Below are 107,627 nucleotides of genomic sequence, written 5' to 3'. Positions count from 1 at the left end.
TCAAGCAGACTCCACACTAAGTGCAGAGCCTGACGACACAGGGCTTGATCTCAAGCTTGATGTCATGACCCTGAGATCCCAACCTGAGCTAAAATTGAGTCAGATGCTTAACCAACTGAGCCACCTAGGCGCCTCACAAAATCTTGTTTTTATTTCAAATTCTGTATAGGCAAAATTCCTTTACAGTCCACCAATAGTATTAAAGATAAAATATGTAAGAGGTCAATTAACGGCCAAAACAATATCAATCATAATCCTTCACTAAGCATGTATTTATACTAGATGTTATTAACATATAACAAATTTACAACCTCATTTTGAGTAAAGTTTAATGTAATTTATTTACTTAAATTGTTATGTATTGAAAACTACATATGCAAATTATTAATTTATAGAAACACACTCTAATAGTAATGTAATTAAATTTTAAAAAGACCTTCAAAACATTTGAAAAACTTGATTTCTTAAAAGAATTGTTTTTGGTGAGCTTACTTTTAACTTCTGCTTGATATGAAAAACTTACTTTTAATTAGCTGCTAGATATTCATTCAGATATTGTCAACATTTTTTTTTCCAGCACTTGACATAATTAATGATGGGTTAAATAACTTGGTAGAATTCAATAACAAATGTAAGCTAGTTTTATTTAATTCCTAAGCCTAGGCCACACACAAAAGCACTAAGATTCAGTTATCTGTTTTGTAGCACCGATCTTGCATATATTTTGTTCCATGAACTCAATGTCACTGCTATTCCTCTGATACGCAAGAAAACCCAATGAAAGTAATTAAATACTAAGGAATAAGGTTTTTGTTGGGTAGAGTTGAGCTCTGGAGGGCCACAAACCATTATCTAAGACTTTTTCTGCCTTCTGCTCCCCATCAACCAATCTGTGTCTGTTTTCAGACTCTATCATCCTTATATGAAAGCATGGAAAGAAAAAGAGAGAAAAGATTGAATACCTTTTGGTAAATACGAGGAACAAAAATTAGACTAATGATTTTAAACAAGATATATTTTTGTTTTATCCAATAAGTACATTTTATCATCTATGAAGATTTTGTTCATTTGTTTTTTTGCTTAAATCCAGTGGAATTTTCTTGAACGAGATATCACATTCCTTGAAGATGCTGCAAAAGTGAGGAATTATTATTACTAAGCATACAGTTTCAATACTCATCATCTCTAACAAAGAGAAAATGCAAGGGAAGCAAGCAAAGAGGGATTTTTTTGGGTAGAAGTGAGGGAAGGGGAGAAAACTAGAGTGTGCTGGTTTATTTGCAGTCTTATTCTAATTTTAAACCCAAAGACAGTATAGTATTTTGATCTAGCTATTGCTCCAAGACATTGTGATATAACTTAAAAATTACAAATATTGTACTTACTTCCATTTTATTTGTTGATACTCAGAGAGCCAATCAGTTTGCTTTCACAGCTTCTCTCATCTCTGAATTTTTATCAGTCTGACATCTGGTTTCTTAACTGCTACTAATTAGAAAAGAATCCATGACTAGATAAAACTCTCACTTTACACTTAACTGTCAAGTTTTTATTTTCCCGAGGAAAGAAGATGACTGATCGATTGCCACAGAAAAAAACCAAAGGAGACTTTTGAGAGTGGATATTTGTAGAAGTACTCAAACATAGAGGAAAACTTCCCCACGTTACACAGAGGTTTTGTTTTTTTTTTTAACTATTTCCCAAAGTTGCATGGACATCTTCCTTTGTCATCACACCCTCATTCAAACAACTCTAGAACCACATTATACAAGTCTACTATCACTACGCAAGTCAGATCGTGCTCCAACCAAAACTTAATAGTACCTGGTAGAAACTCAACCAAGTAGTCCAAAAGAATTAGTTCTACCCCCAACACTGATAACAGAAATCTTCTGAATATATACACAATAGAAACCAACATGTACAGTTGGACATAACTTGCAAAATATAAGGGGAGAGTTACCCTCAACTCATGTATCAGTGAACATTCACTTGTTAAACATTTAGTAACAAAAGATGACTAGCAAGATCTGACTTCTTCACTCCTACATTAGAATTTATAGAATAACTCTGATAAGCTCATATTTTCATCTATTTAGATCATATAAGAATCCATATTTATCATTTATTATTAGGAAATTTATAAAAATGCATTTGTTTTGAATAAAAATGTAATTAAAACAAGTAAGGCATACTATTTTTTACATCTTTTCCTTTTGTAGTCTAGGGGCAAAGCTTTTAAGGAAAAAAAAAACAAAATCCTTTGATGTGAACCTGACACCTCCTACATAAGCAAAAAGAAAAAAACAGTTGAAAAGTCTGAATTTTTTGAATTTTGGAGACAAGGCAGATAGAGGGAGATACATTATCTTTCAAGTAGGAAGTGTACGAGCTGACTAAACAGTTTATTTTTTAAAGGATCGTTTTAGATGAACATGCAATAATTATTAATATTATTTGAGGGACAAGCAGAAAATGAAAGCCAAGTTTCATAAAGATTAATTCAAGTGAACATATTTACAATGGAACTGGAAAATCCTTAGCTCCCTGGCTAAATAAAAGCAGTCATCTACTGCATCAGTGTGTATTTTCAAGCAAATACAGAAGCAAAACTCATTAGCTCTTTAAAAAATACACACATTTAATGTTGGTCTGTTTTAATTCTAAGTAAAGCAATTCCAAAAATACAAACTGAACATCAGAGCCATGTGGAACCACCATGATAAAATAAAACAGACATTCACAATAATTACGTCTAAAGACAGTTCAGCTTAATAAATCATCTTCCAGGTATACTAAAGAAAGAGTTACTAAAATACTGCTGGTGTTCAGTTAGAATTAAAGGACTTTGGGGAAAATGAAATAATATGATACAGGTGGAGTGAATAAGGTTACACGGGATTTACATTTTCCATTACCCCTAGATATAAACAAACATTCAAAATCAACACAAACTCTGTGTGTTATTAAAAATATTGCAGCTGCAGGAAAGGCAACTTTAAATTAATAGCTAGGGGAAAATCAAGTTTTGGTGGAGGTAAACAGAAGTGACAGTTTTTAATTTGCACTTTTGTAAAGCTCATTTATACCTGGCCAACCAGGAACCAAATGCAGGACAACGAAGTTCTCTGCTTCTTTTGGCTATAATGTGACAAGAAAAGGTCATCTTTTGAAGATGTTTAAAGAAATAAAGCAACTTTCTTTATAAACAGTCAAATAATCAATCAATGGAATAAATAAGTACTAACCCACATTTTTACCGCTCTGTAACCACTACACTTTACATATTTTTCATTTTGGCGGCAAATTCCCCAATTTTTAGGCAAAATCCACCAATCACTTTTAAGTAAAATGAAAGCCACCAAAATAAGAATATTCTTCTGTTTACTCTTTGGCTAAAAAAGAAAACAAACAAACAAAACAAAACAAAAAGAAACAGAAGACGACTCTAACACTGGTGATAAAAGAAACTGTTTTTTTACATGTAAAATAAAGTTATCAATTTAAATCTTGGTACATTTTATAAAAACAAGAGGTAATGTTGTAATAAAACAGCAGTAGCCTTGTCAGGCAACATACTGTTTGTCAACCCTGTGCAATAAAATACTTTGTTCATACTACACTTATTCAACATGACTAACAGTTACTACAGACATTTCAGGAATCTTCACGGGACTCCTATAGACTTACTGTTAAAACTGAGAGACATTTACAATCATAATGTGCCATGAAAACTGGAAAACGTTACTTCTAGCAGGAGATAATGTTCATATTATTTGAATTGGTTTTAGGTACTGAACAGCTGAGTTACAAGGACTGAAAGTGAAAAGCATTCTAAAAGCCCATGAACACTGTTGTTCACACCCTTCTTCAGAACACACTAAACTTTAAACTCGTTTGACACATTTCTCTTCATACATAGCAAGCAACAGCACCCAATAAAAGCCTGAGAAGAAATGCTGCTGTGTAAATACTGCAACTATTCCTGAAAAAAGAATTATGGGATATATACTCCAAAGCTGCCCATTCCCATAATTTGTATTGCATAGGTCACATAATCACACACATATATATACACATTTGTGTATATATATGCACATGCAAAGAATATATTAAGACGACAATGAAGTCTAGTCACAGAGCAATTTACAGGCTCAATATATTTTTTACACTTTGCTTGAAAGAAAATTTCAATATTTTACAGTCTTTTAGTAGGCATTATATACACTGCACTTTATGAAATCTGAAAGGTATTGAAATAAATTTTTTCCAACATTTTGGTAACAAAACAAACAACGTTTCTCCAAATACTTGTGCTATCTATCTACATGATCTGTTTGATCTGATAACCACTAATCACAAAAACTGACTCAATGGAATAATTAGAAAAATTATCTAACACCATGCATGGATTTGAATCATTTTTAATATCCTATCCTAGAAACATTCTACAAATCTTAAGATTTAAAAAATTAAGTCTCTGTTCTGATTTTTAAAAGATATCTTTTTATGACAATATCCATAACATCGACAGGTACACGTTAAGGCTAGTATCATCTCCTTGTGTGAATTTTTTTGACTTTTTTTTTTTTTTTTTTTTTTAAGAAAGATAGTAAAAGCCAGACTCCTTTATCCTTTAGGGCTTTGAACTGTACCTACAGAAAATGAGAGTGCAGTGAACATAATGTTCAGTCCTACAGTCAGGATGCAGTTGCTCCTTCCCATTCCACAAGATACTGCACCTTTCCATCAAGTGTCACCCGACGAGCCAATACTCGGTATTTTTCACCACATGCTATTCTACCTGCAGCACCAAAATAACTGGTAATGGAGTTTTTTAGATGATTGAGTTGCAACTCCTGATCTGCTAAGTTATTCAAAATCTCTGTGTTGAGTTCATCAAATTGGTAATCTTCTTTGCCTTCATCATCTTTTACAATTTCTGAGTTCTGAGTCTGGAGTGCTCTTCTTGGAAGACGACCCCTTCTCCTCCGTAAATGTGGTATTGCAGCAGGCCAAGATCTTCCTGTACGAGTTCTTTTTCTGGAGTCAGATAATCTATAGAACAAGAAAGGCCATAATTGTCTACTGAGTTTAAAAGCATCCTTTGCCCAAATAATATGTTCTCAGATTTTTTTCTATCACTCTACTGTATATACCCTTGCTGACATAAAAATCAGCCAAACCAAAACAATACATGCTATTTTTATAAACGGATTATCACTCGCCTTCGTTAGATTCCATCACCTTCTTGGGGCTGACCTTTGAAGAGCTTTTCTTCCTTAACAATGTACTATTAAGCTTAAAAGAATCAGAGGAAGTTTTTAATTACGAGGCCAGTGAGACAAATTCTTACCAAGAAGAGGCCCTATTCATTAGTCAGATATTGTCAACAGTCTTATCATTAAAAAGAAGACAGTTCATTCACTCATTCAATGCAGTAAATACTTAATAAGCACCTATTCTATAAACAACATTGTTCCATGTGCTTAAATAGATGGTAGAGCTAGAATAAATGTTTTTTCATTACCAGTTCTAGGCCTAGTGAAGTAATGTAACGAACTGGAATAAGCATAAACTAGAAATCAGGATACTCGGACTCTAGCTCTGTCATATTGGCCAAATTCAAATCTTGTATCCTCTGTATTCTCTTCTGTTGAAGAGATTAAGTGAAGGGGTTGAACTAGATCATCTCTGAGGTCCTTTTCAGCTCAGGAATTCAATGATTTTATAATCTTATTACAAAGGGAGAATACAGCAACAGCTAATTTACAATCACACTGCTCTACTGGACATTCCAGCTCTGTTAATAAACATGCTAGTCTGGACTTGTTTCTTAAGACCCTCTTAAATTTCAGTTTATCTTTAAAATGGGAATTACAGGACCTACAACTCAAAAGATTGTTTTAAGAATTAAATAAGACAATGTATGTAGGAAGATTAGCAAAATGCTTGGGTAAGAGGCCAAAAACAGTTCACATTATTATTCACAATTCATTAAAAAATGAGCTACATTTTAGGGGCGCCTGGGTGGCACAGCGGTTAAGCGTCTGCCTTCGGCTCAGGGCGTGATCCCGGCGTTTTGGGATCGAGCCCCACATCAGGCTCCTCCGCTACGAGCCTGCTTCTTCCTCTCCCACTCCCCCTGCTTGTGTTTCCTCTCTCGCTGGCTGTCTCTATCTCTGTTGAATAAATAAATAAAATCTTAAAAAAAAAATTTTTTTTTAATGAGCTACATTTTAAGCTTTTTAATATTCTGAATTTTATATGATTTACATGAGCAGTTTCTGAATTGTGAACAAAAATTAAACTAAGGGAAGTATAAAACTTGCAAGCTCATAGTTCTGACCCCAAGTAAACTGTCTTTTCATACCTGATATATCATGCTTTAAGAAAGGTATCCTTCTGAAAAATCAGGTTAACTACAATATTAGAGAAGTCTGCTACTGATAGAAATCTCAAGTTTAAGATCCTTTTAAGTAACAAAAGGATGTGCATGACTGATTCAGATATTTAAAAAAGTCTTCCTAAAGCAAGGCATACCTAAATATTATAAGCATTAAAAGGTCTCAAGGAAAAGAACACAGCCTATAAACACCAGTATACTTTTTTCTATGCACACAGCAAAATTTCCTGATGAATATTAATAACCTAAGGAATCTACATATAGATTGCTTCTCAAACACTGAAAGGCATACTTCTATCACTTTCGATTGCTAAAAATTTATTTAATCATTACTTTACAAAGAAAAATTATCTATAAGAAAATTAGTAAAGAATAAGAATATAAAATATCTACCCATAATGCCTGGAAATGCTAGACGAGGTAGTTTCTTTTGCACTGGAAGCACCCGTGAAATCCACATCTGAGGTATTGGATGAATGTGCAGTTCCCTCAGTTCTCCTGAGACAAAAAAATTTAAATGGTATAACGACTATATTACATAAAAATAGAAATACTCATTTCCCCCCAAAAGAAAATTCCTAGGATAGGAGAAAATAACTTTCTATTTACCCTATAGAACAAGGTAAATCCAAGGTAGGATTCTCTGAAATTGATTCCTTATCCTGGAAAATAAAAAATAACATTTAAAGCATGGTTCTAAAGTAAACAGAAAAGATATTCATTTCTCAGTTAACTTCAAGCATCCTTCCTCTCTGAGAACATATACCAACACATCCCCTTACCAAAGGTGGCTCAGCAGTTTTCTGAATCATTTTTCTTGTATATGGGCCAGGTGGACGACCTACAGATTTTTTCTTTCCTTTTTTTTCTATGCCATTGCTTACTTCCCTGAAACATAAAACCATTATGTATTTAATCTCTGCATTAAGAAAATAAAAAGACAACGGATAATATACACTCTACTTACGTAATAATTTGGTTATATTTTTATATTAATGGTAATATAAAAACAAAAAAATTAAACGTAAGTTGAATCTACAAGTTTAGTCAAGTGTATAGATAATACATTCTAAATTATACATTTCTTGACTTAATATTTACATATGAAAGATTTAAGAAAAACAGTACTCTCTTTACTACAATTCTGAAAAATACATAGCACCTAAAAAGTTAAAAAGGAAAAACAAAACAGACTACTATATTGGATGGAAGATTTCAAAACTCCCAGAAGTTCAATTATTTAGTTTAGGTTCCTATGTGGGTACTTGGGAGGTATTTCAAGAATTTATAACTAAAAGTGATTACGAATTTAGTAGTTACCCACGTGGAGCCTCCTAGGAAGTATCTATATTAAAATATAGCAGTTATAAACACAGGTTGTCTTTAAAAATGAATACATATACATATATATATCCTTGAATGATGTTTATCAGAAAGAGAATGAAACCCAGGATGGCAGAGTGTAGAGGAAGGAATTCTTCATATGGGGCAGGGAGTCATTCAAAAGGCACAATTTAGAAAGATCTAGAAAAGGGTTTTTGAGACATAAAAGCAAATATCAAGCAATAGGAAGGGGGGAAAAAAGCGACAGTCAAGGACATCTCTAATTAATAGAAGGGAAGAAGAAAAGGGCAAATATCAACATATAGAACATCTACTTCATTTATTCAACAAACTTTATCTACCATAGAAAAGGGGTATCAGAAAATAGGAATACAAAGATCTTCCTTGTGCTAAGGGGTTCACAGTATAGTCAGAATTTGACAAAGGTGTATACAAGCAGGCTAATAAAAAGGGTTCAGTGCTATAAAAAAGTTACTCAGGAAAATTTAATTAAAAACATGGAAAAGGAGGAATAATACTATATAATAGGCTAGAAAGAGGTGAATGGAGAAAACTAGAAGACAACTACTCCAGACACCAAACTAAAGTTGGGAATGTACAAGGAAGGAGAAAGTCAGGGAACTAGAGAACAAAGCTTAACTAGAACTATAATCAAAAGCCTCAAGGATAAGGTAGATGGGGTATACATTTTTTTTTTTTAAGATAATGAACATTTATAGAGGACTCTTGGACTAAACAAAGTACTCTCAGATTAAAAGGACCAATTCATACATAGGACGCAGAAAGAATAGAGAATGCCTTTAAAGAAAGTTGAACCATTTCCTAGTGGCATCAAATGAAAACCTGATAGCTAACACAGATGGAATCTTATTAATATCATGACAAGAATGAGAAAATTTATGTAAAATTTTTTTCTAATTCATAATATGGGCAACTGATAGCAAAGGATTAATGATAAAATCTGAAAGTGCTAAGAATAAGTATCCTTTCCTTTAGAGAAAAAAAAGTTGAAAGCAGTATCTCCTTTATTACAAACTCAAATGGATATGAAACACTGTGTAATTACCTTTTCGTACTCTCCAAGATGACTATCTCATACCTTTTATTTGCTCCCTAAATTTCCCTCTCTGCACAACCCTTTCAGACACCTTTACACCTCAGTTTCTCACTGAGAAAATAGAAGCTATCAACCAACTTCAGACATCTTCCAAATGCCAAATCTATAATAGAACTAGCATCTGTACCCATTTTCACTCAATTTCAACAAAAGAGTATAAGCCCTCCTATCAAGCCATTCCCATATTTACGTTCTAAATTCCTTCCCTTTTAGTTTCTCAAGGACTTTACAGTATCTTCAATTACCTTCCCTCTCTTCTATACCAATCTCTTCTCCACTGGATCATTCCTACTAGCACATAAAAACCGGTTCCAACTAATTTTCCATCTATTAAAAAACCATCACAAGCACTTCCTTCCCCTCTTCAGCTTCCATTACTCTACCACTCTTCACAGTAAAACTACTTTGGACCGTTGGTGACACATACCCTCCCTTTCTACTTTCTCCCTTCTCATTCAGAATTCTTAAAGATTATTTCCTATTTCCCCCCTTTTCCTTTATTATCATCATTATTTTGAATCTGCCTATGTCCTTTATTTGTAGAAAAAGCCCAGTTTTGACATGTTAATTGAGCAGTGCTGTATTCAATCATACTTTAACCCACTTCAATCTGACTTCTATCCTTACCTCTCCAAAAAAAAAACAAACCAAAAAAACCTGTTTTTTGTTAAGGTCACTAATAACAGAATGTTATCTTATGCAACATTTTTCTCTCATCTTAAATCCATCTCTCAGCAGCATTCAATACTGTTTAAAATGCTCATCTTTCTTGAAACACTCCCCTTCTCTAGGTTTTCAAGACACCAAACTTTCCTGGCTTCCTCCTATCTCACTGATCATTCTTTTTAGCCTCCTTTGTTTACTTCACCTCTTCCAAATCTCGGAATGATAACAGGGCATTATTCTGGGCCACAGTACCCCACCCCCACCCTGGCTCTTGCTTCCTAGGTAATTTCATTTATTTTCATGGCCTTATAACTCAGCTTCCAAATTTGTATCATGTGCCCTGACCTCTCCTGAGCTCCTGACTTATAGACCCAGCTGTCTATATCTAACATCATCATCACTTCGATATCCCTTGTAAAAATCTCAAACTCAATTAGTATGAGACAGAAGAATGCTTCACTCACCTTGCCAAAATCTGTTCTTTCAGGTCTTGATAATAGACATCACCACCCACCAGTTGCTCAAGCCAGAAATCTGGGCATTATATAACTTCATTCCTCCCTTTCTTTCAAAGATTTAATTCATTAGCAAAGCCAATAAATTTTGCCTCCAACAGAGGTCTTGACTCTATTTTCTTTCCATTTGACTGATACCACCTACCCAGGCAATCTCTCACCCAGACAACTGTAGGAGTCTTTGCTTCTCTTGCTTCTATTCTTACCTCTATACCTATGCATTCTCCGAAGGGCATACAAAGATATATTTTTGAAGGTTCAGTCTGCTTACATCTTTAAATAGCTCCCCATCACTCTTAAAAACAAACCGAACTCCTCTATATGACTCTACATAATCAAGCCCCACCCAAACTTTCCAACACCTGATGCTACTCTCTAGCCCTCATTCATACTTCACTAGTCTGAGTTCCTAGAATATGTCTCACAGCCTTCATATTTGTTATTTCCACCACCTGAAGTAGTCTTCCCTTTGTTCTGCACATTGTTTGGTTAGTCTCATTCTTTGAGTTTCAGCTTAAATAACATCTTAAATAGGCCTTCCTTAAGCCTATAAGTAGACTGCTTCACCTTTATTCAAATAGTCTAAATCTATATGCTATGTCCTAGATGGCACTAGCATGACTTGTAATTATTTTGTTTATCACCTTTCTTCCCCACTATACTGTAAACCCCATCAGGGCAGAAAGAAAGTCTGTCTTGTTTGTTATTATATCCCCAGCACTTAGATGGTAAGGTGCTTGATAAATGGAATGAATAAATGGATGGATGGATGAATGAGAAATGAACAAACAAATGAACAGGCCAGTACTTACACTGTCTAACAAAATTAATAGTACTTATTCCTGGAAAGCCTAAGAACTAAAATAAATAAACATCTAACTTAAATTAACTCTTTGTACCTTGTCTAAGCAAGAAATTATAAACAGGAAAACAAATCAAGGTAACTGCCACTTGAACTTTCAAATATACTAATGAAACTAAATAACACATTTTTAGTTACAAATAAGCTAAAGAGAAAAACTAAGCCACAGATCAACTTTTACCTTGAATCAGATATAGGTTTGGATGCCTTTCTGCCTTTAATTTTAAATTCATGGGATGTTCCTTCAGGTTCTTTCTCTGCTTTGAAAGCCACATTTGGTGGCACAGGAGGAACACGAATTCGCAACCCAAACAAATGCTTCTTCTTCTTTATTTCTTTCCCAGACATAAACCTAAATTTTTAAAAAAATTAACTAAAAATTTAAAAACTGAACACATATACATGGCAGACCCTAACTCACAACTTTCATATATAAATCCTTTATACATGAAAATCCACCCAATACTACAAAACTTGCTTTTCCCTTTGCTTTCCCTGATTTTTATCTGCTCCAGAGCCAATCCACAGTAGGATATAATAGGGGAGTAAGGAGGGAGGGATAGGATCAGAAGGGAGAAGAACACATGTCCACTTCTAACTTTTTAAAAGAAGAAGAGTAGAGTGGTGTCTTTTTAGTCTTAAAATGTGTTTTTCCATATTTCAGTATCATCTATTTAAAAGACCTCAAAAAAGGTTTAGGAAAAGAAGAATTCTATGTCAGAGTGGAGAAACCCTGGTCAAAAAGTAACAGGTGTTAGCAGGGGAAAAGAGAACCCAGTATGAGAGGTCCAAAAAATAAAAGGAGTGTCTAGTGTCAGATCTAGAATTGGAAATAGTGTGGAGCAGAGTAAAGTTATTTCAGTGTGTGTTTAGGTCTCTGAAAAATGTTCTCCATAATTGTTTCCCAAAGTCATCAGGCTCTTTATTCCAAAACACCCCACCTACCTTAGTTCTACTAGACCCTGCCTAACCTTAAGAACCACACTACCAAATGCTTGGAATATTCTTCCACTCTTATGCAGGTTTGAGAAAGTGGAGCTCCCATTTCTATCGTAACAGGAATAGATGTATTTCTGGTACCCTAAAGTGGATTACAGATTTCACATCCTATAAAGTATTTTTACCAGCACAGGAACTACTCAGGCACTTTATGGCTTTCTGAACTGGCCTAAACATCTAGCTAGCCTTTAGTAATCTAACATCTTTAAGGAGGGAAAGCTGTCCAGTTCAAAAGAAGCAACTTGCTACAAACAAAAATTTTATAAAATAGCTTAATGGTTGGTTAGAGCCAGCCTATACACTTAAAAAATTTATTTCTATTGCAATTTTTATGTATTTTTAAGAAATGTAGATATGCTGTTTTTTTTAAAAAGGAAAGCCCTATATAAGAATATACCAAACAATAATCAATTGTGAAAAACTTAGTACTAATACTACTTTTCTGTAACTGTTAACAATAAACCATAGAAGATCTCGTGACTATTTTAAAACCAATATTCTCTACAGTATTTTCCACTATCGTGTGTATTTTCCCAAAAGCTAAGATTTTATTTTCAGGAGACTATATTATAAAAACAAGTCATTACTGAATATGATTTTCAACTGAACAGGCCAAATTCCCCTGAGATATTGGTATGCCTGCCTCCCATCCACCATTCCCAGAGGATTGCTCTTCCCTTCTCCAACTCTTGAGAATCAATGTTTTACTCTGACTGAAAAAGAACAGGACATTAAAAAGCTTAAAATGGTTTGTACTAGTTCTAAACACCAATCCCACAATCCTTAAACAATGCCATTATTCCTTATACTTACTAAATGTCTCCCTCATAGGGATACACAAAATAAATCAACTTACATGGTCTTGTAATCATTTAATGCCTCCAGAACATGCTCATATCTTTCAGATTTTGGTGTGTCTGCCAGCTGTGAAGTATCAAGAAACAATTTAACGCACTACAATTTCATCAATTAGTAATATACAGGTGCTAGACAGAGGCAATGTGGTGCAGAAGAAAAGTGTACTGACTGGTAGTCAGAAGATATAAGTTCTAATTCCAGTTCCTCACTGACAAGCTGCATGATCTAAGGCTTGTTTTCTTATCTATAGAAAGGGAAGTAAAAATCCTCCTCTAATTACTGTACTAGTAATTATGTGAATCAAACGGTATGCCTGAAAGAACTGTAAACTGTAAAACACTATAAGAACGAGATTTTGTTAGTCATTAAATTTATTTTAACTCTATAATCTGAGGAACTAATATATTACAATGACTTCAATTAATCATATATTGGTTTGAGTAGTTATTATTAGGGAAGGATATAAGAAGTAATGAGAAACATAAATTTTATTTTCCAATACTTCTAATATTAGCAGAAACCAATAATCCTTATAACTGAAAAATTCTGTGAAACTGGGGGTGGAGGGGGTTCTTTTCATAAAAGTTATAGACGTTAGCCAGCCCTAAAACTCAAAATGTCTGTTTTTTTTATCATCACAAATCATTTTAAAATCTAAATATTCAATTCTAGAAAATATCATTTTGCTCCAAAAGGGCCTCCTTAAGAGTCATTTCTGCCTCCTCTTCCAAGTTTAAAGACTGGGGCCCAATAGCAAAAAATTCTAAATTTTAATAAAAGGACCATTCTCAGTTAAAGCCACAAAAACTTAAAAAAAAAAAAAATCCAGAATATCATAGCTGACTTTCAAGAGTACCACCAGTATGTTCTTTACCACTGAAACTTCCAAACCTCAGAACTGCTTCACGTAAAAAGAGTAAACAAATCTGCCAAAAAGTACGTTGGAGGTAGAAGAGACTTACAGAGTCATCTACTCCAACACTCTTTATTCTACAGATTAGTTAACAGATATAAAGGTTAAATGAAATGCTCAAATTCACATGGCTGATTAGTCAGAGAGCTAGAATTTGAACCCAAGTGACAATAAGTCCATTCATTCAACATTCACTAAGAGCCCACACTGTGCTAATGCACTGGGTGCTTTCAGAAAATACGAAATGAAATGGGACGGTCTGGTGCTCAAGCCTCTATACCATATCACTTCCTCTTACTGTAATTTCGGCAGTGTTCAATGACAGGGAATTTCTATTACAGAAGAAATAACAGAATCAGACCTTAATGCTTGAAAGACATGTAATTCAAGGTTCCATCAATACTTCAATCTCTTTTGTAGTACTGATAGGCATTCAGCCTTGGTTTAAATATTACCAATGATGAAAGCTGATGAGGCACCCACTGAGGGAGCCCATTTCATAGGTGGACAAAACCTTCCCTCCTGGAACTCTTCTAGTCCTCTTTTACAAGACAGTTCTTCAAATATTTGATAGCAGCTATCATGTCTAAGTATAAAATTATGGCTAAGTTTAAGATTAGGTTGAAAGTTTTTAGCAACCACATTATGTAATTATTTCATATTTAGCTGTGGCTAACTAATTCATTCCACTCTTCCTCATCCCCCACCTCCCCACCCCAACTCCAAAATCTTATCGGATAAACTGATCAAATCAAGTATTCACTATCATACACTGCTTCTTCTGAACTGGATGGATGTATATTTAAGCCTAAAAGAAGAACTCTGTAACTGTTTTTAATTTGTTTTGTTTTCAGGTCAGTGTTTGAGATAATCCTTTCTCTTGATTCTAATTTAGGGGTAAACACAAAGACACAAACCTGTGGTTCTCCATTAGAATCTCCCTCAAAAGTATTTCCAAGCCACCGAATGCTTCTGTTTCTATTATTCAACTGGTTATATACCCATTTTTTTTTTAAGATTTTATTTATTTATTTGACAGAGAGACAGCCAGATAGGGAACACAAGCAGGGGGAGTAGGAGAGGAAGAAGCAGGCCTCCAGCAGAGGAGCCTGACGTGGGGCTCGATTCCATAATGCCGGAATCACGCCCTGAGCCGAAGGCAGGCGCTCAACGACTGCGCTACCCAGGCGCCCCTATATACCCATTTTTTACTTTTAATTTTAATCAGTTCAAATTTCAGTATCTAATATGAAATTCAGTTACACTATGTCTATACTATGCCCATAGCATTTGACATACCAGCGTGGCTAAACATATCAAAAAAAGAAACAGGGTATTTAATATGACTTATTCTAATAAAATAGTGTTTTTCCTTATTGCTTTTTAAATCTTCACACACCATATATCTGAAAACTGTGCTCTACAATTTTGCTGACAATCAACAAAACTAATTTCTCAAATCTATTCCTTTTTTACTTTTTGAAAAGCACAATGTACTCTCTTCTTTTTTTGATACTTGCTCTATACGGTTCCTCAGAAATTTAATCCGTAAGTTCCTTCAGCACTCCAAAACTATTTTGCATAGAACTATATGGCCCTTGGCCATTATGGGGCCAAGGGATCCCCTTCTGTATTTTGAAGACTCTAAGTACAGATATTATAGTTTAAATCAAATAATCTGTACTAAAAGAGCATCATATTCTAAGTCTGCCATCTGACCTTGAGGTTTATATTATATATTGCTAACATAATAACCATTTTTGTTCCTTCCACCACAGACACTAATCTCACATTATTATGCTTTTACTTTTAGAGTTGTAAATTTCTGTATACACAAAATGCTATTAGGTATAGTTATAACTCTTCCCTTCAATAAAATACATCAACACTGAATTAACCAATATTGAATTCCATGACGCCTAGGCTTAAGTACACAAAACAGGTTAAGTAACTTGTTTGCCAAACCTATACGCTGTATGTTGATAAGAAACACTCAAAGCCTCAAGTATTGCTGTTAATCATATTTCTTATAATTTTCACTTAAAAATATTACACCACCTCTATTACACATTTTTTCTCTACCCAAAACACTGTATCTGCTACAGTATTTCATTTAAATGTTATGCCTTCCTCCCTACATCCTTCAAAAGGTAGTACACAATACACTACTCTATGAATTTTTGGGGGTTAAAATTTAAGATCACCGTTAACAGAAAAGTAGGTTGCCTTATAGAACTAGGATTTCAGATCACGTTAGGAATTAAGGACAAATGATAATAAGAAGATTCTGAAGTATGAATATCTCTTTTTAACTCTCAAAAGCAATCCTCATTCCTCATCCTGAATAAAAACCTTAAGTAACCTTTATTTGGGATCTCAAATATTGCATTACATATTTTTACTATCTCAAAAAAATTACAAAACAATGGTTTCTCAAATACCTACATTCAGTCTATATAAGGCACAAAGTCTCAAAGATATAAAAGAAAGTAAACAAAAATCACATAAGAAAACAGGATACAGAACTATCATTATGTTCCAATATGTTCTAAAAGTTTCAGCTTGGGGCTCCTGGGTGGCTTAGTCGTTGAGCGTCTGCCTTTGGCTCAGGTCATGATCCCAGGGTCCTGGGATCGAGCCCCACATCAGGCTCCCTGCTCAGCGGGAAGCCTGCTTCTCCCTCTCCCTGTGCCCCTGCTTGTGTTCCCTCTCTCTGTCAAATAAATAAAATCTTTAAAACTAAATAAAGTTTCAGCTTCTCTTCACAATCCTGAAATAACCAACTAAGAAAAAAAAATATGATAAATAAATGTTAAATTTACCTTTCAGTATGAGAGGATATACTCTCCAAAAGAAGTTATAGCATTTCCTTTATATATATTTTAAAAAAAAAAAAAGCACAAAACACTAAACAGATACCACTGATTCAATTAAGATTGCTCCAAGTAACTAGAAACTGAAATAAGTATTTATGGGACTTCCAAAATAGCATAGAAATACCCTTAACTTTTGGCCAGTGTTATCATATATAAAATTTAGTCCTAATTCAGCTCAGAAAATAAATGTAAGTGCCTCCCTATGACTAGTGTGTCCATATATATTCCTAAACCAAACGCCATAAAACTCTCAACCAACTTCTCAAGTCACCATAACATTTTTTTTGCTTTACCCACATGGAGGAAAGAAACTTCACACTTAAGAGAGAGTTAAATCACAACTATTTTTGTTTTGTTTCATTTCCGAAGAGAAACTTCTAGAGCAAGTGCTTATGTCATATAATCAATAACATATATAGTAAGAACCAATGTTCAAAACGATTCTTAAGTATTCACCCAATAACCAACATATTTAACATACAATTATTTCCCACGTTTTAAAAGTAATTAAAGCTATCTTATAAAAAGATTTTTAACACAAAAATATTTATAAACAAAAAGGAAGTTTTGTAAACCTAAATTAGGATGAGGTTTGCAAATTGACAAAACTCAATTTGCAATTCAATTTCAGTTAACCAAAGATATACTATTTTAATAATCTGGAGTAATCCATTATTTGTATTATCTTTGTTTCTATTATCACAAACATTTAAAAGTAAACTAAGTGAAAATTAGTTACATATAAATGTTACAAATAAATGATACAGGCTGGCATAAATTTTATGGTCTCTTTATTATTAAAATTTCACTGTCAAAATCAATTATAATGACAGTATAAAGATATAAAAGATTAGTACAGAGAATTAAAAGCTGAACTTCCATCTGTAAATATTTGAGGATGGAATGACTAATCTGAGTATTTTCTTTAATGCAGAGAAAAAGCAATGAGAAATGATTAGAAAGTCACTTGTTCTGATAATAAATTTGATGGCTCCAAAAAATGGAAACACTCCTCAGAAAAGTAAAACTTTTCCACTATAAAGTTTTATTAGAGTATAATGTTGTTCTTAATTTTTAAATTAAAAAAAAAATTCCATACTGGCAAAGAATAAGAAATTGAGTTGAATGAAAGCTACAGAAAATGAAAACATGTATCTACTAATAAATTTTTTGGTATGTATCATAAGTACAGTCAGAACTAAGATACCTGAGATTCATAAACTGAATTCATTTCTTAGAAACCGACTAATTGTCTAAATAGTCTAATTATGATTTCTGTTTTCTATTTTCAACCTCTTGAACAAAATCTAAATATCATTTTTTATTTTAATAAAAGATGGCATTTTAACTTGAGCTTTTATACTTGTGCCCACTGTCTACATGAAATAACTAATACAGAATTTAATTACGCAAAGCATAAAATGTACTAAGAATAGAGATGTATCTGCTTATGAAGTGCTGAAGGAACCTTGGCTAGAAAGAAAGCATTTTAAAAGAATATGTAAGTATTAAATATTAAGATGACTATAATGAACACTATAGCCACTAGTGCCTTATACTTACTTTTTTTTTACACTTACTTTTTTTTATTACTAATCAGTTTATTAAAATTTGTCAACTTTGTAAGTCACTTGTTTACTCTCAGATTTCATCCAGAAAAAGCATGTAACAGAAGAGTGTTGTGTTCCAACTTCTAACACTCAAAACATCTTAGCTCAATTGATTTTAATAATATCTTTGATTTTAAAAATCTAAGTATCCTGCAATGTTTGTTTTATATTTTACACAGCTGATCTACCACAAACAAGCTTTTAAATATGCATTATGTTCTCCGTGATGCCCCATAAAACCCCCAAAGCAACCTAAAAAAACCACTATCCTATTTAACATGAACCTTTTTTTTTTTTAAGATTTTATTTATTTATTTGACAGAGTGAGACAGCCAGCGAGAGAGGGAACACAAGCAGGGGGAGTGGGAGAGGAAGAAGCAGGCTCCTAGCAGAGGAGCCTGATGTGGGGCTCAATCCCATAATGCCGGGATCAGGCCCTGAGCCGAAGGCAGACACTTAACAACTGCGCCACCCAGGCGCCCCAACATCAACCTTTTATATATTGCCCCATGTCTAAAAGCTACAAAAGCAGAAATTCTTCCTAAACTTCACTTTAGTTTACACAACTTTTACCTCGTCAAAAAGTAATATGTGACTAAAATTCACACATCTAATTCCACATATTATAAAACAAAATTTTTTATTTAAGCAAAGAGTAGTTAGGGGTGCCTGGATGGCTCAGTCGGTTAAGCATCTAACTCTTGATTTCAGCTCAGGTCATGATCTCAGGTTGGTGAGATAGAGACCCAGAGTCGGGGCTCAGTGCTGGGCATGGAGCCTGCTTAAGATTCTCTCCCCCTATCCCTTTGCCCCTCCCAAGCACCCCTACTTTCTCTAAAGGAAAAACAAAACAAAAAATAAAACATTAAGCTAAGAGTAATTAATATCTATATTGTAATAATTCAAAATAAATACTAAAAACAAGTTACCTATTAAAGTTATTTTAGTTACTTTCTTTGTGCTTGTCTATTAGTTTCAAAATCTTCAATGAACATGCATTAACTTTTATATTGCTTTTTTTTAAAAGACTGTAAACCAGCATGAGTGGTTAGACTTCGCAAATGAAAAGCAAAATGAGATGTAGGAATGAGGGGGATAATCTCCAACTAGAATAGCTTTACTCCCTAACTCATTATTCTAACACTACTACTGGGTACACCCCCATTCCTGGAAGTCAAAGATATATATATAAGGGAGTACCAACAAGAGAGGAAGGAAGAGTGTTGGTTATATCTCTTATATTTATAAAAACTTAGAAAAACAGGAGGAGGAACCTTAAGACATGCAATAATAAGGATTTCAATAAGGATTTCTCCCTCCATTCTATCTTTATAATAATTCTCACTTCAGAAAATAGAAGAATCAAGTTATTTATTTCCTCCTTTTGCATTTTTCCCTGAGTCAATAGGCAATAAACAGGAGGATGAGAGGGCTAGTCCTGATATCATCAAAGTAACTTCTCCCTGAACTAAAAATAAAATTCTACTTTAGATGTGTGACTTATACATGTATCTTAGTTGCTTTAAACAGAAAAAAAACAAAACAAAAAGGACATCAAGTAGCTAATGAAATTAGCTCTAAGACCACTTACCTCTCCAGGATGCAATCTATCCCAGTTTTCATTAATGTATGTCATAAGCTCAAGTTCAGAATCAAAGTATTTCTTCTTGTGAATAACACTTAGGTTGTAAAGGCATAGGTGTGCTATATCTACCCTGGAATCCAAAAATAATCACAATATACAAAAACAATATTTTTGGTTATTGTTAAGAAATCACATTTAAAAAAATAAAAACAGCAATTAAAAAATCCAAAGTGAAGTATTTAGGTGAGCAGAGGGTCAACAGCGTAAGTCATATTCATAATATAATAAATCGTTACATATGAAAATAATTGGAAAACACTAAATATTTGCCTATACTGAGTAGTAAATATAAACCAAAATGTATTTGAGTAATTTCTTAAAATACATTCAAAGAGGAAGTAATTAAGAAAAAATAACTTCTAAAAATTTTGCATTTCACCTACATATAAGCCATAGAATAGATCATATTTTAACAGACTTTATCTGATTCATGAGTTAAATCTTATCTTTCCTAAAATACATAAAGCATTTAATAAAAATTTCTAAGTACTTACTATAAGCATTTTATCAGAAATCTCCCAAAATTCAGCACACTTCCCATGCCCAAGAATTACACTAAAGCAGAAACCAGCATATTTGGTATAAGACCTCTCTCTTCTACTGTATGCTATTCTGAAGGCCCAAAAGAATTAAAAACATGAATAAGAATTTTGAAAATCTAAAAGATATGTGAAGCTACATTTTATGCATTAGAAAATAAATGGCCTTGCTATTTCAGCAATAAAACTAGATAATCTTTAGTGAAATGACATCAGGTTTCAGGAGAAATAAAGCGAGGCATAAAAAAAAGTAAACTTTTATTTAAACCAAGTTAACGTATACAGAACATTTCATCCTGTAGGTTTAAGAATATGGCCCTTTATTGCTCCTTAACAGAAATGTCCATACTTACCACTGTAATGGTAGACGTTTGAGGTATTCTGGTCCAGAACTGCAGACAGAGCAAATAAATGTATAAAACCTTAAGAAAAAAGAAAAGTTACATACTGAGTAATCAAAGGTATACATAAATTATTCAACAATTAAAATTAATATTCAGCAAGTACATATCCTACAACAGATGAGTGATACACAAAGCAAAATATAATATGAATTATGACACTGTGATTTAAAGTTTTTCAGTAACAATAAATAATGAAATAGTTCATGTATGGGAAGCAAAGGCAATTTTTTTTTACTCATTAGACATTCAGAGTTCACACAGACTCATACACAGGTATAGTTTACTAATGGCTTGTGTGTACCATGAATTGTGATGGCAGCCCCCATGTACAGTGTTATATACAATGCTCTAAGCAATCTGGTAAAATAAAAGGAGATAAACTGATCTTCCTAAATTCTGAAAGACAAGAAGCAGCACAATCCAACATTTAAACCCAGGTTTTTTATGCCAAGTTCAGTGTTCTTTCACTTTTCTTCCTAGAGCTCTCTGCTATTCCATTCTCCTAATCCAGAAAGCCCATTAAGTCTGCTTTTGTAAATTCTTTAGATCGATGAAGGTGTAAATTTTGTATTAAGGTTCTGTGGCCTTTTCCAATTTTCTGTCACAGGATCCCTTTGAGGTTCTTAAAAGGAAGGTACCAATGGCAATAGTTTAGAGCATCGTGGGGCAATAGAAGCAAATATAATCACTGATCAAATACTTAAAAAGTGTTCTGGAGTAACATATAAAAGCACAAAAGTTATGTGTATTTTAAAATTATGCATAATTTAAGTGTATCATTCAATATTTTCCCTCTAAGGCAACTCCTTCACAACTCGTTGTAATTATATTTAGAAATCTGAAACTGCAAACATAACTACAGTATAAAAGCTAAAAATATATATATCAATTGGTAAAGTTCAAGTGCCCTTCTTACCTGTCTCCAAATAGCATTGGCTTTTGAAGGCATTGCACACAAGCCTCGTGAAACCACTGCTTACATTTGCAGCATTGTAGCATCTTTAAATACCAGCTATAAGAAAAAAAGTTAAGATTAAAATTACTACCTTTCGGGGTAAAGTTTTTTTTAAAAAAAGCAAAACAAAACCAAGTGGCATTATCAAAATACAGTTATGATTACACTATGACATTTCTGCTATATTTAACATTAAATTTTTTCTTTCCCAAAAAGATTACTGATGATCTCATCCCTCCTTTCTTATTCACCAGAACTTATAAAGCCTGGTTCCTAGACTAGTAAAGAATCTCTGTCAAAGAACAAACCTAGGATTTTTTTTCACATAGACTCTCTACTAATCTCCCCCGAAAGGAGATTAGTTTCAGAGGTTACTGATGCATACAGTTGTTCGCCCAATATACCCTAATAGTCATAGGCAGCTTTGTATCTTCACTGTGCTTCCATTATTCTTGTCCATTATAATGAAAAGGAATGGAGAATACCAACTTCATATATAAATCTGGTTAACATAATTATAAATCTAATCAAAGATTCTATTAGATGTAAAGGCTTTGTGACAGGTTTTATTCTTTTTCAGAGAGCTGAAGAAGCTAAAATTGAATCTCTACCTAAGGATATCCTCTCTTTTTAGCTAGTACATGGTTTTGATATACTGATATCCTTATTTGCCACCCAAATAATGCCTTTTCTTCCAATAATTATTTAGCTCAAAAAGTCAGTCCCCCATTAAGCCATATATAGGCAAAGGCAAGAAGACTGATATTAAGTAAGGTTATTCATTCATCAAAAGACTAATAAATACTAATTATGTTCCGGGTACTTAGCTAGGTCCTCTGCTAAAGTTAGAGTGGCTAACAATATCAAATACAGTTCTCCTGGTCATGACACTTAACAATGAATGATCTACTTCATAAAATGTCTATGATGGTTTCTACCTATTTTGAGTAATAACTTTAAACCAAATGCTAGGTATAAATGAGAAAGGAAAAGATCACTCTCTATGCTTATTCACTGTATCTCTTTTGTAAGTGATTAAAGAAACTAGACAAATGTTTCTTAAATCTGCAGGTGACCAAAAACTAAGAACTGTTATAAAAAATGTTAAATCACAAATAAAAAATTCCATTAGAGATTATGCAGAATAAAGAACTAAAAATTCATTTATCCATATATTCATTTATTTGTGTTTCATCACTGAACAACTTACGTCCCAGTCACGGTAAACTTTACAGACATTTTCTATACATGCATTTGAACAAATAATATGTTAATGACAATGACTGTCATTTAATGACATTTAATGACAATGACTATCCCAACATTCTCCTGAACAGCACCCCTGTCAGGGGACCTGAGTAGCTCAGTCGGGAAGCATCTGACTTTGGCTCAGATCATGACCTCAGGGTCCTCCGATTGAGCCCCGAGTCTGGCTCCCCACTTGGCAGTAAGTCTGCTTGTCCCTTTCCCTTTGCACCTACCCCTGGCTCATGCTCTCTCTCTCTCTCAAATAAATAAAATCTTTAAAAAAACAAACAAATAGCACCCTTGTTTTAAGAGAAACACTGAGGGATGCCTGGGTGGCTCCGTTGGTTAAGCATCTGCCTTCGGCTCAGGTCATGATCCTGGGTTCCTGGGATTAAGCCCCACATCGGGCTCCCTGCTCAGTAGGGAGTCTCCTTCTCCCTCTCTCTCTGCCTCTCCTATGGCTTGTCCCCCCCCACCTCAAATAAGTCAATAAAATCTCTAAAAAAAAAAGAGAGAGAAAGAGAGAGAAACATGGAGTCTGAGGAAGGAGGACACAAGAAACCAATAATTACAATTTAAAGAGTGAAATATGATTCACTAAAATTTTTTAAATGTAGTACAAATACATGATGTACAACTTGGCTTAATATGAACTTATACCAAAAAAAAAAATTTGGACGTATTAGTTGACCACCACAAACCCAAAATGAGCAAAAAAAAACATAAGGGGACAATCCAAGAAAAGTAATAAAGAGAATCCTTCCTTGCAACAACAGAAGCATAACAGCCCAATTATATTGTGAGACTACTCCTGGAATTCTCTAATTTTCTAATCATTTTCTAACCATAACACCATATTTCAAGAGTAACTTTCAAAACCTGGAGAGCAACAAAGACAGAGGTTAGAAGTCATGTACAAAGTATGTTTAATGGTAATGGAGATTTCAACCTGGAAAAAAACACTATTGGTATGAGTCACGGGAGTGAGAAATAGGATTGTTGGATTGAATTATTTTAAGAGTTACCTTCTAAGAGAGATAAGATGTATCTGTTTAGTTCAAAAGAGCAGAACTAGGACCAGTGATCAGAAGTTAAAGGTAAATTTCCAAACATTCTTTGTTAGAACTCTAATTCACTTATTTAGCTAACATCTAATGATACAGATGAATATAATTATGGCCTCAAATTTTCTCCCCTAATTTTCTTTATTGACCTCTTCAAGCCTTTACAATTCACTATCGGTATCATTCCCACACCACAATCGATAACAAAAATAAAGATTATGTAAACAAAAATCACTTAAAGGGCATGAAATAACTATTTACTTACTCTCCAGGGCCTCCACAATAGCAATAACATTGCTGGACATTGGTTTTATGACCTGCATCCCATTCAAGGTCTGCCACACTATAGGGTAATGTCTGCTTCATGACTTGCAATGCTTTGGCATTTGGTCCTTTCTTAAGCGCACCACCCCTCTATATTAGAGGGAAAAAGTTATTTAAACGAATGAAGGATAAAATTTTAAATACAATTCTTTAACATAAAAATGCTTCTGAAACTTCATAAGAAATTTCCACTCTAAATTTCTTACCATATCACAAACTGTTTGACTAATAATAATCTTTATTTATTTTGTTGTCTTTCAAATTATTGCCCCAATTCCAAGACCACTCACTATCAGAAAATAAGTGCAAGGATAGCTGCAAGTCACTTTAGCATCATTAGTCAAACAATAAGCCTCACCTCTTTCTACCCTGCACGAATTGCTCATTTCAGTCACATAAACTTTCAACATACACAATCATTACGTTGAGAGCGCCTTACAAATTCCATTTAGGGCTTCAGCCCAAAACACTTAAAAGATACCTTTGTTGTTGTTGCAAAAACACACTGTCGACAGAGCCATTTTTCATCTGAATCAATCACACTGGAATCAATATGAGGTGTGTGACACAACTGATGATATCCTTAATATCAAAAAAAGCATAAAGCAAATTCTATTTTATTAATAAATACTGCAACACAATTTCAAGAAGGCATTTTAGTACTCTTCTCCTACATTAATATATTTACAATTGATGAATAAATTTATGATAACAGCTTCAAGTTACCAATGCAAAGTATTTTTAATCATTAATCTTCAACAGGAGCATTAAGTATGTAATAAAATTTTTCCACAAGATTAAAAGAAATCAATGCTTACCTTGGCCACACTTATCACATATAACCATTTCATTGGGAGCTTCTGAATACTCTTCTTGACATATTGTACAGACCATTTCCCCACTTCCAGTGGCTCCTAAAATGTTTAAAATATACATTAAAAGACAGCCATAACGAAGAAGTATTTCATATACCAAAACTACTTATTTGACTCAGTGGGTTGCCCATATTGGCAATGTTTATTCACTGAATCATAATGATTTCTTCTCAAGGCAAAGGACTATCCACAAAATGCTATCTCTATGTTCCCTGTGTCCTTCCCACCTTTAACTTAAGATACCTAACTACCTACATTGATAATTTAACCTGTTTTTACAGCAGAGAGCATAATTTAAACTGCTCTCAGGCAAGATCCTTTATTCGCTTCTAACATTCCTACTCCCATGAAGGGCAAGGAAATGGAATGTTTTGTGAACACTCAGAACTAGTCTTCAGAATACACATCTACCTATATACACGTATTCACTCACCCTATACTGTCTACCATTATGAGACTAAAGTAAAAGGGCAAAGCAGATATGTCGATGACTTCTTTCTCTCTGGATTCAGTACATTTCTTTTTATTTACTGACTTATGAAAGAAGGTGAACCCCAATTACTTAATCTCCAGCTTCAGAAATCTGGAAATACGGTGTCCAAAAAAGTATCCTAACAAAACCTCAGTGCAAAAAAAGTTAAGGTGTTCCACACTTATTAATTATATTCTTAACTTTATAGGTAAATTATTTTTTTACGCATTTTTACTCTAAAAACAATTTTATTCCATAAAATTTAGAGTATGATTTTAACACTCTAACATCATTATTCCCAATATTCTCTTCTCCTCAATTTCATAAACTACATGGTATATTCATTTGCCAACAATAATAAAAATGTACCATTCTGTGCTATCAGCCAAGTACTGTTAGGCTCTTGGCATATATTATTTTGTTTAATTCTACAACTTATTACGTAAGTATCTTATTATTATAGAGAGGAATTGAGGCTCAGAAAGATAAAGTAACTAACTCAAGGACCCTCAGAAAGTATCAAGACTAGGATTCAAATCCAGATATGCCGGAGTCCATATTCTCTCCACTCTGACATCCTTCCTTTCATCGATATTTTGTAGTATTTTTTTCTATCAAAAGTATTGCCCACACTGCTATTTTCAAAATTATAATTTCTAACAGCTGCATAATATTCTATCCAGTAGAAATAACCAAATTTACTTTATTACACCTCTACTCTTAGATAGTAAGTTACCAAGTTTTTTGTTTGTTCATTTTTTGCATTTTTCCTTGTTTATTTTGGTCTCTTGTCCTCTCTCCCTACCTCTCCCAGACTTTGTTTACTTCCTTGTACACTTGGAAGGAAATGGCCTCCATAGCTTCTGAGTTTATGGCTCCGGTCAGGAGAGCAACCAGATTGAGGCTGGCACCTCTCAGTCCAAATCAGCAATTCCCTGAAAAAGGACCGATGGCCCCAGGTTTTATCTTACATATATCACATTTTTTGCTGTTAAAACTACAGTAACTATTTTCCACCTAGCACTTGTACTTTTGAATGATTTCTCTTGAATAAACCGCTCAAACTGAGTATGCAGTATTGATTAAAGAATATAAAACATTAATGCAACTGTTAATATCCAAAATAAAAACTACCTTCACAGAAACAAACTAATATGACTCCCTCTACATTTTTCCTTATTTACATAAACTTTTTAAAATAATCTTATTTGGGATGCCTGGGTGGCTCAGTCGGTTAAGCGTCTGCCTTTGGCTCAGGTAATGATTCCAAGGCCCTGGGATCAAGTCTCACATCCCTCTCCTTTCTCAGCGGGGAGCTTGTTTCTCCCTCTGCCTGCCACCCCCCCTGCTTTATGCTCTCTCTCTGACAAATAAATAAAATCTTTAAAAAAATAATCTTATTAGACAGATGAAATTAGTCCAATTTATTAAGTTATTATGATTTATATCTATTACTAGCAGGTTTCTTATAGGAAGAAAATTACTACTCTCCACATTGAAATCTGCCATAATGCAGTATTCGGTTTCACTTCCTCATTCTATATCAACTCCAATTACATGTGCGCTACTTTCAAGGTGCTATGAAGAGTTAAATAGGGGTGCCTGGGTGGTGCAGTCAGTTAAGCATCAGACTCTTGGTTTCGGCTCAGTTCATGATCTCAGGATCGTAGGATCGAGCTCTGCATCGGGCTCTGGGCTCAGGGCAGAGCCTGCTTGAGTCTCTCCCTCTCCCTCTGCTCCTTCCCCCCATGCGTGTGCACGCTCTCTCTCCTGTCTCTCAAATAAATAAATCTTAAAAAAAAAAGGTTAAATAGCCAAGAAGCAATTCTTTTTTATTTCAGTTCTGATGATAATAAAAAAAAGTCAGTGACAAAAACAATCACAGACCACTGAACTGATATACTGAGTGTAACACATGTTGGACAGTACCCTTCACTTTCACAATTTTCTGTATGTACTACTGGCTTTCTTCTTCCTGTCTGGAAGGAAGGAAGGAATGTTTAGAGGGAGGAAGGAGGGAAGGAGAGAGAAAAACAAATAGATCTATATTTAACCTGTAAGAACCTGAAAAGTTGAACCATGAAAAGTTCATAGGGGAACAGAAGCAGTATAACATGTTTCAGTCCTATGACAAAGACCCATGTTTACAAACTAAGAAAGAAAAGATAATTCTGTATGTGGGGTAACAAGATCTGCTCAATATAACTACTGTTGAAGATCTTCTATCCTTCTATCCCTTTTCTCACTGACTCCTCAATTTCAGATTCAAAACATAATTTCAGAACTTTAAACTGATCAGTCCCAAGAACTATAAAAAGTTTCTCTTGAAAGACATTTTACTAGAGTAAGAGCTACTGAGTTCCCCACCTAAGCCCCAAATACCAACTGTGTACACAGTAATTAGAACATTCTAATTATTTTACCAAAACTTTCTTATTCTTTACAAAAATTAAGAATGAAATCAAGAAATAGAACACAGTAGTAACATATCATAGAGTTCCACTTGGGATTCAAATTAAAAACCCAATCACTAAATACTTTAGAAAGGTATCAACCCTTTAGGGAAAGAAAATTTACATCTCCTTTCTAGGAGATATGAAACACGGGTCTTAGTGCAGGCCTATTAACTCAATTAAAAAAAAAAAGTAGAGCTTCGGTGTGCAGCCAAAATCCTCAGATTTTTAATATTTGTTATTTATAAATCACTTTTCATAAGAAATACCTAGAACGACACCTTTATTTAGCAGATTCAAAGGGCATACAGCTATTACAGAAATATTACAATAATAAAATAGAAAGCATTACAAAAAACATACCTATAACCAAACCAAGGCATACCTGTATTCACTTCTACTTGCACACAAATATAGCCTCATTTTCCCACCTAAACATTAAACCCCCTAATTAAATGGTCATTTCAAATCATTCTTATTAATGAATACTTCTAGTACTCTAAGCCTGTTTAATAGGTCCTAATTTCCCCCAAAACATCTGGCAAATAGTATGCTCTCAATAAATATTAGCTCTCTACATTACTTTTACCAATATAAGCAAGTAACAGTTAAGTTGAAGCCCAAAGTGTTACTCATATTAGTGTCTAAAAATTTTTCTTCAAAGTTATTAGATGGGCCCTAACAATAGTTCATAGACGTGCATCACTGATGGATCTGTTCTTTATCTCTACTGTAACAAGAATAATTCCTGTTCTTCCAGGGTTTATGACATAGATTATAAATAACTCCCTGAGGACGATGAAGAATGAATTTCCTCAAAAGTGATTCTGAGTTACCTCAAGATATTGTACTCAACGACAAAAAAAAAAAAAAACACTAGAAAATGACAGGCTAAAGAATATCAAATTTTAGTGTAAATCATGTTCAAGAGAAATAGTAGCACCTGCCTGTTTGAATGTCCTTCCAGAGAACCCAGGATTTAGAACTGTCTTCAAATATGATGAAGCAGCTCTGTTTCAATATGTTTATCTGAAATACAGAGGAATATGTATGGTGATTTCTTTGTAAGTCAAAAACATGAAGTGAAATTTAAATTTGTAATTATTAAAAGTTTACTGCAAAAAAACAGCAAAAAAAATATAAAGGTAACTTGCCTTTTTGATAGTTCCAAGATAAAACAAGCCATCTGACCATCTAGCTAGGACATCCTGACCCTCTTCAAATTTACATGCTGGCTTTTTGACTTTATGTCCATCCTGTAAAGACAGCTTGGTCAAGGATGTTGGGGTCTTTTGGTTTCGACGTAAAGGAGACCGCTTGTGGACCAGTGAATTACCTGCCCCTGTAGAGTCTCTGTTTAGGAAATAAAGGACAATATATAAGATTAACTTACTTGTAGAGCTTATTTATATACCAATGATATATTTTATATATTATTCAAAAATTTTGATTTATTAAAAACCTTAAATTGAGGGAAAATATAATAGATACCTCAAATCACGAATACTCTCCAGGAACAAATAACTTTAAAAGAAAATGATAGCTGTTCTCAAAATTCATTCAGTGCCTACCCTTACTGAGACAAGGATTCAGCAATCACTCTAAGATCACACATATTCAGGGCAGCTATTATCAAAATAATAGCTCTAAGATGAAGTGGGTAAGCCATGGTCATGAGCAAAGGATGCCTTAAATCTCATGAATGTGTTTAGATAAACTAAAAGAAGTTACATGGCACAATTTCATAAGCATAAAAAAAAAGAGTAAAAATGATTATGCCACAAGTAGTAAAAACACAGTAACCAGTGACTTTGGGGTAGTTGGGTATATTCAACTTATTGGAAGAGGAGTCATGACCTCCTTATAGAGAACCACTATTGAATTATGTCTTGTTTATTGATGAGAATGTGTCCCAAGTCCCTCAAATATAAAGACCGGGAGTTTAAAAAAATTAAGAACCACCAATTTCACAAATCATACTCAAATGAGAGGTATAACATCATTTACATTTTTAAGCAAAAGACTCCAAAATTATGTATTTCAAAATTACATTATAATTTGTATCTTAGTAATTCCATAAACAGGATAGCGTAACCACAGCATAACTACTATCAACTTTTTCTCAAAGGTAACAAAGCACTGTCTGTTTGGTTTCATTTTCTTAACTTAGAGGCTTTACTAATTAAACATACAACAATATATAAAACTAGATAATAATTCAAAAGTAGATAGTATAAAAGTTAAGTAAAAATAAAACAAGTGGGAAAGGAAAAAAAATGTTTCAATACCTAGGGAATTGGGACTACTTAATTTCAATACCTAAGAATACACAAATTCTAGGAAATTCTGTCATAAGCTTCAACATGAATGAACCTTGTGCTAAGACACTATGCAAAGCAAAAGAAACCAGACAAAAAAGAACAAAAATTATATAATCCCACTTATATGATGTAACTAGAGTATCAAATTCATAGAGAGGAGAGCAGAATGGTGGTTGCCTAGGGCCAGGAGGAGGTCGGCATGCAGAGTTAGTGTTTAAAGGGTAATAGAGTTTCGGTCTGAAAGACACACTACATTTTTTTTCAAATTTTTATTTAAATTCCAGTTAGTCAAAAAATAAAATAAAATAATATAAAATAAATTCTAGTGAGTTAACATACAGTGTGATATTAGTTTCAGGTGCAGAATTTAGTGAATCATCACTTACATATAACACCACTTCACAACAAGTGCCCTCCTTAGAAACTATCATCTATTTAACCCATCCCCTGACCCCCTCCCCTCCAGTAATGAAAGACATACTATATTTTAAAAATATCCAAAGGAATAATGACTGATATCTTCCCAAATTTGCTGAAAAACATTAATCTACACATCCAAGAAGCTCAACAAATTCCAAGTATGACAAATGGCAAAGTGATCTATACCCGGATTTACCACAATAAAAATGCTGAAAGAGAGAAAGAAAAATAACTCATCATATACAAGGAAACCCCAATAAGATTAACTTCTCATTAAAAAGAATAAAGGCCAGAAGGCAGTGAGATCCTATATTCCAAGTGCTGAAAGAAAAAAAACTGTCAACCTAGAATCTTATACCCAGCAAAACTGCCTTTCAAAAATGAAAGCAAAATAAAGATAATCAAGGATAAACAAAACTGAGAGAATTTGTTGCTAGCACAGCCACCTTACAAGAAATAATAAAGGAAGTTCTTATTAAGGTTGAAAGCCAATAATCCAAAATAGAAATACAAATCAACACACACACACACACACACACACACACACACACACACACAACACTGGTAAAGGTAACTAAGTAATTACAAAGTATAAATGCATATTTCTTCTAACTTAAATATATGGAACAATATGCATATAATTGAATTATAAGGCCTATAACATATTTGACAATAACAGCACAAAGGAGGTAGTGGGAACAAAACTGTATTAAAGTAAAGAAATGACACCAGATAGTTACATCAACCCATAGGAACAAATGAAAAACACCAAAATGGTAAATAAGAAAGTAAATATAACTGAAGCATGTCACTTCAAGGAAATATCTGCCAAATACTCAGGTTAGTCGCTGTTTCAAGTAAAATTGGTATTCCATGAAAAAGCTGCTATTTCAGCTGACAACTCAATGACATAAATATCCTATCTATACTTCTTATTTCATCACACATGACATTAAAAATCTAAAACTCAGGGGCGCCTAGGTGGCTCAGTCGGTTAAGCATCTGCCTTCAGCTCAGGTCCTGATCTTGGGGTCCTGGGATCGAGTCCCACATCCAGCTACCTGCTCAGGAGGGAGGCTGCTACTCCTTCTGCCCCTCCCCCTGCTCATGCTCTCTCTCTCTCAGATAAATAAAATTTGTAAAAAATATATAACTCAAAGTTAAAATTTAGTAAAAGCAATTTTTACTGTTTCATCAAGAATGTTCTTAAGTGAAATAGGGTTTTCTGTGTGTGCATGCATTTTGGTGGGGTTTTTTTGGGTTTTTTTTTTTACTGACTGCTCAACAATGAAGAATACTGCCTTGTTTCATGCTAAGGCGCACAGTCTGACCAAACACTGTTTTCAAGCCATCTGTACAGATATCAATACAATGAGAAAGGCAAATAACATCTAAGTATTATGAAAATAATTTTGACCTTTCAGACTCCTACAAGGATCCGTGGATCACACTGTGAGAACCACACTCTAAATAAAGGAACATATGTTGCCATATATCTAAATAAAGGGAATATGCCTGCCACAGACAGCTGTGAGGAATGGCATTTAGTATGATAAGGGGTTAAAAGCCTGACAAGATGAGTGCTAGAGAGAAGTAAAAATGAAGAATGAATCTACCATTAATTTTACCAACAGGAGTGCTCAATGCCAGGAGAACCTTCTTTATCCAGACACGAGAACTATTTAATGCCCTCAAATCACAATATTAAAATGATTCTATCAGCAAGCACTTTCTGGAAAACTATAAATCCAGGGGTCACTTGAGGGATTTTGCTTTCCTTAGTTAAAGAAACTAACCAAAGCCTGAGTAATGTAATTAATTACAGATGAAAAATGACTTCAACAGAATGCCAAGGTGGCTACTAGGACCTAGAATCTTTCAACTCTAGACTGGTAAATGTACAAAAATCAAAACTCCAAACATTCCCAGATTGGTTTTATGTATATATAAAAATATATATTTTTGGGGGCGCCTGGGTGGCTCAGTCATTAAGCGTCTGTCTTTGGCTCAGGGAGTGATCCCGGCGTTCTGGGATCGAGCCCTGCATCAGGCTCCTCCGCTGGGAGCCTGCTTCTTCCTCTCCCACTCCCCCTGCTTGTGTTCCCTCTCTCGCTGGCTGTCTCTCTGCCAAATAAATAAATAAAATCTTTAAATTAAATATATATATATATATATATATTCCTTCACCAAATTCTCTTTTTCACGATGGTCTCCCATTTTACTCTCTTAAAATGTTGTAAGGATCTTTGAGGGAAAAGAGAAAACTAAAATTTCCTTGATTCCTTGTGCTCCCTGCTCCCTTCCACTACTCCTCCTCCTTCTTTCCTCCCCTTCACAGCCTAACCTTTGGAGGAAATTTATACACTCTTAACTCTCTCTACTATAGTCTTCCCCATTTATTCTTCAGCCCACTGCAACACATATCATCATTCCCTCACCCAAACACTCCACCAAAAACAGGGAATGTGTCTGTCTTACTTTTATTCACAGTTGTATCCTCGATGCTCTGCATAGGGCATGATACATAAAAGGGAGAAAGGTTATATGGAATTTATATAAAGTTCAAGCTCAATTCAAGAAAAATCTACATTTAAAGAGTTAAATTACTTCTAAAAACGACTGCATGCACGAATAATCTCAGTTCTGTTCTGAATAAACTATAGAATCTAATTCACATACAACAAATACACACCAATCTTATTGACATAAACATGAAGAACATAAATCATATATAAAACTGCATTAATAAACAGGTACTTATAAACAGCGTTTCCTTTTAAACTTTTCTGCCTGAAGAAACTTTACAAAACATAAAGCAAGAAAGTAAAGCAAATGATCCATAATAGCATAATTCAAACATAACCAAGATAAACACTGTACATTTATCCCCGCCCAAGGTAATTTCCCCCATTAATGTCACTGATTACTTCCCTCCTCTCTAGAATGTGACCTTTATTAGGAGCCAAATTAGTTTTTCTAATTTTAGAATTTATTACTTCCCTCTGATTAAAGGTAAACATAGATGGTAAAATAAATAACACAAAGAGTGAAAAGTGAAAATTCCCCCATGCTACTTTCTCCCACAAAAGAACTGTTAATCTTCTCACTTTTCTTATGTACATACCACATACACAGACATAATTCATATAAATGTTTAAATGTAAAGAGTGGAATATTATATATACTGTTCTATAACTTTTCTCACACAATAATGTATCTTGGACAATGTAATATCCATTTATATAAGTATAAAAGTATGTAAGATAATGTTTTCTTCAAATGCTAAGCTACTTTCCAACTACTACCCAAATGAGAAACATTTACTATATTTTACTATTACAAGCAATATAAAGCTCATCGTTTTACATTTTATTTTTTTAGGCAATTCTGCTACTACACAAGATAAATTCATAAAGAATAATTACTATAACAAAGAATATACATATTTTTCCTTTTTGCTGTAGAAAATTACAAACATGCAAAAGCAGACTAAACAAGTATAACGAACCATTAGATATTCACCATCCAGTTTCAATTATCATCTCATGGCCAATACTATTTCATTTAAACACCCCACTCCCCAACCTGTATTATGTATATATTTTAACTGACAATGTCAAATGAAATCTCCAAAAAAGGAGTCTCCCTGACATTACCAGATCGGCACTTCAAGGCCCATTCCTTCACTAACCGTATTTATCCTTTTGCTATTTGACAGACCACACACACAATATTTCTATCTACAGTTCTATTATTATTAGAGAAGGATTTTTTCCATAGCTTTGTTAATTTGTCTGTCTTCTGGAAACAGCAGATATTCTCTGCCTTTTTTTTAAACTGAAATGTTCATCTTTTTCATAATGACTTAAGAGCACTTCATATATTACGAATGATAACATTTTGTTATACATGTTGGAAATATTTTTCCCAGCTCACACACTATAAAAGTGCCATGACAGACTTTCTGATAGGGGGATCAGTACTTGTGGGTGTTCAGTTGACTCTGGTCCATAGCTACAAAGCTGTACCTCTCTCATCTTGCATCCAGGCTAGGTTGCCTTGCCTATTTAAGAAGTCAGACCAGAGAAAATTTAAAGGGAAAACCCAAAACAAATAAAGGAGTTGGTTTGCATGCCCTTTTCTTTTCTTTTCTTTTCAAGATTTTATTTATTTATTCGACAGAGATAGAGACAGCCAGTGAGAGAGGGAACACAAGCAGGGGGAGTAGGAGAGGAAGAAGCAGGCTCATAGCGGAGGAGCCCGATGTGGGGCTCGATCCCACAACTCCGGGATCACGCCCTGAGCCGAAGGCAGACGCCTAACCGCTGTGCCACCCAGGCGCCCCTGCATGCCCTTTTCTTAAACTGTGTATTCCCAACCTGTTGTTGGGTTATGTAAGGTGCTCATGCTCTCCCCAACACCCACTAAATCTCCAGTCCATACGTTTTCATTTTACATGATGTTAAGAGTGTCTATAATATTGTTGCTTCTCTCAAATGGAGTTAAGGTTAAATTTCATTCTATTTAGCAGTGTATAAATTAGTGTATAAATTCAGTGCAGTTCCAATTAATTGAAGCAGGATTTGTTGGGGTCAAACTTTTTATAAAATTTGTAAAATAATTAAAATAAAATAAAATAAAAATCCACAGGATAGTTAAGTCAACTTCTAAAAGGAAGAAGAAAGAAAGAGGGGAACACTCACCCTACCAAATACCGTGACATAGTCCAGAGAAAAACTGTTCTGTACAGGTAAGGAACCGACAATAAGATTATTACAACAGAATAGGTATCTCCAAAACAGTTTCATTTAAGGGAAGTGGATATATGATTAAAGTAACACCACAAATCAGTACAGAAAGGACATATTATGGGGCACCTGGGTGGCTCAGTCGTTAAGCGTCTGCCTTTGGCTCAGGTCATGATCCCAGGGTCCTGGGATCGAGCCCCACATCAGGCTCCCTGCTCAGCGGGAGCCTGCTTCTCCTTCTCCCACTCCCCCTGCTTGTGTTCCCTCTCTCGCTGGCTGTCTCTCTCTCTGTCAAATAAATAAATAAAATCTTTAAAAAAAAAAAAAAGGACATATTATTTAGTAAACAGTATTGGGGGAAATGATTCACTTAAATAGAGGAGAAGCTGTACTCCTAATTCACAATACACAAAAAGGTGAATTATAGATGGATTAAAGACATAAAAACAAATGTAAAGCTTGAAACATAACTAGAAAATATAGAACATTATTATGACAACTGATGAATTATTGAACTTTACATCTGAAACTAATCATATACTGTATGTTAGCTAATTGAACTTAAAAAAAGATGCTTTCTACACAGAGAAAAAAAAAAAAGAATATTGTTATGATCCTGGAAGAGGAGCATACATACCGCAAGGAAAGATCCTGCAAATGTGTTGTTGAAAGCAGAACAAAATTGATAGCACAATTATCATTTATGCAAACTGAAAACATACATATATAATACCATATATTTTACAAGAATATATATAAGGACACAGATTAAATATTTTCAAGTGGGTATGTTAAGACAATTGGTAAGTGAGAGTAGAGATCTGAGAATTGGGGAAACTGGACATGTCCTGACCAGAGACTTGTGATGATGTAGTATACTTTTTTCTATTACTAAGATCTGACTCGACTACATCGGCTCCTCATACCACACAATACAGATTAACAAAGTAGCAGGAATCAAGTTATATTTCCAGAATGGTCACAACCACGATCACTACTTGCTATCTGCTTTTACTATTTGACAACACACACATAAAGAATATTTCTATCTAAAAAATTTTAAAAATTCTATCTATAATACTACTATTTAGAGAAGCATTTCTTCACTGCTACTGATATCCATCTTGAGAGGACTGCCTGGACAAAGTTTCCTCCCTCGAAACCAAATTGAAGACCAGGAGTTCAAGCTACTTCTTTCTTGGTTTACTACTGCCACAATAGGTAAGACCCTAATTCAAGAACTTGGGAACTAGATGCATAATTTAAATAGTGTGGTCTTTTTTCTTTCCCAATTTATACCCCCAGCGAACAAGAAAACTATCTGAATACTACATGGGAGACCACAGGCAGTTAATTTCACCTGTCTGCAACAATCTCTGAGGACTACTATGAGGGCAATATTAAAAAATGTGGGTGAAGGACTTGATAGAGTTTAATTTCTCAATAAATGGCAGAAGAAATATGAAGAAATTCAACTTTCAGGTTAATTACTTTTCCTTCAATAAATATTTAACGAGTATCTGTTCTAGGCTGGTGAATAAGAGGTCCCCATCTTCAGACCCAAGATTTTGATAGGAAAGACTGGGCTAGACCTTCCCCTTCTTAAGGCTCTTTTCCTGATTCAACCTTACCCATCAAGGTCAGGTTAGATGCTCTCTTCATATGTGCTAGTTTTCCCATCAATATATTTCTCACAGTCTGTTCCATTTGCCTACTTACTTATCTTCACCTACTCCCCACTCCCTAAACAGTTTTTATTCTGAGAGGGAAAATGATTGTCCCATTTTGTTTATACCACTCCTTCCCCAGAACCTAGCCTAGTGCCCAGAATGTATTAGGAACACAATAAATAATCAGTAAACTACCAGTAGTAACTGGTAATTTAATTAAAGGCAATCTCTAAAGAGCCAAATGCCACCACCCCAACAGAGGACTCATCTCCCCAGAGGAACTTTCATCCCTCTGCTGCTGAGTTTCCCTCCTCTTCTCTGATAACCCAATCAGCCATGATTGATCCACCACAATCATTTCTCTAGTACCCCTGCTACTATTCTTCAACCCATGAAGTTCCACTTGGCAGCAAAGGAAGTAAAGGAAGGAAAATCTATAGTCTCACTTTGCACTGCCACCCCTCACTGGAGCACTCCTCTCACTCTGACTCACCCCAATCCAAAAAGCCAAATGAGTATGCAATCGCAGGAAATGACAGGCACTGCTGTGAAAGAGAAAAAAATACCGATTTCACTGCTATCTTAATCTTTTATCTGCCACATGTCCCGACCAATCACATCTTTTAAAAAGCAAAAGCTGCCATTTTCCCCACGCTCTTTCCCACAATTTCTTCCCTTCTGTTGGAAAAGCAGTACATGTGTGGGTGAATCATATGTGAACGATATAATGTAACCTAACAACAGTGCCACTTTTGGCAGAATTTTTCACAAAGATACAGTTAAATTCGTGAACCATGCAGGGCCAAAGCAGGGCCCAGGTACAAGCAGAAGGCAATCTACTGAAGCTTGGGTCTGCACCAAAGCTATGGGGAAAGAATTCTCTTTTATCTCTTGCAGAAGGTGTAAGTAAAATGAAGCTTGGGGCTGGCTGAATTCTTTCTGGTTGAGGTTTCCTTGAAAGTAGAACATCAAAGGGGACCCGGGTCAGACCGAGAGAACAGAAATCATAAAGCAGACAGCTTAATGACTGGCTCTACTTTAATCCTTAGTTTTAGAAATTATAAAAACATAACAATGCATACTTTTAAAAATTCAAGTAGATAGAAAGGTTTAAAACAAAATGCAATAGCTGCCAATCCATCCATTCCCACATCCCAATTCTGCTCTCCAGAGGTTGGTGCTTTCTTAACTCTTTCAGCTATTTATTCTGGGAGGTAACTTCAAAGATCTCAATAATGTGCATGTGCTTATATTTCTCTTTTTAACTGATCTATTTCACATCTGACTTATTATAAAAATCATAACAACTCCCAACCTCTACAATCTTACTGAACTAATTTCATTAAATCAATGTGCTTTAATTAAAACTGTAAATATTAATCACTGCAAAGCTAAATGGCACACTCTCATTAAACAACCTTTCTTATTCACTTTTTATTTTTCCTGGAATTGCTTACTAATGTGTTATTTCCTCTGTTTCAAACTGTCAAGAATATGAGCGCCTGGGTGGCTCAATCGGTTAAGCATCTGCCTTCGGCTCAGGTCATGATCTCAGGGTCCTGGGATCAAGCCCGCGTCAAACTTCCTGCTCAGCTTCTCCTTCTCCCTCTGCCCTTTCTCTGCTCAACCTCTCTCTCTCTCTTAAATAAATAAAATCTTCAAATTGTCAAGAATAATTCCAAACCTTTCTTTCCTCCATAGGTAACCCTATTTCTATAACTCTCCATGTTTCTGCACCACTCTGCACTGATTACTTTCTAGGCCTTTTCATCTTCAAAGTTTCTCCTATCACTCTATTTTCCTGATCACATATTCTCTTGCTGTACCAAGGGCCTGAAATTAAAGGATGCATACATGTACATTTTTTAAAAGATTTATTTAATTTTAGAGAGAGTGAGCATCTGAGAGCAAGCGCAGGGGGGTGGGGTACAGAGAGAAAGGGCAAGACAGTCTTAAGCAGACTCCGCACTGAGTGTGTAGCCTAATACAGGGCTCAATCCCACAACCCTGAGCTCGTGACCTGAGCCGAAACCAACAGTCGTACACTTAACCTACTGTACCACTCAGGGACCTCTACATGTACATTTTCTGAGTCTTTATACATTTAAACCTATTTCAATCCTAAACTCACAACAGACTGTTTCCTGGATATAGAATTTGATGTTGAAAATATTTTCCCTAAGAAGTTTGATGATATTCCCATTTATTCCATTTAACACTCAGAATTGATGATGAGAAATCTGACACTTCAGTAGACGTATTTATTAAGAAATGAATAAGTCACAGAGATAAAAGGTACAGAATAGGGAATATAGTCATGATATTGTATTAGCAGTGTACAGTGACAACTACACTTGTGGTGAGCACAGCATAATGTACAGAGTTGTGGAATCACTGCTGTACACCCAAAACTAATGTAATATTGTGTGTCAACTATAGGTCAATTAAAAAAAACATAAAACCATAAAATAAAATCAGAAATGAAAAAGGAGACATTAAAACTGATACCCCAGAAATACATAGGATTACTACAATTATGAACCAATAAACTGGACAACCTAAAAGAAATAAATTCCTAGAAACATACAACCTACCAAAACTGAATCATGAAGAAATAGAAAATCTAAACATACCAATTACCAGTAAGAAGATTAAATCGGTAATCAAAAAACTCCCAAAAAACAAAAGTCCAAAACCAGAAATCTTCAGTGGTAAATCCTACCAAGCACTCAAAGAAGAATCTTCTCAAACTCTTCCAAAAAATATGAAAAAGAGAACACTTCCAAACACATTTACGAGGTCAGTATTACCCCAATACTAAAACCTGACAAGGATGCCACAACAGAAGAAAACTACAGGGTAATATTCTTGATGAATACTGATGCAAAAATCCTCAACAAAATATTAGTAAACTGAATTCAATAATACATTAAAAGAATCATATACCATGATTATGTGGGATTTATTCCACAGATACAGGATGCTTCAACATCCACAAAAATCAATGTGATACACCATATTAACAAAAAGAGGACAAAACTCATATAATTACCACAACAGATGGAGAAAAAGCATTTGACAAATGTCAAAATTCATTTATAATAAAACTCTCACAAAGTGGGTATAGAGGGAACACACCTCAACATAATAAAGACCATATAGGACAAACCCACAGCTAACATCATACTCAGCAGTGAAAAGCTGAAAACTTTTCCAAGATCAGGAACAAGACAAGGATGCCCTCTTTCACCTATCTTCTTCAACACAGTATTGGAAGCAATAGCAGCAACAATTAGGCCAAAGAAAGAAATGACATCCAAATTAGAAAGGAAGAAGTAAACCCGTCACTATTTGCAGATGACATGATATTATAATAGAAAATCCCTAAGACTACACCAAAAAACTGTTAGGACTAATAAATGAATTCAGTAAAGGTGCAGGATACAAAGTTAATATATGAAAATCTGTTGTATTTCTATACACTAATTACAAACTATCAGAAAGCAAAATTAATTCCATTTACAATGGCACTAAAAAAAAAAATTCCTAGGAAATAATTTAACCGAAGAGGTGAAATATCTGTACACTAAAAACTGTAAGGCATCGATGAAGGCAAGTGAAGAACACACACAAATAAATATAGTTCATACACATGGACTGGAAGAATATTGTTAAAATGTCCATACTACCCAAAGCAATCTACATACACATTCAATACAACCCCTATCAGAATTCCGACGGTATTCTTCACAGAAAAAGAATAATCCTAAAACTTGTTTGGAACCACAAAAAGCCAGAATAGCCAAAGCAATCTTGAGAAAATGAAGAACCAAGTTGGAGACATTACACTTCCTGATTTCAAACTGTATTACAAAACTACAGTAATCAAAACAGTATGGTACTGGCATAAAAAGAGACACATACGTCAATGGAACAGAACAGAGCTCAGAAATAAACCCACACATATTTGGTCAACTAATTTAAGACAAAGGAACCAAGACTACATCATGGGGGAAAGACAGTCTCTTCAATAAATGGGACTGGAAAAACTGGACAGCCACATGAAAAAGAATGGATTTGGACCACTATCTTATACCATTCACAAAAATTAACTTAAAAATGGATTAAAAATATGAACATAACACCTGAAACCATAAAACTTCTAGAAGAAACCAGAGGCAGTAAGCTCCTTGATACCAGTCCTGACGATCATTTTTTTTGGATCTGACACTAAAAGCAAAGGCAACAAAAGCAAAAATAAACAAATGGAACTAAATCAAAACTAAGCTTCTGCCCAGCAAAGGAAACCATCAACAAAATGAAAAGGCAACCTACCGAATGGGAGAAAATATTTTGAAATCATGTATTTGATAAGGGGTTAATAACCAAAATATGGGGGCGCCTGGGTGGCTCAGCAGGTTGTGTCTGCCTTCAGCTCAGGTCATCCTGGGATCCTGTGATCGATCCAGCCGCAGGTCAGCTCTCTGCTCAGCGGGAAGCCTGCTTCTCCCTGTCCCTCTGCCCCTTTCCCCTGCTCACCCTCTCTCTCTGGCTCTGCTCTCTCAAATAAAATCTTTTTTAAAAATGTTAAAAACTCATACAACTCAATAACAACAAAATCTGATTAAGAAATGAGCAGAGGGGGGCGCCTGGGTGGCACAGTCCTTAAGCGTCTGCCTTCGGCTCAGGGCGTGATCCCAGCGTTCTGGGATCGAGCCCCACATCAGGCTCATCCGCTAGGAGCCTGCTTCTTCCTCTCCCACTCCCCCTGCTTGTGTTCCCCTCTCGCTGGCTGTCTCTGTCAAATAAATAAATAAAATCTTTTAAAAAAAAAAAGAAAGAAAAAGAAATGAGCAGAGGATCTGAACTGACATTTCTCCAAAGATATACAGATGGCCAACAGGTACATAAAAAGATGTTCAACATCACTAATAATCACAGAAATGCAAATCAAAACCACAACGAGATATCACCTTATACCTACCTGTTAAAATGGCTATTATCAAAAAGACAATAACAAGCAATGGCAAGGATGTACAGAAAAGGGATCTTTTGTGCACTGTTGCTGGGAACTTAAATTAGTGCAGCCACTATGGAAAACAGTATGGAGGGTCCTCAAAAAATTAAAAATAGAGCTACCATACAATCCAGCAATTCCACTTCTGAATATTTATCCAAAGAAAACAAAAACACTAACTAAAGATATATACATTCTCATGTTCATTGCAGCATTATTTACAATAACCAAGATATGGAATCAAACTAGGTGTCCATCAATGGATAAATGAAGACAATTTAGTATATATATATACATACTACACACACACACAATCGAATATTATTTAGCCATAAAAAAGAATGAAATCTTGCCATCTGTGACAATCTGGATGGACTTTGAGGGCATTACACTAGATGAAATAAATCAGATAGAAAAAGATAAATACCGTATAGTCTCACTTTATATGTGGAATCTAATAAAACTATAACAATAAAAAAACCAAAGCTCATAGAGAAAACAGATGAGTGGTTGCCAGAGGTGAGGAACGGAAATGGGTGAAAGAAAAATACAAACTTATAAAATAAATAAATCACAGGGATGTAATGTACACCATAGTGACTATAGTTAATCATACTGTATTGCATATTTTAAAGTTGCTAAGAGTAAATCTTAAAAGTTCTTATCGCAAGGGAAAAAAATACTGTAACTACGTATGTTGACAGATATTAACTAAACTCATGGTGGTGATTATTTTGCAATTTATACAAATATCAAATCATTATATTGTATACCCGAAACTAATGTTATGTGTCAATTATAGCTCAATGTTAAAAAGGAAAAAAAAAAAGGCACTGTAGTGAATACAGGGTCACATCAGCAATTGAAATAAGAAAAATCCTAGATGTCATTTTTATTTCATGGATGTAAAAAGTGGAGCACAGATTCTAGAGGAAAAAAAAAGAAAGGAAAATAAAAAAAGACTGAAAGTTAATAAATTAGCCATCTCATGTTGCAGAGGGAGGAGAGAAGTAAAAGAAAAATTAAAAAAACAAATCAATGAAAGAAAAGCATACAACAGAGAAAACCAATGACACTAAAATTGGTCCATTGAAAAGACTGATAAAACTGGCAAATATCTGGGGAAGACAAATCAGGAAATCTAGGAAGTAGTTGGATAAAAAGACGCACAGCTCAGAAAGAAAATCAGGTTTGGAAGTAAAGACTTGAAGTCAGGAAAATAGTGATGGTATCTGGAGCCCTGGATAGAAATGAGAAGAGAAATGGGATAAAAACTTTACTATAATAAAAGAGCAAAGTGAAGATTCTCTGCTCCTTTTCATGCTAGAACAAAGAGAAAAGAAAAACTTAAAACACATTTCATCTTCAGTCATACTTAGAGTATACATGAAACTCCGAATCACAATACACGAAAATGGAAAGCAGCTGAAAGAATAATCAACACTGATAAAACGGGGAAGAAGATTAAACTTAAGGACCCAGCAAAAAAAAGTGACAAGCAGCAACCCACTTGTCCCACAGAAACCCAAAAGACTGAAGAATTGGTGGCACCAGACTCAAAAGACAGAGGTCAGGGGCGCCTGGGTGGCTCAGTCGTTAAGCGGCTGCCTTCGGCTCAGGGTGTGATCCCAGGAGCCTGGGATCTAGCCCCACATCGGGCTCCCTGCCCCGCTGGGAGCCTGCTTCTTCCTCTCCCACTCCCCCTCCTTGTGTTCCCTCTCTCAAAAGACAGAGGTCAGGTGAGCTCGAAGAATAGAGTAATATGTGGAAGTCTGTGTAAAAGGACAGTGAGATCCCTAGTCACATCTTCTATCTGTATATCCTATCAGGAGATGGAAAGTTTATTCAAAGAACTGAATCAAGGGAGGGAAACATAAAGCAGAGAGGAGAATAGGTGAAGTGCCTACTGAAAATGGGGTAAGTTTTCTTTATAAATATATAAGCCAATACATGAAAATGAATAAATTTTTAAAAAATATTTTTCAACACCTAATGAATAAATGGACCTAGGTATTGAGTACCAGTGGCTTCTAAAAGCACAAGAGAAACAACCACTGTATGCTTCTTGGTGAAAACACACCACCCCTATGAAGTAGTCTTGCCAAGGGGGAAAAAAAAAAAAAAAAGGCAAGCAATCTGGAATAATAAGCTTCTACATCTAGCCACCAATTTATGGAAAATGCAGAGAAATGATATTCAATAGCACAATGGGGATGTAATCGGCAAAACCCAAGCTGGGAAATTTATATGTCAAATGATCTGGTTTCTTCCACAAATAATCTGCACCTAAAAAAAGGGTCGGGGGGAGTAACAAAGATTTAAAACATTTATTTTTAAAAGATGCTCAACATCCCTAATCAGGGAAATGCAAATCAAAACCACAATGAGATATAACCTTAACATCTGTCAAAATGGCTAAAAATTTGGGGAAAAAAAACCCAACAACAAACAACAAACAAAAAAAAGTGTTGGGAAGAACGTGGAGAAAAGGAGCCCTTGTGCGCTGTTGGTGGGAACATAAACTGGTGCAGCCACTGTGGAAACAGTATGGAGGTTCCTCAAAAAATTAAAAATAGAAATACCATATGATCCAGTAATTCAACTATTGAGTATTTACTCAAAGAAAGCAAAAACGCTAATGCAAAGATATATATTTTATTTATATATATATATATATATATGCCTATGTTTATTGCAGCATTATTTATAATACGAAGATATGGAAGCAACCCCTATCCATCAATAAATGAATCAATAAAAATGTGGTATAATACACGATGGAATATTACACAGCCATAAAGGTTGAGATTTTGCCACCTTAGACAACATAGATGGACCCCCAAGGTATCTTGCTAAATAAGTCAAACAGAAAAAGACAAATACCATATGATTTCACTCATAAGTGGGGAGGGGGGGAGGAAAAGAGGGAGGGAAGGAAGAAGAACAGACCTGGGTGTCTGGGGGGACTCAGTTGGTTAAGTCTCCAATTCTTGATTTTGGCTCGGGTCATGATCTCAGGTGTGTGAGTGAGATTGAGTCCCACCTCCAGCTCCATGCCGGGCGTGGAGTCTGCTTAAGATTCTCTCTCTCCCGGGGCCTGGGTGGCTCAGTTGGTTAAGCGTCTGACTCTTGGTTTTGGCTCAGTTCATGATCTCAGGATCCTGAGGCTGAACCCCACATCTGGCTTCGTGCTGAGCACGGAGTCTGCTGGAGATTTCTCTCCCTCTCCTTCTCCCTCCCCCTTTGTCCCTCCTCCACTCAAAAGAAAAAAAAAGGAATCAGACCTATTAATACCAAGAAAAAACAAACAGTTGCCAGAGGGGAAAGGTGGGGGTTGGGCAAAATGGGTGAAGGGGAGTGGGAGATACAGGCTTCTAGTTATGGAATAAATAAGTCGGAATAAATAAGTCGTGGGAATAAAAGGCACAGCATAAGGACTGCAGTCAATGATACTGTAATAGCAATAGATCAGGACAGACAATAGCTACACTCGTGGTAAACATACCATAAAGTATAAACGTGTGGAATCACAAGTCTATGAAGATTTATCACCCAAACACATTTTCTTTGGGCTTAACAGAAGATATCAAAGAGAAGCATTAAACCCAAAAGTCAGACATGAGGGGCACCTGGGTGCCTCAGTTGGTTAAGCATCTGCCTTCGGCTCAGGTCATGATCTCAGGGTCCTGGGATCGAGCCCCACGTCGGGCTCTCTGCTCAGTGGGGAGTTGGCTTCTCCCTCTATGCTCTCCCTCTCTCTTTTTCTCTCAAATATATAAAATCTTGAAAAAAATAAAATAAAAAAGGCAGAAATGAGATGCAAAGGCATCAACACAGGGGAGATACAAAGAATTCCCAGGGTGATTGTGAAGTTGAGCCCCAAGACTAAATCTGTGCAGTAACGTCTAGAGAACAAGTCCAGATTAGAGAAGAATTCCAGAAGAGCTCCAGGAAAGTATCTCTAAGAAAAATAAATGTAACTGATAAATTATAGGACAGATGGACACTGCAAGACATTTTTACAGAACAGTAGAAAGATGTGTGAAGATTTCAATGTTCAAAGAAAACTAAGCACATTCTATTTTTTAATGAGGCAGATTTTAAATCTGGTTGTGTAAGAAAGAAATGTAATCCCAGAAATAATAGCTAAAAATAGCTAACAATGTTTAGCACTGTTCTAAGAATTCTGCATGTAATAACTCATTTAACCCTCACCCATTACTTTGCCATATCAATATTCTATCAATATATCAATGTCTATGTAATCATACAAGGGAAATTTTTTGTATAAGCATATTAAAAGAATAGAAGGGACTATCAGAGAAATTCCTCATCTAACATTATTGAAAAAAGTCCAAACTTGATGAATCAAACAACGGAATGTTTACTTAGAAATATAAAGAGACAGCTAAGAGTTAAAAGCAGTTGCCTCTAAGAAAGGTAGAGGGAACATATATTAAAAAACCACATTTTGGAATTTTATAACTAGAGCTTGATGTTTCACCCTTAGAAAGTGTATTTTATTTTAAAAAATTAACTACTTACTAAGTGAAAGGTGCTCTAATACCAAATAAACTAGGGGGCTTTTTCACAGAACTATCTTAGAAGCTTTGATATGTTAAGACAAACTTTACAGTTTACCCCTAACATTAGACAACGAGACCTCCCCACTCCCTCCCCGAATCAGCTCAAGAAACTACAGTTTTAAAGCAGTGGTTCTCAAATGTAATCAAGTTCACAAACCAGTGCCAATCTACAGCAAAGTAAGAAAAACAAAGACAATATATTTAGTTAAAATTAATCAACTTAAGCTATTCCGTATTTTGAGAGCATACCCTTCTTACACTCTTAATACCTTTTCTTTAGTGAAACGAAGGTAGGTAAGTAACAGTTTTTAAAAACATTCTTACTTTCCAAAATAAAAAGCTGGCAACCCGATGTCAGTATACTATCTCCATTCTGCCAAAGACAGTTAATGGTTCACGAAAGTCAAATCAGAGAATCTTTGGAAAACTCTCATTGGAATGACAGGCAAAAAAATCCTCTGAGGGAAGAAGTCACCACAGAAATAAAAGAGATAACCCAGAAAAAGAGTATCGTAAGAAAAACAAGGAACGACAACTAAGAAAAAAGAGGTAGCTGTATGTACCTAACAGGTTAATAAGTAAAATGAGTAATATAAACTGTTCACTGAAGTTAACAATTCCAAAGTCACTTACGACCAGAGAGTTCAAATGCCAGACCACATGGGGCTTAGAAGCAAAGACTAACACGCTCAGTTTAGCTTCCTTTTTCTAAAATTTTAGCTTCTTAAGGAAGTCAAAGGAGGTTTTGGGGTGGGAAATATCTGAACATTAATACAAGCTGTTGCTATAAGAATGAAGAATTGTTGAAACTAAAGGAAAAATAACCATAAGCATCATAATCTAAGAAACCTACTCTTACTTGCATATACTGATGATTGAATCTTCTGTGTAACATTCATATGAAATGCTGAATCAAACAATATTTTAGATGTATTATCTAAATGACTCCATGTACACAAATGGGATTTGCATTTCAAATTACAACTGAAAGAAAATGTTTTGCTTATCACTAGATCTCTAAAACTTTTCTTAGTGTCTGCCACAAAGTAGGTACTTAGTAATTACCTCTTGAATTAGTGAAAGCCTATACTTAATATACATACTAGTAAATAAGTCTTCCACCCATCACGCAAACATGAATGCACATATTCTACTATGAATCCTATGAATACATATATTCTACTACTCAGCTCCAAATTTGTTCATGTATTTAAATACAGAAATAAAAAGCCAAAAAGTCTTCTAAAATCGTACTTAATTTCATCTCACTTGAAGATTGAAACTAAAAGCAGAGGCAAACTAGCAGAGTCTCCACCCAGACGTCAAGTTCAACCTGAGACCTCTAGAATTAAAAATAGTTTAGCCACCTAACAGGTCAGACAATGACAAAGATGTTTACACTTTCAGCAAGTGTGGCTTTAGCTCTCTTCATGAAATTACATAAAAGATATCTAAATATCTTAAAATTTATGATAAAATTTCAGTTTTATAGAACATTTCTGTATATTTAGGCTTTTGCAACAAGTATATAGTATTTTTGTGATTGCAAAAATTTTTATGAACTATAAGAAAAAGACTATAACTTTTTAAAAAGATTTTATTTGTTTGAGAGGATCAAGAGAGCATGAGCAGGGGGGAGGGGCAGAAGGGAGAGAGAGAAACAGACTGCCCCCTGAGCCAGGAGCCTACCATGGGGCTCCATCCCAGGACCCTGGTCATGACATGAGCGGAAGGCATACGCTTAACCAACTGAGTCACCCAGGTGCCCCAAAAAACATTTTAACTTTTAAAGAATTATAAATAACACTGTTAGATATAACATATCAAGTATTTTCAGAATGGCAAAGAAATACCATTTAGAGACAGTATTAGACTTCAAGAATGTATTGGATTAAAAATATAACTGGTTAGGGGCGCCTGGGTGGCTCAGTCGTTAAGCATCTGCCTTCAGCTCAGGGCATGATCCCAGAGCCCTGGGATGGAGCCCCGCATCGGGCTTCTCCGCTGGGAGCCTGCTTCTTCCTCTCCCACTCCCCGTGCTTGTGTTCCCTCTCTCGCTGGCTGTCTCTCTCTCTGCCAAATAAATAAATAAAATATTTAAAAAATAAAAATATAACTGGTTAAGCCTATACAACACAATATCCACAGTCACCCAAACAATTTGTGTAAATGGAAAACAGAATGTCCCCACAAGGAGAATTTAATACTAGCTAATAATATTAGTTTGTAGATTCTTGATGATATATTAGTTGTGAGTGACTAGTTATCTTGTACACGTGACGGATAGCAAGTAACTACAGATTAAGAACACCAAAACCAACAATACCAATAATATACATAAAAACCATAAATAACTGCAAATATTCATGTCTACAACTGCTAAGGGTGATTACAATACATATGTGAAACTACACTAACAATTCAGGAGAAAATGAACTAAATGGAAAGTTCAAAATTTTCATTATAATCCTGCAGAATTTGGTCCTAAAACCAGGGAAGAAGAAATAATAAAACTGAGGTACCCTTACTTCGAGCCACTAATGCTGCCCCATGGTTTAAAGTTCCAATTCCTAAAAGTATGAAATGGATCTTGGGTAGCAGAGCAGACAGATTAAAAGGGCTTGAAAATAACATCACCTTACTACATAGTGTTTAACTTTCTCAAGAGCATTCACATCTCAATTTCTCCTAATAACAATGTCAGAAGATAGGAAGCAGAGAACATTATTCCCTTTAACCAATAAGAAACATGTAACTCAGAAGTAAAATCACTCCACTGAAGTTCTAAAAATTCAGGTAATGCTTGATTACATCCCCAAACTCTTGACTCTTAATATATGGTAAACTCTAGCAAGCCACATTGTCTTTTAGACAAAGTTATTCCTGGCATTTGTCATTTGGGATCTCATCACAAACTGGTCATAAAAAACAGTGATAAGGCCAAAAATATTGTCAGACTTAACTAGTGGTGAAATGAGATTCATTGCCATTATCAAGCCTCTGGCCCATTGTATATTTAGCCACAAGGCTTTTACAGGCCTAATTTAAGTCTACCAATAATAAAAGGCATTTCTAGGGATGATTCAACTTGGTTAAGTTTCCTAGGATAGGAAAAGCTGGCTGCCCCTGATTTTGACATCTGACACAAAAACTCAAGGACATCTGTCTCTAGTTTATTTTTTCAAAGCTCTGCATTTAAGAGTCTCATGCAGATAAATAAAAAAGGACTTTATAGTTCAAACAAAACTAAAACATTAAAATATTTACTAGGCTGGACATGGATGGAGCTAGAGAGTATAATACTAAGCAAAGTAAGTCAAGTCAGAGAAAGACAAATACCATGTGATTTCACTCAATTGTGAAATTTAAGAAACACATAAAGGAGCAAGGGGAAAAAAAGAGAGAAAGAGACCAAGAAAGAGACTATTAATTATACAGAACAAACTGATGGTTACCAGAGGCGAGTGGGTGGGACGATCAGTTAAATAGGTGACGGGGATTAAAGAGTGCACTTATCCGGGCACCTGGGTGGCTCAGATGGTTAAGCGTCTGCCTTCGGCTCAGATCATGATCCCAGAGCCCTGGGATTGAGCCCCCCATCAGTGGGCTCCCTGCTCAGCAGGGAGCCTGCTTCTCCCTCTCCCTCTACTTCCTCCTACCTGCGCTCTCTCGCTCTGTCAAATAAATAAATAAATAAAACCTTTACTAGGTGATACATTATTGATAATCACTATATCGTACATCTGAAACTAATATAATACTGTATGTTAACTATACTGGAATTAAAATTAAAGCTTAATTAAAATTTTTTTAATTAAAAATAAATTTTCCATATGAATTTTTTAAAAAGATATTTACTAGGCTGAAAAGGCTACAAACACAGCATCACGTTAGTTTTTTCCTCCTGCAGGAGTTATTACATCTTTGCGTCTTAAGATCTAGCCATACAGGGTTCCTTTCAATTCTTCAAAAACCAAGATCTTTCCCACCCAAGGCATCCATACACACAGTTCCTACTACCAAAACTGTCCTCCCCACTCCTGCACTCTGCATAGCTGATTCTTCTAAGTAACTCTATTAAAGTAGCTGCACTCTACAGTATTCTCTCAGAGAACTCTTGTTCTTTAAAGTGCTTATTATAACCTGCAACTACATTTTTCCCGTCTTTATTTTGAAAATTGCCAACTATAATCAGAAAAAAATAACTATCAATATACTCTTCTTCACCTAGATTCACCAGTTAATGTTTCACAATTCTCTCTCTCACCCCCATACACATACATTTTTTTGCTGATCCATGTGAAAGTTGCAGACATCATAACATTTCACCTGTAAATATCAGCATGTACCCCCTGAATGAACTTTGTCCCATACAGCCCTAAGACTATTATCATACCCAGCAAATTTAACATTAATATTATTGCCTAGTGTACAGTCCAAATTCTCCAACTGACACAAAAATATTCTTTAAAGCTTTTTCAAAATCTAGGATCAAGTCAAAATTCACACATTGTATTTTGTCATGTCTCTTCCCTTTCCTTTAATCTCAACTGCATCCTTGTTTCATTTTAACAGGGTATTTTTTGAAGCCAACTATCTTCTGACTTCTAAGCTGAACGGTAACATGCTATACATTGTGGATTTGTCCTATTGTTTCCTCATGATTAAAGTCAGGTTAGGGGCGCCTGGGTGGCCCAGCGGTTAAGCGTCTGCCTTCGGCTCAGAGCGTGATCCCGGCGTTATGGGATCGAGCCCCACATCAGGCTCCTCTGCTATGAGCCTGCTTCTTCCTCTCCCACTCCCCCTGCTTGTGTTCCCTCTCTCGCTGGCTGTCTCTATCTCTGTTGAATAAATAAATTAAAAAATAATAATAATAATAAAGTCAGGTTAAACAGTTTCAGGAAAAAACACTACATTTATGATGTTGTGTGTTTACTTGTTTTGTGTGTGGGTGTGTGACTCCTTCAAAATACTTCATACTCCACAAAGGCAGTATAAATGCCTATGTTGTTCAACAATGTATTTCTAACACCTAAGACAATGTCCCACATAGGAAGTCCTCAATAATATTTGTTGAACAAATAAGAAAATGAATTCTCCATAGCATATAGTACCAAGTATTTTCTTCAAGAGGGGCAACCAAGAGATATTTGTTGATGTTAACTTATGCTTACAAGGTAATGTTGTTAGGATCCAAAACTATATTATGAGAATGTTTTGAAATTTAATATAAATCTATTTTCAGTAATAGGTAAGTGCTTTTTCTTGTTTTGTTTCAAGTTTTTATTTAAATTTTAGTTAGTTAACAGAACAGTATATTAGTTTCTCATCACAGCAAGTGCCCCCCCACCTCTCCCCCCTCCAGCAACCCTCAGTTTGTTCTCTATAGCTAAGAGTCTGTTTTATGGTATGCCTCTCTCATTTTTTTTCTATGTTCACCTGTTTTGTTTCCTAAATTCCTCATATGAGTGAAATCATGTGGTATTTGTCTTTCACTGACGGACTTATTTTGCTTAGCATAATACACTCTAGCTCCATTCACATCATTGCAAATGGCAGGATTTCATTCTTTCCTATGGCTGAGTAATATTCCATCGTGTGTGTGTGTGTGTGTGTGTGTGTGTGTGTGTGTGTATACCACCTCTTTATCCATTCATCAGTTGATGGACATTTGGGCTCTTTCCATAATCTGGCTCTTGTTGATGCTGCTATAAACATCAGAGTGCATGTGTCCCTTTGAATCAGTGTTTTTGTATCCTTTGGGTAAATACCCAGTGGTGCAAATGCTGGATCTTCAGGTAGTTCTATTTTTAGCTTTTTGAGGAACCTTCATACTGTTTTCCAGAGTTGCTGCATCAGTTTGCATTCCCACCAGCAGTGTAAGAGGGTTCCCCTTTCTCTGCATCCTTGCCAACATCTGCTGTTTTCTGGACTGTTAATTTTAGTCATTCTGACAGGTATGAGGTGCTATTTCACTGTAGTTTTGATTTGTATTTCCCGGATGATGAGTGATGTTGAACATCTTTTCATGTGTCTGTTTGCCATCTGTATTCCTTCTTTGGAAAAATGTCTATTCATGTCCTCTGCCCATTTCTCAACTGGATTATTTGTTTTTTTGGTATTGAGCTCAATAAGTTCTTTATATATTTTGGATACTAACCCTTCATTAGATTTTCATTTGCAAATATCTTGTCCCATTCCGAACATTGCCCTTTAGTTTTGCTGTTTTCCTGTAGGTAAGTGCTCTTAACCAGAGTTGCATAAAATGCTATCTACCTAATGGAGAATTTGTGAATTGCTATCAAAAAGTCCTCAGATAGTCAACAGAGGGGTTCAAGCACTCATGAAAGATTAAATTAATGTTGAGGACAGGAGGAAATGACACACTCTCTACTCAGTGAAAATTGGTTTATTTTGTTCTTGTATGTTTAGGGCATCTTAGTATTAGAAAACTAATTCTAAAAAACAAAAACACAAACACCTCTCCTAGGAATAGTAAAGTGGTACATGTGCCAGCCACTCCTCAGAAAGCTGAAAGTTCAAAATGATTAAGATCTAGTCTCCTGACATCTGGGAACCTGAAATCAGAAGAAAGTCAACACATATTTTTCAAAAAGCTTAGGTGCTATCCTGAGACATACATGCAAAGTTATTAATGCACAAGAAAAAGTTCTTTTTAAAAAAATCATTTTTGTTACTTACAAACCTTCAGAAAGAGGAAGGTAGTAGAAGGTCTGTTGGGTCATTCAACTTCTTCACACAAAAGGGAGGGTCTTATTTCAAAGAAAACAAAAGCTACAAACATGAAATTCCTCAACTTTCTCCCCACTCATCCTTCCCCTAAACCTATTCACAAAAGCATGTACCTAATTCACTTCTGTAGAGAGGACACGCCTCTTCTCTCCAATATTAGAAAGTAATCTCACTTTATCAATTACCTCCTTTATTTATTTTAAATCTTAACTTTTCTTGATGCAAACCTGCCATAACCAAAATCAAATCAAAACAAAAACAGTCCTTACAAATTATTTCTTCATTTTTCTCATTCCTTCACCAATAAACTTAAAAAAGTACATTCCACTTAATCCATTACAAATTGACTGTCCTGATTACTGTTAACAATTGTTATCAAAGACCTCCAAATCACCAAATACTAGACAATGTTCTAATTTCAGTTCTCACCATACCTCATCTTTGTGTAATAACTGATAGTCATGACCTTTTTCTTGAAATTCACTTTCTTTGGTTTCTGAAATACCTAACACCTATAGTAAGTGACTCTTCTCCCACCTTTCTGATGTTTCCATACTGATTCTTCCTCCTCTGCCAACACTTTAATATTGGGAATTGTCTAGGGTTCCCTTCTTTTGCCCCACACATTCTGCTTGTCTTAAATAGTCATGTTCTTCTAATGCTTCCCTTAATTTTTTTAAAAAGGTTTTATTTTTTTGTGTGAGAGTGAGATAGAGCATGAGCAGGGAAGAAGGAAAAGTAGACTCCCCGCTGAGCAGGTGGCCAACACGCGACTCAATCCCAGGACCCTGGGATCATCACCTGAGCCTAAGACAGACATTCAACCGACTGCGCCAACCAGGTGCCCTGCTTCACTTAATTTTTATCTGTTATCAATGTCTACATCTCCAGCCCCATCCTGTCTTACAAGCTTCACACCCTTACTGCCAACTGCGCACTAGATATCTCAAACCTGGATTCTCCCAGAACCCTAACAAAATTGACATTTTCTTCAAATTCCTCCCCTTTTTCCAGTTAATGCCACTACTAAGTTAATGTCATTACTGTCTCACAAGTTCTTAATCTAGAAGTGTTATTTGATTCTTCCCTCTTCCCTGACCCTCCAAATATTCACCACGTCCTAATTATTCCTTAAAGATTACCTCTCAAAAATCCTACAACCACTGCCTTATTTCAGGTCATTATCAGCTCAGCTCTTGCCTGCATTATTACCATATACTTCCCTAACTGATCTTCCTGCTCCCAACCCACCCTTTAATTAATGCACTTTCAATATGCAGTATGGAAAACCTGTTTTAATGACTCCTTTGCCTAAAAAGTTCCAATTGGTTGGTCCTACTGCCTAGAGAAGTCATTAACTAAAGGACAATTTTCATATTTTAACTCTTTGAAATGTAGGTCTGTGTTATAACTGGTGATATCTTATAATCCACCAACTAGCCAAGCAGCATAAGCAAAGTACTCCTCATTGCCAATGCATATGAATACACTAAGAGCACCAGAATCAAAACATAGAGAACTGGTGTTCACAGCCAATGGGAACGAAATATTAAAGAAAATACTGAGGCATCTTGTATCCCTACAGAAACCAAATGGTTGTGAGAGAAGGTGGGGTACACAGTAAACCAGACATGTTCAACTGGTTTCCCAAAGTGAGAATCAAGAGTAGACCTGCTATAATTAACAATAAATCTGCAACAGAGCCTAGCACCAATTTTTATATAATTACTTTATTTTTTTTTAAGATTTTATGTATTTATTTGACAGAGACAGCCCAGCGAGAGAGGGAACACAAGCAGGGGGAGTGGGAGAGGAAGAAGCAGGCTCCCAGCAGAGGAGCCTGATGTGGGGCTCGATCCCAGGACTCCAGGATCACGCCCTGAGCTGAAGGCAGGCGCTTAACGACTGAGCCACCCAGGCGCCCCTATACAATTACTTTATTTTTTTTTTTAAAGATTTTATTTATTTATTTGACAGACATAGAGACACCCAGCGAGAGAGGGAACACAAGCAGGGGGAGTGGGAGAGGAAGAAGCAGGCTCCCAGCGGAGGAGCCTGATGTGGGGCTCGATCCCATAACGCCGGGATCACGCCCTGAGCCGAAGGCAGACGCTTAACCGCTGTGCCACCCAGGCGCCCCATACAATTACTTTAATTCTCATAGAGATTAGCTTAAGAAATACTGTCACCAATACTCAAGATGACACAAAATTGACACTGTGAGGAAACTGTGCTACAAAACTGAAAAAATGATTCAGGATACACACACACACACACACACACACACACACACACACAAACCCTACTAGAATAAACCAGATTGCAAAGTTGCAGAATACAAGATTAATATACAACAGTCAAATACATTTCTATATGCTACCAATGAATAATCTGAAAATGAAATAAAGTGAAAAAATTTCATTTGCAATACCACCAAAAAAAGAACAAAATACTTAGGAATAAATTTAACAACAACAAAAAAATGTAAGGCGTGTACAATGAAAACTACATAACAAAGAGAAGGCAACTAAATAAAACCTACATAACTGAAAAGAAGATATCCCACGTTTCTGGATGTTAATATTTTTAAGATGGCAGTATTTCCCAAGTCAATCTACAGATTCATTACAATATCTATCAAAATCCCAGCTGTGCCTTTTTTGCAAAAATTAACAGACTGCTCCTAAAATTCATATAGAAGAACAAGAAACCCAGAATATCCAATAAGAAAACCAAAGGACTCATACTTCCCCATTTCAAAAGTTAATAATACAAAGGAATAATAATCAAGACATTATTGTGCAGGCATAAGGACACACAAATGGAATAAAGTTGAGAATTTAGAAACAAATTCTTACATTTATGTTCAGCTGATCTTTGAAAAGACTGTCAAAACAGTTCAATAGGGAAGAAGAGTCTTTTTAACAAATGGTTCAGGGCTGTTGGTATTCACTCCTAAAAAAATGAAGCTGGACACCTACCTCACACCACATACAAAAATTAACTCAAAATGGGTCACATACTAAATGTCTATAATTCTTAGAAAAAAAAATAGGAGTAAATCTGTGTCGCCCTGTGTTAGGCAACATTTTCTTAGATATGACATCAAAAGCACAAGCCCCTCGTGGGCATCCTGCTCAGCGGGGAGCCTGCTTCTCCCTCTCCCTCTGCCAGCTGCTCCCCCTGCTTATGCTGTCAAATAAATAAATAAAATCCTTTAAAAAAAAAAAAAAAGCACAAGCAAAACAAGAAAAAGGATAGACTTTATCAAAATCAAAGACTTTTGTGCTTCAAAGGACATCATCAAGTGAAAAAACAACCCAAAGAACAGGAGTCAATAATTGCAAACCACACATCTGATAAGGGACCTATATCCAAACCACATAAAGAATGCTTACAACTCAGCAGCGAAAACATAAACAATCCAATTTTTTTAAATAGGCAAAGTACCTGAATAGACAGTTCTCCAAAGAGGGTATACAAAAGGCCAATAACTACATGGAAGAGATGCTCAACATCATTAGTCATCAGGATAATGCAAATCAAAACCACAATGATATAACAGAGCACACCCACTAGGATGCTTATAACCAAAAAGATGGACAAGTATTGGTAAGGATGTAGAGAAAGTGGAACCCTCACAGTTGCTGGTGGGACTGTAAAAAGGTGCAGGCTCTTTGGAAAACAGTTTGACAGTTTCTCGAAATGTTAAACATAGAGATGTCACCTGACCTGGCAATTCCACTCCTAGATATGTATCCAAGAGAAATGAACCACATGTCCACACAAATCCTGTAAATAAACATTCACTGCAAATAAAAAACTATTAACAGCAAAAGCAGAAACAACCAAATGCCCATCAACTGATGAATGGATTAACAAAATGAAATATATATCCATACAATGAAACATATTTTGGCCATAAAAATGATACATGCTATAACATGGAATATCTGAAAACATTATGCTAACTGAAAGAAGCCAGACACAAAAGGCCATATATTATATGGTTCTATTAATGTGAATGTCCAGGACAGGCAAAATATAAACACAGAAGGTTAATCAGTGGTTGCCAGGGGTAGTGGGAGGGAATAATGGAAAGTGACTGCTAATGGTTACAGATTTTCATTTTGGGCTGATGAAAATGTTCTGAAATTAGGTAATGGTGATGGCTGCACAACTTTGTGAATATACTAAAACTGCACCTTAAAAGGGCACAAACATGTGAGTTATATAAATATAAATATGATGTATGCATCACCTCAATGAAGTTATTTTAAAAGTATATAGTTAATATATGTAAATTTTACCTAGAAAAGCTTTTTAAAATAATAAAAACAACGGAGAGGCGTGGGGAGTGCATAGAGATATAGATGAAACAAGCACGGATACAAAAAAGTTTATTATAATATTCTGTTCGCTTTGTGTATGTTTCTAAATTTCCTTTAATAAAAAGATTTTTTAACTGATGATTTAAAAAAACAAGTAATTTAAAAAAAAAATAACAGAGTAAACTAACTTTCTTAACATCCATCTTTGTTGTCATTTGACAAAGGAAAAAGAATCATATATTAAAAGATCAGAGAAGGGGAACCTGAGTGGCTCAGTTGGTTAAGCCTCTGACTTGGCTCAGGTCATGATGACAGTCCAGATAGGGAGCCCTGAGTTGGGCTTCAGGCTCAGTGGGGAGTCTGCTTCTCCCTCTCCTCCTCAGGCATCTCTCCCCCTCGGCTCGCATGCAAATAAATAAATAAAATCTTTAAAATTATAATAATAAAAGATCAGAGAAGTTGCTACCTTCTTCATTCTTTTGCAGAGATATGACAGACTCGGTGTGAGGCAAAATGAAGAATACTTCATCTTAAAAATGTACAAAGAGAATTTCAATCCTTAGTTCCAAGATAGTTCCTTACCCTTGGGTTCCTGTGGTTTCCATGGTTATCAGATGTGACAATTCCTAATAAATGGATGCAATAACCCCTAATGCTATGCTAACACAGTGGCCACCAGCTACATATGGCCACTTAAAACTTAGTTTTAATGAATTGAATTAAATTATAAATCCAGCTCTCAGTCACACCAGCTACATGTCTAGTGTTCAACATCCACATGTGGCTAATAGCTACCATACTGGATAGAACAGATACACATCACTGCCATCAGTGCAGAAAGTTCTATTGAACAGCACTTACACCAATACATAAAAATATCCACAGAGAAACTTCTACATTCTAATTTAGGGTTGTTATACTGCATTTTACTGCAATAAACAAATCCTGAAAAACAAGAAAAACAAAGCATAAAAATATCAACGAAAGAATATCATTCATGGAAGTTCAGACTAACTGAAACAGCAGTTAAATTTCACTTTCAGAACCACCCAGCTACAGATGTTGGCCATGACAACTCCTAAGGGGCAAATTTCCCTGTCTGTTAAAATAGATTATTACTATATCACCAGTTTCCTAAAGTCAGATATAAAAATCATACTGAAATAAGAATAAAACAAATTACCCTTCCAGTCAAGGATCTAATGAAAGGTATATTTATAAATCAATGACATCAAAGAATTTATTACCCATAGCAAAATACAGAATAAAATCCCTTTCCAAACTGAGCTTAGAAGCAACTAGCATAATTAAAAAGATCATTAAATATATTGTTTCATTAAGAAAAAAAGTTTAACCAGATGATTTCTATACTTCTAGTTCTAAAATTGTGTGTGCCTTTCATCCTGATTAGGTACAGATTTCCGTTAATGCCATTAACATGAATATGCAGCATCAGGAAACAGGTGCACTCTTAATTCAAATATTTTAGAATATTTTTAGCACTTAAAAAAAAACTGAAGGTGAGCAAACTTAAAATGTGAATTTGAGTATGTTTTTATATTTAGGAACCTAAAAAAACAAAAAGAATTTCACCTTGTGTTCCATCTCAAGCTATCACTGCAAATGGCTGGAGTGTGAATAACATTGTAAATACCAAGAATGGAATGCTCTATGTTAAGAAATTTAAAATCAACTCTTTCCTTGCCAAAACTCCTGGGCACCTAAAGCTGTTAGTCAAAATGGCTCCATGTAAAGCATTTTCAAACCTTTGAAAAGGTCACTTAAGAGCGCAAGTACATTTTACTTTACCCTCGTAAAATACTTTCAGATTCAGTCTTTGCAATCTACTGCCCAAAACAAAACAAAAAAGGAATTCGCAAGACAGAATGAAAACATGGAAATTGAAACCAGCGTGTAGGCAAAGTATACAGAAGGGTCACATGGAATCAGTGTTGAAGGAGAAAGTTACTACTACCGGAGCATCTGGAGTCAAATTAAATCAGGTACTATTTACATATTTCTAGTTCTGTACTGACCTCACATGGTGCTTTCTGACGTTATACACAGGCCTACCTAGGTCTGCATATTTTTATTTGTAAATGGTTCTAACTTTAACCAGAGTTAAATGTTTTAAAGAACAGAATAACATTCCATATCCCTTTTTCCATTGTTCACGAACCCTCTCTGTTCGTCAAATCACCCCGATAAATCCATCTGTTTCCTCTAGTTGCTTCCAAAGAAAAATTCTAGCAACCAAAGACACCAGATTGTAAAACACAGAGTTAAGAGTTCTGGCACTACCAAAATATGTTAAGAAATCTTGGCAAATTAGTTAAAATCCCTTGAACGGTAATTACCTCAGTTGTAAAAATGAATAATACATATCTACATCCGAGGAGAGATGAGTTAGACTCATTGTGTGCTCCAAATATAAGGTGTCTCTCTCCCATCTCACACCTTCTCTCTCCCGTCTCCCGTTTAAATCCTTCAGGGTTTGCTTCCTGGCTCCACTTAGTGTTTCCCTTATCCTCGTACTCCATCCTGCCCTTCTACTCTAGCCCCTGACCCCAATTCCATACAATTCCACACAATTCCACCACCCTCTGGTTCCATGCTACTTCCCTTTGCGCCCCCTAAGGTCCCAGGCAGCCCCTTCATTCAGCTCCCCACGTCTCCCTCAGTCCGCATTTCCTAACGGCTCCTCCCCTCCCTTCCCCACCCCCTCATCACCAGGTTCATCCTGCCCCTCCAACCGTCTCCCGCCCCCAGGTTCCTTCCTGCCCCTCCAAAAACAGCTTCCCCGTCTCAACGTTTCATCTTGGTCCTCCAACCGACTTCCTCAATGCCTTGCTCGCTCCCTATTTTCTCCAACACCTGAATGACTACTCCATTCTAGCCATTCTTTTCAACATATGCATGAATGCAAGGGACCCACATACACACACTGGAGATCCCACCCCCACTTCGATCCTCCATCTTTCCCTTTTATACTTGCTTCCTTTCTTCCTTCTCCCCACCCCCCCACCTCCTCCGGAAGAGCCTGGTTCCCAGGCCAAGGTCTCTCACCTCATTCGGTCACTTCAGTGGTGCCAACCGCTTCATACAGGAAAAAACAACCAATCACGTCCCCTTGGGCGCTTCCCCTGCGAGTCCAAGCACTTACTGGGCACCCGCCCCACCGGGCACCCCGCACATGCACGCGCACAAACCGAGGTCCTGGGGACGAGGGTTGAGAATAGAGTGCGCCTTCTTACACCGGCCTCAAACACAGCTCACTTCGCTATAGCCCTTCGCCATTTTGGTTTCCCGCGGACTGCCGGTGCATTCTGGGAGCGCGGAGCGACTCCGGTGCCGAATGGCAGCTCTCCAGGGCTGCGAGGGGGCGGGGACTGTGCAGCGAGCGCGGAAGAACACCGCGCTCTGCGTCCCTGGCCGAAGCTGAACAAAGAAGGACTCTTTAACGTAGCGGTGGGGCTAAGTCCTTCCGCCGCCGGCGCTAACACAATAGTGATCGCTGGGCTCCTGGCCGTGGGCTGTGATACTGCTGTTTCTCTTATAAAGGAAAGCGTCGTGTCCAGTGTGCTCTGTGCATATTTTGTTTCCCGGAAAAATGCGACAGTGCTCTCTACATCTTGTCTTGCCGATTTCCTTTCATTACCTTACGTAAAGCACGTTTCTTCTATCTTCACTCTGAGGTCTGCTGTTGGAATTTCCTTCAGCTAGGAGACCCTGGATGTCAGAATTAAATTTTGCTCTGCGATTATTGTTCAGTCCCAAATTCCTTATCAGGAGCTTCTTGCATAGAAGATTTTCGGACATTTTTTTTCTTGACAGTGAAAGGTTTTTCTGTGTATCTGCTTTGCAATCATTCCTAACTGTGATGAAATCTGAGAATAATCCCGTGCAAGGTGATTTATTTTAGGAATACAGAACTTTTTTCATATTAGGGCAGACCCTTAGTCTGCCAATATACTGCGGCCTACCAGAAGTCCAAGTGACAAACTGGAAGTGCATGCTTGTCTCTGACTTAGGCTCAGATACAACCCAACTCCTCTTAGTAGCCACCTGGGGCACCTTTGTTTACACTTCGTCAAAATATTTTTTAAATTGTTTTATGTTTTTGTCTCATTACATAACAGGGATAATTAATACAAGGATAAGTTAATACATGGTTTTTTTTTTTTTTCTCTCTGAAAAAATACGTCTTGGGCCTAAACTCACTTTGCCCATATTTCAAAACGATTTCCCCCAGCCCATCATCTCAGGATTTGGCAAATAAATATTCATTCTATCCACACCATTCAATATTTTAAATATTTTAGTCATACCCTTCCAACTCCTTTGCTTCTCCTAACTAATAATTCCAATCAAAGTTAAGTCTGTCTTACTACCGCTTCTATGTGCTACCTTTCAAGTTTCACTTTCTCTGAATTCTATTATAAAGTCGTTTCTCATAAATTCCTCTTCCATGCCCTTTTGGTTGAGAAGAGTTTTGACTTAAAAAAAAAGTAGATACGGTCCAAAAATGGGTAAAGATATTACACAAACAGGTATATTTGCTGTGCAGCAAACCTAATCATAGAACGTAAGTTCTGGAGAACATTTGGTCTAAGTTCTCAGTGTTTCTCTCAAAGGGTCATCAAGCCACAACTTCAACATCTTCAGTATTTCAATAGCTGAGACAGTCATTTCAATTTCATAAATGCTAGTAATTAGAAAATTCTTCCATCTATAAATGTACAATCTGCCTTCCTATGAGTCCCATTTATTGGTCTAACTTTTGGACTCTTCAGCCACACAAAAGTATTCTAATCCCTTATACATTACAGAAGCAATGATGCCAATTAAAAAAAAAAAAAAAAAAGCTTGTCAGTTTTCTATGTAAACACACAGGTGCAAAAGCACATCAATTTAACTTAAGGAAACCAAGTGCTTGGGTTATCAAAGGCACTGAGGGAGTCACAGTAAAATATAAAGAACACCCATAACTGGGGGCTTAGAAATTTCTGATTAGGACTTTACATAGATGTGGGTATTATCTAGGTGTATCTGTGGGATGAGGTGAGCCTAGGACCCTCCTCCTCTGCCATCTTCCCCAGAAGTCTTGCATTAGGACTTTTTTTTTTTTTAAGATTTTATTTATTTATGTGACAGAGAGACAGCCAGCGAGAGAGGGAACACAAGCAGGGGAGTGGGAGAGGAAGAAGCAGGCCCCCAGCGGAGGAGCCCGATGTGGGACTCGATTCCGGAATGCCGGGATCACGCCCTGAGCTGAAGGCAGACGCTTAACGACTGCGCTACCCAGGCACCCCTGGATTAGGACTTTAAAAGGAAATAAACGTCAAGTATCTCAGAAGTAAAACCAAAGTAACTCCAGTCAGAGTAAACTGTACCCTTTATTGTTGTTATTTATTGGTATCATAGTCGTTAGGATTGCTCTGGTTCTCCTCTCTTCCAGACACAGTAATATTGCACTTATTGTACTCTTGAAGTTAGGCATGGCCACATATCTCACTTTTACCAATAAAATGGGAAGAGATTGTTGTGTATCGTTTCCCAGGAAAAGCTCTAAGAGGCAGAGGCACATTCCCTCACCCCTGCTGTGGTGATGATGGAACCATGTGTTAAAATAGAACATCTGTCACTTCAGGTCCCTAAATGACTATAATAAGCAGAAACTAGAGTTGTGCAACCATCACTACAATCTAGTTTTAAAACATGTCTACCACCCCAAAAATATTCATTTTGCCCATTTCTAATCAGCCACTCTTCCCATTCTCAACCCCAGGCAATGTTATCTGTCTCTGCAGATTTGTCTTTTCTTGTCATTTTTTATAAATGGACTCCTACAATATATAGTCTTTTGATCTGGCTTGTTTCACTCATCACAGTGTTTTTGAGGTCCATCCATGTTGTACCACATGTTGGTAGTTCTTCCCTTTGTACTGCTGAATAGTACTCCATTGTATGAATTTACCATATTTTGCTTTATCCTTTTACCAGTTGACACACATTTGAATTATTTCCAATTTTGGGCTCTTATGAGTAAGGCTGCTGTGAAAACTTGTATACACGCCTTTGTGTAGATACTGGTTTTAATTTTTCTTGGCTAGACCCCTAGAAGTGGAATTGCTGTGTTGTATGATACATTTATGTTTAACTTTTTAAGATAACATATGAGCAATGCATGAGGGTTTCAACTTCTCCACATCCTCATCAATACTTGATATTGTCTATCTTATTTAAATTGAAGGTTAAGTTATTTAACTTTCTGCCACGACTTAACTGTAATATTTACAATCTAGCAAAACCTAATCCCCAGTCAAATGTATGATTATCCTACCTCTTAGGAGATTCCTTACAAACTCTCTCATCTTTTGCTAACAGAACTTAGAGTCCCGCTTCTCTCTCTCTCTCTCCTTTACTCCATAAATGCTGAATGAATGTCATCTTGTTTTTTGGTTATGTTTCTATTTATATGAAGAATCAAAGAACTATCGTCTCCAGTGGGAGTGAAGTGGTCTCTCATTGTGGTTTCATTTTTTTTTTCCGTAATGGCTAATGATGTTAAACATCTTTTCATGTACTTATAGCTAGCCATTCTTGTATCTTTGGTAAAGCATACATTCAAATCTTTTACCCATTTTTTTTAACTGGACTGTTTGTCTTCTTATTAGCAAGTTATAAGTTCTTTACATATCCTGGATTCGAAGTCCTTTACCAGATACATGATTTGCAAATATTCACTCCCATTCTATGGCTTGTCTTTTCATTTTCTTAATGGTCTCTCTCTTTTTTTTTTAAGATTTTATTTATTTATTTGACAGAGAGACAGCCAGCGAGAGAGGGAACACAAGCAAGGGGAGTGGGAGAGGAAGAAGCAGGCTTCCCGCGGAGGAGGCTGATGTGGGGCTCGATCCCAGAACTCCGGGATCACGCCCTGAGCCGAAGGCAGACGCTTACGACTGAGCCACCCAGGCACCCCCTTAATGGTGTCTTTTGAAGCTCAAAATTTTTGTTAAATCCGATTTATCTTTTTTTAAATGCCATATGCTTTAGATGTTATATCTTAGAACTTTTTGCCTGACCCAAGATCACATTTTCTATTATTTTTTTTCTAGAAGTTTTATAGGTTAGCTTTTACATAGTTAATGATTCATTTAAGTCAATTTTTGTGTACATATGACGTATGGGCCTATATTCACCTTTTTGCATATGCATACTCAATTGGAGGAAATAAAATTTTATTGTATTAAGTCACTGCGATTTGGAATTGTCTGCCATCCAGCGTATTTTATGTGTATCACATATTCTGACTGATACAACCTAGATATGTTAATATGGAACAGAACCCAGTAATAGCATTAAACTCTCTATCATAATCAGAACCAAAAATAAAAAATACGAAAATTTGAGCAGAATGTTCAAAACATTAGGTAATTCTCAATATTTAACATTGAAAAGTTACAGGGAATGTTTTAAAATACTTTATTTATAAACCTAAAAGCTCCCTATTATTAGCTATTACTCTGTCATGGAAAAGGGCTAGAAGACCTTTAACATTGTTCATTGTGCACAGATAGAATTGCAAATCATCAGACAAGTCAGAGAGGTCAAAGAAAGACATTCTGTGTCCTTGTAGTTTGCTTTCATAAGTCTAGAAAGGGAAATAGAACTGAAACAGCAAAAGGAAATGAATGTTTCCATAATAATCAAATCAAAAGGATTAGTTAAAATCCCTTTTCTTTTTTATCAAAAGCTTATATATCCATGTATAATAAGAACACCAATTTTAAAACCCAGCTATTTGCAGTAAAAAGTATATACAGTTGACCCTTAAACAATACATAGGTTAGGGACACTGACCCCACCCCCACCCTGCACAGTGAAAAATCCATTGTATAACTTTGACTCCAAAAAACTTAACTACTGTGTTAGCTTTGGCAGCACATATACCAAAACACTTAACTACTAACAGCTTACTGCTAACTGGAACCCTTACCAATAACATAAACAGTTGATTAACACATATTTTATATATTATGTGTAGTATATACTGTATTGTTACAATAAAGTAAGCTAGAGAAAATAAAATTAAGAAAATCATTAGGGGCATCTGGGTAGCTCTGTCAGTTAAGCTTCTACCTTTGGCTCAGGTCATGATCTCCAGGTCCTGGGATCAAGCCCCCTGTGGCACTTCCAGCTCAGCAGGGAGTCCCCTTCTCTCTCTCTCCCTCTGCCCCTTCCCACTTGTTCTCTCTCTTTCTCTCTCTCTCTCTCTCAAATAAATAAAATCTTTTTTAAGAAATCATAAGAGATGGGGCACCTGAGTAGCTCAGTGGGTTAAACTTCCAACTCCTGTCTCGCCTCAGGTCATGATCTCAGGGTTGTGAGATCCATGGTCAGTGGGGAGTGTGCTCAAATTTCTCTCTCCCTCTCCCTCTCCCCCTGTCCCTACCCCCACCATCCATTCTGTCTCTTTCTTTCTCAAATAAATAAAAAGGAAAAATCATAAGACAGATACATTTAAAGTGCTTTGTTGTATTTATTTTAAAAATCTGCCTATCAGTGATTCTGTACAGCTCAAACCCATGTGTTCAAGGGTCAAATGTATAGAAAATTTAGACCCCCCCCCCATATAACACACCTTAAAATATAGTGTACCCATTATCAATTCATTGCCGGTCATTTCCAAATTCACTCTTGATTACTTGCTTTGTGAAAATGGATATGGGCCCTTTAAATATTTTTCCTTTACCGGCTGGCAGACCATTAAGCTTTGTCAGAGAAGAGTGCTGAAGAGACCATACGTTATAAAGCAGTTTTCCCTTCTGGTTCTAAAGTGCATTCCCAGGGGTGCCTGGGTGGCTCAGCCTGGTAAGTGTCTATCTTTGGATCAGGTCTTTGATTCCAGGGTCCTGGGATTGAGCCCCGCATTGGGCTCTCTGCTCAGTGAGGAGCCTGCTTCTCCCTCTCCCTCTGCTCCTCCCTGCCCCGCTCGTGCTCTCTCAAATAAATAAATAAAAGTCTTTTAAAAAAAATAAGGTGCACCCTCAGCAGCCTCCTGTGGTATGAACAGCTTCCCCAGAGCTGGGAGCCTATAGTACATGTCCCTTCCTCAGGCTTGTCAAATCATCTTTGCTCTACCCCAACCCTAGAAGAATTTGCATGTGCTACCATCAAGTGATATTCGTGTGGTCTTGGCAGTCAGAAATTTAAGATGAGTGATTGAGAAGTGTGTGTGCAGTCAAAACAAATCACTCAAGAGTCATAAGAGCTAGGCTCCAATTCCCGTTTCCATATCCCTGCTTATAACACAAGCTTTGGAAGATTAAATCACCAAAATTTGGGGGAGGGGAGATGAAAGAGAGAGACAGATTGAGAGAGAGAGAGAGAATTATATCCAATAGTAAGAAAGATACACTATCTTATCTATCTTTACACTGCTATTTTGCCCACTGAACTTTCAAGGATGTGGACAAGGTAAGAGAGACAACATGAAGTGAGAGGGAGAGAAAAACTAGGAATCCCAGAGGACTGAAGACCTCAGTTGCTAGCCAGCCTTTGTCACTTTATTAGCTGAGTGATCTTAAGCAATCACTAAACTCTCACAGTGTGACTTTTTTTGTGGGCTCAATAGGGAGGCGAAAAATATCAACATTAAATCTTATCACACAGAATAAATGAAATAGTATGTGTAAAAGTGCTTTTTTCTCTCTCTTTTTAATAATAATATTTTTTATTATATTATGTTAGTCACCATACAGTATATCCCTAGTTTTTTATGTAAAGGTCCATGATTCATTACTTGCATATAACACCCACTTTTTTTTTTCCCTCTTAGCAGCAATTATTACATGTTTGACTCCCCTGATTTAACTTCAAGCTCTTTGAAGGTTGGAGGGCATTATTCTTCTTTATTTCCCTATTCCTGGAAACATCTGGACCACAGAGTAACCCTTACAATTAATACATTTAAAAATGGATATTTATTAAACAAGGTCAAGCATGTTGCTCTATATGTGGAGAACTATTCTGTATATTGTTCAGGACAGGACACAAGAAGCAATACTACATATCCGCAAAGTAGGCTGGAAGGTTCAGGGTCTAGAGATAGTGATATTAATAAGTAAGTAAGGTACAAATCTATAAAAATGTGAGAAGGTGTGATATATCCTAGTAACGAGAACAAATTTAGTGGAACCTAGTGTGAAGGATATAAACAAGGATAGAAAAATGGATGGGTCTTATTGTTAGAGACCACATATGACAAGTGGTAAATTGGTCAAGACTTTTTTGATTGCAAGGGTCATGTCTGCAACCTGAACAAGCCCTTGGAAGGGCAGAAGCCCTTGCCTGGAAACAGAAACTAGAAAGATATCAGGATTTTCCACCTCAATCTCTCTCAGTCTCTCCCTTTCCCCCTTCTCTCCTTCTCTCTCTCTGTCTGTCTCTCTCTCTCTCTCTGTCTCTCTCCTGTTTCTGCTCCTTTTGGAATGGTGTTTTCATTTTCTTCTTCTGCAGATGGACTTATCTGTTTAGTAGGAAACAGGGCACTCAGCAAGGCTACATATTACTATAGTAGCCAGTTAAGAAAAGGGAATTTTCTCCCTTTATCTTTTTTCCCCATCCCTATTCCCCACCTTTAGAGTTCTAGGAAGGCAGGAAGGCATGAAAGCAGGAATGCAAGAATGAAAGAAAGAAAGAGAGAAAGAGAGAAAAAAAGAAAGAAGAAAGAGAAAGAAAGAGAGAGAGAAAGGAAGAAAGAGGAAGAAAGAATGAAAGGAAGGAAGGAAGGAAGGAAGGAAGGAAGGAAGGAAGGAAGGAAGGAAGGAAGGAGAGAGAAAAGATTAGGAAAAAAGGAAATCCCCCGGAAGTATTCCAATGCACTAGGCTTGAGTCACATCCCAACCTGGACCAGATGTTACAGACAAGAAGATGAGCTATTACGTTCAGCAAAAATTGGATCAATGCCCATCCCTGCAGCCAAAGAAGTGGAGTTTTCTATCAGCTGCCACCACAAGAAGCACATAATTGGAGTGGAAGAAAAGGTATTTCCTCAAAAAAGGGGTTGCTATTCTGAGCTGCCGAAATACATTAAGTCTACTAATATACAGTCAAGTTTGTACTTCCATTATAATAGCAGTAATAATAATGTTAATAATAATACATTTATTGAATGTTTACCCTTTACCAAGATGTATGAGAAGACTTTACAAATGTTATTTAATTTAATTTTCCTAACTACCCTAAGAAAAAGATATTAATTCCTATTTTACAGATCAAGCAACAAAGACACAGAGAAGATAAACAAATTATCCAAAGTCACACACAGTAAGAGCAGATTTAAATCCAGTGTTGCTTGACTTTGGAACCACTCTTTAAGCACTATCCTATATAGAAACAGAAGAACCGGGGCGCCTGGGTAGCGCAGTCGTTAGGCGTCTGCCTTCGGCTCAGGGCGTGATCCCAGCGTTCCGGGATCAAGTCCCACATCGGGCTCCTCCGCTGGGAGCCTGCTTCTTTCTCTCCCACTCCCCCCTGCTTGTGTTCCGTCTCTCGCTGGCTGTCTATCTCTGTCAAATAAATAAATAAATAAATAAATCTTAAAAAAAAAAAAAAGAAAGAAAGAAACAGAAGAACCATCAGAGGCTTTAAGACAGAGCCATCCTTCAGAAATATCTCTCTAGTGTGGTGTAGAAATTATATTCAAGATGGGAAGTACTGCAAATAAAGAGGTCACTGCAACTGTCCAGTTGAGTAATGGACAGAGAAAAAGAAGGCATTCCCAAGACAGAAGGAGATACCAACAAAAGTTGGCAGTCGTTGGAAGAGATATGTGAAAGAGTGAATTGATTTAAAAATAATCTTTGAGGTTTGTGGCTTGAGTGAAATGAGAGATGATGACTGTGTTTCTTTGTTTCTTCTTCCCTCACTCCTTTCTTCCCTCAACTTCTTAACATAAATTGGCTGATGTTGAAATTAACCAAGACAAATAATAAAGTATGTGGAACAATTTAAAGGAAAAACTAATGAAATAGGTTCTGAAGAAGTTGAATTTAAGTTGTTCATGGAATATTAAAATGAGAATGTCCAGTGGACAGCTGGAAATGCATCTGGAGCTCAAGAAAGGAGTGGGCTGGTATTAGATGGATAACTACACACCTGATCAACCCTTAGTACTCCAATTCAATCTGCTTCATTAGTATTCTTCCCTGACTCTCCTATCCCAGGAATAAGAGGTTGGCACAATTAGTAATTATAATTGAAGCAGGATAAAATCTTAGGTAATCAAATTTAATTTCACAAAATTTGCATATTAAACTGGAGTATCTGCAGGATTGCTGATAGGAAGACAAAAATGAACAAATAGTGTTTATGGATTTTGCTTCATCATTGTTATCAGTTAATAATAAATGTTGAGTTGGGGTACTTGGCTGGCTTAGTTGGTAGAGTGTGTGGTTCTTGATCTTAGGGTTGTAAGTTTGAGCCCCATATTGAGTGTAGAGATTACTTAAAAACAAAATCTTTACAATAATAATATTAATAATAAATATAGAGTTTATGGTTATCTCTAAGTGGTAAGATTTTTTCTTCTTTGTGCCTGTCCTTATTTCCCTATTTTCCTGCTCTTCAAATAATTAAAATGTTATTTAAAACTCATACAGTGCAGCACTATAGAGTTTTGGTCATGTGATCCATGAGAAAATGTAGATGCTGCCAGAGGCATTTGTAAGCTCCAAGGCTGTCAAAACCTGGGCTCCTTGGGGAGCTCTCCAGGGTACTGGACCGCCTCTCCTGAAATTCCAACCAGTGAACCAGATCTTTGTGTTTCTCTTCTGATTTATTTGCCCTTGGTCTACATTGAATGCTGCTCTTCTGATTAACTGGCCGTCTTAACTATGTCTTAACTAGCAACTTAGTTATCTAAGTAGGTTCCCAAAAGGCTTTAACTGTTAATTGTATGCTGATGCCTACAAAATCTATAGGGCCAGTAATTTTCTTCCCACCCAAATTCACCTGTTCCATTTCTACTACCATTAGCCTTCACTAATTTGTTTGACAAATACTGTTGAGTATAAACAGATATCGTAAATTGCAAAATTATAAAACTTCCAGAAGATAACATAGGAGAAAATCTATGTGGCTTGGGTTTAGCAATTCATTTTTAGATTCAACACTAAAACCATGTTTCATGAATTAAAAACACTGATAAGTTGAACTTTATGAAAAACATTTTTGCTTTGTGAACACCATTTAGATAATGAAAAGAATGCCAAGGATTGGGAGAAACTATTTGCAAAAATACATATCCAGAATTCAGTAAACTTGCAGGATAGAAAATTAATATACAGAAATCTATTCCTTTTCTATACATCAATAATGAAGTAGCAGAAAGATAAATTAAGAAAACAATCTCATTTACTATTGCACCAAAAAGATAAAATACCTAGGAATAAACTTAACCAAAGGGGTGAAAGATCCTATACTCTGAAAACTATAAAACACTGATGAAAGAAATTGAAGATAACACAAACAAATGGAAAGATGTATTATGCTCCTGGATTGGAAGAATTAATATTATTAAAACATCCATACTACCCAAAGCAACATATGAAGTCAATGTAATCCCTATCAATATACTAACAGCACTTTTCACCAAACTAGAACAAATAACTATAAAATTTGTATGGAACCATGAAAGACCTCAAACAGCCAAAGCAATCTTGAGAAAGAAGAACAAAACTAGAGGTATCACAATCCCAGATTTCAAGATATACTACAAGGCCATAGTAATCAAAACAGTATGGTACCAGCACAAAAATAGACACATAGATCAACAGAACAGGATAGAAATCCCAAAAATAAACCCATGTATATATGGTCAATTAATCTATGACAAAAGAGGCAAAAACATACAATGCAGAAAAGACAGTTTCTTCAGTAAATAGTATTGCAAAAACTGGGCAGCTACATTCAAAGAAATGAAACTGGACCACTTTCTTACCCCATATACAAAAATAAACTCAAAATGGATTAAAGACCTAAATGTGAAACCTGAAACTATAAAACTCCTAAAAGAAAATAGGCAGTAATCTCCTGGACATTAGTCTTAGCAATGTATTCATGGATATGTCTCCCCAGGTAAGGGAAAGGAAAGCAAAAATAAGCTAGTGGGGCTTCACCAAAATAAGAAGTTTTTGCATAGGCAAGGTAACCATCCACCAAATGAAAAAACAACCTATTGAATGGGAAAAAAAATCACAAATGGTATATCTGATAAGGGGTTAATATCCACAAAATATAAAGAACTTATGTAACTTGACACCAAAAAAACCAAATGATCTTATTAAAAATGGACAGAGGACCTGAATAGACATGTTTCCAAGGAAGTCATACAGATGACCAACAGATACATGAAAAGATGCTCAACATTGCTAATCATCAGGGAAATGCAAATCAAAACCATAAGATAACACCTCACACCAGTCAGAATGGCTGGTAACAAAAGACAAGAAATAACAAGTGCTGACAAGGATGTGGAAAAAGAGAACCCGCATGCATTGTTGGTAGGAATGTAAATTGGTACAGCCTATGTGGAAAACAGTATGGAGTTTCCTCAAACAAATAAAAATAGGTATACCATATGATCTAGTAATTCCACCACTGGATATTTACCTAAAGAAAATGAAACACTAATTCAAAAAGATTTATGTTTACTGCAGCATTTACAATATTTACAATAGTCAAGATATGGAAGCAACCTAAGTGTTTATTGACAGGTGAATGGGTAAAGAAGATGTGATATAGACACATATGCTTGTGTGTACCTGCACTGGAATATTACTCAGCCATAAAAAAGAATGAGATTGTGCCATTTTTGACAGCATGGGTGGTCTTAGAGGGTATTAAGGCAAGGGAAATAAGTCAGACACAGAAAGGCAAATACCATATGATTTCACTTACATGTGGAATCTACAACAAACAAAACAAGCAAAAACAGAAACAGACTCATAAATATGGAGAACAAACTGGTGGTTGCCAGAGGGGAGGTGTGTGGGGGGATGGGTAAGATATGTGAAGGGGATTAAGAGATACAAACATCCAATTGTATTATAAATAAGTCACAGAGGCAAAAAGTACAACATAAAAGATATAGTGAATATTGTAATGTTGTATAGTGACATATGATAACTACCCTTATCATGGTAAGCACTGCGTAATGTATAGAATTGTTGAATCACTATATTGTGCACCTGAAGCTAATATAAAATTGTATCTCAACTACACCTAAATAATAAAATCTTTTAAAAACTTTAATTATGAAATTTAGAAATATATAAATCTTATAAATAGATATTGTCCATTATGTCTAAAAATGTTTCTCCTCTATAATCCCTGTACTTTCCCTTTACTTTTTTTTAAGATTTCTTTTTTTATTCGATAGAGATAGAGACAGCCAGCGAGAGAGGGAACACAAGCAGGGGGAGTGGGAGAGGAAGAAGCAGGCTCCCAGCGGAGGAGCCTGATGTGGGACTCGATCCCAGAACGCCGGGATCACGCCCTGAGCCGAAGGCAGACGCCCAACCGCTGTGCCACCCAGGTGCCCCTCCCTTTACTCTCTTTTTAAGCTGGTGGAAAGTGTTACGATTATTGAGGAACAGTTTATCAAACTTTCTAAAACGAGTTTTCAAAAAATCTTTTGTAGTTGCAATTTCCTTGTTTGGTACCTATTTTGTCTTGGCTGCTATTAAAATTTCTAAAACATTATAAACTTTAAATTTAGATCTCCCACATTACATGCTCACATTTCTTAGGTTCTCTATAATCCCAAGAAGTTCTGGTTTTAAAATGTTCAGTTTTGTTTTTGAATCTTCAGACCCTGAAAAATTTTTAAATAGGCTATACTATATTATGATTTAAAAGAAATAGTAGAATATAAATGGGAAGGGAGGCCATGGATATCAGTCAATAGTCATAGTTGATAAATTTTGGGAAGTCTAGGTCTAACTTTTTTAAAATTGAAGTCAGTAGTCTCAATTGATTTTATTGAGAATATTTTGGTAAGCGAATGATGATAATGTCTACCTAGATCTCCTTCTTACTTTCTCAAGCTTTCACTTTGATATATATGTAGTGAACTCAGTGTGGTTGATAAGTATATTAGATTTCACAATAATGTGAAAATTACAGGGCTGAATTTTGTTTTAGAGCACCAATTATTGTGGTATTTACTTCTGTTTGAATCAACTATAGTGTCTAATGTCAAAACAATACATTGGATCCAGTAGCTCTTAGGGTGAAAATTATCCATGTGCAGATGGTGGCAAGAGTGACCAATTAAACTCTGGATGTATAAATACCATAAGTATATATTCAGAGTTGTGAATGGAATAAGGATTCTCACAGTATTAATGCACTTTCAACAAGCTGTGCAAATAAAGAGTGTAACACAATCTGTTCTATACATTTTCACAATCTTAATTGGTGTAACACGAGAAACAGTTTCTTAAGGGTAGAAACCCTCAACTGCTTTTAGGTCACAAAAGTCCATCAGTTTACAGTTAGAGGCTTCTATCCATCCAGAATATTTGGTACTCTTATGGATAATAGCCTCACTGTTTAAGTTAATAGATTTTGTATACTTGGAAGTAAAGTGCTTTTAAGTCATGACATGATGTTAGTTTTGGCCTTAAAATTAAGCCTTTTATTAAAAAGGTCTTTTGGCCTTTTATTTCTAAGGACTTCTGTAAAAGGGCTCTGTTGTTAACAGATAACATATTTCCATTGTAATGTAACATTTGATCTTTCTCCTGTATCTTCACAAAAACAACAACAACAAAAAGTCTTTGTACCAGCCAACAGTTGTCTCTAACACATATTTTTTCCAATTACAAAGTGTTGGTGTTATTTCTGGAAAAGTACAAAGCATAAAATAAAATCAAAATCGTTCATAATCCACAGACATAAACACCGTCAACACTTTGGTATCCATAATCCCATATAAAATACTTCTTTTAAAAGAAAGAAATATGGCATTCCTGGTTCATTTCAATTGGAGTAGGAAATGCCAGAGGTGTGGTTAGATTTGTGAATATTTTCTTTTCTGATACCTATGGTGGAGATAATAATGAATAGCTATATGATGATCACAGAATGGGATATAACTGTAATTCCCATTCCGAAGAAAATTTCAAAAAAAAATGTTTACATAGGACTAATTATAAAATATCGCCATAAAGAAGAATAAGAGATGAATAAACTTGTTGTCGAGATGTATCTTTAAAGGGAAGAAGAACATCAAGAAGACGATAAAAAACCCATAGATTTATACAACATAAAGAGTGAACCCTAATGTAAACTGTGGACTTTAGTAAATAATAATGTATCAATGTTGGTTCATCAGTTTCAACAAATGTACCACACCAATGCATGATGCTAATAGGGGACCTTAAGGGGTTGGGGAAAGGAGTTTATGGAAATTCTCTGTACTTTCTACTCAGTCTTTTGTAAGCTTAAAACCGCTCAAAAAATAAAGTCCACTGGGGTTTTTTTTTTTTAATGAAAAAAGAAGTAAAATAATAAGAATCTGCAAACCTCAATACTTTTCTGAAGGATTTTTCACTTACATGTTTGCTGATTCTTCTTCGTTGGCTGAGCCCTTAACTAGTAACCATGACACCCCTTCCTCAGTCCTCTTCCTTTTTATTCTCCAGTCTACTCTTCCTAAACTAGTTCATCTGCTTCCATGCCTTCAACTGCTACTTACCGCCTATCACTTATCACTTAGAGCCTTCCTGTCTTCCACCGAAAGTATACACTCTCCCTGTGTTCCCATCTTGACTCTACCTCTACCACTTCCTGTCCTACTTCCACTTTCCATTTCGGGCACATCGGATGAATAAGCTCTTTTTACTTACCAATCTGCCTGAATGCCCTTGCCCTTCCTTTCATCTTTCCCTATCTTATTCGTTCTTTAAGCAAATGTCCTAGAGCAAATGTCACTAGTTTTGTGAAGCTACTCCTGACTCAGGTGTTGCATTAAGTCAGCATTTGCTTATAATCACAATTGGGGCTTTAAAAAAGGATAAAAAAAATCACACAGTCTGGTTTATACGGTCATTAGTTGTATATTTTGCTTACTTCCTTCACTAATCCGTGACATCCTGGGAGGTAGGGTGTATGTATTACTCAATTTTGCATTGTGCTGTTACTAGGTACTAGGTCGTCCTGTTACTATGGTACTAGGAGCATAGACGGTAATAACGATTTTGGTTCATGATAATCAGGCTTGAGCCTGACTTGAACTTTTTGTTAAGATACTCCTCTGCTTTCACAAAATACCTGTTGAACTGAGTGAAAACATCGATGGGGTTTGTTGTCTGCAAGAAACAGTCCTGAAATATAAAAATTAATATTTTCATGTTAATAGGCTTTTAGTGTATCCCTTTCTAGGTCATTAAGAAGCACCCACTTTAAAATAAAACAGAAAATAGTTTATAAAATAGAGAAATATACTTTTAAAAGCCTGTTGAAATGAACAAAGACTGATAATATCATTTTTAAATATCATCAAGAGAAACTGAGTCTCAAATGATCCGGAATAAGTAAAGTTGGTAGTTTTATTAGCATTTTTCTAGAGCTTTTCATGGAAAGGGTATCTGGATCAATCAAAATGATTATTTCACTTGGCATGAAAGCTACAGCCTTAGGTGAAATATCAAATATTCACAAAGATTATGAAAGAGGGATATGATGACATGGCTGTGTTTTTGGTTTGGGTTTTTTGCAAGAGCAGGACGGTCATCATAGCCTGAGTTTCTGGTCACTAACACACATGCACAAATACAACTGACTATGCTGCACTGATAATCAGCCAAATACATGTATTCGTTTGGACTAGAAGAAAAACACTTTATTATAGTTAACTAGCATATTTGGAGGTAGAGACGGAGAATGTCACAACAGAGTACAAAACCAATTGCTTAAAATGCAAATAGATGCTATCGAGGAGGGTTGATGTCGAACTTCAAGATCAGCACCCGATAGAGAGAGATGAAATATGATCCGGAGCAAACACAAATCCCAGTCCCCCTTTCTCCTTCCTTCTTCTAATAAAGGTTAATTTACTGTTTATTATGTGCCAGGCACTGTGCTAGCCGCTGGAGATCAAAAAAGCAAAAAAACATTTATGAGTCCTACCCTCATGGTGAAGTGAAGGAGAAAGTAAATAGTTGCAATACAAAATAAATGCTGTAATAGAAATAAGAACAAAACTCCATGAGGAGGAAGAGCCTTTAAATCTGCACAGGAAGAGGGTAGGAAGAAAGTGAAACTAGTGTGTGAGGGGAGTGTGGGGGGAGGGTCTACCTCCAATGAGATAAAAATGTGAGGGTGACAGATGGCAATTATGCAACATCCCACTAATATGGAGGTCTGTCTAACTGGAACAAGGAGTTTGTGCTGGGAATTGGAGAATAGAAATAGAAATTTAGAAATATAGGCAAGCAAAGGAAAGTTTCTGACGTGGGAGCAAGGGCCTGGGAGACTTGAACTTTCTGTTCCACTGTCGCCATTGTGAAAATGGGCATTTCCTTGTTCGCATGGTGAGCTCCTCATCCTTCAAAGACCAGTTCAGATGTTCTAGAAATTCATCCCATTCTTGCCAACACGGAAAGCTCTTTGTGCTTCACTTTATTCCTATTTCCATGTTTCACTTGCTCACACTGTGATTTATTCAGATACTGATTTATTTGTTTCTTCCTTTTAGTCCGGGCTTCTTGAAAAGAAAGGACTTTGTCTTTTCCCTCTACGTCCTATTAGAGGAGGCTCACAATATAAATAAGGGGATGAATCAACAATTAGAAGAACAACATTTGTTTCCTTTTTTTTTTTTAACAGAATTTCTTTTTTGCCTTTTCAACGAAATGCTTTTTCATCAGAGTTAGTCTACATATACCCTTAGAAAAGTAGAAAAACCCAACGTGGATTGTTTGTTACATGTTTCTTTCTTAGAAGATTTTTTTTTCCTTCCCTACTTCTACAACTGCAGATAACCTGGAAATCTTATTAAAGGGGGTCCTGGAAATCATCCTTCCTTAGTTTCCACTCACTCTACTCATTTCTAAAGTTTGAAGGCATCTTTAGGCTTATCCTTACTCTTAAGTCACAGAGCTGCCTTTTGATTCAGACTGATGTCCTAGTCTTCTTTTCATTTGGATGATTTACAAGTCTGCTGGGATTTATTTTAATGGCAAACATTAGTTGCAACAGAAAGATACAATCGAATAAAGTCACTGTAATGGCTTTTACCAAAGATTAAATCCTTTCTCCCCTGTCTCCTACAGACAGATGCGCTTCAGAAGCTGCATTTCCCTAGTAATAATCAGCCTGTCTGTCTTTTCCTACTTATTTTAGGGAAAAGATGCTCTGCTTATCAGCCCTCAGGAGACAATATTTTATGAAATTGACCAATGCTGATTCCAGAAGTTGGAGCCAGTCTTCCACGGAGAACTCTTTGCCCAGGTCTGACTGTACTCTATGTATTAAAGTGTTTCAGTGCTAAGAACTTTTTTAATATTATAATTCCCTTGAAATTAATGATCCAAGCATGACATGTACTTGATTTATGCTTATCACTCTGCAGACCACCTAAGGGCAGGCACTGTCAACTATAATACCTCGGGCAGGGTAAAACTGAGCGAGTATTTCTTGAATTAAGTTAATTGAAACCAGGGTTGGCTACATAATTTACAGAGCCCAGTGGGGAAAAAGTGAAAATACCAGGTCCCCTTGTTCAAAAAGCAGGAGAAAAGTACCATAAAAAGTACTAAAATGTAATGTTTATGGCAGTGTTATTAGAAAGAGTCATATTAAAGAAACATAATTTGTAGAAACAACACAAATGTCCGTCAACTGACGGATGGATAAACAAAAGCAATATATTCATGCATGATGTATTATTTGGCTACAAATAGGAATGAGGTACTGATACATGCTACGACGTGAATGAAACTTGAAAGCAATATGCTAAGTAAAAGAAGAAGCCAGTCACAAAAAGGTCATGTATTATATGATTTCATTCATATGAGATATCCAGAACAGGGAAATCTATAGGGATGGAAAATATATTAGTGATTGCCTAGGGCTGAATGGGGGAGAGGAATTTGCAGGGGAAAGGGGATACATTTTCTTTTTGAAGAGATGAAAATGTCCTAAAAATGACTGTGGTATTGGTTGTACTTACCTGAGAATATACCAAAAATCAATGAATTATATGATACGTGAACTATACCTTAATAAAGCTGTTTTTAAAAAGTACTAAAATAGAACGTTTTTTCCTTTCTTCTGAAGTCTCTTTCTGGACTTGCAATTATGTTGTTTATTTGATGTTTAATGTCATTCTAAATTTTAAAAATATAAAATTTAAAATTATTAGCATGAATTTTAATGTTCACTATTGTATTATGTGATACCAGTTTTATTTTTTTTTAAGATTTTATTTATTTATTTGAGAGAGAGTGAGCAAGAGAGAGAGCCCAAGGGGAGTGGAGGGGCAGGGGGAGAGAGAGAAGCAGGCTCCCCACTGAGCAGGGAGCCCAACATGGGGTTTGATCCCAGGACCCCTGGGATCATGACCTGAGATGAAGGCAGATGCTTCACCGACTGAGCCACCCAGGTGCCCGTCATACCAGTTTTAAATGTAAATATAAGAGCATTTAACTCATGCAGAATTACCAAAATCACACAATTCATGTATTCTAGTACATACATGTGCGTGTATTTCGTTCTTACCGGAACAACGGAAACACTGTACAAAACAAACTCAGCTGTTTTTATTTCACTTCTTGTTATGCACACATTACACCAGCACTGTCTTCAGCTTGCTGATGAGTGAGGAAGAACTGAAAGGAAAAGAACCACAGGTTGCTCTCTTTCTCTTTCCTTCTTTGTCATCATTTTCAGCGTAAGTGGTTGGCTAATACAGGGAATTAACATGAGTAAGGAAGGATAGGATGGGATTTCTGAGTCATTTGTGTTTCTTAGGATGCCATCGCTTGCTTTCTGACTCAGAGCAAGTTCTGGTTTGAATTGAAAACATGGCCTCTCGGGGCCCCACTTTGTTTTGGATGTAACATGCTTACCTTGTGCTTGCTTTGCATCTCGCTGAACTCCCAGGCCTTGTGGCTCTCCACCGGAATTGTGTGTTCATGGGGCAAATCTAGAAAATTATATGCAAACTCAAGAGCAAAGAATGGAGGACACTCTAATCTCTGCCATGGCACACTGTCCCACCAGACTTCACTTACAAAATATAAGTTCAAAGATCAAATAATTAAACATTTCCAGATGGAGACAGCAGAGCATTAAACCAAGCGGGGGGGGGGGGGGGCACTTAGTGCATGAGCCCTAAGTGACTGCGCTGGCTGCATGGCCCATGAAGCCAAGTCTGATTGAGAAATACTCTATTTCTAAATGATTTTAGATACATCTTTGGATAAGCAGTGCATCTGAGGGCATTCCTGAATTTTAGCCTTTTCTTCCAACTGAATGACTTGGAGCCAATATTTTAATCTGCAGGCTCTCAGAATTTAATGCGATGTTTTCATCTCTCCTTTATACTGTCTGGACCTAAAAACCTAGAAGAGTGAATTACTGAGTCCTTTTTCTCAGCTCTTCCAGATTCAGGATAAAGAAAAGTTTGGTAAAAATATATGCCATGATTCCTTGGATATCTAAGCATGAGCCTGAGTGGGAACAGATTGCCCTGCACAGAGGATTTTAACTCCCAGGAGGGCTGCGGTTGACTGAGAGAACCAGGGAGGGGGGTGAGCAGTGGATGCTGTGTGGATCGTGGTTATGGTGCATTGGGGCACAGAGCAGGTTTATTGGGGCATGCATCACACCAGGAGAGGTCTAAGGAAAAACTCATCGGCCCCCAACGCTCTCCAGAATAAGGTAGTTTGCAAATTACAATTGCAGATGCTCAATGATAAATTTTAAATAGCTTTTTATCCACAGCTAATTTAATGGCCTTAATAAGGAAAGGTGATCTACACAAACTGCCTACTAGAAGTATTCGGGTTATTTATTTATTTAGATTTTATTTAAATTCAAATAAGTTTAAATTTATTTAAACTCAGTGTCATATTGGTTTCAGGAGCAGAATCCTTGTGATCCATCACTTACATATAAGATCCAGTGCTCATCTCAACAAGTGACCTCCTTAATACCCATCACTGATTTAGCCCCTTCCCTGCCCACCTCCCCTCCAGCAACCCTCAGTTTGTTCCCTCTAGTTAAAAGTCTCTTATGGTTTGCCTCCCTCTCTGTTTTTATCTTATTTCATTTTTCCTTCCCTTCCTCTATGTTCATCTGTTTTGTTTCTTAAATTCCATATATGAGTGAAATCATATGGTATTTTTCTTTCTCTGACTGACTTCTTTTGCCTAGCATAATACACTCTAGTTCCATCTATCAAGTAAATTATTTATAATGCTATTTAACCAGAAAAGTACTTTCATCAGGGTTCATGTACCTAAAGCTACAGAACACTTTGAAGTTATTTTGTAACTATTACAATAATAGCTCAAAATATTTACCGAATGTAGAATTAAATGAAGGAAACCTGTTTTGAAGAAAAGTTGTTTAAGCCTGGTGATAGGCCCCTAGATGCTATTGAATACAATAAATTCCACCAGCCATTATTTTATTAATAAGAAATGCCTGTTAACAGATCCTTCCCTTTTTATATATGAATTATATATATTGTTTATATATATTATGAAATTTCATATATAGCTCTGGGACTCACGTAGTAATTCAAAAATTTGGGGGTGCCTGGGTGGCTCAGTGGTTAAGTATCCTACCCTTGACTTCAGCTCAGGGCTGTGAGTTCAAGCCCCATGTTGGGCTCCGCACTGGGCATGGAGCCTACTTCAAAAAATTTATTTTGTTTTATTTTCAAAATTTTTATTTAAATTCTAGTTACTGTCTAGTAAGTGTCTGCCTTCAGCTCAGGTCATGATCCCAGGGTCCTGAGATCCCTCCTCTGCCCCTCCCTCTGCTTGTGCTCACTTGTGTTTCTCTCAAATAAATAAATAAATAAATAAATCTTAAAAAAAAACCATATAGTGTAATATTAGCTTCAGGAGTAGAATTTAGTGATTCATCAACTACATATAACACTCAGGGCTTATCATAACAAGGGCCCTCCTTAATACTCATCACCCATTTAGCTCATCCCCCACCCACCTCCCTCCATCACCCTTCAGTTTGTTCTCTATTGTTAAAAGTCTCTTATGGTTTGCTAGTAATTCAAAATTTTTAAATAGTGACATTACATTCAATTTAATTTTACTAACATTATATTTCAGTGCTTTAAAGATTTTTTAAAAAAATTTTCTAGTAAGACTAAACATATTTAATACCCTAGTAAAAGTATCCAACAGTATAAAAAGTACAAAACCGATTTGTAGATTTCTAATACATTAATAAAAAGTGCATGACTAGCTACAGTGAATACTATGGCAAAGAGGTGGAAGGGGAAAAAGAAGACTGTAGTTGAGGTCTAGTAATAAATAAGTAAATACAGAAGTAGAGGTGATCCATATTGTATCTACCACCAACATTGCAGCCAAAATATATCAAAAAAATTTTCCAAAATAACTCAGGAGGAAGATGATAATGGCTGGGACTCCTGTATTACACCTCAAAGTCTGTGGGAGAGTCAACCCAACTTACTGTGTAGTCTGCGCATATGGGGGCTTGTGGTTTTTGCCATAAAGAAATAGAAAATTTTAAGTTTAGATTAAGAACTATAAACTATAGGGTGTTCACAAAAAGTGGCTCACTCCTTACTGTTATTTATACTATACAATTTTAAAAATCCAGTTTTAAAAATAAGCACTGAATCATGTTATTATAGAGTAGGCAAATGATCGTCCTTCATTATACAATGTCTGAACTGGTGATTTTTTTTCTGAACATTTAGAAAAGAGGCAATGAGAGTACTTTGGTTTGGGTTCAAGTAAGAGGCTTTCAAGTGAAGACTTTAGAATTGAAGAGCTCCGAGTGCTCTGAAGATTTAATTCCCAGAGCATTGTATTTATAATGCACGCGGTGTTCCTCAATATATAATATTCTCTGACCAAATAGAAGTAAAGATTTTACTTACTTAGTTTCTAGATTAAGATTTCCAAATTCCTCTATATATTGTCAAAAACATACTTCTGCTAAAAAAATAACAACCTTGTTTTCATCTTGTTAAATAAATCTAATGAATTCATTATTTTTCTAGATTTCTGCCCTTTTAACTTATGTTGCCTTTCCGTGTCACGAGCCCTGCTATCAAAACAACATACTTTAAAAAGAAACTGCATGATGCAAGTGTAAATTTTATCCCTGTGCAGATGGCTGATATACTACCTTTCGGTTAAGGGAGGCGGAGGTAGGAGAAACACAATCCCAGACCAATTTTCATGGCATTGTTCAAGTACAGAACAATCAGAGAGCACACCTGCGACCTTCTACATTAAGAATACTCAGTGCATGAAAAGATGCACCAACCTAACCTTTTAAAATAATGATGCATTTAGCTGTTATTTTTTTTTTAAGATTTTATTTATTTGACAGAGAGAGAGACCACAAGCGGGGAGAGGGGTAGAGGGAGAAGGAGAAGTAGCCTCCCGGCTGAGCAGGGAGTCCCATGCAGGGCTCGATCCCAGGACCCTGAGATCATGACCGGAGCCAAAATCAGACATGTAACCAACTGAGCCACCCAGGCGCCCCAACAGTCATGTGCTCTTCTGACTGAGCCAGCCAGGCGTCCCCAGATGATGATTTTAAAGGGGTTTTTAAAAGCATAACTTCACTCGAGTCAGATATTTACAGAATATATAAAGTAGATGAAAATAGGATGGCTAGGGTGAAGGTGGGACGTACACAACACACAGGCAGGTCTTACCAGAGCTCAGTGAGAGGACTACTGACCCAGGTTATTAATACTAGCTAACTTCTCTGGGACTCGCTCTGTGCCAGTCATTGTGCTGAGAACTCTGTAACATTTATCTCCCATGATCCTCACCACACCTTTCTATGAGAAAGAATCCCTTACTAGCTCTATTTCACAGATCAAGGAACTAAAAGTCAGAGCTGTTATTGTTCAGTTAATTAATGGTCACACGGTGGTAAATAATGGAGCTGAGCCTTGACATCAGATTTCCTGACCCCAAAGCCTGGCTTTTAACTGCCATGGTATTTGGCCTCCTATGAAAGCGTGCGTGCTGCAGGTGTCAAACGTTGCGTAGTACACGGAAGTGAGAGGAACCACAGTGGCCGCACCCCATCCAGCCAAAGTACACTGGATTGATCTGTGTCCGCGTTCCTATCTCTTACCTCCATCTCTTTTCTCCTCCGCCTGTCCTCCTTCCCCACCTACTCATTTGTGGCTTCTCATAGTCAGCAGTATCCCTTGATCAGATCTGGCACCTTGCGGTTAAACACATGCTTCACCCTATGATGTTCCCATTGCTTCTCTGATTGGATCTGACACTTACTTCTGCTTTCTAGGAGCCCAGACATCTGTTTTCAGTTTTATGATACCCCAGGTGTGGCCACCAAAATGCCAGATGTGGGGAAACTGTTGGGCTGGGAAAACTAAGACAGCGAACATCAAACACATTCTGTTTCTTTTACTTAGAATGAAAACATAAGTTGCTTACATTTTGAGGTGAAATCAAATGCTCTGGTTCCCACACTTAATGCGAACTTCTTCCTTCCTAAAAATTCGCTACTTTGAGCAAAAGTGTTTCGACATTGCTTTGAAAAAAGTTATTTATTCCACACCAGCATGTAGTCACTAAAGAAATACTTGTAAGAAATGTGAGAAGCTTAACTGCTTATTTCTCTCTCTCTTCCTCCCTCTCTACCTCCGTCTCTCTCTCCTGCCTAGTATACACCTCAAATGCAGTAGGCAATTAATATTTGTATAGAATTAAATGTGGAGAAAGAATCTTTCTGTAACAATCAACAAAAATGCATATAAAGAAAAATACTTGGTCTTTCAATGAGAATTAGAAAAAATATTTCACTCTGATCCTTGCAAAGTTCTCTCCATAATATGACCCAAATGAACTATGGGACCAAAGAATCTGGGTTGCTGTAGGAGACTGTCCTCGGCGCTTATCACTTCAGCCTCCTGGGAAGGAAGCCTGCAGAGGGCTGAGGAGACAAGTTGCCAGGACTGCCCCTGCATCCGTCTCACCCGTACCCCGCTATCAAAGGAATAGTGCTCTTTGGAGCTCCTTCAGCCCCTGTGTCCTCCATGAACTTAAATATTCCTGTAATTCCCTAGACCCGGGGAAGTGCCTGCCTCTCTGGACAGACTTTAGAGTAGGGCAGCACTGCCCATTTGCTTGCCAAAGCCCCAGCTTTGATACTTTCTGTTGGGGTTTCAGTTGTATCCTCAGTAACGTTTCTAGAGCTTGGGGCTAAGCAAGAAAAAGATGCTAGAATTGGGCAGTTGGAGATCAAAATATCACCTTGATTTCTGATAAAGGCTAGTTGGGGGCATGTGGTTTTAACAACAGAACTGGACAGACTGCCCCAGCCACTCACAGGCAGTACTGGGTGAGCCTAGACCTATCCCTGCAAAATTCATGGCATAGAGGAACAGCCCAGAATGTATGTTCTCCGCAGGAGGGTAGATTTCAAAGAGAATCAAGGAAGGAACATGCTTATTTTCTTCAAAACTTACCAATCAGGCCACCCCCCGCCACGGGGTGGTGTGGAGGAGAAATGATCTGACGTGAGAATATACGCAGACCCCTGGCAGTGGCCCATGGCCTGTCCGACTGGTCAGGAATATAGAAAGAAAGGGACTGGACGACTGGAGGCAAGCAACAGGCATGTGAACGGTCATAGAGGGTAGACACTGAGTGTGAGGACTTTTGTATCCTCTGTTAATGCCTGCTGGAAGCATCCAACGGAAGCGCTGAACAGAGTAAACAAAATCTCTCGGCTTGTTGTTAGCCAGCCATTGCCATTGTCAGTCCTGGAAGAGACATGATGGGAGGGTGAACAGAGTGGCTATCACGGCCGAGATGGAAGCTACCTATTGGCCCCAGAGCACAGATTTCCACTTGCTAGGACCAGTCCAGCTATTGCTGCCTCCGAATGTCAGCAACACAGACCAACAATGGGGTCCACATGTGGAACTGTTCTTCAAAGAGACCAGCTTGAGTGTCTTTTCTACCCTGGAAGAGCCAGTGGTTCATCCTCATATCCTCAACAATATTTATTCCAACTATGGGTTTGCCTTTCCTGCTCAACCAGCACCATTTTCTGGAGGCTTATAGGAAGCCTGATCCACAGGCATCAAATCCCACTCAACAGAGCCTCTGACCAGGGGATCCTTTTCATAGGGGAGAGGATGTGGGAATGGGTTCATGACTCCATTTTCTGTTTGAATGGTATAGTCAGAAAGTAACTTAGGTTTTCCATTTGACATTACCTGAGTAGACATTGTAGGGTAGTTAACATTTTTTCTTATATGCCACTATGGACTAAATTGTGTCACCTGCAAAAATCATATGTTGAAATCCTAAGCCCCAGGGACACCTGGGTGCCTCAGTGGGTTAAGCGTCTGTCTTTGGCTCAGGTCATGATCTCAGGGTCTTGGGATGGAGCCCCACATCGGGCTCCCTGCTCAGCGGGGAGCCTGCTTCTTCCTCTGCCTGCCACTCCACCTGCTTGTGCTGTCTCTCTCTCTCTCTCTGACAAATAAATAAATAAATAATACCTAAAAAAAAAAAAAAGAAAAAAGAAATCCTAAGATCCAGAAAGAAACTTTTAAAGAGGCAATTTAAGTAAAATGAGGACGTTAGGAGAGAGGACAGCCATCTGTAAGCCAAGGAGAGAGGCCCCAGAATGAAATCAACGCTGCTAGCACCTTGATATGGGGCTTCCGGCCTCTAGAACTGTGGGAAGGTAAGCTTCTGTTGTTTAAGCCCCCAGTCTGTGGGGTTTGTGATGGCAGCCCTGACAAGCGAATACATATGCTGCTAATAATGACTAACATTCCTAGTGGTTGTCTCTACAGCTCATACAGCACTTGCAGCTACATACCTTATTTGAATCTCATAACAACTCTGATGTGGTTGGAACGTTCAGTTAGGAAACTGAGGACATGGGAGTCCCTAAGATCACACAGTAAGTGACAAAATTAGGTCTTGAGCCTAAGAATTCTGAGTCCTTCTCCTTTCTATCAAGTGGGACCTTCTCTTTTGAAAACCCATCAGTGGCCACATTCCTTCCTTAGAATGGCGTACCAAGTCCTTCCCCTTCCAGTGTGCCCCCGCTTTCCCGTTCCAGGCACCATCATTCACCTCCCTTCGGCCTCATGCTTTATCAGTACATGCTTTATGCAGTCAACACACCTTGCTCTCTCATGCCATTGTGTGAACTGTTTCTCCAGCTGGGACAACTTTGATGCTCTCTTGACTTGACAGATTACAACACATTCTTCAAAACCCAGCCCAAATATCACTTTTCTGTGAACCCCCCTCCCCATGGCTTTCTCTCCTTTGTGCTCCCATATTTTGCATACATATCTGTAATTACACTTATCTCGTGAGACTGGGAAGCCAATTAGAGTGAAAAGTGTCAGGGTTTTGGAGCCAGGGAGACATAGGGTCAACTTCTGACTCTGTCATGTTTCATTCAATCAAATAGCTTTTATTGAGTATAAATTACAAGCAAAGCACTGAGCCATGTTCCAGGAGCATGAAGAAGACAAAGTTGTGTGCACCCCGAAAGAAATTCAACCCAATATAATCTAGTTGAGGGTTCAGACAAACAATAAACAAAAATTTAGAGAGACAAGTGTACAGCTAGAGATATGCCCAGGGAGCACTGGACAAGGCATTGACCCTTCTCTAGGTCAAGGAAGATTTTTTGAAGGACAAACAGAAATTAGATGAAGGCGGGTAGAAAATTTCAGGCAGAGGAATTAAATAGACCAACAAGGAAGAGACTGGCAAGCTAACTCTCTAAGCCTTGGTGTCTTCATCTGCCAGTGGGAAGATGTACACCAGCCTCGTAGGATTCAATGACACATATATAAATCATCTAGTAAAGTGCCTGACTTTGAGTAAGTGCTCAAAATATTGAGGCTATTATTTTACTGGAGTTATCTCTGTTTCTCACTGGCCATGGAAACTTTTTGAGGGCCAGGGACAGTCTTGTTCACCCTTGTATCATTAACTTCTGACACTGTGCCTGGCACATAATGAGTGCTCGATATATATTTGTTGAATAAGTTTATGAGTGCGTGAAGGACTGAGCATGAGTTTCAGGATCTCATCTATTCTAAGACAAAGGTAAGCAGTTTAAGAAAGGAACCAAAAAAGCTATAGCAGCCCTTTAAAAATCTTCAAACTTTCCAAAATTTTCCATTTTTCAATTAATAGAATAGTGTTCTTCTTGTGATTTATGTCGTCTGATTTATCAGAAATTACCAAAAATTCTGCCTTAAAAAACTCAAAGAGCAGCAGATCTAGGGTAAGTCAATTTTGGTGTGAAAAAGACAAGTAATAAGTAGAAGTATAATTCCATGGGGCTCCTGGCTGGCTCAGTCAGTAGAGCATGTGACTCTTGATCTTGGGGTTGTAAGTTCAAACCCCACATTGGGTGTAGAGATTACTTAAAATAAAATAAAATCTTTAAAAAAAATAAATCTAAATTCCCTGATCTTATTCCTTCAACAGTAATTAATACTTTATCACAGAGGATTAAAACATATATTTCACTGAGAAATTGGTCAGCAATAGAAGGCTCGGAGACCAATGTCTCAGGAACTCTTTCTTTCCCCTTGACAAGTCCTAAGAGGATCCTAGGAACATGGTGAAAAACATTGTTTTAATAAATTTTATAAATACCAGGTGTGTAAATAGAAGCCTGTAGGTCTTTGTTACAACCGTTCTTTTTAGGACCAAAAAATGTAAAGATAAATAGACATCATTCTCCAAGGTCAGATTCTCTTGAAACAATCCCAAGCTATTAACTGTAAGAGTAATTAAATTGTAATGGAAGCACATTTTAAACAGCTAAACAAATTTTTGTCCAGTCAAGCATCCCTAGAGGAGATGCTGTACTTCTGCATTAATCTTAAAGGTACTCCAGCTGTATGTGTAATCTGAATTTATGCTCCAAATTACCAGTCCAGATTCTACTTTCCACCATTCAATCCATTTTCTTCAGTTTGTATGCAGATTCTGCCAAGCAGGTGGTCTGTAGCTTGCAAGTGGCAACACTTACCAGCTGTTAAATCTACACATTGCTCTGCTTTAGGTGCTTAACTGCTCTCAGTGCACTCAATTCATAGCTCATAACCCCCCCCACGGCCCCCAAACCTCTCTGCCTATGACTATGAGGGATTCAAAGTTAAATGAACCATAGTGTCCCTTGGTGGGAAAATGAAATATCTGATTAATCTTATACTCTTTAAATGTTTCTAATTATTTGTCAGAAAAAAATAATATCTGAGTGTTTTCTCTAAGTTAGTTTTGGAGAGAAGTAAAAGGTTAGGTTCAGCAACTGCCAGGTTGTCTACTAGTGCCCCAGCAAACATCCTTGACCTTTGAAACCAGAACAGAAAAATGGTACCTGCCCTTCTCTTTACATAATGTCTAGGATGACCAGGGAGGACCATAGAAATATTAAACACTTTGTGAACAATGACGATACCACTGCAAACTGTTCCAATGTCAATGGCATCTAACAAACATAAGAATACAGGTGGGAAGAGTCTGAGAAGGCTTTTCTACTATCTACCTGCTTCCTTGCCTGGGAAACTGAATGCTGACTTTGAGAGAGCGCATCTTTTTTAACTCTAATGTTTTATTAATGAGGATACAGAACTCCAGAAAGTTCAAGCCGTTTGCCCAGCTAGTGAGAGACGAAGGGCAGGACTTTGCTGCTTCAGGCAGTATCTTGGTCATTTGACCACCCAGCCTCTTTTGTCCCCCAATTTTCTGCCATCAACAGCAGCAAGGAGAGAGGGCAGAACATAAGTAAACCTTTTGAAAACCTTGCACAAGATACAGAAATGGATTTTTTTTCAACCAGCAATACCCAGGTGCTTCCTGCTTTAAGCCAAACCACATATGAAAATAGAGATTTATACTAGGCTAAATTATGGAGTGCTTCTTGACTTAATTGAAAAGGAGTCACTATTGGATTGCCTTAAAATCTGGCTTCCCTACTGAATTTTAAAGTGGCTTATGCTGGCCTCAAGAACACATCTATTATGTAAAATAAGGTATTTATGCATTCAAACCAATTAGCAAGCGGCGTTTATAAAGACCCTAACTGTACCAGGTGCTATATAATTTTTAAAAAGTACAATATAAGCCGTCTACTGTACTGACAAAGGGCTTGCATCTTCGTTGTGGGCACAAGACAAGCAAATGAAAGAACCTGAGGGGCACCTGGGTGGCTCACTTGGTTAAGTGTCTGCCTTTGGCTCAGGTCATGATCCCGGGGTCCTCAGATCGAGCCCCACGTTGTGCTCCCTGCTTAGCAGGAGAATCTGCTTCTCCCTTTCCCTCTGCTCCTACCCCCATTCGCGCTCTCTCGCTCGCTCACTCTCTCTCTCAAATAAATAAATAAAATCTTCAAAAAAAAAAAAAAGATGAAACAACTTTAAAATGAACCAGTATATAGTGAAGTTAAAATGTACAGTATGGAAAATTTGTAGGATATGGATAATAAAAAAAAAGGCAAGTGAAAAGCTTCATGACACTTAAACATCTCTACTAATTTTTTTGTATAATTTTTATTTACGGGTTATCAAATAGAAACAGGTTAATAAGCAATGTAAATGAGAAACTATGACCAGTCATTTGGCAGGTTTTTAAGAGTTTTGACGCCTCCTAGTGGCCAGTCTTGATAGCATTGAACGTCTGAATTTACTGTTCTACAACTTTGATGCCTGAAAACAATGGGGGAGACTTTAATTTTAAACTACTTTTCAAAGTTTTCTTTGAATAACAGAGGCCACATAGTATAGTGGTTAACACATAATTTCTGGAGCTAGACCGTCTCGATTCAAACACCAGCTTTGCCACTTACTTGAGCCTGGACAGGCAAGTGACCCTTAATCTTTACAGGTCTCAGTTCCCTGTTTGTAAAATGGGAATAATAATAGTACCATATTTATGACATTGCTATGAGTATTAACTTAGCTAATATTTGTAAAGCACTTAGAATAGTGCCTATCATATAATAAGAATAATGTAAATGTTTGCTAAATGAATTAAAACAAATCACAATAAAGATTATCCTTATATTTAGGTTATACAGTAATTTATATTTTCGCTAGCTTGGGAAAAATTATTTAACTTCTCTGGGCTTAAGTTCCTTTAATAATAAATAATTATGTGTCAGTAAAAATTTTAAAATAGACTACATATATACGTTTAAGACTTTTAGAAAAGTTTTAGGTTCATAGTCCCCCATTATCAACATTCCCTGCCAGAGAGAACATTTGTTAGAACTGATGGGCCTACTGACACACCATTATCACCCAAAATTCGTAGTTCACATTTTTAAAGAGATTTTGTTTATTTATTCGACAGAGAGAGCGAGAGAGCACTAGCAGGAGGAGTAGCAGAGGGAGAAGGAGAAGCAGGCTTCCAGCTGAGCAGGGAGCCGGATGTGGGGCTCGATTCCAGAACCCTGGGATCATGACCTGAGCCGAAGGCAGACACTTAACCGACTGAGTCCAGGCTCCATAGTTCACATTGATTTACTCTTGGTGTTGTACATTCTGTGGATTCGGACAAATGTTTTCCAGAGTGTCATAGAGTTGAAATCACAGAGTATGTATCCTTTTCAGATTGTCTCCTTTTGCTTAAAATATGCATTTAAGGTTCTTTCATGTCTTTTCATAGCTCATTTTTGTTGTTGTTGTTGTTATTGTTGAGTTTTTTTGTTCGTTTTGGTTTTGGTTTTGTTTTTTTTTAAAAAGAGAGATCACAAGTGCAAGCAGGATGGGGGCAGAGAGAGAGGGAGAGAGAGAATTCCAAACAGACTCCCCACTGAGCAGGGGCCTGACGTGGGGCTCAATCTCATGAACCTGAGATCATGACCTGAGCTGAAATTAAGAATCAGATGCCTAACCGACTGAGCCACCCAGGCTCCCAGCTCATTTCTTTTTAGTGCTGAATAATATCCTGTTGTTTGAATGTACCACAGTTTATTTACCCATTCACCTACTGAAGGACATCTTGGTTGCTTCCAAGTTTTGGCAATTATGAACAAAGCTACTATAAATATACATATTCATATTTTTGTTGTGGACATACATTTTTAGCACCTTTGGGTAAATACTAAGGACCATGATTGCTGGATCATATAAAACTATATTTAGTTTTGTAAGAAACTGCCAAACTGTCTTCCAAAGTGACTGTACATTTTCCAATCCCATTAGCAATGAATGAGAGCTCCTGTTGTTTCAAATCTTGCCAGAATTTGATGCTGTCAGTGTTCTGAATTTTGGCCATTGTAATAGGTATGTATCTCCTTGTTGTTTTACTTTTCGTATCACTAATGACATAAAATGTAGAACATCTTTCCATGTTTATTTGCCATCTGCATATCTTCTTTGATCAGGTGTGACTTTATTTTTTAAGACAGTTCAAGATTTACAGAAAAATTGAGAACATAGTCCACAGAATTGCCATATACCCCACACCCATTTTCTCCTATTATTACCATATTATATGTATATTATACATTTGTTGCAATCTGTGAGCCAACATTAATACATTATTATTAACTAAAGTTTATAGTTCATTCAGATTTCTTTAGTTCTTACCTAATGTCCTTTTATTACACTAGGATCTCATTCAGTATACCACATTACATTTAGTTCACAGGCCTCTTAGGTTTCTTGTGACTATGACAATTTTTCAGACTTCCCTTGCTTTTGATGCCCTTGGAAATTTTGAGTACTGGTCAAGTATTTTGTAGAATGTCCTTCAATTGGAATTTGAGATTTTTCTCATGATTAGATTGGGGTTATGGGATTTGGGGAGGAAGATCACAGAAGCAAAGTGCCATTTTCATCACCTCATATCAAGGGCATATACTATCACCATGATTTATGACTCTTGGTGTTGACATTGATCACCTGTCAGGTTTTTCCACTGTATACTTATTCTGTTTTCCTCCGTTTCCATAATCTTTGAAGGGAAGTCATGATGTGCAGCCCTCATTTAGGGACTAGGGATGTGTACTCCCTCTCCTTGAAGACAGTCTATGTAAATTCTTTGAAATTCTTCAGCATGGACAATTTGTCTCTTCTCCTTCATTTATTAATTTACCCAATCATTTATTTTTATCAGTATTGACTCATATTAACTTTATACTTTAGATTATTATCCAATATCACTTTCATCTATCTACTTATTTATTTGCCCAAATTGTTCCACCATTGGGCCACTGGAAACTCTTCCAGTTGGCTCCTCTGCTAGATTTTAAAATCACATCCTGGGGCGCCTGGGTGGCGCAGTTGTTAAGCGTCTGCCTTCGGCTCAGGGCGTGATCCCAGATTCTGTGATCGAGCCCCGCATCAGGCTCCTCTGCTGGGAGCCTGCTTCTTCCTCTCCCACTCCCCCTGCTGTGTTCCCTCTCTCACTGGCTGCCTCTCTCTCTGTCAAATAAATAAATAAAATCTTTTAAAAAATAAAAAAATAAAATAAAATCACATCCTTACTTTCTGGCACTAAAACATGCTCCAGGCTCACCTTGTCTATTTCACACCACAGTCCTCAAACCAGTCATTTCTCGAAAGAGCCCTAGTTCCTTTCATTGGAGAATGATATTAGACACCAAGATCTGGGTTTTAGGTGTGTTTGTGGTAGGGGTATCATTTCTTTTAGGACTGCTCAGTTAGCAGATCAAAGATAATATATGTGTGTATATTCATATATATATATATATATATATATATATATATATATATATATATATATATATTTCTATATGAAACCATATGCATCTGTGTTAGCTAAACCGGAGTTCCTACTGATATCTCCAATCCATTACCACATGGATTATTCTAGCCTCCTGCTCCTACTTATCTATAAGTTCTCACTCAAAAATGAGATACTTGGCTCCCACCATCTACCATCCCTTTACGCCCTTTACTCAATTGTCTAGTCCCAGTATACATGTATAGTGGCATCAGAATTGTTACCCCATACCCTCAAGTAAAACAACTGTATCAACTAAAGTAGAGTTCTTTTATGCAATTTCTTTTGCCTTCAGTCTCACAGATTCCACTCATTTCCCTTTTTACTTAAGGTCAGCACGATTTCCCCTTACCTTCTTCAGTGAGGTTGTTTCATAACATTGGTAAAATAGAGTCCTCGTCATCGTCTGCATCTCTTCCTGGAGTTCTCTGACCTCCTAAATGATTTTATGTTAATTTTCATACATTAAGCTTCACTCTTTGTGTCATACACTTCTACAAGATTTGATAAATGCATAATATCACGTATCTACCATTAAAATATCCTACAGGGGTACCTGGGTGGCTCAGTCGGTTAAGCATCTGTCTTTGGCTCAGGTCATGATGTCAGGGTCCTGGGATAGAGTCCCACATCGGGTTCCCTGTTCAGCCAAGAGCCTGCTTCTCCCTCCGCCTCTGTCCCTTCTCCCCTCCCTGTTCATGCTCTCTCTTTCTCTCTCAAATAAATAAATAAATAAATCTTTTTAAAAATGAAAAAATAAAGTATCCTACAGAGACTTTCACCTCTCTGAATGTCACCTGTGCTTCACTTCCCCATCCTTCTACCCTGAAGCCCCGACAACCACCGTTTGTATTGTCTTTATAGTTCTGCCTTCTCCAGAATATCCTATAATTGGAGTCATACAATGCGTCATCATTTTATTTTTAAAAAATTTTGAAGATTTTATTTATTTATTAGAGAGAAAGAGAGTGTGGGGAAGAGGGAGGAGGGAGGGAGAAGGTGGAGCCCAATGCAGGGCTGGATCTCACTACCCCTCAGGGTCTCAGCCGAAACCAAGAGTCAGTCACTTAACTGACTGAGCCACCCAGGCGCCCCACATGCAAACATTTTAGACTGGCTTATTTCCTTTAGCAATATGCATTTAAGATTCCTCCATGTCTTTTTGTGGCTTGGTAGCTTCTTTCTCTTTATCTATGAGTAATACCCAATTGGATAGATGTACATTTTATCTGTCAGGCAATGCTTTAATAACTGAAAATGCAGAGATAGAAAAAAAAATCATTTTTCTCCTGGAGAAGTCCACGGTCATTGGAGCTGGTGGCCCATAAATAGATTACAGCACGGTAAGAGCTATGTTACACGTATAACCAAAGTGCTGTGGGCACCCAGGGGAGAAAGTGGATGTTTACTGGGAATGTAATGAGGTGCAGGCATAGTGAAAAGCAGGCATTTGTCTTGGGCCTTGAAGAAAAGTTGGCCTTTGAGGGGGAGACAGAAGAAGGAAGGTGATTGGTGAAAGGTACCTGCCAACAAGTATTACAAGAAGGTGAAAGAGATTATCTTAGGTCCTGGGTAACAAATGAATTTTTCCAATCTGCGTGGGTGACCCCAGAGTTAGGAGGAAGGGGGTTTTGTGGTGCCCCTTCCCTTGGATAATAGCAATAACAATGGCTCTCACTTAATGAGCACCTCCTACCATGTGCCAGGCACAGCGGTAGGCACTTCACACATATTTTTCCCTCACAGAACTGGGCTGGTGTGTGTGTAACACACATACATGCAAAGATATGGAAGAAGTCCATCATTCTTTCCATTGAAAGCTGATCCTACTGATGATGATTGCTATTGAGGTGTGTGCTGGTAACGTTAGAGACATTGTCTTACATGTGTCTTTTTTTTTTTTTTTTAAAGATTTTACTTATTTATTTTAGAGAGAGAGAGAGAAAGCACAAGCAGGGGGGTGGAGGGGAAGAGAGAGGGAGAAGCAGACTCCCAGCTGGGCAGGGAGCTGAATGTGGGGCTTGATCCCAGGATGGCGGGATCATGACCTGAGCTGAAAGCAGATGCTTAAGTGACTGAGCCACCCAGGCACACCTCTGCCTTACATGTGTAAAGAGAAATTGCCCTTTGATGTCTCTCCTTCTCTAGTCCCCTTTTAAAAAGCCATCCCATTACCAATTGCTACATTTGGTGGGAGTACCTACCTCCTTTGTCTGATCCGGGCATCAGGCCTCCAGACCACCTCATTTTCTTCTTTACCTCTCAGATTTTATATTTACCTAAACAATTCCAGAAATGAGTGATAAGGGATGCCTGCGGTGGCTCAGTTGGTTAAGCACCTGCCTTGGGCTCAGGTCATGATCCCAGGCTCCTAGGATTGAGTCCGGCATCAGGCTCCTTGCCAGCAGGGAGTCTCCCTCTCCCTCCCACCTCCCCTGCTTGTGCGTGTTCTCTCTCTGATAAATAAACAAATAAAATCTTAAAAAAAAAAAAAGAAATGAGTGATAATAGGAACTGGGATCAGAATTGGAGGACACCAAGCTTTTCTTTGAAGAAAGTAGCAAAATGAGGTCAACTTTCTCTGAACTCTGCTCCATGTAAGTTCCCTTAAGAAAGTCCAAACAAAGCTATTGATCAGTATCTGGGCTGCCTGCTTCTTACTCAGAGAGTTCAGAACTGAACTTTCCCCCCTCATGTTGACTCTATAATATGTGGCAAGGTCTTGAGATTGGGCCAACACTCCATGGAGGCCACCAGAACAGCACTGTTCTGGAATAGAGTTCTCTAGGGCAAAGAACTATAAAAATGTGGAAACGGGAAGAGTTAAGAGCTGCCTCAGTTCCAACCAACTCTGTTTGACCATCATGACTTTTGGCACTGGAAGATGACATAACGATTTGTACCAAAAAACAAATTACCAGTTTGGAATAATCTTTGATGAAGTCTTGGCAATCCTGTTGGCGCTGTGGATCCTTCACATATTTCAGCCGATGCAATCCGCCAGGGAATGTGTACTGAATGACACATCACATAGCTAAAAATAAAACAGCAGTTAATTTGACACCCACAACTAGATGACAAAAATGGAACCTACAAAGTGGCTCAAAATTTATATTATTTCCAACATTTTAAGTACTGATGATTGGGTCTCTCGTATTCATTTCCTATGATGCAAACTTTTCCAAACACTAAACTTAAATTTGTTGTAGAATAAAATTTCAAGATCTAAGGAATTATAAAGTCACGATCGCACAAATATAAACATGTGTCTTTACTCACATTTGGTCAGTTAGTTTTTGGTTTATAGTCCTTATAAATGTATCAGTATTATAATCACACCTTTCCGTTTAGGTAAAAAGTTATTTTAGTCAAGTTAAACTAGAGGTGGTTGTGTATACAACCAATTCTGCTACTCAACGGAAGCAGCCCAAAGGCTGGTATGTGTTTTATGAATATTTGTACCCTCCATGCAGTAGAGGCTTCCAGTTGTCCTCCAATAATCATGGTACTCCCCTGCCCCCAGTTTTTAAAATGTTTTTATTTAAATTCCAGTAAGTTAACATACAGTGTCATATTAGTTTCAGGTGTACAATGTGGTGATTCAACACTTCCATACAGCACCCAGTGCTCATCACAAGTGCACTCCTCAATCCCCATCATCTATGTCACCCATCACCTCACCCACCACGCCTTAGGTAACCATCAGTTTGTTCTCTACGGTTAAGAGTCTGTTTCTTGGTTTGCCTCTCTCTCTCCCTTTTTTCCCTCCCTTTGCTCATTTGTTTATAAGTGGGTCACATGGTTACTTAGAAAAAGGCCACATTTCCTCAGCCTACCTTACAGATAGGTGTGGCCTGATAATTAAGTTCAGACAAATGATACATAAGGCTAAGTGTCATATAGCAGTCTCCAAGAACCTTCCCTAATTTAGCTTTCTCTCCATTCCTGCCTCCTTCCTCCTGGCTGGATAGTGAGTGGCTATCTTGGACCATGAAGTGATCTTAGAACAGAGGCCAGGCCTGGCAGAACAAGTCTGGCCTGCCTCACTCTGGACTTTTTATGTGGGACAAACTTCTATCTTGTTCAAGTCACTGTCACTAGCCACTGAACATAATTAATTCTAACTGATAAACCTTAAAAATCTCTAGCATACCCTAGCATATCACCACCAAGGCAGAACATATATAATAAAAGTTTATTGCATAAATGCTGCAAATTTCAGGGTGTACGTTATTTTTGCTAATCCAGAAATTCCTGGGCTAAAACATGAAAACAGCGAGGTCATCTCAAGGTCAGAGGGAAATGAGATCAAGGAGCTCAAGCAACCAGGAGACTAGCTCTTGTCAGACAAATAAGGAAGAAACAGTCAAAGCTAATGCTCAGTAAAAGAAAACATGACTCAGTTGGGGGGACGTGGATATAAGAGGAATTTGCAAATATCTCTAGACTGGAGGATAATGAACAAGTAGCTCAGGGTCTGTGTCAGAGGTTCTCAACTGGGGGCAATTTTGCTCTTCAGGGGACATTGGCAATATCCAGAGACATTTTGGGTTGTTATAACTGGTTGGGGGAGGGGTGGTACTATGGGCATCTAGTGCACAGGACAGCCCCCATTACAGAGAATTATCCAGCCCCAAATGTCGATTGTGCTGAGGTGAAGAAATCCCGTTCTAGCTGACTATACGTGGGGAGGTTGGACCCCCAACTCCAGCTCCTCTGGGAGTTCAGGCCAAAGGTTAAACGGATCATTTAGCCAGCCTGGATAACAGCTTGGAAATAGACAATCCAGACTTTCATGTTCAGCATCATTAAGCAGACTTTGTGACCAAGCTGAGTTCCTGCAAATTGCTCCTGGAATACTAAATAGCTTATACCTTGAAGTTCCTCCCACAACACAAAGATAATTGTGCCCTACGTAAGACTGAGACTGTGACATGCTCACAAGCCATTAAGGAGAGTGTGGGATATAAAACAGGTATGTATGGAGGTTATAAGATCTCTCCCCATTCCAAATGTGGGGAGAGAAATGAAATTGACAAACAGCTTTTCCCTTGGTGTGTATCATCTGTGTCCTAAATGTGGGAACGAGCCCACGTTCCCCAGGCCAGGGCTTGTGCAAGAGATCCATGTCAGAGTGGCGGAGAGGGCAGATCTATTCTTGATTCTGCAGTTGATTTGCTGTTTGAACTGAAATAACCCCCTGACTTTTCTAGGCGCCAGTTTTCCTTATAGTGTGAAAGTCAAAATTATCATTAGCTGGAGGGGAGGCCTGAGGGAAAGAGAGAGGAAGAGCAAGTTGATTGAACCCCTCTGGCTGTTAGGCACTGTCTGCATAAATCAGCTCACTTAAATCTCCGAATATCCCTGTTGGCTCTGGGATGACAGTACTGTGGCTATAAAGTCCTATTTATATTCCTGCATCTATGTTAGCATACATACATCTGTTTTTCATATTAATTGGATTATAATAATTATTTTTGTTTCTCAGAAATTTATTTGTCCAACTGCATTAAATATTAATTGAATGCTTATTATACACAAAGCACTATGCTTGGTTTTCTGTGGTTCCTGCCCACAAAAGGCTTTCATTCCAGTGGGGAAGCAGACATTCACACAATAAATTATAACACAAGGTAGAAAGCCATAATGCCATAAAAGAGACATAAACAAAGTATTATGGGCCCATAGGGAGTGGAATAGTCAATTTTGTTGGAAGAAGTAGGCTCAGTCATTCATCATTCTGTTTAAAACATATTATTGCTCCTCTGATATATGCCAGTCAGTCTGCTAAATTATTATGGACATTCAAAGATGAGAGAGATCAAAGAGCTTAACTGAGTGGGTAAGAGATGTATATTGGAAGTGACATTTGAGCAACATTATGTTAAAAGTTGTTCATAGTCCTTCCAAAGGTCAGATAGGAGGGTGGGGGAAGGGGGCGGTAATACAAGCAAAGGGAAAGCATGAGGAAAAACTTGGTGCCAAATGAGCCTCCACATAGCTCCTGATCTCTACCCAAATCCTAATTCCCACCCATAACCACACCTGTTAACACCTTAATTTAGGAGGGGGCCTCTCTCTAAGTCTGCTCTGTAATGTAAATCCTCCATGAGGAGGTTTTTTTTCTTTTAATGGATGTGCAATATTTCTTTCATTAGCAGTTATCCACATTATTTCTGCTTGGAAACTACTATAGAATGATACAATAAACATCCTTATACATATGTCTTTGTGTACTTGTGTGAATGTGTCTATGGACTAAATTTAAATTGGGGTTGTAATAAACTAACTTCAAGGAGGAGTCACCAATTGACAGGGATCTCAGATTCCTAGAGAGATGAAGGGTGAATGGTAGAACATTGAGCCTCCAAGAGAAAAAGGCGGAAAGAGAAAATGGAAGGCTCTCTAGACAAACTTCACCTGCCTCAAAATTTTGTGTGAAGGCAACTCTGTCTATAACCTCAAACTGGGCTTTGTCAAGTGGGTCTTTACCCCTTTGGGTGTTCTGCTTCAGTGAGACGCGTTTCTATGTGTGTGTGCAGAGCATTACACTAGCATGCACTAACAGACAAGCAGAAGTGGCAACAAATATTTAAGATAAATGTGGGAGAAACTTAACATTGACAAAAATATATCCATTAACTTTTTTCCTGTGATTGAAAAAGATGGGCCCTGTTTATTTTGAAGATCAGTGATTTGAGAACCCTAGGTCTGATGCAATCACCAGAAACCATGTAGGAATCCAGATCCTGTTACTCTTGGGATTCTAGTTTGTTGAAGGAAGTGGTGAGGGAAGCTAGCACAGAGAAAAGAGGAGGGCAAGAAAGCCTCCCCTGCTCTTAAAATTCTGCCAGGAGAGTCAACAAATGATTCAATCTTTAAAAAAAAAATAGATATAATTCACATACCATAACATTCACCACTCAAAGAATGTACAATTCAGTGGCTTTTTGGTATATTTATAGGGTTGTACAAACATTGCTACTATCTAATTCCAGAACATTTTCATATCCCAAAAAGAAACCCCACATCCATTGGTGGTCTCTCTCCATCTCCCTTCCCCCAACCTCTAATCTACTTTAAGTCACTATGGTTTTGCCTATACTGGACGTTTCATATAAGTGGAATCATACAGTATGTGGTTTTATGTGACTAGTTTCTGCCAGTTGGCATAATGTTTTCATTATTGCTAAGAAGTTTTACTGAAATAAACTGATAGAATGAATAGCTTAAGCATTTCTTTCCTGCAACACCAAACTCACATTCTTGCACTTTCAGCTTCTAAGCCCAGGATTTATCTCTTTTTAAAAATCATTTCTTTTGAATACAGTGCTGATATTCTGAAAATCTGTGGAGAGGAAAGATGTGAGTCTGACCTTGTGCCATGTCTCTACTTTCCAGAGTCATTTTAGATTCAGAACTAATTACATATTATCTCTAACCAGCCCGGTGATTCAGTTCTTTGAAAGAATAGAATTTTAATGTCTTTCTATTAATAGCTTGCATTTGATGCTTCTTAGAGTAGATAAGTCTTAGAATCCACAAAATCTATGGTAAACCCCATTTGATCATGAAATTCTTTGCTGGATCCAGAAGATATTCTACACCTCTTTTTAGCATTCAGAATTCTAGCAATCACGTGATTGATATTGTCTGAGTTACAGAATTATCCAGGGCAGGAATATATGTCTGCTTTGTTCATTGCTATATATCTCCAATTTCCAGCACAATAGGTAGGTAGCATAGAAAATGTTCAATAAATGTCTGTTGAATAAATAAATGGATGTGAAGCATTTGAGAAATTCCTACTTGTGTATTGTCTAATTTAAGATTTGGTCTAATTTCTCTGCAAGTGAGAGTTTCTAAGAACATACATAATAAAGCACCGGGAAATGGGAGACCGGCCTGATCAGACTTGGGTTCCAGGCCTACTAGGGGTGGGGGGCTGGGCAGTATTAGGACTTGAGTGGGAGCAGATTTTCTAAGGAAGGGGAGTTCTGTTAACAAAAGAATAGGAGACACAGAATTGGGGAAAGAAAACTACGGCTGTCTACATGGTAGTGCATGAACTCACCATAAACTATTCAATCACATTACATATTTCAGAAAGCTTAAAATGAGAAAGAAGGAGAAACTGCTAGGTATTCCAGCAAGCGGTGGAGGGAAATTGGAGAAAGAAAAGGGAGGCAGAATGAGTGAGGCAGAGACAGAGATAGGGATGGAGAGGGAGGTTGGCAGCAGGCCAGGCTGCAGAGCTAGGATTTTATTCTCAGTGTGGTGGAAGTGACATGGCCCATTTATACATTTAAATATCATTCTGGCAGCCCTGTGGAGAATGAACATGGAGAGGTGGCAAGAGGGGAAGTCTGGAAACCAGTTAGGAGTTTATTGCCCACGAGATAAGTGATGCTGATGGCCAGGACTAGGCTGGTAGCAGGCGCGGTAGCGAGATATGTTAAATTACCCAGACATTAAGTGACTGTGTACAAAAATAATTAACTTCAATTGGTTTACATGCTACAAAGGAGATGAGTTAGGCAACTTGTTCTGTCTGCGGGGTGGGAGAGGAATCAGGTGAAGTTTCTTTGAGCAAGTGACATTCAAGTTGGGACTGGAAGGATAATTGAAGAGGAGAGGAGAAGAAAAGTTTCTAGCACAGGAATGCAGGTGGGAAGACTTGGAGGCCAGGAAGAGCATAGCTCATTCCAGGAACCAAAAGGCAGCCAGTGTGGCTGGAGCAGAGAGCAAGAGGAGCAGTTATGTGAGATGAAGCTGGTGGGGTTAGCAGGAGCCAGATCTTGTAGGGTCTTCTAAGCCTAATACGTCTTGTAAGACTGTGCATCTAAAAGCACAAGGAAGCCATAGAGGGATTTTAAGCCTGAGGGTGACATTATTGTTTCCCTCTGTTAACATATATTTATTAAACATCATCAACATGACCATCACCTACATGGTCAGATTCACGGTTTAGAAAGAGCACTTTAATTGCAATATGGGAAGTGAAAAAGAGGAAGTAAGAGTGAGTGCAGAGGACCGAGTGGTGGACTTGTGAAACAGGTAGTAGACGATGGTTGTGTTTTGTACCATGGAGGTGGCAATGGCCATAGGAAGAGGTGGATGATGTGGGGATTGGCAGGCTAGGGGAGCAGGGGTGTAGGAGAGGATCAGGGCTTGGGCACTGTACAATAGGCATTGGCAGATGGGGTTTAGCAAAGGGTTGGGACATTGTATTAAGTTCCAAGGGACACCTAGTTAGTCTCCTGCTTCTTAACCAATAGCATCTTAGAATGTCCTTAGACGACTGAGACAAAATTCGCAGAATGACTAGCAGGAAATAGATGGCATGCTTACCTTGGAGCACTTCTCGGTGAGCTTATTTACAAATGGTTGCTTACAAAGATGTGGGCAGGGTGTAGAATCATCACAAAGGATAACCCTAGGCCCCAAATAGATGTGGCAAGTTACCAGAACCTAGCTGGAGAAAGCCATATAGAAAAGGTTTCTTTGACCTCTGATCTTCGGTCAAGGGATTCCCAGGGAAAGAGCCAGGAGAGCAGAAATTCTCCCGGACTTGCTTTCTTCCCTCTCATCACTTGCCCAGGATCTCCACTGGCCAACCCCATCCAGAAGCCGGATGGCATGGAGAATCTGTGGTGAATTCAGGTCAGCCTCCAGTGCTAGTGCAGAGTGAAAGGTGAAGAGTGGACCTGGAGGGGCAAACGTAAGGCCATGCTGGAACGCAGCCAATCAAATTACCAACTCAAACGCTCGCCTCTTAGCCGGCACTGAAATAGGATTTCAAGCATTTAAATTGGGAAACAAAAATGGAAGAAGAAAAGTTCTCAACTGTTGAAGGAAGCGCCTCCACCGATCCTTGTCTATTACTCAGGATATTTAGTTGTAAAATCTGATGAAAATTCCCTTTTGGGATCTGCGGCTTTTGCCAATCTTTTGGCAAGATCTTCAAAAATACAGTTTGAGAAGTAAAGAATTTTACATTGAAGTTCAAAGGAATTCAGTTTGCATCCTGCACAAATGTGAGTTGTTTTCTGCAACCTAGGCAACTCCTTGGAGCTTAAACACATCAGAAGCAGGGAATGCTGGCCAGATAACAAAATTATTTCGCTGCATCATGGATCTGATCAACCCAGGCTTTCTGTCTTCATTTTCCCTATTACCCAAGTTACAGCAAATTTGTTTTTCTAAGCACATTGTCTTTTTAAATCCATGACAAATCACTGAAAAGTCATCTATTACTTCAAATTCAGTTGTTCAGCACATTTTCCACCTATGACTAGTAAAACAGGTTAGCCAGATATCCTATTTCTTTACCCTCTAAAATGTTATGATCTTGGAATGGGCTTTTAATATTTTTCTTAATGGCTCCAGTTTCCACTGCAAGTTAACAATGATTATTTGTGGTCTGACAGTTCCCTTGGCATTACACCAAAAACAGAAGCAAGAAAGCACATTCTCCGCCAGAGAGGCTTAACATCTAAGCCAGACATTCAGCTGTGAATCCAAATTGCCTTCTCTTCTATACTTCTTCTCTCTCTGGAGTAAAAAATGTCATCTGGCAGGTTCTTTGGTTTTTCTAGTTCCAGAAAGCTATTTGAGCCCAACAATTTCCAAAAATGTCATAGCATTTTCAAGTCAGTAGAAATGTCAATCTGTTTTAAGTAGAAGATGTGTGTCCAAGTTAAAAGAAACGAAATATTTTTTTTCTCTCCTTAGAAAGTTGGTTATCAAATATTGTCTTGGGGGAGGAACTGCAGCCCGAGACTAACGAAGACTGGTCAATAGCAAGCTGCGAGGTGCACACAAACAGACTGGAATGCTGTCCCTCTTGCTCTTCCTCCTCCAGCTCTATCCCTGCCACGCCAGCCCCACCCAAAACAGCCCTCCACTTGAGAAAGGAGAGAACAGCAGTGATAAGAGGGCCAGGGGAAGGCTGTGTGAAGAACTCAGGATAGCTTGCTTTCTGAACACTTCCACTAAAAGTTCAATAACAACAAATATGTTTCAGTTAAAAGCCTCAGCAATGAAAGGCAACTTGAATTTTACATTTTAGGTTTAAAAATTACCGCAGGGGACCAGGAGAACTCTATTTAACAAAAATAATTAATTTTAAAAGTCCAGGGCTAAAGTATGATCATTTAAGGGCAAGATATGATTGAGAAAGATAAGAGAATGTAAAGGTGGAGGAAGAAAGAGAGAAATGACCCCAATGATTGTCAAATTCCTGAGAAACACAAATTCGATGTATTCATAGTAGTGCTAATATATTAACACCCGTCTTTTCTTTGGATTAAAAATTGTTTAATTTATTATTTATTAAATATAACTTATATTTTCCTTTCAGCACGTAATTTTGAGTATTTCTGAAGCAAATAATTAAACAAAATTTTTAAAGATTTTATTTATTTTAGAGAGACAGAGAGAGCATGCACACGTTTGAGTTGGGGGAGGGGCAGAGGGAGAGAATCTCCAGCAGACTCCATGCTGAGTGTGGAGCATGAAGCGGATCTCGTCCCACAATCCTGAGATCATGACCTGAGCCAAAACCAAGAGTTGGACACTCAACTAACTGAGCCACCTAGGAGCCCCAATTTTTAAAATTTTAAAATTTTTAATAAAAACTGATGTATGGAAGGTGTATAACATGATGATTTGATATACATAGTGAAATGATTACCACAATCAGGGTAATCAACACGTCATCTCCTCACATGGTTACTATTTTTGTCTATATAATGAGTATACCTGAAATCTACACTCTTAGTGTATTTTCAGTGTTCAGTATAGTATTAAGTACAACTGACCTTTTTTTTTTTTTTTGGTTTTATTTATTTATTTGACAGAGAGAGAGACAGCCAGCGAGAGAGGGAACACAAGCAGGGGGAGTGGGAGAGGAAGAAGCAGGCTCCCAGCGGAGGAGGGAGCCCGATGCAGGGCTCAATCCCCGAACGCCGAACGCCGGGATCATGCCCTGAGCAGAAGGCAGACGCTTAACAACTGAGCCACCCAGTCTCCCCAGTAAGTACAACTGACCCTTAAACAACATGGGTTTGAAGTGTGTGGGTTCACTTATACACAGGGTTTTTTTTTACACTACAGTACGACTGTTAATATATTTTTTTCTTCCTTATGATTTTCTAGTAACATTTTCTTTTCTTTAGCTTATTGTACTGTAAGAATAAAGCATATAATACATATTAGGCTCCTGGGTGGCTCAGATGGTTAAGCATCTGCCTTCGGCTCAGGTAGTAATCTCCAGGTCCCAAGATTGAGTCCCAAGTCAGGCTCCCAGCTCAGCAGCAAGTCTGCTTCTCCCTCTCCCTCTGTCTCTTTCCCCTGCTCATGCTCTCTCTCTCTCTTTCTCTGTCTCAAATGAATAAGTAAAATCTTTAAATAAAGTATATAATACATACAACATACAAAATATGAGTTAATTGACTATGTTATCTGTAAGGCTTCTGGTCAACAGTAGACTATTAGTAAAGTTTTGGGGGAGTCAAAAATTATACACATGCAAGGGCAGTGGAGGGATGAGGGAATAGGTAAAGGGGATAAAGAGGTACAAACTTCCAGTTATAAATAAAATAAGTCACTGGGATGAAAAATACAGGATAGGGGATATAGTCAATAATACTGTAAATACACTTACCATGGTGAGCATTTCTTTATGTATGGAATTGTTGAATCATTGTGTTGTACACATGAAACTGATTTAATATTTTATGTCAACTATACTTCAATTAATATTTAAAAAATGGGGGCGCCTGGGTGGCACAGCGGTTAAGCGTCTGCCTTCGGCTCAGGGCGTGATCCCGGCGTTATGGGATCGAGCCCCACATCAGGCTCCTCCACTGTGAGCCTGCTTCTTCCTCTCCCACTCTCCCTGCTGTGTTCCCTCTCTCGCTGGCTGTCTCTATCTCTGTTAAATAAATAAATAAAATCTTTAAAAAAAAAATTTAAAAAATGAAAAATAAAAAAGTTACATGCAGATTTTTGACTGCATGGGGACCGGTACTCCCAACCCTTGTGTTGTTCAAGGGTCAACTGTATAGTCATCATGCTGTACATTAAAGATCTAGACTTATTCATACTATATAACTGCTCATTTGTATTTGACCAACACCTCCCCAATCCCCCTCCATCTCTCACCCCTATCAGACCCTGGTAACCACCATTCTACTCTCAGCTTTTATGAGTTCAATCTTTTTTTAGATTCCACACATGAGTGAGATCATACAGTATTTGTCTTTCTCTGTCTGGCTTATTTCACTTAGCATAATGTCCTCCAGATATATCTTGATAGGACCTTATTCTCTGCCCATACACCCCTCTCTAGCCTGTTACAAACCTATTTCCACACTCCCAGAACCTTCCAGTTTCTAAGCTGACCTCTGAAATCTACATCACCCTAACTTCTATTGGCCTGGTTTATAATTAATCATTCCTTGCTTTGCATTGTCCTCTAATATTTGTGGGCACCTGAATGAACATTTATTGCTGACTCATTGCCCAGTTTGATAAGTGATCCTTGTCTTTTTCTGAACAACAAGTCTAGGAGAATAGCCCAGGTCTTAAAGTTA

At 37.1% G+C, this 107,627-nt stretch overlaps 1 protein-coding gene across 4 annotated transcripts; it reads right to left on the bottom strand.

Annotated features, from left to right (window-relative positions):
• Nucleotides 1–2,616: 2,616 nt before the first annotated feature.
• MTF2 (metal response element binding transcription factor 2) lies at nt 2,617–61,328 on the bottom strand. 4 transcript variants are annotated; one of them, XM_087866107.1, is made up of 16 exons: nt 61,058–61,327; nt 29,482–29,498; nt 29,300–29,401; nt 29,089–29,174; nt 25,164–25,259; nt 24,827–24,927; nt 24,287–24,435; nt 21,671–21,766; nt 20,704–20,772; nt 19,758–19,881; nt 12,766–12,833; nt 11,092–11,262; nt 7,189–7,294; nt 7,016–7,068; nt 6,800–6,904; nt 2,617–5,058 (listed from the first exon to the last, which is right to left on the bottom strand). In XM_087866107.1, exons 5-16 carry the CDS (start codon nt 25,237–25,239, stop codon nt 4,701–4,703), a joined length of 1,476 nt encoding a protein of 491 aa, XP_087722233.1. In that variant the 5' UTR covers nt 25,240–25,259; nt 29,089–29,174; nt 29,300–29,401; nt 29,482–29,498; nt 61,058–61,327; the 3' UTR covers nt 2,617–4,700. The 4 variants fall into 4 exon arrangements, 3 of the variants coding, with proteins under 3 accessions (XP_087722233.1, XP_045657732.1, XP_045657731.1); XM_045801776.2 differs by having other exon boundaries at nt 29,093–29,174; XR_006780399.2 differs by adding an exon at nt 5,229–5,301 and having other exon boundaries at nt 4,919–5,058; nt 29,093–29,174; nt 29,300–29,498; nt 61,058–61,328.
• Nucleotides 61,329–107,627: the final 46,299 nt, after the last annotated feature.

Source organism: Ursus americanus, chromosome 12 (genome assembly GCF_024610735.1).
Source record: "Ursus americanus isolate L20-20 chromosome 12, mUrsAme1.1.p, whole genome shotgun sequence".
Lineage (NCBI taxonomy): Eukaryota > Metazoa > Chordata > Mammalia > Carnivora > Ursidae > Ursus > Ursus americanus.
This window is presented reverse-complemented; position numbering and strand designations above follow the sequence as displayed.

Bases quoted from the DNA above. Each gene is read 5' to 3' on its own strand.
- MTF2 (XM_045801775.2), bottom strand. The intron at 19,882-20,703 runs GTAAGTATGGAC...TTTGGATTCCAG, and splicing joins AAACGTCTACCATTACAGTG to GGTAGATATAGCACACCTAT. The intron at 7,069-7,188 runs GTAAGGGGATGT...TTTATTTTCCAG, and splicing joins AAACTGCTGAGCCACCTTTG to GATAAGGAATCAATTTCAGA.